Genomic DNA, 141,351 nt, shown 5'->3' with positions numbered 1-141,351 from the left:
AGGGTGTTCCGATTAGGACCATAGCAGAGGGACAAAATACCACTTCTCAATATGCCACAGTTCCAAGCCATTGTTCTCTTTTTCTGCTACCTATTTATACATTAGTTTTAATTGATATTTCTACTACCAGGGATGGGGAGATGTGGCTGTAAAATTCAAGGGATGCAGGAGGCTGCCTTCACTTGAGACAGACCACTGATCCATCTAGTCCATGGTTCTCAACCTTCCTAATGCTGCGACCTTTAAGACAGTTCCTCATGTTGTGGTGACCCCTAACCATAAAATTGTGGTGTCTCGGTTCCTAAGACCATTGGAAATATGTGTTTTCCGATGGTCTTAGGCGACCCCTGTGAAAGGGACATTCGACCTCCAAAGGATTCGCGACCCACAGGTTGAGAACCACTGTTCTAGATGAAGGGCAGGTGGGCAAGCAGGTAAGAACTGAGGGTGGACTTTATTGTTTGCCACTGTGTGTCTTTGTGTCCTTCATCCATTACCAAAATTGCTTCTGGGAGGTTCAATAAGATCTCTGGCAAAGCAGTGAGCACCAAGGCGAGGCAACATCCATGGCTGGCTCCTCAAGAGGTTTCCAAAAAGGTGGTCAAGGTGACACTACCACCCAAGGGCACAATAAGGATATTTTTTAATAAACAACTATGAAGTTTATCACACAGAGGGCAAGTTGGTAAAATCCCATGCAGAAATGAGATTTTAAAATCCAGATGTTGTTTGTCAGATGCATTGGCATGAAAGAGAAATAACATGAAAATAATCCAAACGGAAAGCTAAATTTCAGAATTTAGTGAATGTAAAAAGGAGCTGATTTTGACGACTTTGCCTTCGGATTATTTTCGCATCATTTCTCTTTCACGCAAACATTGTCTGAAAAACATCCTGCAAATGCGGGTTATTTCCAGTTTAAATTTAGTTTCTGGATGGGATTCATCCCGTGTGATAAACTCATATGAAACCATCTTCTTCCACTGTTGTGGCTGGAATACCTATTCTGCTAAGGAAGCAGGGAAATTGGAAGAGCTGCTGCCTGGAGAGTCACATCATGGGCTTTTCAGTTTCCAGCTCCAGGGATCCAGAATGCCTTCCCTCCTCCCAAAAAACAGGGATGTTTGCCCATCCCTCTCCCTAAATATTGTTAACCTGGGGCCATGAAACTGCTGAATTTTTCCCCTCACTGGATTCATCCACTGGAGTGATCCTCAGCAGACAAGAATAATAGTCCATTGGATGGAGCCATGCAGTTTCCTTGGAATCATAATGTTATAACTGTGCTGTGTTAAAGGGCTCCAGGTAAAGGGATTAAACATAACTATGCTCATCTACAGGTTTTTATTTAGAAATGGCTGCCTCTGAATTAAAAAAAAAAAAATAACAGATGGAGAGCCCTATGGTTACTGAAATGTCATAAAATTTCACCTAAATGGAGGGCAAATGTTGTTGTCTCTGAACTTCTGATACTCCAAGATAAGCAAACCAACTGTATTTGTAAACACAAAAATGAAGAAACAAAAGAGAAAGAAACAGAATTATTTCCAATGTTCTGATTTTTATTAATGTTGCATTATGGTTGTTATGTCTATTTGCCAAGTTTGGTTTGGCAAGTTTTAAAATTATAAGTTTAATTTGATTCCTATGAATCTCCCAAACAGCCTAACAGGTGGCCCCTGCCGGATGCCCAGAGGAAGGCGAAAAACCTCCAGGGTCTCAGGCCAATCTGCCCTGGAGGAAAATTCCTTCCCGGCCCCAAAAGTGGCGGCCAGTGTTACCCTGGGCATGTCGACAAGAGCCTTCCTTCTGCATGCAAAGGGTGAAGCTCCCTCCTTCCATCTCTCCATGTAGAAGACATGCTGGCATCTTCCAGGGTCCATCGTCATCATCAAGGAAAAGCCATCCTGTCTGGACAGCATGATGTTTCTTCTGGATTTTATTTTAAATTTAGTAAACAGTGCTGCTACTGTATCTAATGATATTTTAGGTAGCAGGATTTTTTTTAATGGATCAGCAAATTCTTACTGGAGTATCATTTTTCAGTGAGTAATATCTGATGTCTTGTTCAACCCCATTTCCAAATGGTAAGAATTTTCTTATTTGGATGTCTGAAGACCTTGTAACATTTCTTCTTTAGAAAGTGGGCTTCCTATTTCAACAATTCCCTATGTATATCTTTTATAAATTAATTAAGGATCACTGAGGTCTTCTATGAACTCAGTCTAGAAAATGATGACATTGAAAAAGGCAAAGACTTCTCATAGCCTGGATCCATCAACAATCAGAGATTGCATTCAAGGAATCAGAAGAAGACTAGGACTGGAAGGGCAGCTATGAAAGAACTAGATAAGATGATCAAATGCAAAGCTATAAGACTTAACACTAAAGTAAGGATCTTCCATACCATTGTATTTCCCATCGCCCTGGACGAATATGGGACATGGACAGTGAAGAGAGCTGATAGAAAGAAAATCAACTCATTTGAGATGTTGTTCTGGGGGGAGGCCTGAAGAATACCATGGATAGCCAGGAAGACATGGATACGGGAACATACCAAGTCTGAACCCTCCCTAGAAGCCAGGATGGATAAACTAAGGCTATTGTACTTTGGTCACAATATGAAAAGGCACAACTCAGTAGAGAAGACAATAATGTTTGGAATGGTAGAGGATAGGAGAAAAAGAGGTGGACACATACCAGATGGATAGACTCAGTTAAGGAGGCTACATATCATAGCCTCAAAGAACTGCAGAGTGGTTGAGGATGGAAGGGCTTGGAGAGTATTTCATCCATTGGGTTACCCTGAGTCAATGTCAACTTGAAGGCAGTTAACAACAACAGTAACAAAATACATTAATTTTTCAAACATCCTAACTGGTGGACGCTGCTGGATGCCCAGAAGAAGGCGAAAAACCTCCAGGATCTCGGACCAATCTGCCCTGGAGGAAAATTCCTTCCCGACCCCAAAAGTGGCGGTCAGTGCTACCCTGGGCATATCAGCAAGGACCACAGACCACCAACCTCCCAGCTCTTGCTCAGGCCAAACGTATTCCTTCTTACCTTAAGGCTCACAGAATAAGCCCTTTTCTGCATCGACAGGGTCATTTCTGAAAATCACTTACCTTCTGACAGTTTGCTTGTGATAACTTCCTTTAAAATTGAAATTGACTTCTGTCGACATTTTCACATGAATTCATGGGCTTTCACAATGACTTCTCATTCATTTGCAGGAGCCTGATATGCTGGAAAGAAAACAATTTATTATGCAATGTTTATATTGCCTGAAAAGAAAAGGATGAGGTTGCAAATGGCTTCCAGAATTTTTAGAACCAAAACTTTTTCTTCACCTTGTAATACGTGATTGGATGCTGCACTCAGATATTCCCAGCTTTCTTTAATTCTGGAGCTTCAGTCCTTGTGGTGGTTCCTTTGAAGATCATTTCTGCTGAAATGTCCTCAATCATTCTTAAATGTTTTGCACAACACTTACCTTGTGACAGTTTGCCTGATGTCAACATCTGTTGAGACATTGTCCATTATTCTTCAATGTTCTTCATTCAGACGTTTCATTCTTGTATATCACTTGCCTTCTGATATTTTCCTTTGAAGATGACCTCTGTTGAGATGTTTCCATGAATTCATGCGCTTTCTCTATGACCTCTCCTCATTCCCCTGCAGGAGCCTGATATACCACAATGGAAACAATTTATTAAGCACTGTTTATAGTGCCCAAAAAGATATGGGTGAGGTTGCAAATGGCTTCTAGAAATTTTAGAACTAAAACTTTGCTTCACCTTGTAGTCAGTGGGGGTTGCTGTGCTCAGACATTTCCAATGCTGTGCTCAGATATTTCCAACTTTAATGTATACTAAGTCCTTGTTTACTTCAGTCCTTCTGTTGTCCCCCAAGTCTGCAAGATTGAGGGAAAGAGGTCATTCTTTTCGGTCATTCTTAAATGTTCTGCACCTAGATATTTTAGAACAAAAACATTTGCTTCACCTTGTAGTGAGTGACATTATGCTGCATTCAGATATTCCCAGCTTTCTTGGATACTAAGTTTCAGTCCTGTTGTCACCCAAGTCTGCAAGATGGAGGTGAATAAGCATCAATGCACAGGTGTTGGTTTTCAGAAAAACTGAAGGAAGGTGGCTGAGACTAGAAGTGAAGTGAAGAATACTCACCAGGAGGACTAAATCTATCTGGACAGTATTTGGAATAAAGGAATAGTCACATTTTTGGAAGCAAGGTTCCCTCTCCGTAATGAAGCCAAACAAACTAGTGGCTGTAATAGGTGCATAGCTTCAGCCATTCATATCTACCAGCCATGAGAAGGGTTTCATGAAGCTTCACTTGATTGGAGTCCTCTCTTATAGGTTTATCACACTGGGGCTGATTTCAACATTAAAAGAGATTAAAGCATATTTAAAGCACTCCGCAAATGATGCAGAAATGGCAACTAACTGCATGAATGATTATCACAAGCTATTATGCAAATAAAGTGATATCGGAAATGCATTGCCTCTGAAATCCCGAAAGTAAAAAGATGCGTATTACTGCTTCTGGGTGACCTCTTTAATGGAGGGTTTTGTGCGATGTCATGTGAAATTGTTATGTGTAATTATGTGATTTTTTCCCCCTGGGATATTCATGGGATAAACTCCCAATCACCTTCATATAATAGACCCCTTAGTTATTATGTCAACCACCAAGCAAACCAGGCTTTGTAGCCGGTTTGGAAGAAGTGAATTGAAAGGATAGGAGTTGTGGTGGGAGAGATCACCAAGGTAATAAGAAGGAAGACAGTTTTGAAGAAACGTAGAAATGCGTTTTTACTGGCATAGAGTCCAGTCAAAGCTAGGCTGATGGTTATTGTCCTTAACCATTCTGATGCATTTTTAAGGCAAATTTTCATAGATCTCACAAATAATTTCCAGTCATTTTTTCATAGGTTTGTGGGTTCCATCTTCAACATATCCGTAACAATGAAATGTTTTGTTTCCTCGAATATCTTTGAAAGTACTGTTAACACAGGAAAAAAGAAAACTAAAAACTGAACAACCACCACCACCAAATGACTTGGGCTTGTACCAAGTCCCATCTCGCAGTGCTTTCGTAAATGCGACACTGTTGGCTGCTTGACCTTGCCATGTTGTCATCTTCCCTGTTTGCAGGATGTGGCATATTCACAAAGTATGCATGGCTGTTACATGGGATTGATCCAAAGAAAGGTGCTGGAGGATGAATACTCTCACCTGTGTGCTAACAAACTGTCCCATCAGCTGTTTTGTCTCATTTGATGCAGTATAGCTGTTGAATGTTAACTCCTTGTAGGCGATTGCATGGAGAAGAGCCCAGAGGAAGACATCCTGCTGAGGCTTCCCTTCTTCGCCCTGGTAATCAGAGATGACACAGATTCCTTCCTTCCTTCCTTCCTTCCTTCCCCCAGCAGCACAAGACGTGGGCTGTGGATGTGGTCCTTGTTCTAGATGGAAACTTAAGAGGCCTGGGTTGGGGATGACGTAGTTACTTTTCTTTGCTCGCTATTTTCTCCGAGTCTTTCTTCTAACTTTGTTTAGAAATGTCTTCACCCTATACTTTGCATTCTTCTGAAGATCTGAATAGATGCTGCAGTGCAAAACATATAGATGATGGAGTTCACTTCTATCTAGCAGCAGTGCCTGGGAAGAGGAGGAGCTAGCAGCAGAAGCCTTCAAAAGCTGCCTTTACCACCACCCTCTACTTACAGCAGCAGTGCCTGGGAAGAGGAGGAGCAAGCAGCAGAAGCCTTCAAAAGCTGCCTTTACGACCAGCAGCGCGGAGGAGTGTGTGGGTGTGTCCCCCCCCCCCCGGAACAGCTGACTTCCCAGCCAAGCAGCAAGAGCGTCAGGCATGGCTATTTAGCCCAGCCCCAGCTATTTAGCCCAGCAGCGCGGAGGAGTGTGTGGGTGTGTTTTCCTTTTGAAACATCAAGCTCCTCAAGCTACGTAACATCTTGTGCATTTAAGTATTCTGTTACAAGATAATTTTTTTTGTATTCTTAGTTTATGGCTTCTGGTATGTTGGAGTCACGGAGGAAAGCAGCAGTTAATAGACACTAGCTGCTTTCTTTGCAAAAAGGGGTGCTTGGAGGAACGGGGTTATTAACTACCCATCCTTAACCTTCTTTGTGAAGAGTGGTTATCCTGGGATTCGAGAAGGGACGATATACAGTCCCTCATATGTGGGGGATTCCCACTGTATTTAGGTGAATACCTAGACTATTGAATCCTGCCTCCCCCTTTTGCTTCTCCCTTTGGGGGAATATAAGTCAACCTGCATACAACTAAGAAGATTTAAAGGATAAAAGAGAAGAATAGAAGAGAGCAACAGCAAAGTTATGCATAGATACTTTGTGAATATGTCTCCTTGGTGAATATAGAGTTGTTGTTTTTGTTTGTTTGTTTATTCTCTTTTGGCAAGAGGATTTAGGATTGAAATAGTACAGTTGACAAGGTGTTCTCTTCTTTTGACATTGAGCCTGTTGTAATTATAGGAAAAAATCTTATTAATTTTAAGATGATTAATTTACAATCAACAAGTGTATATATGATTCATTTTTGTAACTAAAAGAAATATGGAAAGAGTGTGAGAAATAAGATATCTTATATTAACTAACTATAATAGTATTATACTTCTATTGTTGTGAATTGAAATTTAGAAAGAAAGATTGTTGCTCTTTCATTTTCTGTTTAAGTATTAATGGAAACAAGAAGTTGGAAGGGAAAAGTGAAAGAGAGGAGAAATCTGAAAAAATGGCTACAGTAAAAAAAGGACATATTCAACAGCAATTCCAATCACAAAGAAGAGGATCAGGAGGAGACTCAATAAGAGTTATATCATAGCAAAAAGGGGCAGCGCATCCCATAGGGACAAACAGGGTGTGCGCATGTGGCACATGCGTGCCGCTGCACCACCGCATGCATAAGCCCCATTCATTTAAATGGGGCTCGATCATAGGCGGGAGAGTCCAGAACGGATCTCCCACATAAAGCAAGGGCACATTGTACTCACATTTGTGGGAGCAAAGATTCTTCCCTGGCGATGAAGCCAACCCAGCTGGAGAATCTGAAGGTGTATCTTCTGGCCATATGGAGAGTTTCATGAAGCTTCTCTTGACTGGAGTAATTTCTTAAGTTATACAGATCAGCAAGCAAGTCAGACTTGGTAGCTGGTTTGGAAGAAGTAAGTCCAAAAGGAAGGAGTCATGGGTCACAAATATAACCCTGCCGCTGAAGACAAGTTGGTACCCAAGGCAAAAAATCCTGCAAACCGTGCTTCTCTTCCCGGAAGGAAAGCTAAAATAATGAAGACTTGAAATAACCAGCCATTAGGTGACACGTATCAACAGTTAACTGCCTCCTCATGGGTACCTTGCAACAGCCTTAACTACCATAGAACAATAAGCGCATCACAATGGAAGTCAAGGAGCATCATCCATGCTCTGTCCAGTCAAAGCTAGGCTGGTGGTTATTGCTAACCATTCTGATGTATTTGGGGTGGGGGTAGAGGGGCAAAAGTTTCATAGATCTCACAAATATTTTCCAGTCATGTTTGATAGATTTGTGTGCTCCATCTTCAACATATCCACAGCTATAAAATGTTTTGTTTCCTCAAATATCTTTGCAAGTACACTTATCTCTCTATATTCACTAGGGTTAGGGGCAAAAGACTCCTGTGAATATGGAAAAACCGTGAATAATCAAAACACTATGTTTTCACCTGAGAGGACACCTTTCTAGGAATCTCTAGGTCTTCCAGTGCAAATCTGTGGTCAACATCCAACAGACACTGACCATAGAACTGTGCTGAAGGAGCTACAAAGGCCTATTAGAGTATTCTCTCTATGAATCTCTAGGTCTTTCAGTGCAACTTTTACTTAAAGTTGACTACAGAGTTGCACTGGAGGACCTAGATATTCCTAGAGAGAACATATTAATCAAATCTATGAATAATGAAATCCACAAATATGAAAGCCGCAAATATGGAGGGATGAGTGTACTGTTAACACAGGAAAGAAGAGAACTCCTAAAAACTGAACAACAACCACCACCAAATTACTTGAGCTTGTGCCAAGTGATGTCTTGCAGTGTTTTGGTAAATGCAATGTTGTTGTCAGCTTGACCTTTCCATGTTGCCATCTTCTTTGTTTGCTAGATGTGGCATATTCACAAATCATGCACGGACGTTAACATGGGATTGATCCAACAAAAGAGGCTGGAGGAGGAATACTTGTGTGTTAACAGACTGTCTCATCGGCTACTATGTCTCATTCTATGGAGCATAGCTCTTGAACGTTAACAGTTAGTAAACGGTTGCATGGAGAAGAGATCCTGCTAAGGCTCCCCTTCCTGGCCCAGGTAATCAGAAACAACACAGACTCCCCTCCCTCCCTCCAGCAGCATAAGACATGGCCTACAGATGTGGTCCTTGTTCCAGATGAAAACTTAGGAGGCCTGGGTTGGGGATGAAGTGGTTATTTTTTCTGACTGGCTATTTTCTCGGAGTCTTCTTTCTAACTTTGCTTAGAAATGTCTTCAGGGCTGCTGGTCCAGATGCTGACTTTGGCCGGGAAGTCTGGCGTCCTGGCCCCCCAAAGGCCCTCTTGCCCTGGTCCTTGTGCTCTCTGGCCCCCTGGGGACCAAGGCAGCCCATTCCAGCCCAGATGCCTTGATGGCACCTCCCTCCCAAGTGCAATGAGACAGAGAGAATGAGGAAGAGGAGGAAGAAGAAGGAGGAGAAGAAAGATGATGAACAGGAGGAAGAGGATGAAGATGATGAAGAAGAAGAAGAAATGGAAGAGGAGGAGGAAAAGGACAGGAAGAAGAGGAAGAAAAGAGGAAGGGAAGAAGAAAGAGTAAAAAGAGTAGGTGGAGGAAGAGAAAGATGAAGAGGAGGAAGAACAAGAAGAGGAGGAGGAAAAATTCTTATAAAATCAGCATACCTTAAAAAAAAGGTTTTATGACCCTCAGTTTTGCAGACCTGTGTGATTGATAGGTCAGCCAACTAAACAGTAACCAAGGCTGACCCTGCTTAGCTTCTAAGATCAGGTGGGATCTGGTGCCTTTGGGGCATTCACCCACATTGTAATGATGGACTTTAAGGAAAGGAATGGAGCTGGTCCATCAGTTTGTTCATTCAAAGCACTGGCTCCCAAATTTTGGTCCTTCAGGTGTTTTGGACCTCAGCACCCAGACGCCCCCCAGCCAGTTTGGATGAAGTTCAGGGATTCTGGAAGGAGAAGTCCAAAACATCTGGAGGACCAATGTTTGGGAATCATTGATTCAAAGGATGATCACTAGGTGGCATCCAAAAACAGGCTACACAGGACACCAAAATGTTTTTATGGGCATCATTCTTCTTTATGCCAATGAGAAGACCTTCAACCATGATCAGAACTGGAATTGGGAAGTTATAGAGCAGTGGTTCTCAACCTTCCTAATGTTGCGACCCTTTAACACAGTTCTTCATGTTGTGGTGACCCCCAACCATAAAATTGTGGTGTCTCGGTTCCTAAGACCACTGGAAATATGTGTTTCCCTATGGTTTTAGGCTACCCCTTTGAAAGGGTCATTTGACCCCCAGTAGAGTCACAACCCACAGGTTGAGAACTGCTAATCTAGTCCATCTAGACTGGCAGAAGCTTTTCAGGGTTTCAGACGGGATTATTTCTTCTCTTCAACTGGAGATGTTGAGAATTGGATTTTGGCTCTTCAGCAGTCAAGCAGGTCCTCTATAAAACAGAGCTTTGAAGTCAATTTTGGCCTTTTGGTTAATTGTAATGCCTAAATCCCCCAGTTAGGCTATCCAGTGACCAGGTTGGCAATGGGGTTTCTGGAGAATTGTAGTTAAAAAAAGTAACATTTCCATGTTCTGATACTGAACTGTATTATCTGCCTCCCGTTCCACATCCATTCAGAATTCCCCATATGGTTCTGCTCTGCCCTGAAAAATGATGATGATGATGATGATGATGATGATGATGATGATGATGCTATCCCACTCTTTCCCCCTAACTGGGACTTAGAGCAGCTCATAACATTAAATTAATATTAATATTAAAATATATCACTTGTTAAAAGAATGAAATACAGTTTAAAAAGATAAAGTGTTTAAAATAGTTATCAAAGACCCCTGCTCAATCCACTGCATCCCACAGGTTAACTGTCCATTCAGAAAGATCCATCATCATTAAAGCAGCATTAGGATCTTTTCGGCTACATCTCCACTGCAGAAATAATGCAGTATGACACCCTTTTTTAAACAGCTATGGCTCAATGTTATGGAATTCTGGGATTTGTAGTATTGTGAGAGATTTAGACTTCTGTGCCAGAGAGCTCTGGTGCCACGACAAGCTACAAATCCCAGAATTCCATAGCATTGAGGCATAACTGTTAAAGTAGTGTCGAACTGTATTATTTCTGCTGTTCAGCTGCAGCCTGTGTCAAATCCCAGATTCCTATCAGACATTATGTGAGCAAAGCGATAACAAGAGACTGGTTAAAAGTGTCTACATTATCTGGACAAACCTGTGTATTTCAGCATCTTCCTTACTTTACGTTTATGGCACTATTTGTTTGCTTCTTTATGTGGTCATTTATATCCCTATGATAAAATCAAGCCCAAGGCAGAATGCAGCAAAACTATATAACTCAGTACAAAATTAAAAGCAGAACTAACAGAATGTAGTAGTAAATACAACATCATAAACATCACATGATATGGGACAGAAAAAACATGCGGCCCAACTACAAAAGCTTTAATGTTTTGTAATAATTAAATAAGAATTAAAAGGACTTGGTTCTAGTGTGCTGTCAGAGGACCATGCAATTGCTTGCAAATGGCACACATATTGGAGGAGGCACTTTGCAGGGTTAGCTGGCAGAACCAAGAATAACTTCCAGAATTGTTTTGCACCAGGGGCAGGTCTATCTGGTCTCAGCCCAAAATAAATTTATCGAGACCCAGTCTCTCTCCACACTTATAGATAACCAGCTATTCTTAGATGCAAATTTCCCAGAACTTAGAAAGATTACCCTTTTGGACTACAGCTCCCATGTCACTGGCCATTCTGGTTGGGGGATTTGGGGATGTATAGTCCAAAAAGGCAACTCCCAAACTCCTAAATTTCATAGGTGCCTAGCAACACCCCAGACGATGGACAGGTGAAGAGTGAACAGAACTACACCAGAATATGCCATGAGTTGTTCACTCTACCTAACTGTCATGGCTGCATTGTAGGACTCTAGGATTTGTAACTTGGCCAGAGGCAATAGAGGATCTCTCCGGCTAAGAAGTCTAAATTCCCCTCCATAAACTGCAAAACCCTAGGCCTTATTTACACCACACAATTATTACAGTGTTATTAGTATCACATTCAGTGGTATAAGGGAATTATGATTTATGAGTAATATTCGTGCAAAAAAGCATTACTAAGGATCCCACCCCAGTGATTCTTGCTCTTTCCCCAGGACATTAGTCATCTGTGCAATAGCTTATGTGCACCTTCTCCCTCTGCATCCCATATCTAAGCAGAATGAGGCTTCTATCAGCCTGCCAAACAACTCTCTAAGGGGCTAGTAGGAGCCCTGTTCTGCTTGCAAAAAGGGACTCTTGCATGGGCCCTGTAAGACAGGGGGAAACATTGGTCAGAGTCCCCACATTAGGTTGCACAAGTGGCCCCTGGGATCCAAATGCATTCTGTGGGTCATGGATTACTGATTCCTGGTATGCTGGCTAACATATTCATAGCATCATAGAATCATAGAGTTGGAAGAGACCACAAGGACCATCCAATTCCAGTCCAAACCCCTGCCATGCAGGAACTCTCAGTCAAAGCATACCCAACAGATGGCCATCCATTCTGTCTGATTAATCTATGTGTGGTAATTATATATATATATATATATATATATATATATATATATATATATATATATGTTGCTGTCATTGTGTGTCTTCAAGTCATTTCCAACTTAGGGCAAACCTATCATGGGTTTTTCTTGGTAGGGTTCTTCACAGGGGGTTTGCCATTGCCATCTTCTGAGGCTGAGAGAGTGTGACTTGCCCGAGGTCACCAAGTGAGTTTACATGGCTGAGCCTCAATGTGATTTGAGAGCCATAGTCCAATGTTCAAACCACTGCATCACACTGTTAATGTGGTGTATTTCATATTCATGGTGTATTCCAGGTATTTTTCATGTTTTTCAAAGTATCTACACATTATTGTAGAAAAAATATATTCATATCTCTTGCAGACTCCAAAGGGGGCCAGCTATACTATTAGGCAGAGTGAGATGTTTGCTTTAGGTGGGAGATGCTGGAGGTACAAGGTGTTGGAGTTAAGTATGCCCTGTAGTTCCTAATGTAATCTGTTGCCTGCAGCTAGGCAAGGCCCTATGTTGAAAGAAGATTCAGGGTGCATCCACACTATAGATACAATGCAGTTTGGCACTACTTTAACTGCTGTGGATCCATTCTATAGAATCCAAGGGTTTGTAAGGCACCAGTATTCTTTGGAAGAGAAGGCTAAAGACTTTCTAAAAGTACAAATCCCAGGATTCCATAGGATGGATCTACAGCTCTTAAAGTAGTGTCAAACTGTATTATTTTTACAGTGTAGATGCACCTTTTGTTGCCAGTTCAGCCTAGTTCTAAACAGGGAAAGTAGGGTAAGTGGGCTTCTTGTCCACCTTGGGCTGCACACTGTGATCCCAAACTCAGTTGCATCATCACATCATTTAAGATTGCTCAGTCCGTTCCCAGCAAAGGAAAACCCAACCAACTTGCACTGGTGCTTTATAGCAGTGGTTCCCAAGCTGTCAGCCCATAAATATTATTGGACTATAAGTATCATAATCCCTCCATGCTTGCCAGGTTTCAAGGGGCTTCTGGGAGCAGAAGATTAAAAATAGAATCTAGGATTTGGTACAAATGCTCTGTAGTGTACCCTTGCACCACTACACCACCCAGCTTGTATGTTCTTAGTGATTTAAGGCCAGTGCTTGCCAAAGCAAGTCATGCCCACCCATAGACACCCACCCACCCCGAGATCAAGCCCTTCAGAACCTCTTGGGTTCATTGCTACTGCCTTCGGAAACATTCCCTTATGAACAAGCAGGAAATTGTACACTGCTTTAGCATTGCTTAGCGGGAAGGAATTCAAGTCATTCTTAACACAGTGGAGTTTTAAAGTACAGAAGGCATTCAAGAGGAAAATCAATCTGGCTGCTATCTACACCGCTTCCTTTCCCTGGAAGGTATCTTTTTGCTGTAATAAGTTCTGTACTCTAAAGAGACTTCTGTGAAATTGAAAACAGACTTCTTTGTAACAATACAGGATTCACTGACATCTCTCAACTGTTGTAAGAGTAGCTTTGGGACTTGTGTAATAGCACTCGGAATGTGCCTGGAATACACAATGAACCTTAAGTGCTGGGTCAACAGTTCTGGGACATTTTATGGACCGTGGCTCCATGTTAAAATAAAACAATGTGGAAAATACAACACGTAAATTTTGTCTCACAAGGAACGCACAGTGTTGTTTAGGAGAACGCTTCTCACCATCTCCACCCACCTTTTTTTCTTGTATTCTGTTCTATTACTATTGAACACTTATGTTGCATATTGTTCTTACTCTTACACTGCAATGTAAAAGTCAACCATCGATGCTAGACTAGGAAGACCAGGCAGTTATAAGAGTTCACAAGAGATGTCAAACCATGTATCAGAAAGTTAAAAGGCCATATTTTTGGAAGAGATGGCAACTCTTTTCATAAACCTACCATCAGCTTCTTTGCAAGCTGGTGTGCTTTTTATTTTTCCCCTTCTTGTTTGTTTTTGAAAACATACTGTTTTGATTCATAGAATCGTAGAGTTGGAAGAGACCGCAAGGGCCATCCAGTCCAACCCCCCTGCCATGCAGGAACTCACAATCAAAGCATCCCTGACAGATGGCCATCCAGCCTCTTTTTAAAAACCTCTAAGGAAGGAGACTCCACTACAATCCAAGGGAGTTTGTTCCACTGTTGAACAGCCCTTACTGTCAGGAAGTTCTTCCAAATGTTGAGGTGGAATCTCTTTTCCCACAGCTTGGATCCATAGTTCCAGGTCCTGTTCTCTGGAGCAGCAGAAAACAAGCTTGCTTCCTCTTCAACATGACATCCCTTCAAATATTTAAACAAGGCTATCGTATCAGTAGGTAACAAAGGCTGAATGAACTGCTGGATTATAATATGATGGTTTGTTTATTTGTTTATTAATAGTACTTTACTATTACAACTTACTGTCTTTTAGAAGTATTTTTTGGATTTGTTGTAAGCCAGCTTGGGACCTGCACTGGAAGAAAAAGCAGTATATTAAATAAGTAAATTAATAAATTAAATTGAGTATAGTAGTTAGAGGGTTGGACTGGGATGGGTTCAGTATGAAGGCCCTATCACTGACTGCCTGTCTGTCAGCCTAGACTACCTCACAGGGTTATTGTGATAATACAAATGGAAGGAAGGCCCTCTTTGGAAGAAAGGCAATAGTACAAATGCAGGCTTTGGACTTTTGAAAGCCCCTTTGAGATCTTAGGCTGCATATACACTGCAGAATTAATTCAGTTTGACACCATTTTAACTGCCATGGTTCAATGCTATGAAATTCTAGGAGGTTTAGTGAGATGTTAGCCTTCCCTGTCAGAGAGGTCTGGTGCCACAACAAACTACCATTCCCAAGATTCCATAGTGTTACCCAAAGAACAGATGAGGGGACCATGGGTCCCCACCAGCTGGCAACAAGGCTTCAAATGTTGGGGAAAATTAGCTCTGTGAGAGGCTTGGGTAACCTTTGGACCATGGGCACCAGTATATACCAGTACTAACAAGGAGGACTCTAGGTTCTTCGTGAATTAAGAATGTTTTATTTAGAAAAATATGCAAAGTGCAATTGCATACACAAGACAGCAATCCAAGCATGCATGGCATACAGAGCTAACTGAAATGCAAATATGAAAAGGGGATAGCAGAGATTTAGGGGCTGCAGTGTGGTTATAATTACTTGTCCAAAGAGGAGACCGTGGAAAGCGGGAATGACTCAGACAGAGAGATCTGAGGGTAACACAGAACATGCACAGAGTGTGGGTGTGTATGTAGGCTGGGCTGTGTGTGCAGCAGTTAGATTCTGAAGCTATATTTACACCATAAAACTAGCCCTAAGCTATCTGGTCAGGTAACAAAGGCTGAATGACTTCTCCCAGGAATCAACAATGGGATTCCAGACTGGTTGATGGTTTTAACAAAAGCAGTGATTAGATTGGCATATTTCTAGAATGGGTAGATGGAGGAGCAGTTTGGCTGGCACCACAACAGGGGGTAGGCAGAGAGAGATTGGCTTACTGCTTTGAGTGGAAAGAGATCCTTTGACTCAGGTTTTGAGAGAAAGTGCGAACTATTTGAGGGAAGGAAAAGGCACTCATGGTTTTGTTTACTTGGATGTACACATGCCTGGAGAAAATGATTCCTTTTTTCCTGAAAACCTGACCTTTAGTGTTCCTAAGGGTCACTGATCTCTCAAAAACATGCTATCTCCAAATATGAAATATCACAATATGATGACTCCAAAATACAGTGCGGGGTATGCAGGGGTGCATTACATTAGGATGGAGCCATGAGAATTAAAGGGGTGTCAAATTGCATTAATGCTCGGGTGTGACAGCAACCTTAGTCTCCCACATAGGTTTTTTTTTAATTATTTTAAAACGTATTGATTTCTCTTCATCCCAAGCTGGACAATGGTCTTCCCTTGTCATGGAAACATACGGTTTGGTCTTAAGATCCTGTGGAAATGCTACAGAATCAGTCCTGCCTCAAGGTGAAATGAGGCAGTGGCCTCAGATGGCAGGTGTTCAGGTGGCACAGAGGAGTGGCTAGAGGTTGGAAGACAAGAGCTATGGTGCCCAAAGAGCCTGCCCTCTGTCCCCCCTTGACTAGACCATTGCCCTCAAGGTGCTGGCCCACTGCTGGAGGTGAAATAAGATTCAGCTGCTCCTCTGGCTAGGTTCTGTCTATGGAATGGGAGGCACCTCCATCTTGTATCTTGAGGTGGTTTTAAAGCTGGGATCTGATATCTTGGCCTCCTAAAGTTACCCGTTTCTAAGGCTTAATGTGTTCATTCTGAAGTACTGATTTAGCTGAAGACACCCATAATGTTAAACCTGTGGAAATGCACTGCTTAAAACATGTTTTTTTCTCTTTAATATACCATGCTTTTTCTCATGATATAAAGCCAAAGGGGCCACACTCACAGGTTGACAACATACATAAAAATGATAAAGAGGGAAAAATCCATACAGTTTACTTCAATCCAAATTACTCAATCAATTGACAGTGGAATGCTTGTCATGACTTGAGAAATCTCTGTAATTGTTAGTGATTTCCCGCTCTAAGTGACATTTTTCGAAGTGATATCACAGATAGACAGCTGTGGAGATAGATTGTGTATTCAGCAAAATGGAAGAACCGTTGCCTTCCTCTTTAAAACAAGGCACCTTTAATTTTTTTATAGAGATTGGCTGTTTTACTCTCTGGACCACAACTCTCAGAATTCCCCTGGCTGGGGAATTCTAGGAGCTGCATTCTAAAAGGAATAAAAGTTTGCGGCCATAAACATATCACCTTTCCCACCGGGAAATTACTTTTAGGGGACTACAACTCCCAGAAACCTCTGTCTGGGTGATCCTGGGAGTTGTAGTCCAACAAGTGGGTGTTTTTCCCTCTGTTGATTTCATTCAACAGGCTTCTGCTCCCAAAGAACTGTGGTGTTCACAAGCCCCTTGTGAAATAAGATTTCTGCCTGGAATTTCTTTTTCCTATCTCCAATCATGCAGTGTTTGTTCATCTTTGTGTTTTGTTTTGGAAGCCCAGCTGTTGAGCCTGTGCCAAAAGGCAGGCTTAAAGGATGCAAGTTGAGCTAGGCAATGAAGGCCAGCTCCTTGCATCCAAAAACCCAGCAAGGACTGCAAATCCCATCTCTGTGCCTTCCCTGAAAGAAGAGCCCACCCCTCCATCCACCATCATCCAGAGAGGGAGAAAGGCAAGCCATCCAGCCTGGAGGGAGTGAAATGGCAGACCCAAGGCCATCAGGCCTATCCTTAAGAAACAGAGCCCTCCCTCCCGTCAATCTGCCTTGGTCCAGGCCTCAGAGGGAAAGATGAACTCCAGGACCTGATCCCAACAACCATTCCCTTCTCCTTTTGTGTCGTGTCTTCTTAGACTGTAAGCCTGAAGGCAGGGAACCCTCTAATTAAAAGATTGTATGTACAGTGCTGTGTAAATTTACAGTGCTATATAAATAAAGCTTAATAATAATAATAATAATAATAATAATAATAATAATAACAACAACAACAGTATATTATATAACAGAATCCAGCAGATGAAACAGGGGGATCAATATATCTAATTGATTCTGTACAGAAGAATTAGGAATCTCTACAGCCAGAGTGGACAGAACATGGTCCTGGGACCACACGAGGCACCCCAGGACTGTTTTTGCACTCCTAAACCCCTTCCAAATCCCCAGGCCACTCTCCCCCCCCCCCCCCGGCAAACAAGATCAAGTTGCCTTTCCTGGAAGCCTGCAGGAAGATCAGGTTCACCCCCCACCCCCACCCCAAATAAGTTGCAGTGCTTCCCGCCCAATTTAGCAGAGCTTGGAACCTTGGATTGGTAAATTATTTTGATAATGTTAGACAGAGAAATTGGAAAATCAATTCATCAACCCTATAACCACAGAAGTAGTTTAATAGGTTGTGTTGTTGTTAATTAACTCATTGTTTAGACCATGGGGATTATAGAAAATCTCATTGAGGTTGTTGCTGTTGACCTCAGTGGCCAACACCAGGTTGTTTGTACCTTCAAAGGGGCTCTTTTTGAAGTTACCTTCCACCAGCCTAGAATTTTTCTCCACATAGATGGTTATCAGACAGGAGATGGGAGCAAAGCCTGTCCTTATCCCGTCTGTGACATAGAGGACCCTGGCTATTTGATGCCTTCTCTTGTCTCACTTCTATTCAATTCCATTCCATAACTCACTATCCCACTATTTCTATTCTTCTGTTTCCCCTTCTTTCTCAAATTTGGCTCTTCTGCTGCTACATAAATCCAGCTCTTCTGCTTTGACTTGGCTTCCAACAGGTTACCTCTCTTCTCCCAGCTCCTGCCATCTCCCAGACAACAACAGAGATGTGCATTGTATTTCTTCCAGTTCTAATATTTTTTCTCCTAAGAAAGCAGGCTTTCTTGTTTTACTGAATATGACAGAAGTGGGGACACCCACCTTAATTAATCTAATGACCTAATTCTCTAAAGCATATTTTTAACATCAGCATTAATTGGAGCATCTAGTTAGGGGAAATCACTAAATAAAATCAAGCAAATTAATTACAAGTTGATTAGTCAATTAATTACAAGTTCTGGTTTTAGAAAATACTGGCCAGGGTTTTATATCGTTGTCTACATTATGGGTGCATCTACACTGCAGAATGAAAGCAGTTTGGCACCACTTTATGTGCCACGGTGATCCTACAAAATCCAGGGATTTGTAGTTTAGTGAAACACCAGGCTGGTACTTCACCAAACTACAAATGTAGGATAGAGTCATGGCAGTTAAAGTGGTATCAAACCACTTTAATTCCACAGTGTGGGTTCACCTAGATGCATAACAGAGGTGCTAAGAAATTCTTAGTGCATTGTGAAGATGCATAATAGGACACTGACAAGTGTCTTGGTAAGCATTAGGCTCTACCAAAGTACATCAGAACTCCCTAGCTGGTGTTTCAATGCACATTTGTCATGATTCGCATTGGTCCCATTGTGCATCAGTCCCTTTGCCAGCTTCCCTGCATAGTAACATGACAGCAGCCCCTTCCTGGATACATATATTATGGAACTGCTAAATTCTAATTCCTGAAGACATAAGTCGGCTTAATGTTGAAACTAATAGTGACCTAGGATACTTTGCTACATGAGGTGGGAGGAAAGGATGGATGGAAGGAAGGAAGGAAGGAAGGAAGGAAGGAAGGAAGGAAGAAGAAATCTAGAATCACAAACACAACAACCAGCCATTTCCAGCCCTTTTGTGTGCAAGTGCCTTCAAGTCACCTGCCAACCTCATGAATTGTCTTAGAGTTTTCTTAGGCAAGAAATACTCAGACGTGGTTTTGCCAGCGCCTTCCTCTGAAATACAGCTGATAGCACCTTGTATTTATTGGCAGTCTCCCATCCAAGCATTAACCAGAGCTGACCCTGCTTAGCTTCCAAGATCATCTGGTGCCTTTTAGGATATTTCAGCAATTCTGGCCCTTTTGTAACACTCACATTCTGCTGTCTGAGATGACTATGTCACTTTGCCTAAGGGTAGACCTGGCTCTGTCTAAGAATGATACTAGAAATTTGCCACTAGATCAGAAAATTGGTGCAAATAATGCCAAGAAATCAAGTGCAACCCCCCAACACACACACACACAACAAGAACCCTATATTTTTGAAGAAAGACTTTAAAAATAATTTGCTGATCCTGTTCTAACTCTGAAAAAGAAAAGTTTGTCTCACTTATATCACCTCATTACTGCAGCAACCAGAGCAATACAAGTAGAGGTAAATTAGCTGAACATAAGCACAACTTGATGAGTGAAGTGTCAAAGTGGCAATTAAGAAGAAAACACACACAATCCGTTAAGGCCACATGCGTATCCATTGCCAATGAGCAATTTCTCTTTTTATTCAGTCTGCACTGCATCCGTTAGTGATTTCACAGCCGTCTAATTCCTTTTGTCTAGTCATCATCGGCTTCATTGCTTAGGAAATACTAGGAAGTCTTCATGGAGCATTTGGTTGTGCCTCATTATATAGCAAACCAATCCACAGAAAATGAATGTCATCTGTGATTGGATTTTTCAATCTCTCCTTGCGATTTAGAGGCGCACCGTCATAAAATTCTGCCTGTTGTCATTGTTTTCTTTGTCATTGTGTTGTTTATATTATCCCATTATAGAAGGCATCACATTCCAGCCAGAACCAGCCAGACATGCTACCAATAAAAGTTCTCAATGTAGTAGTTAGTATATTGTGCAGATGTCTTAGAGAAAATTGGGACCATTTTGTCTCCCCTTCCCCAGGTTCACAGTTTTTCTCACTTAGGGCAATCTTCCCCAAACCATCTGCCATCCAGATTACATTGGGCTACAAGCCCTATCATCTAGAGTGCACCAGGTGAGGAAATCTGTCCTACAGTATCTGAAGAGTGCAATTTTGAAATGGGAGAAGACATCGTTGTTCTTCCAGATTGTAGGAAAATAGAAATCTTCCGGGATCTTCCTGCTTAATATTTCAAACATATAAAATTGATTTTATTGTATGACACCCTGAAATACAGTAAAGGACTAACTATTTTAGAGAGTCCTGTTTTACAAACACTTGTAGAATCACTCACAACACTTCATGAAGCTGGTGACAAAATCGGTTTAAGAGACAGGCACAAAAAAGATAAGAATATTAAGAACAATGGAAATACTGTAATTGCATATGATGCTTAAATATTATAAGCTAGTGTTGTATAAGGGTTAAAGTGCTGGGCTGAGATCTGGGAAATCCAGGTTCAGTGAGCCATTGAATTTGCCTTGGTAACTTTGGCCAGTCAGTTTTTCTCAGCCTGACCTACCTTACAGGATCATTGTGAGGATAAAGTGGGGAGGAGTTGGGCTACAGATGTTGCCTTGAGATCGTTAAAGAAAAGGCAGATATGCATATAAAATTATACACAAATAACAAGACAAATGAAATGAAATTAATCCAAAACAAGATGGTGAGGAGATCACCCCACATATGCTACTAGACAGAGTACTGCAGAATCCCCACCTACCCAAGCTACCCAAGAACTTACCCCGGCCTAAATAACCTAAAGGCACCAGATCCCATTTGATCTTGGAAATTAAGTAGGGTCATCCCTGGTTATTAATTGGAAGGGAGACCATCAATGAATACCAGGCGCTATAGGCTATATTTTAGAGGAAGGAACTGGCAAAACCACCTCTAAGTATTCCTTCCCTAACAAAACCCTATGAAATTCATGGAGTCGCTATAAGCCAACAGGTGATTTGAAGACATACAAACACATACAAAATGAACACTGTGCTGGATCACAGCCATCTCTCCCCGCCCTACTGTGGGATTTGTCAGAAGGATGTGGAAATTAAAACAGTTCATTATATTCTAGATGTACAGTGCCATCATAAATAAATAAAAGCCTAGGGTGTAATCATCAATAAGGTTTTGTTGTATTATTCAATAATTAAATGTAAACTGTCTGAGGAGAATTATTAATTATTATCATGTATAATTTAGCAGGCATCTTTTGCGAGGATGCTAGTTCTGAAAGGGTGTTCCCTGCTGTACAGTTAAGATCCAGAGGGAAGCAAAGCTCAGCCCAGATAGAAATGCAGGAGGCAAAACCAACAGATAGAAAGCAAGCTGTGTTTGGGATAGTTTGTTTGCTGTAATCAATGATGTTCATAATACATTTAAAAGGGGTGGGGAGTTGAAAATCCATCTCCCCCAGCAGTTTCTTGGCTTGAGGTGGAGAAAATTACCAATTTGTAAGAGGTCTAGGGTTCCCTCTGGAGGATACCATTGGTAAATCCACTCCAGTAGGTTTCACAAAGGAGTTTATCAAACGGAAGGAATTTCTCTTAAATTTGAATGAAAAGAAAATGGGCCAGAACGCATTCACTTAAAGTCACTAGTTTAACGCAATTACGTGAATGCGCATTGCGTTCGAATTGGCTCCCCGTTGCCTGAAAATAGCATGCCATTGCCCGAATTTGCGTGTGGCAGTCTATCACGCAATTACGTTCGGACTGACTTCCCATTGCCCGAATTTGCGTGTAGTGGGTTATCATGCAATAACGTTAAACCCCATGATTGTATTCAGATTGCCATTGGATTATACTTCCAATTTCCCTTGTCTGATAAACTTCACAGTATAGCACATGTCAGTGATAGACTGGAACAAGCATTTGTGTAGTTAATATTTGTCATTTAAGAGGTTTTGTCTCAAGATAATTTTTCAAAATTTTGGTAACGGATTAAAGAATAAATATGATTTTATAAAAGGCACATCATGTCTCTTAAGAGGAGAGAAAGAGTCTTGCGATGCATCCTTGCTACCCAGTGATGGGGCATTCATACTATCATAACTGCTTAACTGGGATTTATAGTTTGTTAAGGGAATTTCTCTGCTAAAGAGTTCGAACGATATAGTTCACGAGTGGACTGGTGGATGCCAAGTCCTTCCCCAAAGTACAAATACCAAGACAGTCTAGGATCGACCCATGGCAGTTAAAGTGGCATCAGACGGCTATTATTGCACAGTGTGGATACATCCTAGGATTCCAACATTTTTCAGAAATAGTCGCAATTAGTCTATATAGTATGAAAGCACAGGGGGGAGGGATAGGGAGTAGGAATATTTGAAAGTAATTGATTTATTTTAGCATGAGCTTTTGCCTCCATTGCATCTAAAGAAACTATTTGCTAACTGAGGTCCAAAACACACGGTAGAAATAACCCAGTTTGAGACCGCTTCAGCTGCATTGTCTCAATGCTAGGGGATTTGGGGAACTGTAGTTTTGTGAGACATTTAACCTTCGCTGTCAGAGAGCTCTAGTGTCATGATAAACCACAGTTCCCAGGATTCCCTAGCACTGAGCCAGTTTCAAACTGGATTATTTCTGCGTTGTGTTTTGGACCCAGAAAGTTTATGCTAAAAAATCAGTCTCTGCCAGATTCTTCCCCCTGCAACTGGAAGGGAAAGAGGAAGCTAACTAAGTAAATACAGAAACCCTCTGAAGAGTCTTTGGAAGTTGTAGCAACAAATCAATTATGCCTTGCAAATTGTAGCAAGCTACTTGCTTTAATAACTCAGATGGCGATTTTCACACAGTCTTTTCCTTTTATCACACAGCCCTTTCCTGGATCTGAGGCAACCAAAACTGGAGAATTTGCATCCTTATCTTCCACCTGGAGATTACCTATGAAAACTGGAGACTCGGGACCAGGCCCTGAGATATGGCAGTCCTGTCTCCCTGACATTATGTGAACACACCCATACTGTAGCAGGCCTGACGCACAATACTTTGCTATCAGAGGAGAAACAGCAGAATTGCACCACTCAAGTCAAGGGGCAATAGGATCTAGTCAAATGATGCTCAGCCTTTGGCCCTCCTGATATTTTGGACTTTGACTCTCAGATGCTCCAGCCAACATGCCCAATGCTGAGATTCTGGAAGCTGTAGTCCAAAATCTATGGAGGGCAAAAACTTATCCTAGATCAGCTGAATTAGTTTGGTGTAGGAGAAATTAAAACGCACCAACACTTCCCTCAATCCTTGGCAATAAAAAAATACAATAACAACAAATTAGCTGCTGAGTTAGTATGGCGGTGAAGATGCTAGTTCTCAAGACCCTTTGAGAGCCAGCATGTTATAGTGGTTTAGGCATTCAGTTTTGACTCTGGAGACCAAGGTTTGAATCATTGCTCAGTCATGGAAACACATTGGGTGGCCTTGGGCAACTCACACTCTCTCAGCCTTAGAGGAGGGGAAAGGCCCTCTGAACCAATCTTACCATGATAGGATCACATTAGGCCTACCAAAAGTCAGAAATGACTTGAAGGCACACAAAGACAGTTATATAACCAATTGTTTGTTGCATTTTAATGCTATTCCAATCCAGACTCTCTTTGGTTTTTGTTGTGTGCCCTTCATATCATTTCCAACTTATGGTGACCTTAAGGCAACCCTATCACTGGGTATTGCAGGGTTTTCTTGGCAGAATTTGTCCAGAGGTGAGTTTGCCTTTCTCTGAGGCTGAGAGAGTGTGACTTGTTCAAAGTCACTCAGTGGGTTTCTTATGACTGAGTGGAAATTCAAACCCTGGTCTCCAAAGTTCTAGTCCAGTGTTCAAAGCACTTCTGCTTGAGGAAGCAGCCTCATTCTGCTTAACTGCAGGCGCCCCTCTTCCCCTCTCCATCCCTAGCATCTGTTCCTACAGCAGCAATGTTGGTGGAGAGGAGGAATGATTCATGTGTAGCTATACTCATATAGGTCTCCTCCTCACAGACATTTGTGTTATACAGTTGGCCCTTATTATCTGCTGGGGTTTGGTTCTAGGGCCTCCCGTGGATAACAAAATCCGTGGGTGCTTGAGTCCCATTAAATACAATGGCATAGTAAAGTGGTGCCCCTTATCTAAAATGGAAAATCAAGATTTGCTATTTGGAATTTATACTTTTTGGAATATTTGGATGAGGAGGGCTGACTGTATGAGGCAATGTCCTGGCGAAGGGGGATACATAACAAAGACAACACTGGGACACTGGGGTTTAAGTCTCAACCATAAAACAAAGAAATTATTTCATAGTTTGGTTCAAGGTTAATTCTGAACGTTGTGCATGAAGGCATCAGATCCTGTGTGATCTGGGAAGCCAAGCAAGGTTGGCTTAATACTGGGAGATTGCCTGGGAATACCAGGCTCTATTGGCTGCCCTTCTAAGGAAGGTGATGGCAAACATCCTCTGAATAAATCTTGCCAAGAAAACCCTAGGGTCCCAATAAGTCAGGTTTGACTTGAAGGCACATACTACCAACAAACTGTAAAAGCATTCCTTGGGTGTTTATTTTTAAGTCATAGTAGCCAACATTTATTAATTATGGTGGGGGTGGTATTAAATAGCAGGAGAAATACTTTACTTTCTCCTGTGTGCAGACTAAGGGGTGCTCCTTTCCAGGAGATATATTTAGAACTGAAACCATAAGGAGGACATGAAAGTGGTAGTGGAGGAGGAGGAGGTAAATAAACAAAGATAAATCAATAAAGGGACAGATCCATATATTGATATGGAAAAAAGAAAAGCAAGCGATTCTGGTTGTTAGTCATGCTACATCCCAATAAATGTAAACCAAGAAAATCATGGATTTGTTTTCTTCATCATTACAATTTCCTACTGTCTTTTCATAATGGAATCTAGATTTCCTCTCTGATAAATATGCAAGACACATTTAAAAACACATTTAGCTATAATGTGCCATATGCTAGGGAAAGGAAAAAGTGAACTTACTTTATTAGTCTATGCCATTTGTATCAGCATTGCAGCAATGCACCATCCTTCTTCCTCTGATTTCTTTTTTTAAAGATAGTGATGTGATGGTTATTGCTAGCTACCAGAGAGCAGACAGGGGTCATGTGAAATCAGTTCATGCAAAACTGACCCTGCATATGTTTTCTTTCACTGTGTAGCGTGTGGTGACCTGTGACTCTAATTCTCTTAAAGTTACACGGAATTAAAATTTCAGTCATTTCCTAGGAACAGAGAAATCAAACTTGTTTTTGGAGAGAAAGGTTACTAGGGAGAAGGGGGAGGTAGCAACTAAGAAGAATGTTTTTGGACATTTTGGTGTCACTCTTAGCCCAGGTGAAAAGAACCTCTAGCTTCCATGTAAATATTTAAGTGATGCCGAACATTTTTTTTTTACCATGAATATGTTTTTCAATGCAAAATCTTTACTCTCTGTTTGAAAGGGCATTCTCTTTTTCTTCTTACTACATGGAAAGGGCCTTTACAGCAGAATATATTTCTGTGTAAGATTCCAATATTTTAATATATACATGGCTAATGATATACATGACTAGAAAGCCACCATGGTGTAAGGTTTTGATTATTGGACTAGGACACTGGGACACCCAGCTTTGCTCCGCTCTGGGCCCACAACCAACTCCCAGACTTGCATAGCCTTGAGCCAGGGCAGTTAAAGCGGTGCCAAACCACATTATTTCTCCAGTGTGGATGCAGCCCAAGGTTCAAATCTATGCTCAGCCATGAAAACCCACTGGGTGACCTTGGACACTCTCTCAGCCTCAGAGGAAGGGAAGGGGAAACCTCCTCTGAACAAATTCTGCCAAGAAAACCCAATTCACCTTAGGGTTGCCATAAGTAAAAAATGACGTACGTAAAAGGTGCACAACAAAGTCAGCAAGAGTGATTTTTTTCTGCTTTGTAAAACTCTTTTTTACAAGTTATTAAAATTATTGAAGAATGCTATGTATGTAAGTATGTAGCTACATGTTTATTTAAAATATTAACGATTAGCACCAAAATCACAAGATCTTTGCTTACAATAAAATCAAACAGAATCTTAAAAAACGTAATCAGTACTTTCATAAGAATTAGTGACATGTTTACAGTTGACCACATCTGCCTGAGTTAGCTGCACTTTAAAAACAGCACAACAAAGCTTTTTAAAATGATATTGAGATGGTAATGAATCACACCACTGGAGTCTAACCCAGGTTTTTACACATACCACAAATCAAGAGTACTGGTCTGTTTGTATCTTTCTAGAACCCATGCAAGTAAAAGAAATATAGTGCAGTTTGGTGGACTCCACGGGTGTTGGTTTTCAGCCTATAACCAAAATTTAGAAAAGTCATTTAATGTATTACAACTTTCAGACACCCCCCCACCCACTTACCCAAGCTAGCTGAGAGACACTGGCAAAGCAGCTTTTCCTTAGAACTTTGAATACAATGATATTGTCTGTTGATATAATTTTGGGATCTCTTGCTCATTAACCTCCTGCTCAGTGCTCACTGGGCTAATTGAAGGCAACAGCAGAGCAGTTACTAGCATTTAACAAATCTGGATTGCACCCACTGGTTAGATATGAGATTTTAGATATACAAACAGCAGTTGCTGGAGACACTCATCTTACATGCTAATAAACAAACAATAAAAAAGCTGCCCAAACCTGGGAATGTTTCAAACAGGACACATTTCCTATCTGAAAAAGTCATTTCGTATAAGAAATGTGCGTAACCTTCCATTAGGTGGTTGTATAGGCCCTTGACACACATGTTTACTGCTGCATATGAACACACTGAGAAACCACTTAAAGGCATGATGATCACATTTGATTATACACAGACACAGTTTTGGTGTAGGTGTCATGTTTTCAGCAGCCCATAAATCTCATCTGTGGACCTGAGAAACATGTGCTTTGTTTGATGGATATAATCAGGCAAAAATAGCTTGTGATATACTCTCTCTGAGATCAAGTGAACTTCATTTACATTATGACATTCCATGCCATATCTGTCAGTGAGACAAAGCTTCATTTTTGCTGAGTTGCATGTACAGGGCTTGGAAATTATGTCACTTTTTTGGACCACAGTCACAGCCAGTGTCTATGCTGTCTGGGGACTATGGAGGTTACAGTCCAAAAGGTAGGTTTTACAACCATTTGTTACTCCTGCTTAAAAACCAAAATAAAATAAAACCCCAAAAACAAAACCCAGATTGTTTCCTCTTCCAGATTGTTGCTACACCCTTGTTTTGGAACTTTGTCCAATTGGCATTTTAAAAAAAGCTGTTCTGTATTTACAAAGCAATAAAGATATACAGAGTAAAGGCAACATGATCAGTTCATTCCATATTATGACCAAATAATATGAGCAAATTTGATGACAATAGATATTTTCAAAATACTAATACTAAGAACTGTTAGAAATATTATTACTCAGCATCATGAATCCAATCTTTTAAATTATGGGTATAGGACAAATAACTCACATGGAAGCATCATTTTATTGAAAAGACATGCCTTAAATCTCTTACCCACCCCCAGGCACTATAGGAGATCCATAAAGAATCAACGATTCAACTAAGCGTACATATTTTCCTTCTGCTAATATAAAGTGCCCACCAACCAATAGACATAATTAAATATATACATATATACACATACAGGAATTTTGGGATATCTTGCCATTATAAAACATACCAGATGAAATATTATTATTATTACTGGAGAGAGAGGATTCTCAGGCAGAATCATAACCTGTATGTCCAAGTCTGAGCCAACAGTGTCATAATAATTTCTTATTCAGATCTGGTCCCATGGGTTCCTTCTTTTTTGTGCCCCAAGAAATAAGCAACAACCTCCTGACCTTTCACCATACAGTTCCTGCAGAATAGTCTGTAGAGCAAAACTGTTCTTTTGAATGGGTCCAAAGGAAAATTTCCCCTTGAAAAAAGGAAAGAGGAGGAAAAAATGAGAGAGAGGGAGGGAAGGATTGTGTTCTTTTCTGGCTGGGAAAACTTCAGAAAGTCTTCAAGGGATCTGACCTTGCTTGACACTGTTCACCAGGTCTGTGAGCTCACTGATGTACTTGATAGTGTATTTCAGCGTCTGTATCTTGGTGAGGGGTTGGCCCCTTTGGCTGTAGACCGGAGGCAGGTAGTTGCGGAGAGTGTGCAGGGCCTCTGCCAGGGTCCTCATCCTCAGCTTCTCTCTTTCACTGGCCTTTCTCCTGCGCTGAAGTGACATCCTGACTTTGGAGCCCTTCTGGCCTTTGATGCCAGGGCTTGGAAGGTACATGGAAGGAAACTCCATCAGGGGGCAGCCCCTCAAGTTGTTGCCACTGCTGGTGCTGGCACCACTGTCAGTCCTGATGCTGCTGATGCTGCTGTGGTTGTTGGCACAGGGCATCTCCATCACCAAAGGATATGGGGAAGAGGAGTAGGATTCAGAGGAAGGAGATGGAGAGATGCTCAGAGGGGGCGAGTTCTGGCTGAGCTCCAAAGGCCCTGGTGCAGCAGAGTTTTTCCAGTCCCATGAAGTAAAGAAAGGATGGTTCTCTGAATCCATGCTCCCATCCATGCTTGTCAAAAGTATCTTGCAATTTGTCTTTCCCTGACAGGAAAGACTTAGGGGTGGGTTGGGGGAGAAACAGCAGCAGCAACAGATAATTTCCTGCCAGCCGCCTGCAAGCCAAGTCTGTGGTCTTGGTCTAGGGAGAGAGACCCTTTTATGATAGAGAGAGGAATGGTGAGATGACAAGTGAGAAAGTGGGAAACAGGGCTGGGGTGTGAGGAATTCAAACGAATGCAAGCATCAACATGGAAAATGAACTCCCTGGCGTGTTACTTTCTTCCTTATGATAATTACCAACCTTTGGCTAAAACCCATTTAAGCCAAGTAACAGGCAACAGTGAATCAATGAAGGAAGGGGGGGGGGGGAGATTATCATTCTTGTTACAAAACCAATTGAACCTTTCTTATCTTCATTTAAAAGTGCCCCAGGGAATAGCTGGCAGCAGGAAAAGTAACAGAGATAACAGGCCACAGGTTCAGTGCCCAGTATTACAGACCTTGGGTCATATTTCTGAACCCTTTCGGAATGTAAACTTTCTGAACAATGAGATGTTCATTATGCTGAACGTTCAATTTTTTAAAAAAGAAATTCAATAGCAAACCTTTTTAAAAGGCTTATCTAAGATTTGTCATTGTAAATTATGCAACTAGGAGGTAAAATCACATAAATATTCCCCATTTGTATAATTTACCAATAGAATGATCAGCCCAAATCTAGTTCTTAGTCCCCACTAGAATATAACCATTGACTCAGCGGAGCTTACTTAAAGGTTGATGTCCCAGATTCCATTGATTCAGTGAGCCTACCATAGTTAGGACTAACAATGAAAAATGAAATCACCTAATATCTCATGGTGAAAATTAGGATACAGACTTGTGTGGGCTTTTTCTCCTAGGGAATCTAGAAAACCTAAGAATCCAAAGTCATGACTTTTACATATATTTTTAAAGTATTTGTTTAGAGACAAATGTCGACCTTTAATCATTCTGTTTCCCTTGATCTCATAAAAAATCTGAGAGGAAGACCCCTTTTGCCATTTCAGTAATCTAATAATGCTGAAGGTTGTTGAGTTATGGAGCTAATATCATAGGTATGCACAATGACACATTGAAAAAAGGTGATGGCATTTTCTGCCTGAATGATAGGTGTATTTTTCACTCGAGTAATTTATTCAGCCATCTGTAGGTAAACGCTCAGTCTTCATTCACTGCTTATAACAAGTCCCTTGGTCACATTTTGGGAAGGCTTTTGAGAGCTGAAGATTTGAAAGAAAAGACTTTTAATTGTACGGTTTTAATTGTATGTTTAAAACTGTTTTTAGTGTTGTTCATAATTTAATTTCATTTTAGTGTTTATCCTTTGCATGTTTTAGCTGCATTGTACTTGTTTGCTTTCAGTTCTGATTTTGGGGAAAATGTATGGTATAGATCATGATGATGGTGGTGGTGGTGGAGAAGGAGGAGAAGGATGTAGAAGAGACTGAAACAGACAAACAAAAGTACTGGAATCTGTTAAACTGATTTCTCTTCCAATGATGCCAAGAAGAAGAATCACAATTTTGTTATCAAACATGCAACAAAATGGGTACTTTCCTCATAAAAGGGGAAGGGCCAGAGCTCAATATTATAGCATATGTTCTGCATGCAGAAGGTCCTAGATTCAATCAAGTCATTGTTGTGTACCTTCAAGTCACTTCCAATTTATCATAGGGTCACGAGTGGGTTTCCATAGCTGAGTAGGCATTTGAATCCTGGTATCCCACTGGCTCCCTCCCTGTTTAAATACTTGAAGGGATGTCATATTGCAGTTTGACCCCATTTTAAGTGCTGTAGCTCCATCTCTCGCAATTCCAGGATTTGTAGTTTTCCAAAGTCTTCAGCCTTCTTTGCCAAAGAGTGTTGGTGCCTTCCAAAACTACAGACCCCAGAATTCCATAGGATGGAGCCATGACATTTAAAGTGGTGTCAAATTGTTTTATTTCTACAATACAGATGCACCCTTAGTCCAGTATTTAAACCACTATACCATGCTGGCTCACTGCACTTCTTACCTAAGACAATGGCAGAGTTACTTTAGCCCCTTCAACCTTGATAAAATTCTGACCTATGCCTACTAAATAAATTCAATAACATATTTTTAAAAAATATATATTTAGCTCCTTTCTATTCTGTTTTAAAATGTTTTTAGCCCCTACATTTTGACTCAGACCTAGACCAATTAAAAAGAGAGATTGTCATTTGAAGAAGCTGTGAACAACAGCAGGCAAATTATATCAACAAGTCTGAAGACCAAAATGGAACACCAGAAATTAGTTACATAAATCCCTCAAAACTCAGTTGTTTATAATTGTGCGCCATTTGGGAATGGAGCAATATTAATCTCCCTGGCTGCATGATCCACAGTCTCAGTGTGGTCACCAAAAAAGCCCTGTCACCTCTACCTACTTTCTCCACCTTGTGCAGAACGACAGGTGAGGGAAGAGACTGGGAGCAAATTTTCCAAGAAAAAGTTCATATGGGAGAAGTAAATTACCCAGGTCACAAATTGTTGAGGTCTCTAAGATCAAAATTGACATCTTGGGGCCCTTTCACTCTTACAATTTTGTACTGAGGAGATTGGAGGTCTCCTCGGTGATGTCATCCTGAATCGATCAGGCTCATAGCTCTCACTATGTTTGCCGTGATTGCATTTTTTGTTGTTGTCTATTCACACTTGTTGTCCGACTAGGCCTCCTTCACCCACTTGGTGGGTTGTGGCTGGAAGGCCGGGGGGGGGAGACAGGTGGTCTGTGGGAGGGCTCCTTATTGTTATTGTTGTGTGCCTTTAAGTCATTTCCGACTTCGGTGAACATAAGACAAACCTACCATGGGTTTTTCTTGGCAAGTTTCTTCAGCGGGGGGTTGCCATTGCCATCCTCTGAGCCTGAGAGAGTGTGACTTGCCCAAGGTCACCCGCTGGGTTTACATTGCCAAGCCAGGATTCAAACCCTAGTCTCCAGAGTCGTAGCTTGACACTCAAACCACTGCACCACGATGTCTTTCTGAAGGAGGAATACCAAGGGGAGCAGGAGGAGGGATGCAGCGGTGGTGGCAAGCGGGGGCCAGGAGAAGAGGAAGGAGGAAACAGTCCACACAATCCAGATTGATCCAGTAGTGCAGTCTCACTACTGAAGATCTGGATTGTTGTGGGACCCAAAAAAAGAAGTGGTAAGGGACCTGGTGCCAGGTTAAATGGGTATTTTTGCAGCATGCCTGCAAATTGCACCAAGTGCAGTCAGGGCCAATATAAATTCCAATGAAAAAATCCAGGTTCTACACGGGTTATTTCATAGTGTAAGTGAGCCCTTGGATTGGCTTAAGAAACCAATTAGAAACTCATAGAGTTACTTCAGCATCAAAATTCTGTAATCCATGCAGTTTGCTTCTGTTGATAGCTTGACAATCTTGTCCTAAATAAACTACAGTTTTTAAAGAATATCCACAAGAAATCAGAACTGAAACTCAGCAGGAATCAGAAATCAGAGTTCAAAGTTAGCAGGGGATGTTATGCTCATTTCTCATTATTAAATATTATTAATAATATTATCAGGTATATACCAATGGCTAAGTAAGGCAAAATTTGTGAATACTGGCTGTGCTCACAGTTATTTTATTTTGGGTGTCTCTTTAGCTGCTGTTTCATTTAACCCTGACACTTCTGGCTAGTATGGTTAGTGACTGATTAAAACTAGAGATTGAAAACATTGGACTAATGGTGAATTACTGATTAACCACCTTGAATCCCATTTTGGAAGACAGGCAGAATATAAATCCCTTAAAAACATACATACATACATACATACATACATACATACTGCGGGCTGACACATGTTTTACACAGAGATAGTGGATTCTATCTAAAGAAAGTCTCACAAAAGTCACACTGAAATTAAAGAGGCATAAAGTGTTTGTAATGGACTCCTGTTGATCTCATTGGGACAAGCAAACCAGACATACCATGTGCAGTCATCTGCAGGACTGTGGCATGCGCCTTCCCCTGCTAGTGGACATTTTGTTTTGTACTTCTTTTGATGGAAATTCAGCTTTTTATTTTGGGACATTCAGAGTAGCTAATAATAAATAAATAAATAAATAAATAAATAAATAAATTATTTATTTATTTATTTATATCCCGCCTCTTCTGTTTTGGGGATCGAGGCGGGTAACAACAGAATTTATAAAAAACAGAAATACAGAATACAATACAGCTTACAAATTCAGTCTTCCGTAAAAACAAGAGTCAGGTCCATATGCCCACTTAACTTCAGCAAGGAAAGAGAACTGGACAAACCTTGATTATTTACTTTGTGCAGGCATGGCAGACATATGACCCCTTCCCCAGTGAACAACAACTCCCAGCAGCCCTCATCACTGGCTAAGCTGGCAAAGGCTGTTGGACCATCTGGAGGGCCACATGATTATCTGACCCTTGATGTAATGCAGCTACCCATAACCCCGTTCACACAACCAACACTGTGGTGCAATGCTATCATGAGTTCTTGTAGAAGTTGTTGGCATCCAGCCCTGTATGCTGATGTGATCGGTTAGCATGTGTGTGTTTTTGTGGGGTGTTTTGGAATGGAGGGAATTGAAGATTTTCCAGTTAAGAGCACTTTTCGTAAGACTGCTTTTTACAAGACCAAGAGAAAATGTCTCTCTCTTTTGTGGTGACCTGGTTACCTCAAAAGTACAAATATACTCACAACTTATTTCCCAGTTTTCTATCTGAAGATCAACAGTTGATCAATCAATCTGGGCGAACAGTTTTAATTGTGTGCACTTATAAGTGCAGCTAAAAAGGTAATGATGTATCTAATTAGCATCCCGAGCTCACAACAAGCTCCATGCAAATCTGCAGGCACTGTGTTCTCTGATCACACATTCATATCAGGGCCAATAAGCTTTCTTTAAAGCCCTTCCATGGTGAGCATTTGATCCTCCCCGAAGTGGCAATCCCAACGGACTGAGATGTGACAGCAGCTTCCCAATTCGTTATGACAACTGGCCTCTAATCAACTGGCTTCCTATATGAAAACAGGCTCATGTGCGGAATTTACACCTACCCACCTTTTAAGTACAGATTTTATGACTTGGCGTTTTCCAGCTGATATTGGGGAGGGCCTTTTTAATACCCCTGTTAACAGAAGTTGAAAGGAGAGTATGCTGTGTGGTTGGTCTTTAATGTTTGCTTCTCATCTCAGCTAAAGGAAAAGAGAATGAGATCAGAAATGGGGATTTCTTCCCACCGCATGGACAGATCGCCTAGACCAAAATTTTAACTAAAATTGAAAGGTTTACTCTTATATTCATGTTTTAGAAATCTGAAATGCATAGTCTTAAATCTGTGTACATTCTACAGGCTAGATCCAGACTGAGTCATACTTTAGTGTAGACCTACTGAAATCAATGGGGCTTAAGCTAGAATTGACTGGCTTAAGCCCAATTCATTTCAGCAGGTTGACTGCATATGGCCAAGGGCCATATGCACTGTAGAAATAATGCAGTTTGACACCATTTAAAGCATTGTAGCTCCATCCTATGGAATCCTGGGATTTGTAGTTTTACAGGTTCTTTAGCCTCCTCTGCCAAAGAGTGTTGGTGCCCCACCACACTACAAATCCCAGGAATCTGTAGGATGAAGTCATGGCAGTTAAAGTGATGGCAAACCGCATTATTTCTACAGTGCAGATGCATCCCAAATCTGAGCCCAACCCAAAGTTATTATTTATCGAGGCACATGTATTTGTTGATAAAAGAATCCAAATATTCCACAATGTTAAAAACATACAATAACAAAAACATTTTTCAGTGAGCCAATCTCACTGAAATGACTCACTGATGGGTGAAAGTGCTTATAATAGAAACCATCCTCCTTCCCTCCCTTCCTCCTTCCCTATCGCTCTGTCTGTATCAAAATGTCAAATGACCTATTTAGAAGCAATGCACACAGGGCATGATCCAGCCAAAGTTAAGCACTTTGACGTTCTATTGAATTCCATGGGAGAAGCTAAGCATGTGTCCAAACCACTCAAATCCATGACACTCAACTATACTTAACAACAATTTGGATGAAACTGTTTATGAAATAAGAAACAAATACATATTTTATTTTGATGAGCTACTCCTCTTCCTTTGGATGTATGGTAGTCAGCTTGAGCCTTTGGTATCCAAGGAGAGAGGGCGAGAATAGTTGAATCTTTACTTGAATAATGTGTGTGAATCTACCCTTCATGGGGTTTAATTCTGTTGACAAATAACCAGTTGCCATAAAACTTTGAGCCTGTGTCCCCCTAGTTTTTCATCAGCCCACAGTTCACCAGTTGTTTGGGAAGCCCATCATATTGCTCAACTAAGCATACTGCAGGCTTGGGGGAATCAATTTACAAACTTGCACATGCTGTCGTCGTTATTGTTGTTGTTGTGTGACTTCAAGTCATTTCCAACGAGAAGCCCTTAACACAGGAAAATTGTAAACCTATCAAAGTTGCTGTGATTCCTGCTTTCTTCTGCTAGAACAGATGCTTTTGCATACAAGATGCCAATGTTCTACAGTTCTCACTGATGCAAAAAAGGCACAACATTTGATGATGCTTTTGTAAAACAACAACGTTTAGACATCTGCACGGCTCCGCAAACCCCAAAGTTAACTTTACAAAACAGAGATGTTGGTATTCAGTTGTTATTTAACCATACCTCTTTGTTTGCTGCTCATCAGAGTTTTTACCCTGACATTTCATTTTGATCAAGGTTATGTTCAGAATAACAATATTTTCTTTAACACACACACACACACCATCACTGCAACTCAGAAACAATCCTGTCAGCTGCATTAAGGAAAATGACAAGCTGTTTTGGCTTGACAGAAGTGTTCTCAAGTTCATTAACAGAAATGTTTGCATTCAAATAGGCTTCTAAAACGGATCTAATGAACAATGTGTTTTCAGTCATGAACTAAGGTTGTTCACACCCTTCCAACCAATATCCTGGGTATGATCCTGCTTTCGGGAAGGAAGCACTGCCGGACTCAAAACAGAATGCTTGTGGGTCAAATACGAGGACCTGTCTCTGCATGTGTGCAAATGATGGTTTTCATCACCTTTCTTTTGTGTCTGGACCCCCATTTTGCCAACCACTCATTTCAAATGTTAAGCTGAAATAGCTCCTTAAAGAGAATATTGCTCAGTTTTAATTGGACAGTCTAAGGTGCACTACCTAGTTTGGAGGCTATACTGTGTATTTTTGATATTTAGTAACTGGACACTGGATGTTCCCAAAATGTGAAGCAAATCCACTATATACCATGGGAACTGGAAGGAAACACTGCAGGACTCAATGCTTGTGGGTCAAATACTAATTCTTTGTTCTTGCACTACATGAAAAACAGAACAGGGCACCACAGGTCTGTCCAGCCAGGAGATTATCCAATAGCAGCCAATGGCTCCCATGCCAAGTGAAGTGGTGAATCCCATGCCAAATCCAAGTTTTAAAAGAGCTTTCCAAGTGCTGAAACACATTCCCAATTAGATTCAGCCCTTTGGGACGCTCTTTCAAAGATAGATAAAATCTGGCTTAGAATCACCTCCCCACTGACATGGAAGCTACCAGCTCTTACTGAGATTACCCACTAGATCATAAGGTACCAGCCTGGAAGCTGGGCAATGATGAAGATCCAATTAGATACTGCTTTTGGATATGGAGACTAGCAGACCTTCCCTCAGTTTGAACAGACATAGATAGATATATTGAAAAAGGCTGTCTTGTTCTCACCCTGTGCCATCAGACTTTGGCATCTAGCCAGGTCCTGAGCTTGTTTTTGTTTGATATTGCTCATTGCTTCATGACTTCTGCCAGCCAAAATGGCCAAAGTACTTGTACAAATGTTCTTAGGCCCTGCAATGTACTGCCTAAATATGGATTGCTTTCTAGATCTCATGGCTGAAATGTGAAGCATGTCAGCAAAGGACTGAAACTGGAGCTGCAGACTTTAATTGGTTTAATGAATGAATGAATCAACTAAAGCGTTATTTGATAGATGAGACAGTTTTTAATTGTAAGGGAAATCTTTAATGAATAAGCTGACAATTAAAGGTATGCTGTATATCTTTGCAGGTGTTTTGCAGGTAGATGAAAAATAATAAATGACCGATCAAATTATCCTATGATTCAATGGTGATAGGCTTCTAGGTTTCCTGAAGCTCATGTCATCCAAGAAGGAAGGTACAAGTAAAACCAAATTCCACATACAGAATCTGCTGGAATGTCTGGATGTGTTCTAGAAGTTGAAAGGTTCTAGAAATGCCATTCTGAAATGGATTCCAGAATTGACAATGTGTATCAGGAACTGGGAAGCCCAAGGACTTTACCATATGAGCCTCAAACTCACCTCGTTCTTTCCGCAATCATGTTATTAAAAGAGAATGAAAATACATCAGTTTTGGAGCTTTTACTACCACCCCTTTCTTCAATAGCATAACTGTGGCTTTTTATTTCATTGATGGTCTCTTCCTCATTCCCTCTTAACCCCACCTGCCTGCCCTACGCTCTATCCATAACAATCCAGAGTTATGGGAATGGTTTTTTTTAGTAGTACTAGTAGTAGAAAGTGAAGAAAAGGTTGCGAGAAAAAGAAACAAAAACAGTAGGAGGTGGGGAGGGGGAGAAAGGAGAAGACTGACACCATGTATCTGCTCAATATCAGGACTGATGCAGACTGTACCTGTTGAGTAATGGGATGCCAGCATGATGGGCTTTATTGACAGTTTCTTTTTTCAATGAAAAGATGCCTTCTAGCAATGCTTCAGAGTCACAGCAGCAATGGGTTGAAGGTAACATTGTACAATAGGTACTGCCAAAGGCATATTCTCTTACTAATAGTGCAGTTTAAAATCCACATGTGATATGATCCCAAGTTACACATATAGGATCTGCTGGACTGTCAAGAATGGTTCTTGAATTTGCCTGCTGGGCCCCAAAATGGATGTCAACTAGGCCTTCTTGTACATGCTTCCAGTATAGGAACAGCAATAGTATCACTGACATACTACAAATTTCTGTAAATCTTCTAGGTCAAGGACTTTTCCAGAGGTTTGGCTCTCCAGATGTAATGGACTACAGCTCCCACAATCTCTTGCCATTATCCATGTCAGCTAAGGCTTGTGGGAGATTGACACTTGGAAGGCTCAGTATTTCCCAATTGCTGTTGTAATTCTTGGTGTCATCTCTCTTGTGATCCCCCAAGACAACTTGTTTGTGTTACTAAAATCTGGGCCAGGCTGAAGTTTGTGATTGTGTACAAATGACAGACAACACATCTTAAACTGTGGGAACAGCATGCTGGTTTAATAACGGCTTTTGGCCTGATATGTCAATATTCTGGAAAAGTTAGCCTTCTTAGATTATAGCTCCCTGGGAATCCTGCAAAAAGTTGCTCCAAAAAGTTGTGTGTGTGTGTGTGTGTGTGTGTGTGTGTGTGTGTGTATGATATCTTGCTCTCACTCTGTGCCATCAGGGAAAGGATTCCTATACCTGGCTACTTTTTGCTCTTTACCCACTCACTCTGCAGCTTTTCACTTGTAGGAACTTGAACTACAAACTGCAGTCACTAAATATCAGTACTGGCAATGGAAGGAAGAAGGATAGAACCAAGGCTCAGTTCCAGTTTCCCTGACATCATCTGTCAGGCTTTGATGCACATATTTATCAGACAATGGCACACAATCAGTGGATATGGAAGACTGACTGTACTGCAATTCCTGGACTTTTCAGCCCTGCAGCACTCATTCATGTTTGTTTTTCAGCAGGAACACTTCCGTTGCTATTGAATTTTGATCTCTAGAAGACTGATGTATCTGTCTGTGTGATTTTATTTCTAATCTTTTGGGAATAAGAGAACTGTGATTCTACATCCATGGATTCAACCATCCACAGCTTGAAAATATCCTCTCCCCCCCAAAATCCTCCAAGCAAACTTTGTTTTTGCCATTTTATGGAAGAGACAGATTTTACTATGCCATTGTCTGTATTGGGACTTGAGTATCCATGGATTTTGGTATCCATGGAAGGTCCTGGAACCAAACCTCAGTAAATACCAAGGCCTCACTGTAGAAGGAGAAGATAATGGTTGAGACTGTGTACGTGTTGTGCAGGTTCTCTGGGCAATCTTATGCATGCCTAATCATGCAGAAATAAGCTCTGTCAAACATGATAAGACTCCAACTGCAGTCTTACTTCTGAGTAAAGATCGATAGGACTGCATTTTTCCCCCTTTCTGATGAATATGCTTATGTTCTAGCAAATGAAGATTGAAGGAGATTTTTGGGGTCCTTCTTGGAAAAAAAGGTTTCTCTTCATACTTTTCCTCTGGATTCAAAACAAAGCAAATACAAAGAAAGGATGGGGGATAGTTAAAAGATCAAAGGCGACACATCTGTCAATCTCCAAAATGCAAGTCACCTGGCACAGTTCAGAAGGCAACAAATCCTCCGTTAACATCTTGGTGTCAAATGCTCTAATTAGGTTGAACAGGCTGGAAAAGAAAAGGCCAAAGACAACATATTTACCAGCCATTCTGATTTTGTTATCTTCCCAATTGTGTTGGACAGAGTCGTGAGTCTATTAAGAAATGTTTACCTCTAAATTGGCCAAGTGATGACTTATTAATTAGTAGAAAATTACATTTAGTTGCTGAAGAAGGAGCTGAATATTTAAAATACCACTGTATATCATAAAGAAGAAAATAATATATATACACTCGTCCCTCCACATCTGCAGCTTTGACTTTTGTGGATTTAATTATTCATGGATTTTATTAATATGTTCTCTCTAGGAATATCTAGGTCCTCCAGTGCAACTCTATGGTCAACTTTAACCAAAAGTTGCACTGAAGAACCTAGAGATTCCTAGAGAGAACACTCCACTAGATATTTGTAGCTCCTCCATCACAATTCTATGGTCAATGTCTGGCAGATGTTGACCACAGAGTTGCATTGGTCAAAACATAGTGTTTTTGTTATTTGTGGTTTTCCCACATTCACAGGGGTCCCGTGTCCCTAACTCCAGGGAATGTGGAGGGACGAGTGTATATCAGAATATATATGAGTGTGTGTGTCTGTATTCATATAGCATGGCCTGAGTTAAAGAATCTTGATGGGTACAATGGCCCCTTGGGTTTATGTCACTGATAGGAAAGATTACACACACATGCAGGTGGGAAAGATTACACACACACACACACACAAATGTGGAGTGGAGTATATGTTACAAAATTATTATAATGCATCAATGCCATTGCAGAAACAGGTACTATAATATAATATCCAAAGTATTACCTATTTCTGCAATGCCAATGAAGCATTATAAAGATTTTGTAGCTTCCACTGCCTCCCATTGTTTTTTAAGAAACAAATACTGACATCTAATTAGCTAAGGTTGTTTTACAAACTAGATTAAAGCTGTAGATATGTTTCAGTCTTGCAGGTTAAAGAAATGTGTGCATGTTCTCATGCAATTGAAAACTGCTGGTCTAAATCCATTATCACGCTAATGCCTGAAACTTACTCCCCTTCTGCCCTCTCTGCCAGCTGAAAACCTGCTCCAGATGTTTTCCAGTCCTCTACTGCAGATTTTGAAGGAGAACAAGAAATGTAGTGGGGTGAGAGAATCTCATACACATACCAGTTCTGCTGACAGATGCAATTATTTCATGGAAATGACCCCACCGGATCTTGGATATTTTCTTGCAACATGGGGCAATTCAGTGTGCCATCCTTCCCTTTGATCCATTCACGACTCTGGGATAAGGCTATGCTTTCTAGGAAACTGTGCTGTTTCTGAGATTCCCCCTTGTTAATTTCAAGCAGCAACCATAGTTCCTTCTAACTTTACCATGCATGTAGACGCTACTGTGGCCTCCTGCCAACATAACAGTCAGTGACATAAATCCTAGGGGCTATTGTACTATCAGGACTCCAACTCAACCCATGCTTGAAAATAGGTTCCCAGCAGTAGCAACTCGGCCTAGAAGAGGGATGAGGGTCACAGGGACCTCTTGCTTTTGACCTTCAGTTTCCACTAACCCTCACCATTGGCGGTGGATGCATCTACACTGCAGAATTAATGCTGTCTGACGTAGCTTTTATTGCCATGTGTCAGTGCTATGTAATTTTGGGATCTGTAGTTGTGTGAGATATTTAACCTTCTCTGTCAGGGCTCTCTGGTGCTACAACAAACTACACATTTCAAGATTCCATAGGATGGGGTCATGACAGTTAAAGTGGTGTCGAGATGTATTAATTCTGGAGTGTGGCACCAGCCTATGCCAACTATAAGGATGGTAGGCCACAATGGTTTAGTCTCCTGATGGTCCCCATCCACAATGTTGACTGCAACGAAGGATGACAAATTGGGGATGAGTATTAATCATGTTATCACAATAATGCTGTAAGTTCAACTAATTACTTTTCAACAGCAACTTTCTCCAGTAGCTCTTCATGCACCAACTGTAACCCTCAGGGCTGAGAACTGACAACCTAATGGGGCTGCCCTGACCAGTTTAATTGGGAATTATCCATTTGGATCTCTTTTTATAGCTCACTTCAATGACAGTAGGACAGTTTACCACATAAACATGTAGACTTGTGCCCCGGGTAATTGTGGGAATATTTGAAAAAATGGTTCTTGTTAATTTTTGTCTTAATTGTACAGAAGCCTTCATTAGCTTTAGATGTTGTCAGCAAATGTGAAGATAAGTCAAGAGCAACTAATTTGCTGCCTGCCAAATATTTTCAATTTTATAAAAGCATTTGGAAGAGAACTGTAATTAGGACATATGTTGGATGCTTTTTTAAGAATAAAGAAATCGTCTTTGCTTTAAAAACTGGGTTGATCACACTTCGTTGGAGCGGGGAAAAAATCCCACGATAATCTCTTTAAAGAGAACTTTCTCAACAGCTCCTCATTATAACAGGAGACAATCTTGAAAGCGTCGCTGAGAACTTTTTAACATTAGCACCACTGGGATAAAATGTGGAAAGCTCACGGTGAGATTAATGAGAGCTGTTATTCCGAGTCAAGGTAAAAATCTTTTCATGTCTAAGGAGGTGTGAAGCTCTGCCATTTTACATCGACGGATGAAAGGAAGCTGCAGTTAGCAATATTACTAGATCTGTTATAGGCTAAGTGCTACCACTGAAACAGTAAAACATAGTGGTAGATTTAGCACTTTGCACTTTAGGAAAGGAATACTTTGTATTTCTGAGGTGGTTTAAATGTGTCATGCTCATGCACCTATAAGCTCATTTTAAACAGGCTTACCTTTATGTCAGATGGCAAGAGCACAGATCCACAACAACAAAATATCATAAAGCTTCTCATAATCTTTCTCTTGCTCTCTCTCACAAACAGCAAGACCTACAGATTTGTTAACAATTGATTCAGGAATTCTGTCAGCTAGCTTACCAGGTGAAACAAGACTTTAATTTTTTAGTCACAACAGCTGTTCAGTCTAGTGCAGTGGTTCTTAACTTGTGGGTCGCGACACCTTTGGGGGTTGGACGACCCTTTCACAGGAGTCTCCTAAGACTATCAGAAAACACATATTTCCAATGGTCTTAGGAACCGAGACACCGCTAATTTTATGGTTGGGGTCACCAACATGAGGAACTGTATTAAAGGGACACAGCATTATTTGAGAACCACTGGTCTAGGGGCACCGTTAGGACTAACAGATTTGTTTTGATTTATATTTCTATATTGGTATCTTAATTCAGCTAAGGAAATCCATCCTTTTGGGTTCAAATGCAACATGCAATCAAAGCTTTTACAAACCCACTAACATATTGTGTAAATACAGTTGCCACATCTTCCTAATTTGCTCAACAACATGAAACACGGTTTATCACCCTTACATTTTTACTTATGAAACCAAACCAGTATGCATGATATTGGGGTCAACGTTTACAAATGTTCAGGCTCATAGGAGCATCTCATGTTATACTTCTATAGACACAGAAGATTTCTGCAGGCACAAGGAAATGTCTTACGCACTTCTGGACATCCTCCCAAACACCTTAACAGATCTATGACATTTAAGCTTACAGTAGGTCTATCCTGAAGACAGTGAACTTGCGCGTAGCTATACAGCATTAGACAGAGTTGGAAATTATATAGTCCCCTAGATGTTGTTGGACTGCATCTCTCATCATTCTTCACAGTTGGCTCTATTAGCTGGGGCTGCTGGAGTTGTATGATATCTGATTCCCACTCCTGCTATCAAAGTGACAGTGCAAATGATAGCAGTATATGACATAATATTCCTTCACATCAGTCAGTCATTCTACATTGAAACAACTGCAACCTAGGGCTTCTGAGAAAAGCTGTAATAAGCCTGTAGAAAACTTGAACTTCTATGTATTACTTAGTTATAATTACTATCTACTGTACATATATAGGTAGGTAACATCTACATGATGGTGAGGGGAAGACAAAGCTTTATTACTACCCTGTTTATTATAAACCTGAAGTCCCTGCCATTTACTAGAACAGCAGTATTCATACTATTTATCCTTGGGAACCCCCCCTTTACATCTACATACAGACAATGCATAGCCCCCACTTGGTGGAGCATATGAATAAAAATATTTTGTTTATTTCATTGTGTATTTTCATTTGCACATTCATGTATATTCATATTTTAACATTTTATACAGGAATAACATGGTTCAAATTAGAACATCTTATGTAAGTAAATTCAGTACTGAACTCAACACATGTGTAAATCTTACATACAAAAAGTTTGGGAACAGGAGGAGGGATCACAGCCTCCAAGTCTTTTGAGCACCTCTTGTGCCTCCCAAGGGCTCTGCTCCACCATTTGAGAACCATTGCACTAGAGGAAATGGGATTGTGGTCTATGTAAGAATTGTGATGTAGTAACTTTACATACAGAAATCTAGCATGACACTTGTAGAAGTATGAGGATTTCCAGCCTTTGCTTCTGCAGCCTGACTGATAGAAATGGAAGCAGAGTCCAGTTTTCTGGCCCTCTGGAGAAGGGTTTTGGGTGCTCTGGTGATACAGCAGAGACAGATTCCCTGTGCTTTCCCTGATCTTGCATTCCTTTCCTGAGGAAATGGAAATTTCGGCAGGTTACACACCGCCATTTAGTACATATTCTATATGTACTAGGGTTAGGAAGGGGCAGTGCTTCCGCAACCCCCTAACCCTAATACGTATAGAATACGTACAAGATGGCGGCGCTCTATTCATACGGGTGCTGCCATCTTTACATATCGGACGCTGTGCGTCTGGACGTCGCGCGGCGTCTATGACGTCGCGAGTCCGCCCCAGGCGCCTCGCAACGTCATAGAGGCGCCGCAAAAAGAAGCTCCAAAATGGAGCTTCTTTTTTGCTCCGTGCGGGAGCCACGCAGTGTGGCTGCTGCGGCTCCCTCACGGAGCAAATGGCGCCAGCGGGAGACCGCCGCAAAGCGGCGGTCTATAACCCGCCTTTATCATGGTTATAGCCCTAAATTGCATGTTAATTCCAGGCAACTATGCAGTTTGCTGTTATGAGACGTTTGGAATCACCAAGTATCCTTAGGGATGGAGTAACAGTACAGCAGTGAAGTGTGTTTAAGGAAGTACAAGAATGTTTATTTATTTTTATATGCTACCTTTTTCCGACATTGGACCCAAGATGGCTCACAAAAGATGCTTAAAAACAATAAAACAGTACAGTTTTAAAGCACAATTAAAATATCACTTTCAATACAAGTCAAAAATGTAAAATGCTTAAAAATACTAAATTAAAAATTATTCTAAAATACCAAATTGTAAAACCATTTAAAACATGCCAAAGCAAACACCCCAATAAGTAGCCTTCCTCGGTGCCATTTTAATATTAAAAGCATGCTTGGAAAAAAAAGTTGTTGCCTGACAATAAAAAGAGAGCAGGGAGGGAGCCAGCCTAGCCTCTCATGGAAAGGTGGGAGCAGCCACAGAGAAGGCCCTCTCTTTTGTCCTCACCAAGCGATCCTATGATGGTGGAGGAATGGGAGAAAGCCTTCCTCTGTAGATCTTAGAGTTCTGGCAGGTTCATATGGGGAAGTCATGCGGCCCTAGGCACTAAAAATAACATGAGTTTTTATTTGCAAGTCTACGCTTTATGTGCAATTCTACATAGCTATATTCAATTGCCAACAGTGTTCTGATTTGCAAGAAAGGGTAACATTTACAATTATTAGATGAGCAAGAACTTCCATGGCAAAGCAGTTGCACATATAAGCAAGTGGCAGAAAGGTTTGGGCCATGGATTGTCGGAAAAGATCTTTTATGTCAGAAAACAGAGACTAGGAATGGTATGAATTGAGTGTTTAGTACAGTATTACTATTTGTGGCACCTGAAGTAGTACCCTGTTTGACTGTCTTCCTGAGACAGAAATGGCCTGCAAAGCCTTCTCCTAGTTTCAAGCAACTGCTAAGCAGGTATAATTGCTTCTGGGCTGTGACATTTCAGACTATGGGTACGAAAACACAACCAAAAGTAACAAGTCTATTTCTCCTGGGACTGGCTTTGTAAATGTAGGGCATGGCATAGCCAGGGTTAAGCAGTTTTAAGGCAACTTGTTTCAAAGAGAGACACAAATACCTATCTCTTATAATTAAGTAATTTGAACACATACTGTGAAGATTTATTTTGCAGATTGTGCCCTTAATCCTGGTTTTTCACAGAGCTTGGAAATGTGGCTTTACTCGTTAATAATTAATAATCTAAAAATTAATTAATAGTCTAAAAAAAGTAATAGCTCTGGACTTTGCCCTCTGTGAGGTTAACATGTCATACTTTCCCCTTTTTAAAAATAAAAGTATTTTAACACTCATAACAAACATGAACAATTTCCTGTTCCCAAGAAACTACAATTATATAAACAATGTTGTCTCCTTAATTCTTTCTACTTTGGAAACTAGGCATGAATTGCATCTTAAAATTATTATAATCAGCTGTGAGCTATGGAGGTGACTGACCGGGTGGTCATGCCAATTCTGCATTGGTTAAACTAACAGGGCTTTGCCATGGCTTCATGTTATAATGTGGTCTGTATCACTAAACTACACACTGCCTCATCTGAACGCAGTAAGGGTAAAAGTCTATATTCAGCACCAGAGAAAACCTATGGGGAACATTAATCATGTTAAAAGTGGCTGCTATCTGAAGAGACATTTACCTAGTGCCGGTAGTCACATAACAACACTTATACTTGAGAAAACATGTATGGAATTATGTTGCAAATACTCTTATGTGCCATTTCTTCATTTAACGTAATATTCCATTTATGGTATAGGTCAAGTGTCCTTATCAAAAATGCCTGGGTCTAGAAGTGTTTGGGATTTTTTATTTTTTGGATACCTACATCTGCCTATACATACATAATGAGGTATCTTGGAGATGGGACCCAAGTCTAAACACAAAATTCATTTATGTTTCATATACACCTTATACACATAGCTTGAAGGAAGTCTTATACAGTTTTCTAAAATCATTTTGTGCATGGAAGAAAGTTTGTGTACACTGAACCATCAGAAAGCAAAGGTGTCACTATCTTAGTCACACATGAAAAAAGTTAAGATCTTTGGAGTATTTTGGCTTTTGGGACTCTGGGTAAGGGAAACTCAGCCTGTACTACCACTTTGTCCTTGGTTAAAAGTATATTTGAAGGTACAATTTTAAGACAACATTGACAATGACAAATTAATGCATTGTTATGCTAATCCAGTAGATGCAAGTATAATCAGTGGAAACATGTATGGTAAATTCTATGCTGAGAACTACTGGTAGTTTGAAAATACTTATCTCAGGCCAGAATACTATATCAATTTACTTGTGAGGAAACATGTCTAGGACTGCATGGTGGAGACAAAAACTGCAATCCCTAAATACACTAGTACGAAAATAAGTCCAAATGAAATCAGCAGGATTTGTTTGCAGGCAAATGTATTTAGAATTTCAGTAAAAAAGAGTTGGATTACTTGCAGTATTACACAGTGCCATCTAAACTTAATTCATTCTTTGATTTGACCTTTTATATTGGGAATTATTGTTAAAATCAAAGGCCTGAGGTTGCAACACTCACTAAAATCAACAGAAAAGATAAAACACTGATGTAGCAATTTAAAAATAAAGTCAGCATGTGAGACTAATCCACTCAGTTGATACTGATTTACTTGGCTTCCTAATCCTGGAACAAAAAATAGATACTAGACAGCAGTAAATGACAGTCAAAAGGGTTGGATGTGATTGGCTAGAGATGAATTTTTCTGAAAGTGAGGAAGGAAAAGAGGGTCTGAAGATAAATAAATAGGGTGATTTGGGCTCTGCTGTGACACATGTCATTGGACCAGTAACCAAGATGTCATATTTATAGTTGTATGTGCCCCACACATTAATTCCTTTGATTTTTTCCCCCTAGCATCATGTTGCCAGAGTGTGGATTGCATCTTTACAAGAACTGGTCTCCATGTGCAAAAGAATGAGGTGATAAAATGATCCTCCAGTTTCAAGTTGAAGAATCTGTTTAATGCTCTCTTGTTTCGAAAACTCCCTGCAAACAGACAGGCAAGAAAGTGCTAGGACAGAATCTTCCACCCTGCTATGTTAGGCTTCTATTTGCAGGGAGTTCTTTACATGCAGAAGTATTCGAAAGTGGTTATCTAGTAGCCTGAAGTGGAAATCCATTCTGCCACATCAGAAAGACAGAGAACTAGTTCTGTATTACTGAGACCCCTTGTGGTCTGAAAGCCCCAACTAAAACATAGCAGTAAAGTGTTGCAATCAAATTTGGATTGCAAATTGGTAAAAGCCCTGCAGCAAACCATGAAAACCCATTTAAAGAAAACATGTCCTGCTTTTTAAAAAGGGCTCTCAGTGGTTTGTTTGTGCTGAATTTCAGCAGGGTTTCTTTTCTTTTTGATGGGAGGAGGAAACTTGGGACCATAAAAAAGGACTTAGAAGTTGCATGCCATTTTTAAGGTGCCTCTCTTGACTTTAAGCAACTTTCACAGTACACAATTGTAGCATTATGATTATATTTTAACTGCCATGACTACATTCTACAGAATCATGGTGCTGGTAGTTTGGCCAATGGCACCATAAGAGCTCTTTGGCTGAGAAGCCTAAATACTCTTCTCTAAACATAAAACTCACTCAGGAATCCATAGGATAGAACCATGGCAGTTAAAATGTGGAATCATGGTGCTATAGTTGAGCAGTGCGGAAGGGCTCCAAGACTGTTATTTGAACATTTATCTACTGAGCCCACTAAAAGTATGAAGGAACAGATGGTAATTTAAGAAAAACCCAGAATAGTGAAATGGGATGGGTTCTTAACTGTTTTGCAGTCTGAGTTTCAGTCTTTCTGACAGAGGCAGGGGACTATTGGTTGACCCATCAGATTCACTTCTACTCTCCTCTAGGGGAGGATTAGATCCTCTAGGTTTACATTCTATGAGTCTTGGAGGATTGGGAATAGGTACAGTGGGCTGCTCTGTCACTGAGAACCCCATCCCAGGGGCTTTAGGCTCAGGTTCTTCTCTCCTTTGCTGCATTTCTTGCACCAGCTGGCTGACTCCCATTTTGTCAATGTATTTGTTCTTTGACTTAACCAAGTCACACTTCTTTTGCCACCTTGGCATCCTGTGACCTTTCCTCCTGTCTTTCATATTTTCACTGTCACTGTCTTCACTAGAATAACTATTCTGGCACACACTCTTCTTCAGTGAGCTTTTGAGAATGGGTGGCCTGGAATTTTTTCTAACTTGACAGTGATCTATGCCTTCCGTTGATCTGAGAGGCAACGCTTGTGGCTTGTTTTCCAAGCAAGTCAGTCCTAGCATTTCATGGCATAGGCCTACCGAAGCACAAGTGTCTGAATCAATAAGTCTCTCTTCTGCCTTGACTGGGTTTTTGGAACTTTTGAGCATCTCTTTATTGCTTTGTGAATCGAACCTCCTCGGATACTTTTCTGCTTTCTGAGTGCTGTCATTTAGCTGAAATGAAAGAGATGAAAATGCTTCTCTGAGGCTAACAGTTCCCTTTATTTGTTCTACCGTTTGCAAAGCACTTAACCGAGCTGTGTCTGCAGCCTTGGAAAAAGCTTCTAAGATGGAAGGCTCTAGAATGGCTTCTTCTTTTAAAGATACATCACTTTGTCTTTTAGGAAGCTCATTGCCTGAAGCAGCACAATCTGCACTGCTGAGTAGATCTGGATTATATTGTACAGAATCTGAAGAAGGCATGATGGTTTTGGCTAATTCACAGCACATCAGGGAATGTGGCCTGATAGAATTAGTACACACGTGAGACTCAGGCTCCAAATAACAGGCAACATCAACTTGTTTTGGAGAAACATTGAAGGATGTTCCTTCCCAATCAATGCCACTTAACTGTAGATTGGCAATTGCAGGAGAGGCAGGAAAAGCTGCAGACTCTTTAGGAAATTCTGCCTGTGAGTTCACAGGACCACCCAGATTGCATTCCTCCTTGGTGTTTTGTGAAGCAGTTATGAGTGAGGTAGGTGAGGGGTTCTGACTTTGACCAACTGGTATAGAACGCTGTGAGGCTACATGTGAGCTCTGAGATTCAGAGCCCTTCTTTGGAAGTATTGTAAAAGCAGAAACAGGTTCAAATTCAGACTTCTCATCTTTGCAGAGAAAGGTTTCATATGCAGATTCCAAGTTCAGCTGAGAAAAGAGATTGGCAGCTTCACTGTCACTTGCTAAGCATTCTTTTTCTTTGAGTTTAGTTTTCTTCCCTGATAAGACAACAAAGAAAAACACAGACACTTGTAAAAATGTAGAACTTTGATCTCTGGGATGAAGACAAAAGAAACAATTTGTTTTTGATTCCAAGTACAAGCAAGCACTAGTATCATGAAGCCTAGGTTCAGCATACTGGAGCGTTAGGATAACTTTATTAGCAGGGATAAACCTATAATCTGCCACACTACTCAGGCTTCTTTCTTTTGAGTTTAACTGAGGTCTTCACAGTAGCTGATGGGGTGATTTTTCTCCAGTATTAATATATCATTGTCAACTATACCTGCTCTGTAATGGAAAATAATTTGGTTTATTCTTGGATAGGCAATTCATAACCATTAGCTTTACAAAAGAGCTTCTGGTGAAAGTGAAAATGGCTAGAATTGGTTTGCAGATACATATCAACACAGTGGTGCCATGACTGCTTGGATTGTTATTGGAGGCACATATTCAGAATGTTGGCATGGCCATGGGATAACCACAATAGCACTTCAAAATTTATCATTACACCACTGCAGCCAATTAAGAACCAGAGAAGTTAGCTCCATTGTAATTTTCTGCTGACTGAAATACATAGACCACTGTAGAACAATGGCTGCATCCATGCAACAATAGAACGATGTCTACTGAACATAAAATGGGAGGGAGGGGAATTAAAGCTTCAAGCTTACCCTTCTTTTTCTCCTTGCCAATGTCTAGTTTCTCCATTTGATACAGGACAACCACTTCTGGGTATGCAGCTTGAAATAACACGGCCTCTTCTATTGTTGTTATAAAGGGCTCTTCAGGTTGATCAACAGCTACAGCATAGTGCTCTGGAGAAATAAATAAGGGACACAGATGATATCATATTTAACTTGGCAGACTATAGATTATGAGATTCTCAGACATGTGCTGGAAATGTCAGACACAGAATTAGGAATCTTGTATATGCCAACAGTGTTCCTTACCACTGGGTCACCCTTCCTCCATAACCAGAAAGGAACCAAGACAGGCTTTGCTGCAGGGGTGGGCACAGAGTACCTTATTGGCTGCAAATGGCTCCCAAAAGGCTGTTTTTGTGGGTCCCAAGAACATCTCAGTGCCCCCCCCCCAGGAAAAAAAGCAATAAAATAAAATAAAAGTTCTTGTTATGCTGGAAGCATCTAGGAGTGGTAGTTTTGCCTGTAAACAAGATGCAGTGTTTAAATTTTTTGCTTATTTCAAGGCCTCCTGCAGCCTCTGCAGGTTTCAGGGGCTCTGGATTGTCCAGAGTTGCTTGGCTCTGATCTATTGCTGGAACAATAGCATTATGGGGTGGAAAGAAGGAAAATCCACATTTGCATCACAGCAGACATTTAAAGCCATTTCTTATTAAGGTGCTTTTACTATTCAGATAGTGTAAACGTTTCCTATGTCACATCTCAAACACATTCCATCAAGACCAGCAGCCTTAGTTTAAAAGATGTCATATTCCTATATTTTAAACAGAACAGCATGATAGACTCATAGAGGGGTGGAGAAACTTTGATCTTTCAAGTTTTTCAGACTTCCAACTCCCATGATTCCTTTCATGGTTTATGCTAGGTGGGGCTCATGAAAATTACAGGCCAAAACATCCGGAGGTCCACAGGGTCCCAACCCCTTCCCTACAAGTGAGTGACACCAACCTGGCTTTTGCCATTCAATTTCAAAGCAAGGAATTCCATTTTTAGTCCGTGTTTTGACTATCCTGTGAAACAAAAGGAAACAAACAAAAATATTTATTTGATTTATATCCCATCTTTCTCCCAAAATGGGATTCAAAGTGGCTTAGTAACTTGAAATAACATGGTAACTTGAGAAAGTGGGGTGAGGAGGAGGAAACTCATTTGCAAAAGATCGGCATGAACTGCACCATTTCAGGTGCATAAAGCCCTTTCTCTGACACACCCAGTTACAGCGGGTCTCTTTCCCCACAGCATTCTTCCATATGGCTGCTATGTAGACAAAGAAACCTTGTGTCTCCTTCATGCCTGGTCAGCCACATCATTTTACTACAGTTTCATACACATATTATGTGACTGAGATTGAGATTTCCTGCATGTCAGGGGGTTGGACTGGATGGCCCTTGTGGTCTCTTCCAACTCTATGATTCTATGATTCTATATCCAGCCGTTGGTGGGATTATTGCAGAAATTCAGTTCCCATATGCTTGGGGAGTTGATGCAATGGAGTAAAGATGACTACAATAAAATCACATTTTTGGGGAACTGTGTTGCCCTCCAGGTACTGCTGGATTCTCATCAACCCTTGCCAGTGATAGCAATGGTGAGGGATAATGGAAGTTGCAGTCTGACAACATAAGGAGTCACAAATTTCACACTCCTATTTTAGGGCCTCTTCCAGGGGTTCGTTCAGACTCTGTAGGGAGAAAGCAAGTTACAGTGCTTCCAGACAGTGCTGTGCGATCAGCGTGCAAAGCATGAACAATCCACATATTCAGGATGATGGTTGACACTAATGCACATGCCCAAAAAGGATCAATATGTGTTGGGCCATTGCTGGAACAGTCTTGGCAGCACTAAACCCAGCAGTGTAGTGGAGTCAGGGCTGACAGTACCGAAGCACTGGAATTTGGCATCATCTACCAACCTCCAGCATTAGATCCATGTTTCCTCTGAATTTAGCTACAATTCTCAAGCTATCTGGAGATAAATAGCTTTCTCACTAATCACATACTGGATAAATTATTCTTGTTGCAATCTAAAGATATTTGGGGGTGATTGGCCCTCAAATGCCCAATTAAGATCTATTAGCACAACAAAAGACTTGTTCTTTTTAAAGATGAAACCATCTAGAACTAGGACCCTTTCACACTACATAATTATAGTGCTATGATTCCACAGTTGGCTATCTGACCTATATGGGGAACCTAACATTGTAACCTGTCACTGGGTATGGTTGTCAAGATTTGTCCAGAGGGGAAGGTTGTCATTGCCTTCCTCTGAGGATGAAAAAGTGGGACCTGCCCACATAGGTTTCCATGGCCAAGTGGGGATTCAAACCCTTATCTCCCAGAGTCATAATTAAACACTCAAACCACTGTTTCAGATTGGTTCACATTTATGTTTGCAGTTCATGGAGGGTCATTCAGAATTCTCAGAGAGGTCCTCTAGAGCTTCACCAAGTACAAACTCCAGGATTCCATAGGATGGAGTCATGGTAGTTAAACTGGTACCAAACCGTAGTGTGAAAGGCCCTCTGGAATGTTGTTGGGGACCAATACTTGCATTTTAAGACTCTCCCTAGGGGCACTGCTATAGGGATTTTCATGTTAGCTACTTATATTTCAAAATATACTCCTAAACCATGGCTGAGCTGCTATCAAAATAGCACAGGCAGCTTTATCTTGCATAGGGACACCTGGTGGCTCCCTCCTCACTGCCAAGGGATCCACCAGCTACCACTGCCTTCTACCCTAGGAAAAAGTGCCTTTTTCTTGAAGTAACTCTAATTATACTTTATAACTCAGTGTCCTGCTGGTATCATTGCAAGGAACTACCCATAAACTAACATCCCACAAGAGTGCTTGGAGATATAGGACCCACTAAAATTCATTAGTGGATTAAAAAAAATATATCATGCCACGATCCTACTTGAGAGGCAAGATAAAAATAAAAAAATATTATTTTATTGTTATTTTTATAAGTAGAAAAAATGTTGCAACCTACTTATCAAATTCTCGTCAGTTTCAAAAGCAGTATGTTTACACGCATTCTCAGAGCTGAAAAAACTTAATGTCTAAGACTAAAATTCAAACTATCCTAAACTATAGTAGACCCACGGAATCGATGGAACTTATCTAAGTGTTGATTTAACAGTTTCCACTAATTCAGTAGATGACTCTGTGCTGGAGTTATTTGTATCCAGGCCACATTTTTATGTGCATGTCCACAGATAGTGTTCACTGGAGCACTGAAAGCAGTTTTGACTCATCCTTCCATCCATTCATAGGTTGGTAAAATAAGTACCCCGCTTGTTGGGGGCAATTGGCTTACAGACTGAAGTGGTATAGAAATGTAAATGCTATTGCTAATGTTAAGAACCAAGCAACTTCATTGAGTGATACAGTGTGTGTGTGTGTGTGTGTGTGTGTGTGTGTGTGTGTGTGTGTATACTCAATTCATTTTGCACAACATTGTCAGAGATATAAAGCTGGCTTAAACTTTGTACAGTATAAAGGTAATGTATGGCTGAAGGGCAGCTAAAAAGAAAAAGTATTTTGCACTTTCAAAAATCTATCTAGAATAATATTTCCTCCAGTGACAGATGTGAAAAGAAACAGAAAGTGTATTTTAATGACTTTGTACATTGTATTACCGTAATGCCTGTAGTTGCTGAGGGTCGGTCTGGCCAAGCCTCCTTTTGTTCATGTCATAGTTTGTCAGAAGGGCACACAGTTTCTCACAAGCATAATGCTTGGTCCAGTCCATTTTCTCAGAAGCAAATATCTGTTTAAAACATGGAATTGAAACATTTTTAAATGTGACTTTCAAATTTTAAGTACAGTTCAAATTCACCACTCTTTTGTGGTTGCTATATTCTCTGTAAAACTCTTAATAAGATCTATGAAGCTGATGGGTTACAGTTAGCCCCAGTAACACTACTGTGAAGATCAGTGCATTTCCCTTGGAAAAAATCATTACTTGTCATTTCAAGATGGCAGAACAGCCTATTGAAACACTCAAGTCAGAAGGACTGAAAGCCCAAGGAATTAGAAAATGAGGAAGTGATCTTGTGAGGTCTATCTATGGCCTGTTACAGACTGCCAAAATAAAGCTGCTTCGGGTCTCTTTGGAGGTATGCTATTTAAATGATGCATGGGTCCTAAGAGTCCGGAGGTCGTGCCAAAGCCACACTCCCTTCCTAAGCACTGGAGTGCAGCTTTGGTGCAGCTTCCGGATTCTTAGGATGCATGCATCATTTAAACAGCATACCTCCAAAGAGACCCGAAGCAGCTTTATTTTGGCAGTCTGTAACAGGCCTAAGTTGCAATCCTATTCAAATCCTGGAAGTAAGTCCCTTTGATTTAATATGACCTACTTACAAGTGAGGACCAATGTGGGGTAGTGGTTAGAATTGGACTACAGTCGGCCCTCGCCTTACGTGGGGGATCCGTTCCGGACCCCGCCGCGTAAGGCGAATTCCGCCTATGCTCGAGCCCCATTGGAAACAATGGGGCTTGTGTGCGGTGGCGCGCCATGGACGCACGCGCCCATTCATTTGAATGGGACGGGCCGCCCCTTGGGCCCTGCGTGCACCCCGCGGCTTGAGCACCTATGCTCAAGACCGCGTAAAGCACACCCGCATATGATGCAGGTGCACTGTACAACCTTGGAAGACCAGGGTTCAAATCCATGCTTGATCATAAAACCAACTGAGTGACCTTGGGCAACTCACATTCTCTCAGCCTCAGAAGAAAGCAATGGCAAACCCCCTCTGAAGAAAGATGCCAAGAAAACTCTTGGACAGGTTCGCCTTAGGATTGCCATAAATCAAAAGTGACTTGGAAGCACATAAAAACAACATCAGAGTAGCGCAGCATAGGATTCTCATGAAGTTTAAAATGAAGCCATTGCAGTCTTCTTCTTCTGCGCTTGTTACATGTTTATCTCATCCTTCATCTAGGGCAGTGGTTCTCAACCTGTGGGTCGCGACCTCTTTGGTCGCGACCCTTTCACACAGGTCACCTAAGACCACTGGAAAACACATATTTCCAATGGTCTTAGGAACCAAGACACCACAATCTTATGGTTGGGGGTCACCACAACATGAGGAACTATATTAAAGGGTCGCAGCATTAGGAAGGTTGCGAACCACTGCTCTAGAATTTTCCAAAGCCAGTTCTGATCATAGTTGAAGGTCTTCTCATTGGCATAAAGTAGAATGATGCCCATGAAAGCATTTTTGTGTCCTATGTGGCCTGTTTTTGGATGCCACCTAGTGATCATCCTTTGAATCAATGATTCCCAAACTTTGGTCCTCCAGATGTTTTGAACTTCTGCTCCCAGACTCCCTGAACTTCATCCAAACTGGCTGGGAGGCTTCTGGGAGCTGAAGTCCAAAACACCTGAAGGACCAAAGTTTGGGAGCCAGTACTTTGAATCAACGAACTGATGGACAAGAACCATTCCTTTCCTTAAGGTCCACCATTTCAATTATCTTGGAAGCTAAACAGGGTCAGCCCTGTTTATGATTTGGTCTGCAAAACTGAGGTTCATAAAAAACTTTTTTAAAAAAAAAATTATGCTGATTTATAGGAATTCTTCCTTGTCCTCCTCCTCTATCTCCTCCTCTTCTTCTTCCTCCCCCTACTCTTCTTCCTTCTCTCCTACTTCTTCCTCCCTCTCTTTTTCTCCTCTTTCTCTTCCTCCTCCTCCATCTTCTACCTCCTTCCTTCTCCTTCATCATCTTCTTCCTCTTCCTCCTCCTCTTCCTTCCTTTTCATCTTCCTCTTCTTCATCATCTTCCTCCATCATCTTCCTCTTCCTCATCTTCCTCCCCCTCTTATTCACTCTCTTTGTCTCATTGCACTTGGGAGGGAGGCACCGTCAAGGCGTCTGGTCTGGACTGTGCTGCTTTGGTCCCAGGAGGGCCAGAGAGTGCAAGGGCCAGAGCAGGAGGGCTGTCGGGGACCAAGATGGCAGACTTACCGGCCAAGATCAGCACCAGGACCAGAAGCCCTGAAGACATTTCTAGGCAACGTTGGAAGAAAGACTTGAAGAAAATAGCCAGCCAGAAAAAGCAACCACATCATCCCTAACCCAGGCCTCTTAAGTTTCCATCTGGAACAAGGACCACATCTGTAGGCCATGTCTTGTGCTCCTGGGGGAAGGCAGGGAGGGAGGGAGGAGTCTGTGTCATCTCTGATTAGCAGGGCCAGGAAGGGAAGCCTCAGCAGCATCTCTTCCTCTGGGCTCTTCTCCATGCAATCACCCACTAATAGTTAATGTTCAATAATAATAATAATAATAATAATAATAATAATTATTATTTATATACCGCCTTTCCAGCAGATCAAGGCGGTTTACAAAAATGCATAAACAATTACATAACAAATATATAAGTAAAAATTCATCCCCTTACCTTAACTAAATAAAGTTAAATTAATCAAAATACAGTAAATATTAAAATATAGCCTTCCCTAACAGCCAAATTAACTGGCCCTTGTCTTTGTCCCCCCTGAAATGGCTCACCCAAAGGGGCAACGCCCCTTTAGTGTCATCCCCCTTTGGTGGTGGGCCCACCAGTGGCAGGCCCGCCACAGCAGGCACCCAGCCTTTATCCCCTTCGCAAGGGGAACAGGTGTTCTTGGTTGGGTACCTGGGGCCGGTCCTGGCAGGAAGTAGTTTGAAGCTAGCAGTCTACCAGGTGAGATGGAGCATGCAGGAAGCAAGCAGCAAGTCCATACAGCAGCAGGAGGTACTACACATCCTCTTCCCCCACTTTGTGCTGGCTCAAGACCTATGCTCTATCCAATGAGACAAAGTAGCTAATGGGAAAGTCTGTTAACACACAGATGAATGTTTGTCCACCAGCCCCTTTTGTTGGATTGATCCCATGTAACAGCCGCACGTGATTTGTGAATATGCCACCTCTAGCAAACATGGCAAGGTCAAGCAGACAACAACACCGCATTTACTAAAACACTGCAAGACATCACTTGGTACAAGCTCAAGCCATTTTGTGGTGGCGGCTGTTCATTTTTTAGGAGTTCTCATATCTCCTGTGTTAACAGGACTTGGAAAAATATTTGAGGAAACAAAACATTTCATAGTTGAGGATATGTTGAAGATGGAGCACATAAACCTATCAAAAAATGACAGGAAAATATTTGTGAGATCTATGAAACTTTTGCCCCCACCCCAAATGCATCAGAATGGTTAACCATAACTACCAGCCTAGCTTTGACTGGACAGAACATGGATGATGCTCCTTGACTTCCATTGTGATGCACTTATTGTTCTATGGTAGTTAGGCTGTTGTAAGGTACCCACGATGAGACAGTTAACTGCTGATGCGTGTCAGGTAATGGCTGGTTATTTCAAGTCTTCGTTATTGTAGCCTTCCTTCTGGGAAGGGAAGCGTGGTTTGCGGGATTTTTGGCCTTGGGTACCAACTTGTCTTCAGTGGCAGAGTTTTATTTGTGACCCATGATTCCTTTCTTTTGGACTCACTTCTTCTTTGCTTGCTGGTCTGCATAATTTAAGAGATTACTCCAGTCAAGTGAAGCTGAATGAAACTCTCCTTATGGCTAGAATCATAGAATTGTAGAGTTGGAAGACACCACAAGGGCCATCCAGTCCAACCCCCCTGCCATGCAGGAAATCCAGATCAAAGCATCCCCGACAGATGGCCATCCAGCCTCTGCTTAAAGATCTCCAAAGAAGGAGACTCCACTACACTCCAAGAAAGTTTGTTCCACTGTTGAACAGCCCCTACTGTCAGGAAGTTCCTCCTAATGTTGAGGTGGAATCTCTTTTCCTGCAGCTCGGATCCATTGTTCCTGGTCCTATTCTCTGGAGCAAAAGAAAACAAGCTTGTTCCCTCCTCAGTGTGACACCCCTTCAAATATTTAAACAGGGGTATCATATCACCTCTTAATCTTCTCTTCTCCAGGCTAAACATCTCCAGCTCCCTAAGTCATTCCTCATACGGCAAGGTTTCCAGATCCTTCACTATTTTAGTCGCCCTCCTTTGGACACGCTCCAGTTTTTCAATGTCCTTTTTGAATTGTGGTGCCCAGAACTGGACACAATATTCCAGGTGGGGCCTAACCAGAGCAGAATAGAGTGGCACTATTACTTCTCTTGATCTAGACACTATACTTTTATTGATGCAGCCTAAAATTGCATTGGCCTTTTTAGCTGCGGCATTGCACTGTTCACTCATGTTCAACTTGTGGTCTACTTGGACTCCAAGATCCCTTTTACATGTAGTCTCATTCAGCCAGGTGTCCCCCATCCTATATCTGTGCATTTTATTTTTCTGCCCTAAGTGCAGTACCTTACATTTATCTGTGTTGAATTTCATTTTGTTAGCTTTGGCCCAGCTTTCTAGTCTATTCAGGTCATTTTGAATTTTGATCCTGTATTCTGGAGTATTAGCTACTCCTCCTAATTTGGTGTCATCTGCAAATTTGATAAGTATGCTCCCAATTCTTTATCAAAGTCATTGATAACGATGTTGAATAACACTGGGCCCAGGACAGAGCCCTGTGGGACCCCACTGGTCACTTGTCTCCAGGATGAAAAGGTGCCATTGTTGAGCACCCTTTGGGTTCGGCCGGTCAACCAGTTACAGATCCATGTAACAGTTACTTTGTCTAGCCCACATTTTACAAGCTTGTTTGCAAGAATGTCATGGGAAACCTTGTCAAAAGTCCTTACTGAAATCCAGATATACTATATCCACAGCATTCCCTTCATCTACCAAGCTGGTAATTTTATCAAAGAAAGAAATCAGGTTTGTCTGGCATGACTTCTTTCTCTGAAACCCGTGTTGACTTTTTGTGATTATGGAATTTCCTTCTAAATGTTCACAGACTCTTTGTTTAATGATCTGCTATAGAATCTTTCCTGGTATTGATGTCAGACTAACGGGACGATAATTGTTAGGATCCTCTTTTTCCCCCGTTTTGAAGACAACATTTGCCCTCCTCCAGTCTGCTGGGACTTCTCTTGTTCTCCAGGAGTTTTCAAATATGATTGCCAATGGCTCCGATATTACATTTGCCAGTTCTTTTAATACTCTTGGATGTAGTTCATCTGGTCCTGGAGACTTATATTCGTTTAGATTAACCAGATATTCCTGTACTATCTCTTTACTTATTCTGTGCTGAAATTCCCCTACTCTGCTCCATTATTCTCAGGTTGAGCACCCTTTTCCTTTTCTGAGAAGACTGAGGCAAGAAGGTGTTGAGTAATTCTGCCTTTTCTCTGTCCCGTTAGCATTTTGCCATCTTCTCCACCGAGTGGCCCTACCATTGCCTTCTTCTTCCTTTTGCTGTGGGCATATCCAAAAAAGCCCTTTTTATTCTTTTTAACCTCTCTAGCAAGCCTGAGTTCATTCTGCGCTTTAGCTTTTCTGACTTTACCCCTACACATGCCTGCTATTTCTTGGAATTCCTTTTTCGTGATTTCCCCCTTTTTCCATTTCTTGTACATGTTCAGTTTAAAACTTAGCTCATTTTAAAGTTTCTTAGTCATTCATCCTGGTTTCTTGAGACACCTCCCGTTTGTCTTTCTCACTGGAACTGTTTGAAATTGTGCCTTCAGTATCTCCCTTTTGAGAAAGTCCCATCCGTCCAGAAGATACAAATGGCCGAAGTTGTACACCTTCAGATTCTCCAGCTGGGTTGGCTTCATTACCAGGGAAGGAACTTTGCCCAGAAACCTATGAAAAAATTACTGGAAATTATTTGCAAGATCAATGAAAATTTCGCCCCAAAAATGCATCACAATGGTTAAGGACAATAACCACCAGTCTAGCTTTGACTGGACTCCATGCCAGTAAAAACGCATTTCTACATTTCTTCAAAACTGTCTTCTTATTACCTTGGTGATCTCTCTCACCACAACTTCTTTCCTTTCAATTCACTTCTTCCAAACCATCTACAAAGCCTGGTTTGCTTGGTGGCTGGTATAAGGAAGGGGTTTATCACATGAAAGTGATTAGGAGTTTATCCCATGAATATTCTGGAAAAATCACGTAACTACGTGGAATGATTTCATGTGACATCACACAAAACCTGCCATTATAGTGGTCACAAAGAAGCCATAATGCACATCTTTTTATGTTCGAGATTTCAGCAACAGTGCATTTCTCTTATCAATTTATTTGTGCAATTGTGTGTGATAATCATTCATGCAATTAGTTGCCATTTCCACATCATTTGTGGAATGCTTTAATCTCTCTTTAAGGTTGAAATCAGCCTCAATGTGATAAACGTATAAGAGAGGGCTCCAATCAAGTGAAGCTTCATGAAACCCTTCTCATGGCTGGTAGATATGAACAGTTGAAGCTATGAACCTATTAGAGCCACCAATTTGGTTGGCTTCATTACAGGGAGGGAACCTTGCTTCCAAAAACGTGAGTATTCCTTAATACCAAATGCTGTCCAGATCGATTTAGTCCTCCAGGTGAGTATTCTCCACTTCACTTCTAGTCCCAGCCACCTTCCTTCAGTTTTTCTGCAAACCAACATCTGTGCATTGATGATTCTTCACCTCCATCTTGCAGATTTTGGTGATAACAGAAGGACTGAAGCTGGGAATATCTGAATGCAGCATAATGTCACTCACTAAAAAGTAAAGCAAATGTTTTGATTCTAAAATTTCTGGAGACATTCAACTTCAAGGAAACTGTCATAAGATAAGTGATGTCCAGAAATGAACCCTGTCGATGCAGAAAAAGGCTTATTCTGTGAGCCTTAAGGTAAGAAGGAATACGTTTGGCCTGAGCAAGAGCTGGGAGGTTGGTGGTCTGTGGTCCTTGCTGATATGCCCAGGGTAGCACTGACCGCCACTTTTGGGGTCGGGAAGGAATTTTCCTCCAGGGCAGATTGGCCTGAGATCCTGGAGGTTTTTCGCCTTCCTCTGGGCATCCAGCAGCGTCCACCTGTTAGGATGTTTGAAAAATTAATGTATTTGGTTACTGTTGTTGTTAACTGCCTTCAAGTCGACATGGACTCAGGGTAACCCTTTGAATGAAACAGTCTCCAAGCCCCTCCATCCTCAACCACTCTGCACAGTTCTTTGAGGCTCTGAGACGCAGCCTCTTTAGTCTGTCCATCTGGTATGTGGTCCACCTTTTTTTCTCCTATCCTCTACCATTCCAAGCATTATTGTCTTCTGTAAAGAGTCGTGCCTTTTCATAATGTGACCAAAATACCACAGCCTTAGTTTGACCATCCTGGCTTCTAGGGAGGGTTCAGACTTGGTATGTTCCCCTATTCATGTCTTCGTGACCATCCATGGTATCCTCAGCACTCCTCTCCAGAACAACATCTCAAATGAATTGATTTTCTATCAGCTCTCTTCACTGTCCATCTCCCACTTTCGTACAGGGCAATGGGAAATACAATGGTATGGGAGATCCTTACTTTAGTGTTTGCATTTGATGATCTTGTCTAGTTCTTTCATATCTGCCCTTCCCAGTCCTAGTCTGCTTCTGATTCCTTGAATGCAATCTCCATTCTGATTGTTGATGCATCCAGGCTATGAGAAGTCTTTGCCTTTTCCAATGTCATCATTTTCTAGATCTTTACTGTTGTAAAAACCTGCCAAACTGAATTTAGCAGAGAATGACAAGTCTCTGAAAGAAAATGAATAAAAGATATACATAGAGAATTTTTTAAAATCTGAAGCCCACTTTCGCAATAAGAAATGCTACAAGGTCTTCAGAGATCCAAATAGCAAAAAAATCTTACCATTTGGAAACAGGGTATAGCAAGACATTGGATTTTACTCACTGCAAAATGATACTCCAGTAAGAATTTGCTGACCCATTTTTTTTAAAAAAAATCTTGCTACCTAAAAATATCATTAGATACAGTAGCAGCACTGTTTACTAAATTTAAAATAAAATTCAGAAGAAACATGACGCTGTCCAGACAGGATGGCTTTTCCTTGATGATGAGGATGGACCCTGGAAGATGCCAGCATGTCTTCTACATGGAGAGATGGAAGGAGGGAGCTTCACCCTTTGCTTGCAGAAGGAAGGCTCTTGTCGACATGCCCAGGGTAGCACTGGTCGCCACTTTTGGGGCCGGGAAGGAATTTTCCTCCAGGGCAGATTGGCCTGAGACCCTGGAGGTTTTTCGCCTTCCTCTGGGCATCCGGCAGGGGCCACCTGTTAGGTTTTTCAGGAGATTCATAGGAATCAAATTAAACTTATCATTTTAAAACTTGCCAAACTAAACTTGGCAAATAGACATAACAACCATAATGCAAAATTAATAAAAATCAGAACATTGGAAATAGTTGTTTCTTTCTCTTTTGTTTCTTCATTTTTGTATTTACAAATACAGTTGGTTGTGCTTCTCTGGGAGTATCAGAAGTTCAGAGAGAATAACATTTGCCCTCCATTTAGGTGAAATTTTATGTCACTTCAGAAACCATAGGGCTCTCCATCTGTTAATTTTATTTTTTTTATTTCAAGGCAGCCATTCCTAGATACAAACCTGTAGATGAGCATAGCTGAGGTGTTTAAGCCCTCCACCCGGAGCCCTTTCACACTACATAGTTACAACGCTATGATTCCACGGCAATTGCATAGCTCCATCCAATGGACTATTATTCTTGGCTGCTGAGGATTGATCCAGTGGATGAATCCAGTGCGGAAAAAAATTTCAGCAGCCTCATGCTGAACAATACTTAGGCAGAGGGCTGGGTAAACGTCTTTGATGTGGGGAGGGAAGGCATTCTGGATCCCTGGAGCTGGAAACTGAAAAGCCCATGATGTGACTCTCCAGGCAGCAGCTCTTCCAATTTCCCTGCTTCCTTAGCAGAATATGATTGGGCGACATATAAATAAATCCTACTATTATTATTATTATTATTATTATTAGGTATTCCAGCCGTGAGAGTGGAAGAAGATGGTGTTGTATGAGTTTATAACATGAGACGAATCCTGTGCAGAAACTAAATTTGAACTGGAAACAACCCACATTTGCAGGTTGTTTTTCAGACGACGTTCAGGGTTAACCCGAATAGACAATTGAAAAAAACTGCATTTGCGGGATGTTTTTCAGACGACGTTTGCATAGAAAAGAAATAATGCGAAAATAACCTGAAGGCAAAGTTGTCAAAACAAGCTCCTTTTTACTTTCACTAAATTCCGAAAGACCAAAGGAGCTTCCCGTATGGATTATTTTGTGTTATTTCTCTTTCATGTCAACGAATCTGACAAACAACACCCAGATGTTAAAATCCCGTTTCTGCATGGGATTTTACCAATTTGCCCTCTGTGTGATAAACTCCATAGTTGTTTATTTAAAAATATCCTCAATGTGCTCTTGGGTGATAGTGGCACCTTGGCCACCTTCTCGGAAACATCTTGGGGAGCCAGCCATGGATGTTGACTCACCTTGGTGCCCACTGCTTTGCCAGAGATCCCATAGAAACTCCCAGAAGCAATTTTGGTAATGGCTGAAGGAAAGAAAGATGACACATAGCGGCAAACAATAAAGTCCACCCTCAGTACTTGCCTGCCTGTCCACCTGCCCTTCCTCTAGAACAGTGGTTCTCAACCTGTGGATCATGACTACTTTGGGGGTTGAATGATCCTTTCACAGGGGTCGCCTGAGACCAGCAGAAAACACATATTTCCAATGGTCTTAGGAACCGAGACACCACAATTTTATGGTTGGGGGTCACCACAACATGAGGAACTGTACTAAAGGGTGCAGCATTAGTAAGGTTGAGAACTACTGAACTAGATGGACCAAAGGTCTGTCTCAAGTGAAGGCAGCCTCCTGCATCACTTGGATTCTACAGCCACCTCTCCTTATCCCTGGTAGTAAAAAAATCAATTAACTGTATTAAAGGGTCGCAGCATTAGGAAGTTTGAGAACCACTGATCTAGGGAGATTAGAATGGCCTACACATTTCTTCTCCACCTTCATTTTATTGTTATTCACAACAAGTCACTGAGGTAGTTTAGGTCAAGAGAGAATGTTTGGTCCAAGGTCATGCAGTAAGTGTCATGCACAACTCCACTTAATCTGACATTTCAACCACTATACCACACTGATTCTGTTGCTCCCTCTTTTTTTTCATTTTCACATCATTTTACCCCCACTTTAAGCTTAGCACTCACTCTCTCCATAATTTTCTTCATCCAATTTGACCTGTACAATATAAATACCAAAGCAATAGATACATTCAGTTATTTTCACAGCTAACGTATAGTTTTTAATACATTTTAGTATTTTTAATTGTTTAATTGCTTTTACACTTTATATCAATACCTTTTTAATGCTTTATTTTAAATTTGCTGTTAGCCACCACACTGGGAGTAAGGCAGGGTATAAGTAAATAAAATAATAGTAATAAAAATAATGACAATGTAAGCCTAAATATGTCTACTCAGAAGCAAACCCCATTACACCCAGTGGCACTCACTCTCTCTATGATAAGTGTGTAATTATTGCAGCCAAAGGCTTCTTGCCTATGCCCACATATTTGGGATTAAGCCCCAAAGCAAAACTGATATTTAGTTCTTAATATGGAGTTTAGGATATTGGCACAGCAATACTAACCATTAACAAGGACTAGAAAAGTAACACTGTATGTACAAATGAAGCACTTCTTGAAATACAATAGCAAGAGGATATATTTTATCCCTTCCTATACCAAGCCATGGCAGCTGCTATTTTTTATTTTTACTCTCCTGTCTCAGGACTTTGGGCCCTCTATATAAAAGAGTGGGCACACTTACCCAGAAGATATAAAGATATAAATAAATTGTGATAAGCCATCCCTTTAGGACAGATATGTGAAGAACATTTTAAAAATATTAGACATGAGGAAAATCTTTCCTAAATAGTTTCCTTAGCAGTTTCAACCAGGGGTGGCTATACCATTGGTCAAGGTGAAGAGGTCTGTTTCAGGCAGCAGATCATTACACTACAGTATCATTACACTACACTGCAGAATTAATGCAGTTTGACACTGCTTTAACTGCCACGCTATAGAATTTTTGGTCTGGAAGTTTTGTGAGATATTTCGTTTTCTCTGTTGGAGAGCTCTGTAGGCAGAACAAACTACAAATCCCAGGATTCCACAAGATGGAGCAGTGACAGTTAAAGTGGTGTCAAACTGCATTAATTCTGCAGTGTGGCCAGACCAAAATAAAGAACCACTGAGGTCAATGGATATCAGCTAAGCGTGTGTTTTTCTGCTATTGAAATCAATGGGCTTTCAAAGTACTTTACTTGGCAGTACTGTGATGAATAATTTTTATTTTTCTATGATTTGAAGGTGCTGTAGTTTCTCTTTACAGTGATTAGAAGCAGTCACAATTAATGCACATTTTTAAAATCAAGTAATTCAGCACTAATATTTTTGTGCATCAATTATTTCCTTAAAAGACTCATATTTATACAAAGATTCCTTTAACAGATAAAATGCCAAGTATAACCAGAGCTTAGAAATTATACAGTTTTGGATTACAGAATTTGGGAGTCATAGTCCAATAAAATTAATGTTTCCAAGCCTTGAGTATAACTGCTGCTCCAGAGTCTAGAACACGGAACAATGGATGCAAGCTCCAGGAACAGAGGTTCCACCTCAACATTAGGAGGAACTTTCTGACAGTAAGAGCTATTCAACAGTGAAACACACTCCCTTGGAGCATGATGGAGTCTCCTTCCTTGAAGGTCTTTAAACAGAGGATGGGTAGCCATCTGTTGGGGATGCTTTACGATTTCCTGCATGGCAGGGGGTTGGACTGGATGGCCCTTGTGGTCTCTCACAACTCTACAATTCTATGATTCATCACCTATAAAGAGGCCTGAAGGGACACCACTTTAGCCAGCAAAAGTTGGTATCTTTTTTCTGTACCTGAAAGGTGAGTAAGTTTGGCCTTTGACACTCATTTAGCTTCATCAGTTTGTCTTTGCTGATGAGATACTCTCTGATAACCTTGACAGGGAGACAAAAGGTAAAAGAAGCAGGTGTTTAGATAAGAAAATTTTAAGAAAGCAATTTCCTCGTAGGGGGAAGGGGGTGTTTAAATTACCTCAGGAAATGGAAAGCCTTCACATGCTATGGCTTTTCTGCAAACAAAGTGTACATGTTAAGAGTCAGGTAGCCATGAGAATATTGTACAGATTCCCCAAGGAATTAGGAGCAGATAGAAGCACACCTACTTTCTGACAGCTTCCTCCACTGAATTGGCTCTCCAGTGTCTCTCAGAAGCATGCCAGTCACAAGGACAGCAGTACTCAGCATCATGGGGTTCACAATACCCCACAGTGCCACAGAGATGACACCCAGTTTGCCCATGTTCTTTGGAAGATCCTACAGGGAAATGGGAGCAAGACAACAGATAAAATACACCTGTTGAAATGGAGAGTTGCATTCTTTTAAATTCCTTAAAACAGTGTGTCCCAAGCTTTTTGATGTGTATAGGGGGAATAATATAATCAAATAATTATCCACGTAACCATATACTGGGATCCTAACTTATCATGCTGATCCAAGAAGACACGTCTGTGAGCACACCTCTCCTTTTGTGAACAGAAGGCTTAAAAGTTAAGATGGGAGCTTAAACTTTCAATAATTAATGTTAAAAAAAGCTTTTTATTAATATACTAATAAGAACAAACATCCCAACTGGGCTATATACAAACACAAAAACAAATACATCCCCCTCAAACAAAATTCCACAATAAATACACCCCACACATACATCAACAAACATTAAAGACAGACTTTCCCAATGTTCAGAAAGTGGGAAATCAAGTCTTCAATAATTAATGTTTAATGAGAGTGTGAATGTGTGTGTTAAGATTTCCTTATCCCTGTGGCATGGTTCAGACATAGGCCTGAACCCTACTGATGAGTTTAAATTAAAGAGGACCTGAATCAGTTGTTAAATGGTGAGTCAACAACTAGGTTAATCTCACTGATACAACAGGTCTGCTCTGGTTGGGAGATTAGATTCAGACCATGAAGCCAACCTATGGTCTGGGGCATTAAATGCTGGTGTCTCTTCCAGTGAATCATGACCATTCTTTCCTTCCTTTCTTGGTTTGGTGGAAATCCATGGTTTGCTCTTTTACCTGCCCTCAACAAACTATACTTTGCACATGCATATGAGTATCATATGCAAAGTTGGGGGGGGGGGGGGAAAGAAAGGACATAATCCCAAGGCTCCTTGGAACAATACTACATCACAGTTTACCACAACATTTGAATATTAAAGACTGAGTCATAGAACTACTATTTAAAGGATGAAACACAGCTAACCAAAGAGCAGCAAAAGGTACGCTATATCATCCAATGATATACACATTATACTTACATACAGATTATACTTATAAAGTTGTCACTACCCTGTTGCTTTGGCAAGAAGCTTATATCTTTCTTTAGAGAGAAAATACATTTCTGATCACTTCTCATTTATTAGTCAGTGGCTGCTCAAGTTAATCTCTTCTTATGCCACTTTCTGTATAAATTTAAGGGGAAGCTATTGTACATTGTTCTTCTCTTACCTGGATGGTGGCACACAGCACAGTGAGCCAACTTCTTATGCTGTATGGGTGGGATATTACTGGACTGGAAGTGGTCTTTCCAGTGCTCAAATCTAAAACAAGATTAAATCACGAGTATAGCACAAATCATTGGCTGCTCAAGCAATATAGCTCACATCTGTATTACAGACTGCCTAACTTATAAATGTCATCTTGTACATATAGGGGTGCGCAACTGTCAGGAGCTGAGGGCTATGTTGGACCACCATGGGAAATCAGAGCTATCCCTTCTTCTGCTATGCTCCTCATAAATTTTCTAAACCTTTATCAAAATTCAAAATTAAAATACTCAATTTCCAGGTTACTACCTGGTCTCTCCTGGAGTGTTGTGGAGTCCCTAGACGCCTTGGTGATTACCATATAGTCCATGAGCTGTGCTTTGGCTGCCCCTGATATATTACAATTATAAGTATTTGCATTTATGAATTTTACCAAGCATTGAATGTTTCAAAGCAACTGGATCCTTTCTAGAGGCATGAGCTAGTTTTCAGATTCCAAGAAGAAGAAAATATTGGCAGAGCTTGGAAAAGCTGTTCACTAGCCACACTGGCTAGGGCATTCTGAGAGCTATAGTCCAGAAAAATAGCTTTGCCAAGCTCTGAAGATCATATATATATATATATATATATATATATATATATAATGTTAGCCATGGTCCGCTGCAGCAGAAACATACCTTTGTTTTTGCAATAGGTATGCTTGGACATAATGAATGGTCTGAACACACATGCTACACTTATATTATCAACTTACTATTAACTTTATTTATATCCCATTTTCTCTCCAAAATTGGGACACATGGTAAATAACCCAATGCAGATATGTTCCAATAAATTAGGAGGTTAGCTTTGAAATAAAATCATAACATGATGTGAGCTCTGCTAAATAAATGTATCAATAAAATTATATTTTACAAAAAGATATAGCATGAAAATATGTTTAAAATTTATAAAGGAATTCATGAAGCTTCAGAAGAAGTGGGAAGCAGAGCCAACCTAATATCTCAGCCAAAACACCAGCATAGCGTAATTCTTCCTCTCCCTGAACAGTTTCAATTCAAACTGGCTATGACCATAACTATACAATTACATTTAAGTTTTGGTGCAGAAGGTTGCTTTTCTCCTTATCCTTCCTCATCCCTTCTTCCTTTTATTTTATATTTTTTAGCCCTGTGGCCATGAGCTAGAAATATCTTTGTAGCTGGAGAACAGAACTTTAAAAGGTTTAACTAACTAACTGGTTTATAATACCATTATTCCTATTAAGAAGCTTCCCAATTAAACAGTATAGTTTGAAGAATAAATCACATTTGTTAAATTCTAAAGCTTGGAAACTACTTATTCTTTGAAACTACTTGTTCAGAAAAGATGGCTGGAATTTAGAAGACAAGATAAATTATACCTTTGCAGTAAACTCTGTTCTCCCAAAGTGCTAATCAGTCTTAAAGCCTGTTCTTTTCCAACTCCAGGGACACCCTTTTAGAGAAAACAGAATATTAAAAAGAGTGAAACAGTCCAGATAAATGTATAACAGCACCCTGTAAACCGCTGCAGCAGAAACATACCTTTGTTTTTGCAATAGGTATGCTTGGACATAATGATAAGCCTGATGAAGGTGTGTGTATGTGTTACTGCATTAAAGTGCAATGAGGCACACTGCCCACTTGCTCCCACAGGCATCTGGAGCTGCTAAACCAGAAAGGGCAATTTTAGTGGTTTCAGGCACCAATTTCACCCCCTGGATCCTTCTGCAGGCTGCAGATCCGCCTGAGCAGTATAGTGGCAACAATATGTGGTTTCTTTTACTTGTGATTTCTCAGAAACCTGGCTTCAAAGCTAAAACAAAATATGCCAGGGAAATGTGTATAAAAAAAATAACAATTTTTTAAAAAGTGCCACACGGCTGAAATTTGATGCAGTAGCACCAAATGTGGAGGGGGGCACAAAAATGCACACTGGGCCACATGTAGCCAGAGGGCTGCCCATATCTGGGCTAAACAAACCACGGAGCTTTGCTCTGTAGCTGCAGCCAGTTTTCAGGTTTTGCTACCCAACCCAATAGGCCAGAGAAAGAAACCACCAACCAAATTTGGGGTTCTTTCTCTGGCCTATTGGATGTCTTTGATGTATCTGTCGCTTCCAGTTTTGTAAAAAAAGTCAGTTCCTAATCAAAATGAGTAAAATGCATGTACTCCAAGAAATTATACAACACCTCCGCTTCTTCAAGCAAGACTGCAGTTCATTTTGCACTGCAACAAATTTGTGTGAAACCACCAATTTTGCCATTTTAAAATATATGAACGGCATTGACATAATCACAAGGAAGGTGACTATGGAATTAAGTCTGGCACCAGAGGAATTAGGCTGTACACAAATGTGAAGACTGATGAAGTTTAGTGGGCAGTGTGCACCAACACACTGAAGAAAAAACACAGGAGGTAATCATGCAACCCTCCAAACATTAATTAATTGCAGGTCCCAGCATTCCTCACCAGTGCCTATGTTGGCTAGGGCCCCTGGGAGCTGCAGTCCAATAACATTCAAAAGACTACATGATTCCCATCCCTGATTTAGAAGGATACACATATACAGGAAAGTAGTGGTCAGCTACATCTGAAAGATACGATCAGAACTGTTATCCAAATAAAGCAAAGTCATTTTTTTGACATCAGAAGCATGAGGCAGTGGACTGTAGGTACCTGGGATTTGTAAAGCACTGATGGGAAAGAAGCAACCATAACAACTTGATGGGCATGAATTCGGATTTCAAGGTTCATTCATGTCATCTTTTGAGGCTGTGACATTTGGCCTTTGAACATATTGTACTGTGCCTTGTAAAATCCCTCACCAAGGGCCATGTCATCTAGGGCTTCTAAGACTTAGGCAGAGAAACAGGGAACCCTAGATCTTTTGTGAAGTTAAAACTCAGGCAGAAAACCCAAACGTGCAACTAATACAGATTAGATATTGAAAAGTGAACATCCTCTAGCAAAGGCAAGCTGATAACTGGAGAGATGTACCGCTAACAAAAGTGCTATTCATTACTAGTCGACAGGTGACTATTAAGAGAATGTGCAAAGAATTATAACAGCAAAGAAAATCCCTCGCCCCAGCATGCTTCTGAAATTAATCACATTACAGAATGGTCTCTCAGATATTACACTTCTTATAAAACAGGGGTATTTGAAAATCTATAAACTGCTTAGCTCACTTTTCATACAGGAGCAGGCCGAATAGAATTGTTAACTATACTTGGACCAAGATATGTCAGCAGATAAAACACCAATACCAAGCTGAGCAAAATGGATGGGAAACAGCAGGTTAGATAAGGGTGATGATATTTTGAAATGGAAAGCAGGCTGCAAAACACTGGAACATTTTTATTTAGACAGCTGCATCAGCTAAACAAAGAAACAAAAATATCAAGGAGACACATAAGGATGTTGCAGTTAGACATGCTATTCCTGCATTGCAGTATTTGCCAGCTGAAAGCAAAAACAAAGCTATCAAACAATACAGTGTATTGATATCTTTAAGGTACAAATAACATCAGAAAATGAAGTTGACACTACTGAAGAATGATTTGCTTATGGAGAAGAGGAACAGAACTGGGAAACTCACCAGCCACCTGCAGTTATCACTGTTAGAAGCTGCCAGGGCACAATGGCAACTTTAAATATGAGTGGCAGAAGGCTGAAACTTTTAAAGCAGAATAGTTGCAACCCAACCACAACCTTCCAGGTATTATTGGGCTGCAGGGGAAAGGGTGATGGGAATGATTGTTCAACCACATCTATCGAGCCACACATTGTGCACTCCTGATTTAAGGTTTGGTAGAATACCATGATTCAATGTGACCTACTAATAGGGCTAAATTTCAAATGTAGCACATGGGGAAGATTTTCTTTTCTCCTTCAGGGAGTGCATTGCATATTAATGCAAGTCTCATTTGCAGAGAAGAGATAAATTGAACTACAATTCCCACAATCCTTTTTATCATAGGCTGGCTGGGGCCAATGAGGATTTTAGGCCAAAAGATTTGCAAGGCCACATTTTCCCCCACCCTACTCTAGAATCAAACTGTTAGTAGCTGACAGAAAAAAACACCAAGTGCAGTTATATTATGCTGAGAGTTGGTGCGGTGCAGTGGTTTGAGTGTTGGAGCAGGACATTGGAAGAGCAGAATTTGAATCCCTACTCAGCCATGGACATCCATTGAGTGACCCTGAGTAACTCACGTCCTCTTGGCTTCAAGAGGATGGCAATGGTAAATGCCACCTCTATATTTTTTCAAAAGAAAACCTTATGGTAGGTTTACTCTGGGTTGCCATAAGTCAGAAATGACTTGAAGGCACATAATAAAAACCCCATTTACATTCATTTTTGCTCTGCCTCTTTACCTTAGGGAGATAATCACAGCCGAGCAGAATGGCCAATCCAATCAGAGACTCTCTGCTGCATCCTAGTTTCTTCTCAATAGCTGATATTGAATAGCAGTCAACATGTGGGTCCTGTAAAAAATATAACAAGATGGCAATTATATCTGCAATGGAATCATCTTGAGTATGGCATTAATCAAGGTTGGAAATGTTACACTTTGGGGCTACAACTCCCACAATCTTCAGGTCTGTACAACCAGGGCCTGTGCAGGCTAGGGGATTCTGGAAGCTATAGGGCAAAAAAAGAAGTATTTCACCCCCAAGCTCTGATTAAAGTTGTAACCCAAAGCATTAATAATGGCTGCTTTCTACATTTATTCATTGAGAACTGAATAAGCTTTCTCTGCTAAAACAAAAACAAAGCAAAGAAGGAAAGAAAGAAAAAAAAGTAACATCACCACTAAACATGGCCACAAGACAGCCATTGACTGCTGTGTGGATGGGGGGACTGGCAGGTGAGGCTTTGCTCAGAACCATATAGAAATTGCAGCACATGTAGAAGCCAGCTCCTCATACTTCTCATTTTTCATTCATATTTCACATGCCATGGGGGGTGGGGGACACACACACCTAGCCCTTCAGATATTATTTACTTGCAGCTCCTAGCAACCCTCGCTAATGGGCTATTTTAGTTACCACTAAAGTAATGCCAAACTGTAGCCTAGGCGGGTTTATTGTTTTACAGTGCTATTGCACAGTGCAGCTAAGACTTACAATTTCAGACAGGTCTATTCAAATGTAAGATTAATGGATCTTACTCCCAGACTCAATTAATCCAAAATGATATGAAGTCTCCCCCTGCTCCACAAAAAAACAGAAGAATAGCAACAGTATAGTTGTTCAGCCTATCAAGTTTAGTTTTGTTCTGTTTAATCCAAAGGAAGCACATTTTGCCATAGCCCCAGGGATTACCTTTATGTTCATAGTAAAATTCCGGTAAACTGTTTGAGCACCATAAAGGAAGGCATCACCATCGTTCGTGATGCAGCCATCCACATAGCCACTGGCATTCAGGTAAGCACACATGGCCTCTGCTTCACCAGCTGCTTGAACCCAAGGGACTCCTAAGCACTCTAGCATCTCAAGGCACTGAGGAAGCAAAAAGGTCAAGAGAAGAAGCAATAAGAGCTAAAGCATGAGTCTATTTAGGGGGACAGCAGTTGAAATATACTTCTACCAAACGTTCTTCAGAGTAAAGCATCACAGATCCCTAAACTAAGCTATTGAGCTATTGAGCTGTACCTATATTTAAAGAGAAAACACAGTAGGGCAGGATGGAAATCCTGCAGCCCTCCAGATATCATTGGTCTGCAACTCCCACCATTCCTCAATTGGCTGTGCTGGCTAGGATTGCTAGGGCTTAAAGTCCAACAGCATATATTGGGCCACATGGGTCTCACTTCCTGCCTTAAAGAATTTATAGTGATAAAAACCTACATAGTATATTCTGAGTGCTAGATGAACCCTGTAACTTTGTCAGGGCTCCAGTATCAAGCAGATGCTAGGCAGAGATTTACCCTTTTAAAGAATTCTACAATAAACTGCTCCATTTTTCAATCACCTTGCACTTATTTGTTGCTATGAGCCTTGGTGGCACAATGGTTAAATGCCAGTATTGCAGCCTCAAGGTTGTGAGTTTGATCCCAAGGCTCCAAGGCTGACTCAGCCTTACATCCTTTTGTAGGTTGGTAACTGCTTAGAGCGTGCTGAGTTCACTGATAAGTGGTATAGAAATGTAAATCCTATTGCTATTGCTATAAGGACACTGATCCATTCTTGTATGTAAGCCCTTATCCAAAGGTAGCAACTTTAAATGTTGAACTGTAGCTTCCATTTGCCTAGCCAGCACAGTCAGTGGTGAAGGAAGATGGAAGCTGAAGTTCAACCTCATCTTAAAGGCCATGAGTTCTCCACTCCCAACTGAGTGATCAGTCATCATGCCCACTGGGTCACAGAACAAAAATGACAGAACTTCAACAATCTATGGAAATAGACAGAATGCTGACATATGTTACTTGACAAATCTAACCACCATGCCAAAAAACAAACAAACAAACAAACAAACAAACCCTTCAGTACGGCCCCATACAGACAGGCCAAAATAAAGCTGCTTCAGGTCACTTTGGAGGTGTGCTGTTTAAATGATGCATGCGTCCTAAGAGTCCGGAAGCTGTGCCAAAGCTGTGCTCCAGTCCTTAGGCTTTGGCGAGGCTTCCAAACTGTTAGGATGCATGCATAATTTAAACAGCATACCTCCAAAGTGAACCAAAGTAGCTTTATTTTGGCAGTCTGTATGGGGATTGCAATAACTTCTTATCCTAAATGAGGTAGGATTTAAACCTACAGAAAACCAGTGACCAGCACAATGCTCGTGTGTTTGAAAATGTATTAAAACATCATAAGCTTGATGACAAAATGGCACTCAGCTTTATTCTATGCATTCCAAATTCTGGTAAAACTAGAGCAGGTCAGATATAATACAGTGTGCCCGCGTCATACGCAGGCGTGCTTTACGCAGCTTTTAGCATATGGTGAAAGCCACGCTGGGAGAAGGGGAGGCGTGTCCCATAAAGAACAATGGGGCGCACGCCTGTGGTGCGTGCATGCCGCCGTGCTGCCGCATGTACAAGCCCCATTCATTTAAATGGGGCTCGGGCATAAGTGGGATTCCCTTTAAGTGGGGGGTCTAGAACGGATCCCCACGTAAAGGAAGGGCAGACTGTATATGATTTTAAATAATATTCATGCCTGCAATACTGGCAATATACAGTACCCTGAAAATACAACCAACCATGACAAGTTACCTCTTTCAGTAAAGACTTAAAACGAGATCTCCCTGTTCTTGCAGTCCTAGACTTCTTAGATGGTCCAAATCGAATCTCTGTCCTCTTCTCCATTGTGTTTGCTTTCAGTTTTGGAGGGTCTCCTTCCATGACAAACACCAGATGGATATCCATCAGTGTTAAAAAAGAGAGCCGAAAGAAAAGATTCCTGTAATATAAGAGAGTGAAGTCATTTTTGTGCAAGATGGTTGCTGGCACCTATTGTTAACAGAATGTTAGCTAAATATTTATTGCGGTGCATGCATAAGCAAGCACATTTTCACAAAGGGACAGTGGTGGCTGGTGGCTTCTCTGTCTCGAGAATCTTGACTTTCATGGCAGTGATACAATTAGTCTGTTCAGGGATTTAGCCTGAACTTTAACGTAGCGATCCAAAGCACTGAATCTATTTTGAGGATACAGTTCAACACCTTGAATAGCTCTTTTCAAGTTCAGGCTAACCCTGAACAGACTCATTGCATCACCAGCTGCCCTGCAGGTATTGGTGAGGATGCACCAGAGCAATCCATTTTTAACTATGCTCCTTTCTTTATCCCTTACTTCCTATATCTTATACATGTAACTAAAATAAATTAATCAATATCAACGGATACCTCCTACCAGACATCAGTAACCCATATAGGGCTGATTCATTTATTTTCATGCTTAAAATTTTCATTGTTTTTTCCCCCCAAAATTATTAACCTAAACACATTAACACATTTTTACAGCTCTCACTCTAGCTTCACAACGTTTTCACTAAAGCTTTTTCATTAAAAGCAAATGAGAACAAATCCAAAAGTTTTTAAAATAAACGTTGGTATGACATGTGCCTTTTTGCAAAAATTGCTACCATCACTACTTTGCAGCCATGTAACATACAATGTTTGCTCATTTTTTATTCAAATTACCTTTCGGATGCTATTCTGGGACGACACCCCCCCACCATATTTTAGGTCATTTAACAAGTCCAAGAGACCAGGGCTCAAATCTTCACTCGATTAAAGAACCCCGCTGGGTGACCGTGGGTAAGTTTCATTCCCTCAGCTTAGAGGCAAAGCCCCTTTGAACAGGTCTTGCCAACAAAACCCCATTATCAGTTTGTCTTGAGATTGCCATAGGTTAGCAACAATCTGAAGACACAACACTACCACAAGTGTAAGCATGTATTTTATAAAACAATAAAGTCAATCCTCCATTTCAGTTCTCAACCATCACCACTTCATGGATCCAAAATACTGCAGGATCTCAAATACATATAAGAGCCCGTACAGACAGGCCAAAATAAAGCTGCTTCAGGTCACTTTGGAGGTATGCTGTTTAAATGATGCATGCGTCCTAAGAAGCCGGAAGCCACACCAAAGCCATGCTCCAGTTCTAAGGACTGGAGTGCAGCTTTGGTGCAGCTTCTAGCTTCTTAAGATGTGTGTGTGTCATTTAAACAACATACCTCCAAAGTGACCCGAAGTAGCCTTATTTTGGCCTGTCCGTTTGGACCCTAAGTCTTGGATGGTGACATGTGCATGTCTGCGTTGGCATGGCTGCATGCATGTACTGCCACTGACTTATATGGGGTGGCGCTAGCCATGCACACTCCAAACCAGAGGGCTGATTTTAACAAGAAATGTGGAAAATGTCTCAAAGCTTATTTTTGTAATGCTAAATGCAACACAATACCGTCTGAGGACATTCATAGAATCATAGAATCGTAGAGTTGGAAGAGACCACTAGGGCCATCCAGTCCAACCCCCTGCCATGCAGGAAATCCAAATCAAAGCATCCCTGACAGATGGCCATCCAGCCTCTGTTTAAAGACCTCCAAGGAAGGAGACTCTATCACCTTCCGAGGAAGTGCATTCCACTGTCGAACAGCCCTTACTGTCAGGAAGTTCCTCCTAATGTTCAGGTAGAATCTCTTTTCCTGTAGCTTGCATCCAATGTAATGAGTTAGATAACAAGTCACTTTTAAAAAGTATTTTCCATATTCTGGGAGAATTGGGAGGGAAGATAAACCCAATGTCCACATTATTCTACTACATAAAGTAGGCAACTTGTTTTACAGATAATCCATGTTACATAAAATGATACCATTTTACCTACCTAAGATGAGGTTTTGTGACTATTCCCATCATCTTTTTAACTGTTTGTGCTTCACACACCCAGAGACTTAAATCCACAGCTAATGTCTTGCCCTTAAGATTGTGGAGGGGAACATGCTGTTTTACAGGTTCCAGGATCTGCCACAGATTAGTCACTCCCATAACTCCAAATATTCAGACACGTTGCCTGCAAAGATCAACATAAATACATTTGAGGGCTCTGGTAATGAACCTTAAATTACAACCAGCAAGACTTTTCGATAACGGATATTGTAAGGATGAGAGCCTGAACCTACACGGGTTGCAGTGCCATTAAAAACATGTTTAAAACATCCAGGATATAGCATTATGAAATGACATAAGTATTCTTTACTTAATTTATCTGTTAATGTAATGATCATTTGGATCCATTCCAGCCTGCTTTCTGGCCCATTTTTGGGACTGCACTCACTGTAAATGGAAACCTTTAATAAAAATGGTCTGAACACTCCAAGATGTATAACCACTACATTACTGCTAGAAGTTAAAAACATAACCAGTTCTGTATCATCTCTACTAATTACCATTGTCTTCGGGCATCCAATTTAAAGCAACAGTTGTCATCTTTAAGATGCTATGCAGCTTGGCACCAGATCGTCTGAAGAACCAATTATAGCAATGACTTCACCTGCACTGCAGAAATAATCCAGTTTGCCACCACTTTAACTGCCATGGCTCCATGCTATGGAATTCTGGGATTTATAGTTTTACGAGACATTTTATGTCAGAGCTCTGTGCTACAGCAAACTATAATTCCCAGGATACCACAGAATGGAGCCACAGCAGTTAAAGCGGTGTCAAACTGGATTATTTCTGCAGTGCAGCTGCAGCCAATATCAACCTATTAGGGCCCCTAAGATCAGAGGGAGCCAGCTCCCATATAACAATTCTATCTATATTATGTTGGTGGACATAAGAAGTAAGGCCTTCCTTGCATTGGCTCCATTCGTCGCTCCACCTTACATCTCAAGTGGACGCGACAGTAAGGAGCACCTGTTATCAGCTTCAGCGGATACGACAGCTGTGTCCCTACCTGGGCCGGAGGGACCTAGAAACTGTTGTACATGCTCTGGTAACCTCTCGTTTGGATTTCTGCAATGCGCTCTACATGGGGCAACCCTTGTGTCATACCCGGAAGCTGCAATTAGTGCAGAATATGGCAGCCCGACTGGTCACTAATACATCTAGGGCCAGTCATATAACTCCAGTGCTTAAAGAGCTGCACTGGCTGCCTATTCGCTTCCGGGCGCAATACAAGGTGTTGGTTGTTACCTATAAAGCCCTAAATGGCTTGGGCCCTGGGTATCTGATGGACCGCCTCTCCCCATATAATCCGCCCCGCACCCTCAGATCATCTGGGCAGCAACTTCTAAGAGTTCCGGAGGCCAGGTTAGTTTCTACTTCTAGGAGGGCCTTCACGACCTCGGCCCCCAGCCTCTGGAACTCGCTGCCCATTGAGCTCCGCGCAGCCACCTCCCTACCTCAATTTAAGAAGGGGTTGAAAACCTATCTATTCAAGCAAGCTTACCCCTGAATATTTTCCCCCCAGAATGTGTACTCACCTTCCCCCCTCCTTTCCTCTGCCAGTATTAGATGGGCATGAAGATGTAATGTTTTAATATGTCTAGGTTTTATTATGATATGGTTTTGTATATTGTAACTGTATATTGTACTGTTGGAGTTTATTGTATTGTTAACCTTGTTGTGCATCGCCCTGATTTGTAGAAGGGCGGTATATAAATAAAACTTTTATTATTATTATTATTATTCCTCTAGCATGCCCCCCCCCCTTGACATTTTTAAAGCCCTGGTTGTTCTAAGCAGTTTTTAATAGACTTTAAATTATGCCCACTGTTTTTTACTTGTCACTGTTTATTCCCCTGTTGCTTATTTCATACATTGTTTAATTGCATTTTGTTTCAAGGTTTTAATGTGTGAATCATCTCATATTGGAAAAGGAATACCACATATACATCTTTCAGATGATAATAAAGGTATCAGTGGTAGACGCACACACCTATCTTCCTTCAACATCTGGACTACATTTATAAAACAGGATTTCTGGCCCTACACTACTGCTACTTTTTCATAATTAACATTTGTCACACAGAGCGAACCAAATTTAGGGCGCATCTTTTTGAAATGTAAAACAAGCTCTTAAACAGGCACTGCTCACTTTTCATTCATTAATTTCAGCACAATCCTATGCACACTTATTCATGCATAAATCCCATTATATTCAACGGAGTTGACTCCCAGATAAATCTGCACAGGATGAGAGCCTTAATTTATTTCTGCCCCTCCCCTTCCTTGTGACTATCCTTTCTATTTGTGGTTTTTCCTTTCTAACACCTTCCTATTCTTCTCACGTTTTGCCTTTCATGTTCCATCCATCCTGTTGTTATTTTCCTCTCTTCATCCCCAGCCTAAATTAACACCCCTTTCTTCTTTGCCATTCTCCTGTGCTAAGTGCCCTAGTGGTCTCTCCTCCAAGTATAAGATGACTGAGATTCTTCTGGTTATTTTTCTTCATTCCAGCCTTTTAAAAAATTCAAACAGAATGAAACTGAATTTAAAAACACAATTTCATTTTCACACACAGGATCTCAGAACTGTAATTAAAGTAAATTAAAGCTGCAATCTTATACACACTTACCTGAGAGTCTCTCCTATTAAACTCAGAAGGGAGAGTCCTCTGAGTCTCTTTTAGTATAAAAAGAAATCAAGTAGCATCTTTGAGACTAACTGGGGAAAATAAATTTCCAGCATAAGCTTATGTGGACGACAGTCTGCTTTGATGAAATGTAATGCAATCCAAGTAAGTTTATGCTAGAAATATATTTTCCCCATTTAGTCTCAAAGATGCTACTGGGTTCCCTTACGCCTTTTTATTCTGCATAAGCCTACATCTAGCTGTTAGTTCTAAGCAGAGTAAACTCATTGAATCAATGCAATTTACCTATTTATTGAATCAACATTTAACAAGTGATTTGATGTTACTCTAGTTGGGACTAACCAAAAGGATGCCAGATACTGGATTAAAAACAGACTACTGGCCATTGTACACAAATTGATGGATTAAAAACCCCATAACCTCACATCACTGACTGTGCTGGCTAAGGCTGATGGAAGTAGAAGGCCAAGGATCACAAATGTAAAGCATCATCTGGGACATTCTGGAAATGATGGCAACTGAAACATTTGACCAAAAAGCCTACTCAAGCCAATACCCCATTTTTTATTGTTATTCATTTGGTCCTGTTTATAGCTACTAACAAATAAACAAAAACTATCCTTAGGTGCCATGCAAGATTTTATGTCATGATGGGTTACTTCCTTCACACATTATGGTTGGCCTCCAGTTAATATCATAAGGTGGCAAACGTCTACTGTAAAAGTCTGTCTGCAAATAACAGACCCAAATACCTTAAATGTACCAGATCCCATAGGAAGCTATGAAGGGTCAGCTCTGGTTGGTACTTGGATGAGAGACTGCCAACGAATGCCAGGTGCTGTAGGCTACATTTCAGAGGAAGGAACTACCAAAAAAAGGAAAAAAAACAAACCTTGCCTAAGAAAACACTATTGAATTCATGGGGTCAATAGGTGACTTGAATACACACACACACTCACACACCTGCAAATGCCATTTTTTGTTTGATTCGGAGTTTAGCATTCCATTCCTCCTTCTGCACTGACCAAAGCTCATGTCCCTGGATTTAGTGAAGAGTTGCTGCAGCCATTCTGTACCTGGTGGAGAGCGTGTGAATGAGGAATGGTGATTCAATAAGTGTCTTGTTATGTCTCTGTAGCCAGGCACAGAAATATTAAGTCATTTGCTGAGATCTCTAGAGGACTCTAATGCATCTCAATAGATTTAAGTAATTATTCTGCAGTTGACTATGGGGACATATCCAGATACTCACTCCCTCATTTTCAACCGGTTACAGAAGGGCAGGAGGAGCAGGAAGCTCCAGCAGCTCCAGTAGCATTGAATTCCCAGCTATAGTGTAGTTCCACATGTGGAACAATTAAGCTATGTTGTGCCATATGGAAGCCTGCCTATGTTAGCAAATGCATATCTGTCCATTATCCACCAATGTCATAGACAGAAACAATGGCTAACAGTTCCATGAGCTAATCATGGAAATTCATACAGAAAACAAGCTATGGCACTCATTCCCATTATATATGATGGTACTCACTTGCTTTAAAAGAGGATGGAACAAATAACACTATCAAAACTTATTGGCCACAATGAATACGGATGACCTGCAGTATCAGAGGCAACGGGCCACACAACATTACAGGAAATATGTGGGATTCAGATACTGTGGGATTGCAACTCCTATCAGTCCAAATCAGCATGGCCAAAGGTGGGGAAAAAAAAAGGTCGTTGGTGTCCCTTAGGTTCTAGAAAGCCACAAAGCCCCCATTCCTCTAGTACCAGTTGCTGAAGGACCAAAGTACACAAGGCCTACTCCCTTTGTATTTCCACAGGCAGTACTTACACAATGTGAGAGGGAAATTCTGAACTAATAAAGAGATCTTTTTTGGCTTGATCCAACATAGCTCTTCTTATGTATCTATGGACCTTCAGAAAAGTCGAACTCTGCAGCATGCATGTAAAACAGATTGCTTGTAAATATGCATTTATTGTGTGTGTGTTTTGTGTGTATGTGTGTGTGCGCACATAAACTGCATTTTTATGTGGACCCATAAATATAGAATAAATAATCCAATTGACTTTAAGACAGGCTAGACAACTGGTGACCCTCTACATGTTGCTGGAATACATCTCCCATCAGTCCTAGCTCTTATAGATAATGGTAAGTAATGATGGGAGCTGCAATCCAGTATCCCAAACAAACTCAATTCACATAGTGAAATCACCAGGACTTGTTTCCAAGTAGATATCTTTAAGACAGAAACAGTGCCAACTCTTGCTATACAGAAAATCAAATTGCACATTTAGGCCTGTTACAGACTGCCAAAATAAAGCTGCTTCGGGTCTCTTTGGGGGTATGCTATTTAAATGATGCATGGGTCCTAAGAGTCCGGAGGTCGCGCCAAAGCCACACTCCATTCCTAAGCACTGGAGGGCAGCTTTGGTGCAGCTTCCGGATTCTTAGGATGCATGCAGCATTTAAACAGCATACCTCCAAAGAGACCTGAAGCAGCTTTATTTTGGCAGTCTGTAACAGGCCTTAGTAAACTGAAATTTGGCCAGGTGAATGGAAAATCAAAAGTAAGAAGGAAAAAACCAAAAAACACTATAATTAATCCTTTTGAGCCAAAAGATGGAAACAGTGCCATCTAATGGAGTCTTACCTATATAACATTAGATCTAACAAAAAAGAAAGCAAACCTACTCACTGGTGGCAAATTGGCATCAATCCTGCATGCTGTACTTTCCCCAGCTTCTCCAAGTTTCACCAGTTTGTGCTAAATTTACAAAGCAAGTATGAATGCTAAGGCTCTCTGAACAGTTAAGGCCGAATTCTGCTAAATGATATCACATATGTACTTTTGTTTAACAACATAAATGCCTTAGCAAGGCCTATTTAATCTCAAATTCTCTGTGGCAAAACCAGTTAGAGGGATTAGGTGGTTGTAGGTGCCCCTGTGTGCACATGTAAGTGCAATTTTGTACATTTTACTTGGAATTATGTCCCTTTGTTTTCCTTGGCCCATGAGTCAGCAAGCAAAGAACTGTAACCTTATATTGCAATCCTATGCTTGCCTGCACAGAGGTGGGCAACTTGTGGCCTTCCAGAAGCTGCTGGACTGCAGTTCTTGTAATTCTCCACCATTGATTATGTCGGGTAGGGGCGATAGGAGTTGTAGTCCAGAAGTACCTGGACAGTCAGATATTGCCAACCTCAGGTGTGAAGGACTACAACCAAACAATGGGAATGTATGCATGTCCAATGAATTTAGTAGGACATGCATCCAGGTGGTTTCTTTGAGAAAAAAGCATTTATGGATTTTCCAAAATATCTCATTTAACACCATTGGGACACTAGCTCTTCGTAAAAAGCGAAATGCTCTGGACGAAATATGGCATGTTATCACCAGTCATCATTATCCATTTTGATTTAAATATTTGTGCTAATGTCTGCACAGTCCTCTTTGCTCAACTGTCTACAATATAGGACAGTATTTAGGAAAACGAATAGAAACAACAGTGATATCTCCTACAATAAGGAAGTAATAATTCCACAAATACAACTGTGCACTTGGATGAAAATATCTAAAGGTCAAGCTACCTCATCTTCTTTACTTTAATACACAAGGCAGAGTTTTGGACCATACCCCATACTAACTAGCTTCACAATTTTATTGGTTTAGAATGCTACCTAGAAATTACTATCCTGCTTTTAATTACTGTGCCACGGGAAACAGGGCATAAAGGCCCATGTTCCCCACCTCTGGCCTGGTGTTGTCCTGTCAGGACGACACAGGCCATTAAACCCAGACCAGGATTGGCTGGTCTGGACACTGATCTAACAGTCCCAGACTGATCCCAGTCCAAAGCAGCATTAATCCAGTCCAAAATGACCTGCTGTTTGTCACTGAATTTCTTGGATGTTCTGCAGCAATAGCCAGCAGACCAGATGATCCTGTATGCCCCTTACCTGCCACTGTGTCCGTCCCAAAGGCTGTAGCCTCTGGTGTTGGAAGGGGGCATCTGGCAATGTAGGTTTAGCTAGGCACCCCGTTTCCACCTTTATGGGCAAGGGCCTTTGGGATGGGTGCAGTGGCAGATTGATGGTGTGGCAGCAGGTGGGCATGTGAACACCCAAGTGGATTGACTCAGGTGGATACCACCAGCAGGATACCACAGGGATGGCCTGTGATATCCTGGCCATCTGTTTAGGCCCACAGATACTTTCCATAGTCTCAGAGGTGCTCATAATACTAAACAAAATGTCCATCTTGTCCTAGTAGGGGAATTTGACCCTCAGCATGTTTGGGCTACAATTCCCATCAGTTCCCAAAGCAGCATGGTCAATGACAAAGGACTGTGGGTGTTGAGCGCAACATCTATAAGGCCAAAGACTCGCCACCTAATCTATTCTAGAAATAATCTCCTTCCCACCCTGGTCATCCAGACATATTGAAGAAGTTCAGAAACAGGATCTGAAAGCAACTGCCCTCTCTCAGTATTTGTCCACAGAATGTTAATGGACTAGTGTTATAGTGTGAATTTAAAGATGTTGAAACAATATTGGGGATGAGGTTCAGGACCTTGGATAGCTTCTTTAAAATCTGAATTAAAGCTTGCAGCAGATTCACTGTACCAGACATGCAAACCACTGGTCACCTCTGGGTTTAGAGGCATGCCAAAACCAAATACAGGATTTCCATTCAGAATTGTCTTCTTCTATGAATATATTTTACTCCCTTTTAAAGTCAACTAAGGCTCACTGATCACAGAATAAGGATGTTGTTGTTGTTAACTGTCATCAAGTTGACTTCAACTTATGAAGAGCCTATCAATGAGAGATCTCCAGGTCTCTCATTCATACAGCCCTGGTCAGGTCTTTCAGACTTAGGACCATGGCTTCCTTGATTGAATGTATCCACCTGGAATGTGGTTTTCCTCTTTTCCTACCTACAGCTTTGCTTCCTACTGAACAAGTCTTGCCAAGAAAATCCCATGATAGGATCACCTTGTTGCTGATTATGTGTGCCTTCAAGTTGTTTCCAATTGATATCGACCCTAAAGCAACCTTATCGCAGGGTTTTCTCAACATAATTTGTTCAGAGGGGGGTTGTTTTTGCCTTCCTCTGAGGCTGAGAGAGTGTGTGACTTGCCCAAGGTCACCCAGTGGGTTTCCATGACTGAACAGGGACTTGAACTTTGGTGTCCAGAAATATAGTTCAACCCTCAAACCACTCTGGCTGTCATAAGTCAGAAATGTTGGTTCAGAAGGAATCATCACAGAAAAATCTGCATGCACCTACACTGTAGAAATAATGCAGTTTGACATCACTCAGGACTTCCTATGGAATCCTGGGATTTGTAGTTTTGTGAGGCACCAGCAGCACTCTTTGGCCAAGAAGGCCAAAGACCCCAGGATTCCATAGGATGGAGCTACAGCACTTAAAGTGATGTCAAGATGCATTATTTCTACAGCGTGAATCTGCTTCATCAGATAAAATTTAAAATAAGTGTTGTGAGTGTACTTTCTCAATGCAGCCCTTTGGGTGTGCATTCAGATATACTATAAATCCTGCTGAATTAAATGGGACCTGCTATACACACACACACACACAAGTGCATATATTAGGGACACGAATCATGGAGCCCTTTAGACTAGCTGGATGACAACTCCCAGCATCCCTCACCATTGGCTATGCTGGATCACAGGGTGATGGAAGTTAAAGTCAATAACAATCAGAGGGCCACAAGTTCATCCAGTTTCATAGGGCTGCAGCCTTGATTTACAAATCATCCTAGTACTGGATAGCCTTCAAGAGATTTAGGATTGTCCTATAAGAGATTTTTCTGTTTCCTTTCATGGTTATCTGTTACCTGTTTATACAGTCACCTCACCTAACAGTGGCTGCATCCGCACTTCAGAAATAATCCAGTTTGAGACTGCTTTAACTGCCCTCAAGGCTCAGTGCTAAGGGATCTTGGGAATTGTAGTTCGTTGCAGCACCAGAGCTCTCTGACAGAGAAGGCTAAATGTCTCACAAAACTGCAGGTCCCAGAATTCCATAGTACATACTGAGCCAGGGCAGTTAAAGCAGTGCCAAACTGGGTTGTTTCTGCAGTGCAGACACTGCAGAATTAATGCAGCTTGACACCCCTTCAACTGCCGTGGCTCAATGCTATGGAATTCTGGGATTTGTAGTTTCATTTGGCAGAAAAGACTTAAAGACCCTGTAAAACTACAAAGCCCAGAGGATGAAGCCTCTGCACTGTGGAAATAATAATAATAATAATAATAATAATAATAATGCATTTTTGACACAGAATCCTGGGATTTGTAGTTTGCTTGAGGCACCAGCACTCTTTGGCAGAGGAGGCTGAAAGACCCTTGTAAAACTAAAAACCCCAGGATTTCCATAGGCTGGAGCTGCAGTACTTAAAGCGCTCTGAAACCGCATTATCTCTGCAGTGTGGATGCAATGGAACTAGGGAGAAACTCCATGCAGCCTAATAACTTATGGGTTATGAGCCTTTAAAAGGGAAATAAACCAAACCTGTGTCTTTGTGTCCTGGCTGCTGCCACAGAACAACCCGGAGTCAAGGAGTCAGGAAGTTCTGGCTGATCCCATTAGTATTAATGTAGGAAGGCAAGGCAAGGAAAGCAGCCTCATTTTGTATTTCGCGGGCCCAACTACGCATGCGCGACACGGCAACGTTCGGAGAGGGAGCGGCCTCCAAAGGGGTGCGGGCTCTATAGTTTTTTCCCAACACTTCTGGTTCCCAGTTAGACGTCATAGAGTTAAGAGGCAAGAGCGGCTAAACCATAGAGCGTAGAGGCAAGAGCGGCCCTTTATCATTATCTTTATACAGTACCAATATATTGCAAGAAGCCTCTCATTCCCCCCGCCATAGAGTTAAGAGGCTAGAGCGCCTAGCCTAGACCATAGAGAGTAGAGGCAAGAGCGGCTCTTTATCATAACCTTTTTATACAGTATATTTTTGCCCTACAAATGGCGAAAGGGGATACATGTGGTCCTAACCACACTGCAAAAACAATAATCCAGTTTGAGACCGCTTTAATTGCCCTGGCTCAATGCTAAGGGAATCCTGGGAACTGTAGTTTTGTGAGACTACATTTAGCCTCCTCTCTCTCTCTCAGAAAGAGCTCTGGTGCCACAGTGAACTACAATGAACTATGTACCATGTAACTCTTTTGTGAAAGAAAATTAAGTGTTATATATATTGCTAAGAAAACCCCAAGTCACACTCTCTCAGCCTCAGGGGTGAAGGCCGTGGCAAAGCCTCCTTTGAAGAAAGTTGCCAAGAAAACCCCCATGATAGGCCTTAGAGTCGCCATAAATCAGAAAGGACTTGAAGCAGTGGTCCCCAAACGGTGTTTTTAAGTGGTTTTGGACTTCAATTCCCAGAATCCCAAGTTTTTGGCCAACATGGCTGAGGCTTCTGGGAGCTGAAGTCCAAAAGGTCTTAAAGGGCACAGTTTGGGGCCACTGATTTGAAGGCACACAAACACATGCACACCTATCATGAGGGTTTTCATGGCAAGGTTTCCTCAGAGGAAGTTTTGCCATTGCCTTCCCCTGAGGACGTGGAGAATATTGTAGCCCCTTTGAGACTCACTGAAAGAAAGTTGACAGCATGAGCTTTTGTAGACTTAAGTCTACACTTCCTCAGATGCATTTACTCAAGTCTATGAAAGCTCATGCTGCCAACTTCTTTCTTTCAGTTAGTCTCAAATGTGATACAAGGGCTGGCTCTACGTTACTATTAATCTACACTCTACATTATTATTATTATTATTATTATTATTATTGCTGGCTGCAGTGTTTGTTTGTTTGTTTGTTTGTACCGTATTCATTCACAAAACAACCTCAGAGTCAGGCCTGAGGAAATGTGGGAGGGAACCAAGAACCAAGGGGGCCGGGCATCGCGCGATCGAGAGCTGCGCATGCGCAGTGGCTGGCTGGGGCTAGAAGAAGAAAGCGCGCGCTCAGGCGATATGGGAGGCCGGTGAGTGAGTGACTGTTGTTCTGTGTGGCTTGTTATTGGCGCCGCGAGGTTTTGGTTTCTGTTGCTTGGCGCGAGGAGGAGGAGGAGGAGGAGGAGGCTCCGCTAGCGCCTGGAGCTCGCGCCCACGCTCCTTTGCAGGTATTGTTTACAAAATAAAAGTCTCCTAACAGGGGTCCCTTCTCCCTTCGTCCTCCTCCTCCTCCGCAACTTCTGCCCTATGGTTTCGCTTTCGGTTATTATGAATATATATATATATATATATATATATGAGGATTAGGTTGGAACTGGGGAAGAAGGAAGGGACTGGGAGAGATTGGGTAGCTTCTGATTCTCCCTCCCTCAGGGATCAGATTGGTGGCCCTTTGTGGGTGCAGCATAGGAATGACAACAACAGCAACAACAACAACAATAGTAAATATTAATAGTTATTTTACATAGATACTATATGTATATAATATCTTATACACACACATATATATCTATAATATTATATCTTATATATATATATATATATATATATATAAAAACACACATACAGTATATCTATAATATAATATCTAATATATATATCACACACACATATATATATAATGTAATATCTTATATATATAACACATATATCTATAATATTATAATTAATATATATATATATATATATATAAAACACATATATATATCTATAATATATCTATAATATATCTAATATATATATATAACACACACATATATATATAATGTAATATCTTATATATATATATATATAACACATATATATCTATAACATAATATCTTATATATATATAACATATCTATAATATTATAATATGTTTTATATATATATATAAAACACATATATCTATAATATTATAATATCTTATATATATATATATATAACACATATATATCTATAATATTATAATATCTAATATATATAAAACACATATATATCTATATTATATATATATATATATATAAAAGACACACACACATATAATATATTACAATATAGATATTATATATTATAGATACATTATTTAATAATATTAATAATATATAGATATAGAGATATATTATTTAATACTAATATATAGATATATAGATATATTTAATAATATTAATAATATATGGATATATAATAATATATATTGTATATGTTATATATATTATAGTAATAATAAATAATAATTATATATAATATATAATAATAATATATTATAATATTAGATATTTTATATATACATATATTATGTACTAATAATATTATATATTATGTTAATATTATATAGATAGATAGTATAATATATAATAATAGTTATAATATGTCTACGATATATATTATATAATAATATAATATCTATATATTAGATATATATTATATAATAATATTCATATATTATTATATATCGTATATTATAATCTTTATATTATATATATGTATTATATGTTACTATACATATTATGTATTATATAATAATAATATATATATTAATATATATAAAATTTATTTTATATATTTTTATAATATATTATATAATAGTTATCATTATTATTGTTATTATCTGTTCTTATTAACATCTACTTTTGTGGATTGCTTTTGACCCCATGAACGAGAAACCTACAAGCGTCCATGCTGCCGAAATAACCCAGTTTGAGACCGCTTCATCTGCCCTGGCTCTGTGCTAGGGAATCCTGGGAATTGTAATTTATTGCGGCACCAACAGAGAAGGCTCAGTGTCTCTGACAAACACCACAGTTCCCAGAATCCTCTAGCTCTAAGCCAGGGCGGTTAAAGCAGCCTGAAAGTGGGTTGCTTCTGCAGTGTGTTTTGGATCTGAGATGGAGATCAAGAAAGAACCTGTGGCCCTCCAGAAATGGCACTGGATTCAGTTCCTATCATCCCCAGCCTAAAAGGAGGCCAAGGCACTGATAAGTGGACGGGGGAAAATGTAGGACATGGTGATAAATGGGGCTCCCTCCATTTATCAGAGCTTTCTCCCCAGATGACAAAGGGTTGAATGTATGTGTATGTTAGGTTTAGCTTGCAAGGAGAGTTTATATCACTGGTGAATAGAAGACCAGAAGGAGAAGGAAGAACCTTCTAGAAGAGTGGCCCCCAAGCTGTGCCCTTTAAGAGGTTTTGGACTTCACCTCCCAGAATCCTAGACTGTTGGCCAATGTGGCTGAGGCTTCTGGTAGATGAAGTCCAACATCTCTTAAAGAGTACAGTTTGGAGATTGCTCTTCTAGAAAATGGTGCTGAGGAGAAGGTTGAGAGAAGACCTGGATGAGCAGCTAAGGTTTTGGCCTTGGTTGTTCAGTGCAGGGCTGGGGAGTAGTAGTAGTAGGAGTAAGGAGTAAAGGAGTAAGAGGTTTTTATAGGAGTAGGAATAAGGAATAACAAGGAATTTGGGTGAACTAAATTCTGTCAGTCAGGACCCAAACAAACAGGCCAAAATAAAGCTGGTTCGGGTCACTTTGGAGGTATGCTGTTTAAATGACACATGCATCTTAAGAGGCCAGAAGCTGCGCCAAAGCTGTGGTCCAGTCCTTAGGATTGGAGTGTGGCTTTGGCATGGCTTTCAGCCTCTTAGGACGCATGCATCATTTAAGCAGCATACCTCCAGAGTGACCTGAAGCAGCTTTGTTTTGTCCTGTCTGTTTGGGCCCTCAATTTCTTGCCTGGTTTCTTGACCCTAGGCCAAATTTTCCTTTAAAAATCCCCGATTCTGCTCCCTTTCCCATTTTTGTATTCCAGTCCCCTACGATTAACAAGAATTTTTGATCAATTTCCTCCTAGTCTCCGGCACAGAATTGTTCAATTTCTTCTTCTATCTCTGTAATTGTAGCATAAACTTCTATCATAGTGATAGGTTTTCCCAGAGGTCTTATTCACATGATTCAGTCAGGCTTTGCATTACATCCTTTTGGCTGCTCTTGCTACATCTCTCCTCGCTATTAATGCCTCCCCGTTTCTTCTTGGTTTTTCCTGAGTAAAATACTGTTTAATCATCTGATCTGATTTTAATCATCTGATTCAAAATATCTCATTCCTGTCCCCTTTAGCTCATCCCCCCCCCCCCCCAGTATTGCAATGTTTATATGTTCCTTTTCTTGCTTTATATGACATCTAGCTTTGCCGATTCATGCTTCTCAACTCCCACATTCCTATAGTGTGTTGTGCAGCCCTCTGTGATAAAATGGGAGAGATAGCCTTCTAGATGATTCTGAGAGAAGGCCTAAAAAAGCAGCAAGGTCTGGGACTTCTAACCAGCAGAACAATAAATCCCATCTGATGTTGGAGTAAGAGCAGGAACATGTGCTAGTCAGCAGCCTCAGGCTTTGGATTTATTGTGCTGGTTTGGCTGAACTGTGAGTAGATTAGGCCACAGCTACTGTGGTAGTAGTAATGTGTGGAGAGTCCTAAACCTACTCTCTTGTGGGTTCTGGCCATGAAAGGCAATAAAGTGGTGGCAGACTGATGGGTGGACTGGAGTGCATTGTCAACTGCTGATTGGACAGGAAGGAACTGTGTTGAGACCAAAATGTATCCACTGTACATACTTCTTGTACCACCATAGTTTGTTCAGTGCCTCCCGACCTGGGAATTTCGTTATTATTATTATGATTATTATTATTTTGCACTGTCTTTGTTTCATTTCAAATTGTCTCATCATAGGGTTTTCATTGTAAAGACATTCAAATGAGGCTTACTGCGACTCCTCCTGCAGAGTATTAACAAGTGTTAGCAGCGCTGCCATTGCCTCTGAGAGATCCTTCACCGGTGTCACAACTGTTGCTGCCCAGTAGCTGTTTGGCATGTTTTGGTCCTTCAACAAAAGCCTTCATGCTTATTTGTGAGTAAGTCCACATGCAGCGGAAAGGAAACTGTGTTGTCTTTGGTACAGGAACCGCGGGCAGCATATAACACACATGTTTCACTCCTGTTTTACACTGTTTCGATGCTTGCGTTTTTAAACAGCATTTAAAAAAAAGAAATTGTATGAATAGTTTTTAGTTGGTCCTCGTTTCTAATTGGATGTAAACTGCCTTTGGTCCTGGTTTTAAGGTACCTGCATCACACCTGGCAAACCCAACCATCCCTTCACATTCTTTATTGTCCCCAAGGCCTCCTGAAACAGGGAAGCATGCCTTAGCCTCTTTCCCAAAACAATTAAATTTGTTTGTATTAAAGTCAGTGCAGTTACAATGAGTCATCTGTTTATCTGTTGATTTGCTGACCACATGGGAGTTCCCATGCTCTTCAAAAGTAAACATATTTTGTTTACCGTTTATTATATGTCATCTTCTTTACAGTTCATTACAGTTCCTAAGCCCTTTTGTTTTCTTTTACTTCTTGCAATTATTGAAGTTGCTCTAAGAAGAAAATCCCTTAGAAAAGTAAGGGGAGTTTTAAAAGAGGGTTAGAAAATCACATTTTTAGATGCTGTAAAACTAAAAATCAGCTAATTATATTTCTAAAGAAAAATTATTATTATTATTTATTTATTTATTTATTTATTTATTTATTCCTCACCATTCTCCCAGGATTGGGACTCAAGGCGGCTTACATTAAAAACAAAAACATACAAAAATAGTACATTAAAACCGAATTAAATTAGTACAATAATTAAAACAGATTCCAAGCTAAAGTATTGCAAACTTTAAAAAGATAAAAATGTGTAAAATATGTTAAAACAATATAACACTCGAGGCCATTCTTTAAAAGCTTTCTTTTAAAAGTTTCTTTTAAATTTTTTACTGTTGTTGGAGGTAGAAACCTCCAAGGCTTAAGTCCTAGTTCTTACTTATTGGATGTCCATTAAAGACATCACTCTTTTGTGGATTATATTTTATTTTGTTGTATAGGCAGCACAGCTACCTTTGAATATGACATTAGAACAGAAAGCAATTTCACGTGAGCCTCACATTTCCAACCCTTCGTCTTCTATCACTTATCTGTCTCTCCTAACTTTAACTCCTTCTTGGATCTGATATATCATGGAAAGATTTCCAGAGAAATTCCAGATTTTTCCATGGAAACTTTTCCACGCACACATACATTTATTCACAGTTAACTAGACTATTGCAATCAATTATGTTGGTCTAAATGTAGGATGTGAATGTCTGGTTATTCTTCCAAAGACATAAGCATTGACAAACCTTAGCACTCAGAAGAAGAGACTAATAAATGAATGCCCTATTGGGCTTGTTTCTATTTCTCAAAATTTCCTGCTTCTCAATCACAAGTACAAGTAGCCAAGACATTACAAACTCCCTGTCTCCACAGAACCACATCTGCTGTGTAATGAAACAAAATGTTCAATTAGTTGTACTGAATCAGATCTTTCTCAGCTTGAAATGGAACTGATAAGTTGTGCAGACTGAGAAAATGATTATACCTGCAAGAACACTAATTTTAAGCACAAATACTGAAAGAGGGCTTTACTTGGTATGTTATATTATCAGTTATACTGAGGGGTAATTGTAGTATCTTCATTTTTTGTTAAAGAAAAGTATATGCTGTTCACTTTAATTTATTACAAATATCCCAATAAAATAATTTTCATGTAAAGCTTTGAAGGTGTTTGAATATGAGATTTAAATCAAGCATCCTACATTCATCACATTAGTGAGAGCAGTGAAATTTTTTTCCAGTTGCACTCATTTCAGAAAACTCATCACAAGGTAACACTTACACTGGACAGCTGGATGTGTTTATTGGTGGATTCAGTTGCGCAGTGCATTACCTAATTCCCTTACTAAATCAGAACTAGGCTATACCTAATATGTATTATTTTATTTATTGCAGTGTTAGTCTGCTTTTCTCCAAGAATGGGATTCAAAGTGGCTTTACAATAATTTTTTAAAAGATCCAATTAAAATATTAAATTTACAAAAGCTAAAAAGGAATTAAACATTATTAAAAAGCATGATTGAAACAGCTAAAGCACTAAAACATATTTAAAACACAGATTCAGTAAAAAGATTCTCTCATACACACAATCACAGCAGTTCACACACTGTAGCTTCATAGATAAATTTCAAAAGCCTGCCTAAATAAAGATATCTTCACCTACCAGGAGTAAGACAGGTGGAAGGGCCATCTGGACCCTCATGGAAGGGACTTTCCTGGCCTGGGAGCAGCCTCAAAGAAGGCTTTCATCTGCATCCTCACCAACTGTGAGACTGTGAGAAAGCTCTCCTCTGCAGACCGCAATGTATACTCTGGTTTATATAAACAGATACGGTCTTTCAAATATGGTGGACCCTCCACATTTGCTGGGGTTGGAAAAACTGCATATAAAAAAACACACTATTTTTTTTTACATGAGAGAACACCTCTAAGAATTTCTAAGTCCTCTGGGGTACCTCTGTGGTTAACATCTGCTGGACGTTGACCATGGAAATGTGCTGGTGGACCTACAAATGTCTAGAGAGAACATACTAATCACTAGGTCTTGCAGAGTGATTTTGGGTGGAAGTTGACCCATGGAGTTGTGCTAGAGGATCTAGAAATTCCTAGAGAGAACATATTAATCTGTAAAATACGTTCCCTACTGGCTGATAGCAACGGATGATAGTTGGTGAAGTTTGTTCTGATTTTGCCCTTCTGACTTTTGTTCCAATAATTGCACTGTTTTGATCATACTATTATCTCAGTATTTATATTATATTTTATACTGGTCAGTGACCGAATAAACAATTGATTGATTGATTGAAATTTTAATCAAATCCGTGAATAATCAGATCTGCAGTAGTCAAAGCTGCAAACGTGGAGGGCCAGCTGTAATCTGGACCCAAGCCTTGCTAGGCTTGAATGATCAAATCAGCACTTTGAATTCAGCCCAGAAGCAGACCTGTAGCCAGTACAGCTCTTTCAGCCAGGTGAGGTTGTCACATGATCCCTGTATCCAACCCTGATCAACAGCCTGGCCACAGCATTTTGGAGCTGATGAAGTTTCTGAACAGTTTACAAAAGCTGCCCCAGTAGTCCAAACAAGATGTAATCAAGGCATGTGTCACCACTGAGTTAACAACGAAATAGTTAAGCTTGACTATACGCAGTTAAACATCTAGTACAACTCTGGCTTCAAATTAAAACAAAGTAATATTTTTCATTGAACTCTAGCCATATTCTCAGGTTCCATCCTATCTACTTTTCATCGTGGCCCTCTCAAGACATGATCCATTCATATCCCTGTTTATTTCTATCCGGCCCTATCTGAGAGCTTTACTAAGCCCATGGATGCTAATAATCTAATACTTCTTCACACATCCTTATTAAAAAGCAACATGTTTAGACAGTGTAGCACAATATTAAAAGTCCTGTCCTCATAAACTGTAGTTCCTAGAGGCCAAAGTCTTCACTTCTCTATGATGGAAGGACACCATAGAGGGATCTAGTCTGGCCTGTCCAGGAAGAACGATCCAAAGCTTAGGAGCAGCCACCAAGAAGGCCCTCCCTTGAGTTCCCACTAGGTGTCCCTGTGAGGATGATAGATTGGCGATAAGGACTTCCTTTGAAGATCTCAAAACCTTGATGTGGGTGTCATACGAGAGGTCCTTCAGATAGCTTGAACCTGAGCAATAAAGGACTTGATAAATCTTAATCGGTCCTTTGAATTATTTAGCATATGCTTATATTTATCACATTCAAATGACTAGGACTTAAAACATGGTTTCACCATTCAAGTGTGCACTGAATGAGATTTTTCCTCTTTTTTTCTTAGTTTGATCTGATTCATTAGTAGTTATGGCAAAAAGGAAAGAAGGAAGCTTTTCAACACCAGCATCCAGCAAAAGATCAAGACAAGAATTTGGAGAGGATTCTGACGATGATCCTAATGAAGAAGAATTGTCACAACTTCAGAGCGATACCAGTATTAACTCACAGACGGTAAGTTATAAGTGCTGCAACATTTTTTTACAATTATCCTAGAAAGAAAAAATGTAATTAATTATAATTGTATAAGCAAAGGGGGAAATCCCAGTAAGAAAGTGTCACATCTTTATGCATTTCAAAGTAAGCCTTCCCCATTTGTTTAATTTATTGATCATTAGCCAATGTTAAAATAAGTTAACCAAGATCATTAAGTCTTAGGAATTGAATCCTTGTAGACTAATCCTGTAGGTATTTTATTAGGTAGAAAAGGGTCAGATGTTGTTGAACTGAAACTGCACTTGTCCAGCTATGTCTGATGGGACTTGTAAGGCAGTAATTGGAGGGCAATTCCTGCTGTAATTTTTTTCCTCCTGTACTGTGGTTTTGAAGTCTTAAAGGCCTGCTCCCAGAAGCCTAGACTTAAACTCAGTTCTGAAAAGGAAATAAAACTAATCCGTAGTTCTGCAAGGACTGTTATGCAAGCCTAAGTTGTGTCAAAATCAGCTTATAAACAAAGGCCAAGATCCTGTACTGGGGCTACAGTGTATAACTTCATGATGAAGCTTTATCACTGATAAAGTATGCAACCATGCTAGTCAATTGCAATGATGCACAACAGGGCACCACAGAAGATGTTCCATTGTGCATTGGGACACATGTCATAGCCATGTTGCTGGCTCTTCTTGCATAGTGATCCTGATAACATAGCTGCATCTCTGCTCTTCTTCTGACAGTACGAATGTGGTATACTTCAACATTATGCAGTCATAAGTCGATCTACAATTATATAACTTTCAGTGTTACAAATAGCTTTGTTTCAAGCTCAGTATAAACCCATTTAAGGCTTTAAATGCTTATAAGCAAATTGTGGCACAGTGCAGGAACTCCATTTTTAGTTTAGTTTTAAAACAGGTTACTACCTAATTGCTAGTCCTGTTTAGTGTAGGCCCAGAAATGCAGTGAGATGTACATAAGTGTTTACTTAACATTCAATGGTTACATCAATTAGTCTACTCTATTTTACTCTAGAAATGTAGAATGTCCAGAAATTTTCAAGCCTCTGGGAATATTTTTCACACACACACACACACACACACACACAAAACCAATTGAAATTTTGGGAGAAATTGAAATGTATGAGGGGTATCCCAAAAGTTTTAATTATCACTATGAAATAAAAAACATACAACAGTCACTTGCAGTGGTCAAAGTTAGTTCTTCTCCATGTAGTCTCCCTGCAGAGTCACACATTTTTGCCAGCGTTTCTTCACCTGTTTCAAGCCCTCTTTGTAGAAGTTCTCCGCTTTGCTCGAAAACCACTGTTCCACTTCGAAAATGATCTTCTCTGTCGTCAAATCACCGACCACAAAGTGGTTTTTTCATCTCGGGAAAGAGGAAGAAGTCACTTGGTACAAGATCAAGCGAATAAGGTGGATGCTGCAAAAGTTCATAGCCTAACCGGTGGGTGGCGAAAACGGATGCCTGGGACGTATGGACAGGTGCATTGTCGGCCAGGAGATGGACGCCTTTGCTGATCATGCCACAACGTTTTGTTCATCATGCAGGTTGATGTCTTCTACAGCCTGTGGAAAGAAAACTACTTTAGACATACATTTGATATTTGCACAAGTATGCATGGCAATGACACTGATTATGCACAAAAAGTTTCATGTAAATATCTCTATAACTTCTTTATGATAATTAAAACTTTTGTATACCCCCTCGTATGCATTACTGATGTTAAAAGAAACTTAATCTAATTTTACAGCAACACAAAATCTTTCATTCATAAATTATTTAGTATGTAAAATTGCAGTATTTAGCTATTTGCCAATTTTCAGATACAAAAAGCCTTAGTTTTATATTAGCAAAGTTTTGGATATACCCTGTATTGTTACAACTATAGGTAGTCCACATCCTTTTGTAGGTTTATGGTGGGGCTCATGTCTTGTCTAGAATTTCAGATTTTTTCTCTGTATTCTGTGCAAGATAAGATATTATGCCACTGTCATTTGAAGGGAAAGGTGAACCAGGGCCAGATCAACTTGTATGCAGAAAATATACAAAGAGCACTAAAGTTAGGGTCATTCAAGTTGCTGTATTCCCCATCACAGTGAACAAATGTGTGAGCTGGACAGTGAAAAAAGCATCTAAAAAGAAAATCAATTCATTTGAGATGTGGTCCTGGAGAAGAGTGCTGAAGACACCACAGACAGCCAAAAAGACAAACAAATCGGTCCTTGAATAGATCAAGCCTGAACTGTCCCTGGAAGTTAGGATGAAGAAATTGAATCTGTTGTACTTTGGCCACATCATAAGAAGGCAGAAAAGGCAATGCTAGGGAAGGTAGGAGGCAGTAGAAAAAGAGGAAGACCACACCCCAAATGGATAAACTCAATCAGGGAGGTCACGGGCCTGATTCTACAGGACCTAAAGTAGAGCAGTGGATGACAGGGTTTTTTGGAGATGTCTCATCCACAGGGTTGCCTGAGTCCGGGCCCACTCGAGGGCCGTTAACAACAACAACATGAAGAGTCAGCAAAGGTTTGGGAAGTGTCGAGTGTATTTTCATGTTTATATCCCTAATTAACTAAAGTTGTGGATCTGTTCTTGGTGAAATAAGCTTTTACAGGAGTGTTAAATTCAAAGTACAGTTGGCCTTCTGTTTTGATGGGGGACCCATTCTGGACCCCCTCCTCCCATGAAAATGGAGACTTGCACATATTCAAGCCCCATAGGCTGGAATGGGTGTGCCCCCGTGTGTGCGTGCCAGACACCCGCCCCATTGAAAATAGTTGAGGTTGCCCCCTCCGTGAATTTTCGAGATCACAGATCCATGAGTTAGGAGGGGTGACTGTAGTTTAGCTAGAAGAGCAAGAGGCAGAAAGATATTTGGAAAAGAAAGCTTCATATATATGATGGTAGTATTCTAGGATCATAGTTTCTCTGCTGTCACGAAGGATGTTCTCATGAAAGAACAATATTGTTCCTACAAAGAAGGCAATAATTCCTTAGTCAGGGTTGAGTTACTTCCAGTTATTAGCTGTTATTTTATTAGAAACAGTGTTGTGTTTGTGTTGAATGGCCTGGTGGCTTGCCTCCCAGGTGTGAAGACAGAGGATGTCACATTTGGTCTGTGTAGGCTTGTTGGTAGTGGTATATAAGAATCGGGCAGTGATTTTATAATATAAGGTGGGGGATGAAATATTTTAATTAATAAATAAATTCAGAAAATGTCATACTTCTCTTTGTGCCTGGTGTGCTAAATGACTGGCAGAAATTATCCCATTAGTTTCATGAATTCATCCTTTCCACTGTATAATATAAACACGCCTACATTACTTTCAAACATATTCTGGTAGTTGTGCAAGCTTTTCTGTTAGTAAAAAATCCTGCAACCACCTAAAAGTTTGTTGTCAATTTATAGTCATTTTCAACTGCATCAGTGTGAGACAGCCTGACTTTTCTATCATGTGTACAAAAGATAAAGGATAACATTTTTAGTACTTAAAAATATAATTGCCATATTTTTATAATGCTTCTGTAGGCCTCAGGAGACGTTGGAATAATTGAAAGTATCAAGCTAAGGAACTTCATGTGCCATTCCATGCTGGGCCCCTTTGAGTTTGGATCCAATGTCAATTTTTTGGTTGGAAACAATGGAAGTAAGTTTTCATTCATTATAAGCAAGATCATAGGATCAGCCTTGCATTCTTGCCCTAACATGTTGCTTGTGTATTCATTGGTATATATATCACTTCAGTCACTTTTATGTAGAACAGTATTAAAATTTAGATAAAGGAGAGTGAAATGCCCCAATGCATCAAAAAGGCCAGTAGCAATATCCAGGGACTATAAGCATGTGTGTGTGTGCTAATGGGTATTTTCAAGGACATTGAGAAACGAGAGCGTGTCCAAAGGAGGGCGACTATAATGGTGAAGGGTCTGGAAACCATGCCCTATGAGGAAAGATTCAGGGAGCTGGGAATGTTTAGTCTGGAGAAGAGAAGTTTAAGAGGTGATATGATAGCCCTGTTCAAATATTTGAAGGGATGTCATATTGAGGAGGGAGCAAGCTTGTTTTCTGCTGCTCCAGAGACTAGGACCCGGAACAATGGGTGCAAGCTACAGGAAAAGAGATTCCACCTCAACATTAGGAGGAACTTCCTGACGGTAAGGGCTGTTTGACAGTGTATGCTTTGATTTAGATTTCCTGCATGGCAGGAGGTTGGACTGGATGGCCCTTGTGGTCTCTTCCAACTGTATATGATTCTAAGGTGACACAAAATAAAATTGACACCCAAAGTTTTTTTGGGGGGATGGGGAGATAGAAATGAGGAGCAGCCCTCCAGAGCGCACCCCTTTTTGACCTGGCAATTATCCGCCCCTGCTCAATGGCTCATACAGAAAGTGTCTCATGTTCGTGCAAACATCTGCCACGTGGCTTTTTATTTCTTCTGCTGTATAGCAGACAGGGTAGTTTGCAGATTAATCTCAACTCATACATGGCTCCTTTTGCATTAGTATGCTGGGGTTCAAAGCTCATTTTACTGGGAAGGCAGTGTTTTCCTTACAGACCTGAGCAAAGGACAAGCTTTGGCTCCCATTATTTTCCTATAGCTACCTATAGAACAAATTTCTTTATTGCTTAGGTTAGAGCCTTCTCATAGCCTCAGCTATTAGGGTAGATGTGAAGAAAGCTCACTGGTATCTTCGAGGGGAGGGGAGGGGGGGAATCCCAGGCCAACAACAGTTTCTTCATCATGGTTTCAGTCCATCAAATATAAGTTGAAACCTCATTCAAAATGTTTTTTTAACTGTTTGGGCTTAACTCTACCTCCTGCTCCTTTGTAGACAATCTATGCAATGCCCTTTATCTCTTGTGCAGAAAAGGTGAGCATATGCCATTGTGGTGATTTTTCCCATTGGGTTGCCACCACGACCACCCTCACCTATGAGATGCATGAATTGTCGGTAACTTAACAATTGGTCCGTACAGACAGGCCAAAATAAAGCTGCTTTGAGTCACTTTGGAGGTATGCTGTTTAAATGACACACACATCTTAAGAGGCCAGAAGCTGCACTCCAGTCCTTAGAACTGGAGCATGGCTTTGGTGCGGCTTCTGGCCTCTTAGGATGCATTCATCATTTAAACAGCATACCTCCAAAGTTACCTGAAAGCAGCTTTATTTTGGCCTGTCTGTATGGGCTCAAAAATAGTCTTTCCATGAGATCATCCCCTTGTCATCATTGCTGCTTTGTGGAGGAAATACATTTACCATAGATGTTTAGAGTGGGATGGTGCTGCCTTCCAAAATTTCACCTATGGCACTTTCTGAATGAGATTTTGCACCAGGATGGAAAGTCATATGTGTGGATGCACAGATGAGCACTTGAAGAATTGTTAAAAGTAATCTGTTTTTATTTTTCAGCTGATGATATCATTATCGTATACTTCAAATGCATGCACAATACACACATTTAATTTCTGGTAATAAGTTATATTGCTGTAAAAAAGGCAGAATTTTGGCCATATCTGATGCCCTTTCTTTGAAACAAACTTTGAAGGAGAAAGTAAAATTAACTTCATAGGAACTTATAACAACCACCAACTTGGTTCCCCATGGGAAAATGTGTTGATCTTAGAGTTATTTATTATTTATTCATTTGGACAATTGCAAGCCTTGTAGCTTTGTAAGAAGCTTAAACAAATTCAAGAGAAGTTGTACAACTGAGTTTAAAATAGTTTCAGAATGTTAAGACTTTGTTCACTTTTTTCAGGTGGGAAAAGCGCTGTGCTCACTGCCCTTATTGTTGGCCTTGGAGGAAAAGCCATAATGACTAATCGAGGCTCATCCTTGAAATGTTTTGTGAAAGATGGTCAGAGGTAGATAAATATCCTGTCTTGGAGCTGACTGGGCAAGAGCAAGAGATGGGATGGAACTTTCTGCTTATATCCAAAATCATACACTTCTTTTTGAAGTCAGTGTGCTGGGGAGAATGAGACTATGGTAAGGTACAGACAGCTCTAAAGTGCCATGCTTGCGCCATGCTAGGGTTATGGGACCACACACCAACTGCATGGTCCCTAACCCTAGCACATACTGGCGGCGGCATAATAGCGCCCCGTGTCGCCATTATGACGTAACGGACTCATAGTGTCCGCATGTCGTGTACACCATTGGTGCACTCGGATGTAACTCGCGCGGCAGAAAAAGAACCCGCTTTTTGTGGGTTCTATTTCCTCCGCAGGGAAGCCGTGTGGTTTGGCGGCTGCGGCTTCCCTGTGGAGGAAAAAAACGCTGCCGCCGCCCCGGACCTTCAATAAGGTATGTATCGGGCCTATAATACTCAAAATCTTCACAGAAGCAATATTCATTTGCCCAACCCCATGCACCAGCCACTCATGGATTTTGATATAGAATGGAGGAAGCACATTTTTGTTGCAGCTGAAGTGATACATTCAGCAGCTTTAGGGGAAGTACAACATGTGGGTGCAGAGTGTGCCAGTATGGTCCCCAGCCTCCAGAAGTTGCCTAACTATGCTTCTAAATTATGCTGTCTTCCTCTGTCAGTTTATCATATCTAGACAGATTAAGACTTTAAAAGAATTTAAAATTGAGCTCACTATTTCAGGATATTTTGGTTGTTTTTAAATTAATTTCTTGCCTTACGTCTGCTTTTCTTGATATGATAGAGTTTCTCTTTCAGATCAATGTTCACCAACCTAATTAAATTGACGAGTTGTCTTAGAATAAAATTTTCACGAGGCCTGTTTCTTGCTTTCTCTAGGGCAAAACTGGGGTTATGGCCTTCCAGATGTAGTTGGACTGCAGCTTTTGTAATTTCTCACTACTTGCTTTTCTAGCTAGTAGGGAGTTGCAGCCTAACAACATTGAGAGGAGCACATGTTTCCCAACCCTTTTTTAAGGTCTTGTCAGAAAATACAGTTTGTCCACATTGTAAGTATGATGGAAGATATGCTCCTTCCTACCTTGACAATACCTTGCAGGTACCATATCTTGCAGGTATGATGCAAGGTACACTCCTCCCCATTTCGGCAACATTTCCATGAGAAAGTCTAGGACTTCAGTTCAATTTAGACTGCAGTTCTCTATCCACTTACCTGGAACTGAGTGGATCTTTTGCATAGATGTATGGGATTGCATTGTTTAGCCTTCTGGCTGAGGAGTAAAACTGTGCCCCTTAAGCATGTGATTCAGTGGGCTCCCTCCAAAATTCTTCTCAAAATAGACTTCACACAGGCACAGAACATGTGTGTGCAAATTTCTTTTTGTATTTTATAATGTGCTCTAGTTCTGCAGATATTACAATCACTCTCCAAAACAGAGGTGAAGATGCATTTAAACCAGAACACTATGGCAATTCTATCATTGTAAATCAGCACATATCCTCGGAAGGACATCGGAGTTACAAACTGAAAAGCAGTACAGGTTTGGTGATAGATTACTTTCATTTTAAAAATACAGGCATACCTCAGTTAACAAAGCATTTGACAAAGAAGCTACTTTTTACTTTTTCTGCCCACCCTGCCCTTCCTTTTTTCCTCTTTGCCTTCCTCCTGTTGTGAAGTTTTTTTGGGTTGTTTTCCTTCATGTCTGTTTTCCTCGTTCACATCTGTCCAACCCCATCTGAAGTTCCTCTTTCCAGTTTTCTAACATCTTTTCCTGCATTTTTGTGGGTTTTTCGGGCTATGTGGCCATGTGGCAATGGTCTAGAAGATTTTCTTCCTGACGTTTTGCCAGCATCTGTGGCTGGCATCTTCAGAGAATGCTTGCCTGGAAAGGAGTTGGGTATATATATTGTGTGACCTGGAAAGGCAGGAGTAATTTGCATGTGTATTGTTCTGTTGCTAATGGCAGGCCTCAGGGTAGGAGGGTCAACAAAAGATTAGTGTCTGCTTGATTAGTGCTCATTGCTGGGAGATTTCTTATTTGCATTTGTTGAGTCTTGATCTTGCTATTTTTCAGGACTGGTAGCCAAACCTTGTTTACTTTAGGGGTTTCCTCTTCCCTGTTGAAATTGTCCAGGTGTTTGTGAATTTCAATGGCTTCCCTGTGCATCCTGACATGGTACGGGTTGGCCTGGTCCAGAATTTCAGTGTTTTCAAACAGTATTTTATGCCCAGGATGGTTTGTAACATGTTCTGCTACTGCTGATTTTTCTGGCTGACTCAGTCTGCAGTGTCTGAGCAGTAGCAGAACATGTTACAAATCATCACGGGCATAAAATACTGTTTGAAAACACTGAAATTCTGGACCAGGCCAAGGTTTGGCTACATCTTTTCCTGCCTCTCGCTTCCTTCTCCCTACACAAATAGCCAAGAGCCAGCACACTAATTTGCTCCAGTAGTCTAAATGTGGGAGGTGCAGCTGATCTGAACTGAGTTCTCACTTTTGTATTTATTCTCTACTCTTTCATGTATGCATAGTTATTTGAGTTTTTCTCTCTGGCTGGTTGTAGATTTCTTTTTAAAATACACTTAGGCGAATCTCCACTCACCTAAGTATGTAGATTTACTTACCTTTTGCTTTCTGTTGGGCTGTTTTGCTTTCAAAATTATCAGCACATCCCACCTGAATTTAGTAGAAGAAAGTGTAATTTTATGTTAAACTGATATCAGAGGAGTCAGGTGGGAGCAGAAACAACGGGACTAAAATCTCAGACCTTGCAAATAGTACTTTTGGCAACAGAACACTTGTGAAAGCTCAGCTTTGTCTTCATGGGGCAAAGTGTGAAGAACCCATTCAACATTAAAGATATAATGGCCCGGTACAGATGGGCCCTTTGCGGCATGCCCATGACGTGCTAGGGTTGCTCAGGGGCAGGGTGGGGCGTGCACATGCCCCACAATCCTAGCACATCATGGGCGCGCTGCAGCTGTGCCGCACCATCAAGATGGTGCGCGCAGCGATGACGTGCTAGCCGTGCAGTGTCCTTTCTTGCTGCTCAGCAGCGCTGTGCAATTTTGTTGCTACGGTGTTGCTGCGGAGCAAGAAGAGGTGCCTCCCTGGTGCCTCTTTTTGGCACTGTACTGCGCCAATGTAACTTTAACTCTGATTCTAGTTTATTATTATTTCATATGTTCAGGTGTCATGGTTTCTACAAAGAAGGAGGAACTTACTGCGATCCTGGATCATTTCAACATCCAGGTAATTCAGCATAGTGCAGTCTGTGTAGAAATAGTTTTCAACAATAGCAAATAAAGACTTGATATCTATTGCTTAAGAGCCTATATCCACTTAGAGAGAGCATGCAGTTAGCAGGTCTTCTGAACCTTGAACTGCATCTCCATTACAACTCCTCAAAACATGTTTTCATGTCATACCTTACAAAAGGAGTGGGCACTGTAGCTTTTTGAATTATAGCGTGTGGTTATGTGGACTTTACATTTGAATTAAAACAAACAATAGATAACTGCCACAACCTACCCACCAATTAGAAATCTTGTGACCGTTGATTCAGAAGTTGGTTGTGAATGCCTCTTAAAAGACTTAAAGTAACATACAGCAGTGAAAGGAGACAATACAGTTTTACAAACTCTGTATTGTACTAATTATTAATTCAAAGATGGGATATAATTGATGAATGACTATTAAATTTGAGGCACTTTAAAATTGTCAGAACATTGGTATCTGCTACGAGTGTGGAGAATAATTTCTAAATCTCAAATAACTGGACATTCAAATGTTTAGCTTGTTTGGATATACCATAAGCCAGGGTTCTCAGGGTGCCCTGGCTTACTGTGTTTGATTATTGCCACTTGGTTTCTCCAGTTGAACTGCTGCAGTCCACATTGACAGTCAACTGTAGTGCTACCCAATATATGTCAACAGATATGGAAAACCAAATGATGGCCAACAGATTGGAAACGATCAATATACATTCCCATCCACAAAAAAGAAGACACAAACACTGCAGCAACTATAGCGGGTTACAAACTGCCACTTGGGACGTCCGCAGGACGTCCCATTTTAAAAAAGGGGCGTCTCTTCTAGACGCCCCTGGCTCTAATACTGACTCTGTCCGTACAATATGGCGCTGGCCGTTCCACACGGCCGGCACCATCTTTACGTATCGGACGCTGTGCGTCCAAACGTGTCGTGGCGTCTGTGACGTCGCGAATGCGCCCCTGGCGCCTCGCGACGTCACAGAGGCGCCACTTAAAGAAGCTCCATTTTGGAGCTTCTTTTTCGGTCCGTGCGGGAGCCGCGCGGTGTGGCTGCTGCGGCTCCAGCACGGAGCAAACGGCGGCGGCGGCAAACCGCCTCAAAGCGGCGGTTTATAACCCGCCAATAGGACCATAGCACTAATCTCCCACACAAGCAAAATTATGCTCAGAATTTTGCAGCATAGACTCCCACCATACAAGGAGAGAGAAATCCCAGAGGTTCAGACAGGTTTCAGGAAAGGAAGTGGCATCCAGGACTACATTGCAAACTTACGATGGCTAATGAAGTACAACAAGAAATTCCAAAAGAAGATCAGCATGTGCTTTATAGAGTATATTAAAGCCTTTGATTGCATAGATCATGAAAGGCTGTGCAGCACCCTTAAAGACATGGGAATGCCAACATATCTGATAGTCCTGTTGAGGAATCTGTACTCAGAACAGAACAGAACATGGGAAAACAGAATGGTTCCCAGTTGGCAAAGGGGTCAGACAAGATTGCATCTTATCACCCTACCTGTTCAGCTTGTAGGCAGAATATATTATAAGAAAAGCAGGCTTGGACACAGAAGCAGGAGGAATGAAAATAGTAGGAAGGAATATGAAATATCTAAAATAGGCAGATGACATCATAGTACTAGCAGATAATCTCATAGACCTGGAACAACTACTGAGAAAGATCAAGGAAGAAAATGAAAAGGCAAGCTTACTGTTGAACATAAAGAAAACAAAAATAATGACCACGGAAAATCTACACATTTTCAACCTAGGCAGTGAAGAAATAGAAATAGTAGAAGAATCCTTATACCTGGGATCAAACATTGATAGAAACAGAGACTGCTGTCAGGAAATCACAAGATTAAGAATGGGGACGGTAGCTATGAAAGAACTAGATACATAAGATTCTAAAATGCAAAGATATACAACTCAGCACAAAAGTCAGAATCATACAAGCCATTGTATTCCCTATTACCATGTATGGATGTGAGAGCTGGACAGTTAAGAAAGAAGATAGGAAGAAAATAAATTCATTTGAGATGTGGTGCTGGAGAAGAGTGCTGGGAATTCTGTGGATGACCAAAAAGACAAACAAATGGATCCTAGAGCAGATCAAGCCAGAAATCTCCCTGCAAGCCAAAATGAACAAAACTTAGGCTGTCGTATTTTGGACACATCGGACTTATTAGAAGAAACAATAATGCTGAGAAAAGTGGAGGGAAGTAGAAACAAAGGAAGACCACATGCTAGATGGATGGGCTCTATTAAGGAGGTCACGGGTATGAATTTGCAGGAACTAAGCAGAGCAGTGGAGGACAGGGAGTTTTGGAGGTGTCTTATCCACAGGGTCGCCATAGGTTGAGATCGAATCGAAGGCAGTTAACAACAACAAAAATAAATGATGGATTGGCGGATGATTTGTTTAGCCATCCCTACTTGTCAGAGGAGTCAGGTGAGAGTAGTTAGACAGAGTGTACCAGCAAACTTTTCAGGTTTGATAACTTACACTTCTTATAGTTTGTTACGTGTTTTGGCTACTTTTTAATATATATACACTAAATATATGATATATATATTGTTGTCCTTGCAGGTAGATAATCCCGTGTCTGTCCTTACCCAGGAAATGAGCAAACAATTTTTGCAGTCTAAAAATGAAGTTGATAAATACAAGGTAATCAAAACTACTATATAGTAGAGTCTGTACTTATAACATGTCATTTATTCTTGTGCAGAGGAAGCATGACAGACCAGTATGAGAAGCAGGAAGCTTGTGAAGGCAATCAATACCCAATTTTCAAGTAGTGGAATAGTAAAGGGCTAGATGGGCGATCTAGGAATCATGTGCAGAATTCCTGGGAGAGTCCTGTGCTGCTGCTTTGTGAACCTACCTGCACATTTTGAGTTTGGGTGTTGGTAAAGAAAGTGGGGTTTTATTGAACAACAACTAAAATGATTGCGCCCATAATTTAACACATGAACTTGATGTTTCTTGAAATAGTTCTTTATGAAAGCAACACAGCTGGAACAGATGAAAGAAGCTTATTCATACATAGTGACAACCAAATCTAGAACAAGTGATCAGGTTGAACAAGGAGGGGAGGTATGAAACATTTTCATGTAATTTGTAATCTTAATATACTAGAAAGTTAAAATTCAGTTAATTCAGGTGCATTTTTTCACAAAAAATTAAAGCCCAATTCATTGTAAAATCAGTAATGTTAGATCATGTTTTATTGTGTTTGGAAATAATCTCTGTGTGCACATGCTCTTTCATTATTGTCCATTTCCTTTACACTTTACACACCCAGCTTTAGTGATGGTTAGCTGGTTTCTTAAGCTACAGTTTCTTGTGATAGCCATACTAGAAAACTGTTTTAAGGGCTCTGTACTAGCCAGATTGATTGTCATAGGAAGTGAGGGAAGAACAAGAGATGAAATGAGGAATGAACAAGCTCCTTTTTAAAACTATGACTTTTAACATATGAATTGGGCCAAATGCTTTTTTATTGGATGCATTTATTTTTATTAACATATTGTTACACCTTGTATTGCTACTTCCTTATATCAATTGACATTAAGTGTTCCTGAACAGTTTTGCTGCTATTAAACTTTGAAAAGTATCATAATATCCCTTTTGCTGCCATTTCTCTTCATCATCTTTGTAAAAAAAAAGTTTCTTGAAGAACTTAGGAAGAAGTTTTTGGAGAAAGAGGAACGCTATAGAAGTATTGCTGCTTTGAGTGAAATGCAAAATGAGTTAACGGAGTTACAGAACCAAACGGCTTGGATAATGGTAATCATTGTGTTCCACTATCTACTACTTAATGCATTGCAGTGTAATTTAATTTTGATTTTGTACTGATATTATTTACTGTGTGATGATCTTGGTATTATATTTAAGGTAAGAGACACTGAAGATGACATGAAAAAAATCAGAGATGATATTGATGGTCAGGAAGCAAGGACTGAGAAGTTTGTTGAGAAAGTGAAAGAATGGAAGGTACATACTTTTCTTCTTCCAAAGTTTAACTTAAATTGCTTTGATTCTCAAGTGAAGCAATATAATCCGTCTTTTAAGAAGTGTAAGTGTATGATTAGTCTTTTAGATTTGGTTTCCCCCACTCAGACTACATCCTTAATCTATAGAACACCTTTTTCTTAATTATCAGTACTTATTTGTCACCTGTCTGCAAAGTTTATCAGGTCGTATTCTAAAAGACCACAAGAAGAAGGACCTGATTGCACAGGTATTAAATATGCATTTCAATGAGTGTTTGTAGCTAAATGCAAGTATCTTGCATAAGGAAAATAAGGTATTTGGATATAAAGGAGTAAATATCTGGATGTCTTCTCAGTTTGGAGCTACGTTGCACAGAACCTAATGAATAAGAATGATTTTGTCACTCTGTAGAAAGGAGTCCATAGTTTGTTATTACACTAAAATATTTGGCCAAGTGATCATTAGATTTATGTTTGATTTTTAATGATCACAAATTCACACGACCAATTGCTTGTAAACAACTGTCAGGGTCAAACAAGCAAATTCTGATCAGCATTACTTTGACAAAGTCTGAAACATAGCATCAGGAGAGGCTAACTTATCCTTAATCAGATATGGGAAGAAGGACAGACTTCTGCTGTTTTTACCAGGCCTGGCAGTCAAGAGGCCTGTCATATTGCTTGCCTGTCATTGATAGACTCCTTGTATATCTAAAGAGAGTTTGAGGCTGGAAAACCCATTGTCCTAGACAGCTGACCAGTTTATGTCAGGTTCAGATACAGATTTCAGTGCAGTTTAAGTAAATCTAGAATGAAGGATTGTACGGATAGCAAGGTATATTTGAGATTAAATCCTATTTTCGTTTTGTGTAATTCCAGTTAACAAAAACTTGACCAACTTGTTTTAGTAATTTTAGTGGGATTTCAGCATAAAAAACCTTTTTTTTTGGATTGGGTTCTCCTCTTTTAAGATTCATGTTATTTTCTTGGTGTAATGGGGTTTGCTGATTTGTGATATTTTCCTTTTTATTTTTCAGGATCGTGTAAATGTAGCAGAAGAAAACCAGAAAACTATACAAGACAAGCTAGAAAAGATAACTGAAGAAGCTCAAAATCTGCAACCTATATGTACTGCTTTAAAAACAGATGTGACGGCGAAAAGAAAAGCATACTATGATGCAGAGGTTTGTGGATGATAAGTTCAGTCTTAAAATGCTGTGTGCAAAGAGAGAGTAATGTCTTTGACAGGCTTCTGTATTGTACAAAGCTTTTCTGATGTTCAGTTCTTTTGTCATTATTATTGTGTAGTCTGAACTAGTGTGAAAGTGTACTTTAAAAAGTCCCATGATTAAATGTAGTTTACTTCAATTGTGTCAGTGTTCTTGGTAAGTTCACTATGGTTAGTTTTTAACATGAATCTTTTTGTTGTTCAGGCAGCACATAATCGATCTCAAGCTGAACTGAAACGATTGGTAAAAGACCATGAACAGCTTGGCCAAAAAATTGAGGAACTGAAAAATAGGTAATATTTTCTCGTTCTAAATTAGTATTTCACTGGTTTGTGTCAGATGGGTCCCAAAATCTTCCTGCGTAGATCATACAATAAAGACTTTTCTTCCATCAGTGTTGTGTGAACTTCTAAAGAGATGTTCATTCCTTCCCTCTAGGTTATGTCTAAATTCTGTTCAAATACATAACTTCATTAAATGTTTTAAATAATACCAATAATGAAAAATACAATCTGAGCTACTTAGTGGCAGGATATTTGATTATAAGCAACAGTTTTGCAAATGATTGGCATTAATGCAATTTGCACTGTCAGTACTTTCTTCAGTTACTGTCCCTCCATCTTCACTATCTAGAACTCCAACCCGTGTACCTTATGCTCTCATAAAATTGGCTATAGCTGCCTGGGATCCAATTTAGGGACAAAGGCAGGGTATAAGTGCAATAAACAAAATACAGTAATAAATAATAGTTCACAAGGTCATGCTACGGTAAATTTAATAGTTTTCAAGGTGCCTCAGAACTCTTTATTTCCACTGTGGCACGGTAGCATGGCTGCACCTTTCAAAATTGTAACTCATTGTATCTTCTAGGGAAAATGATTTAGAGATTAACCGATGGGCTAACATGGTTATTCTTATTTAATGACCACAATTGTCCTACCTGGTAGATTCATCCTTTGTTAGTAGCCCCAGATAGTACACAAAGAACATGAGACTTGGTATTAAATGCTCTCTTCCTCCAATGCTGGTTCAGTCCGTCCCTTTTAGAAATAGGGGATGTCTGTATTGGAGCCATTCTATGGCTGTATCACCACAAATACCAGCTCATTGGGACAAAAGCAGGACCACACTGTCAGTCTTAAATAGTGCTGGGACTGTGGACTACAGATGAATTGGGGGTAGTACACTGGACACAAGCCTTCTCACACTGTTCTTCATAACCATATATTAATACAGATGGACAGTGTCACTGTGGATGTTTGCACAAACTGACAATGGGGCATTTGTACCAATAGCTTCCTCTTGGAAGTACAACCATCCCTCCATAACCATGGATTCAAGCATCAATGGTTTGAAAATATCCAAAAATATATAAATTCCAAAATGCAAACCTTGATTTTGCCTTTTTATATAAGGAACACCATTTTACTATTCCATTGTATTTAATGGAACTTGAGCATCCACAGATTTTGGTATCCATGGTGGGGGTGGGGGTGGTCTTGGAACCCAACACCAGTGGGTACCAAGGGTTCATTGCAAATGTCCTCTGGAGAATTGCCTAGTAACTATAGTGGCAGAATACATTTAAGGCAGGCAAATCATTCAGACTGGCTAATTCAGAAAATAATAGAACAAGGGTAATGGCCCCCCAGCATAGAAATATTCTGTGGGGTTTTCTTGACAAGGTTCGTCAGAAGAGGTTTGCCATTGCCTTCCCCTGAGACTGAGAGTGCGATTTGCCCAAGTGCTCCCAGTGGGTTTCATGGGTGAACTGGGATTCGAGACCTGGTCTCCAGAGTCGCATACCCAAACTGTTGGCTCTCTTTGTTCTTGTTATTGTGCTGTGCCATCTGTGCTTTATTATGCTTGCCTCCAAGTTGTTTCCAACTTATGGACCCAGAGGACCCTCCCTCCCTTCCAAGCACCAGTTCCTGGCAACCCTAAGGTGAAACTATCATGGGGCAAGCTTTGTCAGAGGGGGATTTCTATTGTCATCCTCTGAGGCTGAGAGAGCGTGACTTGTTTGTTATGCCTTCAAGTCATTTCCAACTTATGACAACCCTAAGGTGAAACTATCATGGAGTTTTCTTGGCAAGTTTTGTCAGAGGGGGGGTTGCTATTGGTAGCCTGAGGCCTGAGAGAGTTGTCTTGGGTGTGTATTTGTGTGCCCTCAAGACAGTGCATTCTATTGGGAGCCCTGGTGGCACATTGGTTAAATGCCTGTACTGCAGCCACTCACTCAAAACCTTAAGGTTGTGAGTTAAATCCCAGCAAAAGGGCTCAAGCTTGACTCAGGCTTGCATCCTCCCAAGGAGGTCACTAAAATGAGTACCCAGCTTGTTGGAGGCAATTAGCTTACAGTTGTAAACCCTTAGACACTGTTAGTTCAGTATGAAGCGGTATATAAATGAAGCTGTTTGTTTGTTCCTGGCAACCCTAAGGTGAAACGATTATGGGACAAGCTTTTTCAGAGGAGGATTTCCATTGCTATCCCCTGAGGCTGAGAGAGCGTGACTTGTGTGTGGTGCCTTCAAGTTGTTTCTGACTTATGGCAGCCCTAAATTGAAACTATCTTAGAGTTTTCTTGGCAAGTTTCATCAGAGGTGGGTTTGCTATAGCTAGCCTGAGGCTGAGAGAGTGTGCCTTGGGGTTTCCCCCTGTAAGTCCCACTGCCAGAAGGCAGAAGTACCTCCCCCAGAAATCCCGAATGTGGAAGGGAGATGTCCTGCCCCCAGAAGTCCTGTCCCCCGGCACCTGATGACACCTGGTGCAGGAATGCCACTGAGTTTGGGCACTCAGTCTTTAAAATGTTCACCATCACTGAGCTAGAGTATGATTTGTAATGACACTAGAGGAAAGTACCTTTTCATATGGTATACTAGGACAGTGCATTCTAACACCCATCTGCTAATTGTGAAAAAGGCTGCTGCCCCTTGTTTATATAAAGGCTGTTTGCTGTTCTAACTGTGTGAATCGTGCTGTATATGTAAATTGTGTTTTAAAAACTGACTGTTTTTAGCTACACGGTTTAAGGTGGAAATGTGAAACGATGGCCAGCTAATGGTGTGATTTTACTAGTTTATTGTGTACAAGAAAAGTATGCCAAAGAAAAAGTATATTGCACTTGATATGGCCATGTATACTGTGAATTTCTGTTAATGTTTATGTCTTTGTATCTCTAAATAGTTTGCCAGTTAAGTTCTCAAAAAATATATATATATGTGTGTAATTTTACAGTGCTGAGCAAATTTCAGAACCTGAAAGGCTGGAAAAACAGAAAAGAATTGACAACTTGAAAGAACAGCTAAAGACACTTCATGGTCAAGATGAATCAATTGCTCACCAGATAAAACAGTTTCAGCACGCTATATGTACATACAGGGAAGATTCTGATAGGCTTAAGTAAGTTTAATAGATGTAATTGAGTTTGATTATTTAATTTGTGTCATGAACTTCTTATCAAAACTATTGTTTTTTAAAAAGATATCCCTGCTTAAGTAACACAGTTCTCCTGTGGATTAAGAGGTACTACACGAATGCTGCTATCTGCTGTAAGGGGTATTCTCCAGTGGCTTCAGAAAAAATATGCTGAATGTCATCTTCCCTTCTGATGTTTTGAAAAGGCAAAGGTTTCTTTTGATTCCTTGACCGTTTCTCTGCAAAGGTAAAGGGGGTGTCTGCCTTTATGATACACAGTTTATTTCAAATAAAAGCAATTTTAGAAATTAGCACTGGAGAATAAGGACACCCGTGTGTGTGTGTGTGTGTGTGATTGTTCTTAGTAATGAATGCTTTGGAATCTGACTTGGGGATGTTACTGACAGATACAGCTGACACAAATTACTCAGTTTTGTTTATAACAGACTTCTGCCTTTAGAAATGGAATTGGTCTTTTAATAATGCGTAATATTTCAATAGTGTGATTTCATTTGTTTTATAGGAAGGAACAACATGAACTGAAACGAAGCGTGGATTTTCAAGTACAACAGCTGAAAGAGTTAAAGGAGAGTAAAACAAACAGACTAAAAAGATTTGGCCACTATATGCCAGCTCTTTGTGAAGAAATTGAACGGGCTCATCAGCAGGGGCAATTTACAGCCAAACCAGTAGGACCTTTAGGTAATCAATTTCTTATGTTTTTGAGATTGACATCCAGCTCTTGGTCCTAATTCATCATTATAGAGAGCTTGCAGTTCTCTCTCAGAGTTGTAGATAGGCATTAATTTTGATTAGCTAAAAGAAACTATGGTCATCCCTCCACTTTCGCTGCTTTGACACTCCTGAATTTGATTACTCCTGAGAGTCATGCCGTCTGTGTGCGCACTCCTCCTCCTCCTTCCCAGGCTTTTCCCCTTAGAGCGGGAGGGGGACCTAGGAGCAGCTGCGAAGGGTGCGCACACAATTTTCTCCCCTTCCTTGATGCCTCAGAGACATCAGGCAAGCTCTCTCAGAGGAGTAGCGAGAGAAGCATGTGCAATTCTCCCTCCTCCCTTACAATGCCTCAAAGACTTCAAGCAAGCTGTCCGGGACATCAGAAGTAAGGTAGGGGACTTGCATTGCATGCACATTTCTCTCTCCCTTCCTCCGATGCCTCAGAGAGCTTGCCTGAGGTCTCTGAGGCATTGAAAGGAATCTGGGGGGGGGGGGGCATACACAGACACTGCTGTTGGCTCCTCCCATGCCTTATTTGCACATTTTTCACTTTCGCGGGGGTCTCTTTCCCCTAACCCCTGCGGAAGTGGAGGGACACACATTTACTCATTCATTCATTCTTCATTGTATTTATTTGAAGTGTTTATACCCTACTCTTTAACCAAAAAGGGCTCCCAGAGCAGTTTACAAATCGTTAATTTGACAGTTCCATTCCCTCAAATTGACAGTCTAAATAAGCATGACCCACAAGGAAAGGGGAATGGTAGTGGAGGAGGGGATTAAATCTAGTAGATGCTTGCTTGCTTCCTTCCCTCCGAAAACTAAAATCTAGAAAAGGAATCTCACCAGCCATGAGGGCCAGGCAGCATGAAGATTCCACAGAGAAGAATTTGAACAGTGAATACAAGTAAAATGGCTTTTTAATTCACAAATAATGTGGCATAAAGGGAAATGCAAGTTTAAGTAGTATGTATTTGAAATGGCAGGCTGTTGTAATTCTGAAGATCTTTCTTTAACTTACAAAATTATTGAGTGCACCATTTTTAGGTAAAGCTCACCTTAAAGATTAGCATTGCATCTGTTTGTTTCACACTGCTAAATTGGATATGGTGTTAATAATATTTAAGCAATTGGTACATTAAAAGAAAATTAAATAGCCAGTGCGGGGCCTAAGATGAGAGCTGGTGCCCCCAGGCACCAATGAAGATCTGTCCAAAGCTGCCATTAATTTTTGGAAAGCAGCTTTCAAATATCCAGATCAGCCTTTTGTTTTATTTTTTCAAAATATGCATGTTAATTTCTAATATGCTATTAACATCATTGCCTAGTTTGGTCTATAATGAACTTTGGAAAAGGGAGGTGCCTCCAAGCTGCCTTCTCCATCACTATGGTGTTATCACTTGAGAGAAGTTAAGAACAATAATATGCATAACTTTAATAGTTGAATTTAATACATGTTTTATATGCTGAATATCAATTCTTGCATTTAGGTGCTTTTATTCATTTGAAAGATGCTGACCTTGCTCTGGCTGTTGAGTCCTGTTTAAAAAGTCTGTCTCTGGCATTTTGCTGTGATAATCATAAAGATGAAAGAGTGTTACAGGCATTGATGTCCAAGTTCTGCCAGCCTGGTTCTCGTCCTCAAATTATTGTTAGTAGATTTCGGACTAATGTTTATGACACAAGGTCAAGGTAAGCGCATCAAGCACATGTGGCCTAGAACATTGTTTTTGTATGTGTTTTGATTGATATTATGGCAAATGTTATTCTATGTTACAGTTAGGGGTTATAAAGTGATTTTGACTGAATGAGCTCCATACTCAGCTAGTTTTGTATTTGAATTGCCACTGCTATTACTAATTAAATATAAGAGGATTAAATACTTTCAAATACTCAATTTTGTAAAATAAAAATAATTCCTTGATTTTTTTTATTGGCATTTTACTTGCAGATTACTCAAGCACAGTGACTAAAGCTGCAATCATTAATCTGTTTCTTTCTGTCAGTTCTCAAGTGGCCATTTTAGTCTGTTATCATTTATGAAAGAAAGAAAGAGTCATGTTTCATCAAACCAAAGGTGTATTTCAAGACTGTGCTACTCTATAGCTGCATGCAGTCTCCTCCCCAAAAACCCAAGGTTTGGGATCCCTACAGATCACCCTTTTTCTGCCTCCTCCCCCTGTAAATATGCCTCTGCTTGAAGTCTTGAGGAACAGCTGTTCGCTTTTTCAACAATTTCAAGCCCTCCCCCAGTACTGTTAAACATTTTTTAAAAAGAAAAAAAAATCTTGTGTTTTATTATTATGTAATGATGGGGGGTTGTAAGGGGACAGTATAATGTGACTGTTTGTATTTTGTAGTTTTATTCTATGTTGTAATCCCACCTCGATCTGCAGGGAGAGGCGGGAAATATAAATCATATTATTATTTTAAAAAATCATAAGTGGACTTCTGGCCATCTTTTTTGTTTCTTTGTGAGTTTTTGAGCAGTGTGATAGTGGCAATTTATTTTCAAATCTTTTTTCAATTGCCTTTTTACAGCAGCTGCACAATCAAGCAACAATTTCATCGCTCTGTTTAGCACAAACCCAAATCCCTTACTTTGTCAATCACTGCCAGCTCAGATCCCATTAGTATGTATGTGATTTTTGGCTCCAGTGTGCCTCTCTTTTTACATTTGGTTACTTTATATTTCATTTCCTCCTTTACTTCCCATTCTCCCAGTTTTTTGAGATCTACTTCAAACTCTCTACAATCTGTTTTGTTCTCACTGCCTTAAATAATTTAGCGTCATCAGCAAACTTGGCTGCCTCACTACTCAGTCCTAATTCCAAATTATTTATGAACAATGTAAAAAGCATCAGTCCTGGTAGAGATCCCCGAAAGACTCCTCTACTAACATTCCTCCATTTTGAGAACTGCCATTTTTTTCTTATTACCTGTGTTTATAATTTTAAAATTAAAATTTTTTAAGTTAACTTGTTTTAAGTTAGACAGACAGTTGTATTTACTAAACCTGTTATGCATCTGGCTAAATTGTAGTTTGAGGATTGTAATTGTTGTAGTTGTTCAAAGGAAACGTGATGTAGTCTGGAAAGTACAAATTAAGTTGGCTTGCTTAATTAACTTTATACTTCTGCAGCCATGAGTGAATAGTGGCTCTGATGTCAGTGGATGGTAAGCCTGCTCTGGTTTTTTAGTCCACACTTTAGGAAACCTCCCCAAGGTGATGGATCTGCCTGCCCCAGCTGTGAGTTTGCCATCCGTGGATTTGAGCATCCATGCATGACCCCCCCCCCCATTCCCACTAATAGCAGTGTGTACATGTGGCCACACACACAGCACACACCATTAAAACAGGTGCGATTTGAGTTCCTGTGGTTTTTGGCATCTGTGGTGGTGTGGTGGTGGTGGAATCCAGAACAGAACCCCCATGAATATGAAGGGCCAACTGTATATGGAATAAACTTAAGCATCTTTAATGGCTTTTTAAAATTTTGGACTAATTCCCAGAGCAGATTTGCTGGCCCACTAACCTCAGAACCACTGGCTGCCACAGTTTACTAGGAAATCAGCTGGCTAGATTAATTGGGAGATATTTCAGAGTAAAAGTCTACAAGATGTGAGATGGAGAACTGAAATTGGAAAATTCTGTTCCATTACAAGAGGCCTCCATTATTCCAAGGATTGTCCTGAAAATGTTAGTACAGTCTTGGCTGGTGTTATTGGATACAGCCCAATGTACACTTATAATGGATAATTTTCTGCTTTAAAAACTAATTAAAAGTTCTGCAGTTGTGCCGTCTGTCATCTTTTGCATGGCTTATTTTGTTACACTGTCTCAAGTTTTATAGTATATATATATATATATATATATTACTGCTTTAACTCTTTTGCAGGGCTGTTGTTCATCCTAACTTCCCCTCAGTCCTGACAGCATTAGACTTCGATAATGCAATAGTAGCCAATTGTTTGATTGACATGAGGGGTATAGAAACAGTCCTGCTGATAAAAGTAAGATTTAACTTTTACCTGTACAGAACGCTTACAGAACATCGTTATGATAATTAAAATCATCCATTGTTAGGCTACATGATGTTACTATACAAGGTCATTCCCACTTCCAGTTTAAATCTGTCTACATCCATTCCTCGCTGCACTTTGGAATTCAAGTGCAAAAGGTCCCTTGTTCCCACTATGAAAGTGGTTTTTTTTCTTACCCCAATTAAATTGCTTCTTTTTGTGGCACGATTGTCATTCCCACTAGTTGCCCCGCTTCAAAATATATGTCCTTCATTAGTGATGGTAAGCAGCAGCCCAGATTTACAAACATGTGGGGGGGGGGCTGACATGGAGGGCAAGTCCTGGAGAAGGAGGACCCACAGGCTCGATCCAAGCATGGCAGGGGAGAGGAAGACCCCCAGGAGCCCCCTCCGGACCCCTGCCATGCTTGGATCACCCGAGCCAAGCATGGTGGTGGTCTTTTTGTTAGATAAATTCATCAAAAATTCAGTTGATTGCTTTAGCAACTACATGCCTTTGCAAGTAGTGCAAAAGCAATCAATAAAATATGTGTTCAATTTATTATTATTATTTTTTTACAAAAACAAGTACAACAGCAGCCCTGAGAGGGGGAGAAATGGTAGATCTGTCAAAGAATGAGGAGGGATGTTAAACACCCCTCTGCCATTTGTCCCAGTTCTGATCTGTCGTTATCATGTATGGAACTTGCTTCACAATCGAGTCATCTGAAATCGACCACTTTCAAAGTACTCTCTGGAAACACTGGCTTTTTTGCCTTTGCTTCACTTCATCACGACAGGATTTGATCAGATTGCGACAGGAAACGGTTTCAAATGGGAATGAGGGTCATTTACACTGAATGCCAATTCGTTGTATTTCAAACTGGGAACAAGCCCTATGAGGGGAATAATTTGAAATGATATAAGATGCTTGGGCTAACTAATTTCATTGGTGCAAATTTAGAGCCAGTTAGTGTAGTAGTTGGAGCATTAGATTGTGACTCAGGAGATGGGGGTTCAGGTCTGTGCAAATCACATTCCTTCAGCTTCAGAGGTAGGCAAACCCGCTCTGAACAATCATGTCAAGAAAACCCTGTGATAGGTTTGCCTTAGCATCGGCATAAGTTGGAAACTAGTTGAAGCTACACAATAATGCTAACAAGCGAGGACTTGATAGTGGTTAGGCTTTAAGGGAACAGCTTGCTGGTTTGCCTCATATGGTAAGACATATCTTGAAGTCTGGCTTGGCTTATCTGTAACAGCCCCAGTGTTGTCTTAGGTGGGGGGAGAGGGAAGAGGTAAATGCTTGTGATTGTGGGAGAAGATTTTGCCAGAAAATGAGTCCCTTGCATAAAAACGAATTCAGATAGGAGAGTGCTGGAATGGCTAAAAATTCAGATTAAGTTCCTTTGTAAATCTTAGTTCTAAATATCACATGACTAGATAAGATGATTTGGTTATGGTTCTCTTTTTCTCCCCTAGAATAATGCTGAAGCCCGTAGAGTTATGCAACAAAACAAGCCTCCCAAAAATTGTAGAGAAGCTTTTACCGGTGAAGGTGATCAGGTGTTTGAGAGACGGTACTATTCATCTCAATATACTCGGCCCAGATTTCTCAGCCGAGATGTGGAAGGAGACATAAGGTTAGCCTCAACTAATTGCCAGCTTTCTCTGTAAGACATATCAGAATGCTGGACCCAATTCCACTTTTTTGAATTGTATTATAAAAGTTGTTTTTTGAAGTGTTTTGTTTATTTCAGGCACTTGGAGGAAGAACTTGAAAAGAAACGAATTTATATGTCAACATTAGAACAACAAGTACATCATATTGAGAAAGATGTGAAAGAGAACAATCGTCTCCTTACAAATCATTATCATCATCAAAAAGACATACAGGTGGGAAAAACATAGAAAATGTATATGTAGTATTGAAAGCTGATGTATAGGAATGTGAAAGAGTAAACTTGTATGATATGTGCATTAAGCAGTATGCCAGAGGTAACAGGGTGGTGGTGTGGGGTCTGCCAGTAAAATGTCAAAGGAACAGCTTAAAAGAAGTTGAGGAGTCAATAGATTATTCATAGTGATTTTCTTTGATTTTGTTATATTGGAAATTTAGGCAAGTTTGGCACCTTTGCTAATAAACTCCTGAAATGTTTATTGTTTTAAAATAGGGTCATTGAGATGTGGTGCTTTTCATCTGACTCAGGCACTACATAGTGTCTTTTTCCCTAGGTTGGAAGCTGCTTTGTGCAGAGTGTTCTTGGGCTTGCTGATAAAAGTACTGTATATATTCATGTAGTCTAGAAATTTTAGTCAAAAAATTGACCCAAAATATCTGATTCAACTTATCTACAGGTCAATGTAATTACTGTACTATAACTGTTTTTATTAAAGGATTCATCCTCTGGTGTTTAATCTTGTTTTAGAAGAATTGGCCTAACCCACTTCCTATTTTCTTATCCACCTAGCCTGTAGTATAAGCACAAACATTTATGCCTGCTGGAATTTTTAAAGTTCTTTGGCATTGTTTTCCTTTGTTTCATCCTTTAGATCCTTTGTTATATGCCTCTAAGTTTTGCCCTTGACTTATCCATGGGTCATATCAAAATCCATAATTTTGGCCCCAAAAATCTGCCCTCGACTTATACATGAGGGTAACGTATAGAACTTCCTTAGGGAACTTACCCAGGAACCTTATAATTCCAAGATAGAGAAGCCCAAAAATAGCTTTTGTTTTTCAGATTTGTGTGATTTTTGGCAATGTTTTATGGTTTCATATGGGCATTTCTTAATTGAACATTGAAGTGTGACTCATATTTTCATGAATTCTAAGTGCAAAACATTTTAATCTTATTCACCTACACACTAACGTACTACCATGAGGAGAAATAATGTGCAAATCATTTGCCATTTAAAAACAAACAAACCCATAATTCAGATGTCTCTGTATGAACCAGGCCTGGGCTATATTTAGGCGGGATGAGGAAAATGTGGCCTTCCAAATGCTAAATTGTTCACATCATTCCCTTATCATGGGTCATGCTAGCTATGATTTATGGAAACTGTACTCTCATATCTCGAGGCCCACAGATTTTCCATCCTTGATTTGGGCAGAAATGCCTCCTCCAACAATATCATTTCTGATGTTCTGGTATTGGAAAATGCTATAGGCATACATCAAGAATGACGTGTGCTGTCTTTATAGCTCCATTACACCAAGAGGTCTTAAATCTTTGTTAAGTCTCAGTTCATATAATTAGACTTCAACTTTCCTTTTTCCAATAAGCAGTATTGACATTTTTAGAGGCTTTTCTGATTTTTTAATCCCAAACATTACCAGTGTAATCTGTATATGTAACTTGTGGGCACATGTGTTATTTTTATTGAGTCCCTATTATATTTCGATAGAATTGAACTCTAAATGTTTATTTTGTGTCCAGTATGTGCTTTCCCCCCCTAAAGTTTATTTTAATGGTTCTTTTAGGTAAATATAAGAAAAATAAATTTAGAAATTAAGGATCTTGAGAATGTTGAAGAACATCAGTCAGTGGTCATCTCTACCTTGGTAAGGATTGTATTTCTTTATAACATCTGTATTACAATGCTGTGTATGTTGAGGGTAGAATGTAATTTTTATTAAGTTTAATAAGAATTCTGAGTATCAGGGTTCATTTATGGCTGTTGAGCAAGTACCTAGTTTTTATATCATACAGTGGGCCAGCGTCAAACGTGGGCACACTATATGTGGCTTCCTGCTTATGCAGAAGTTGCGCGGCAGTATAAACAATGGTGCGTGCATGCGCCCCATTATTTTCTATGAGGCGTGAGCATACACAGATTTTCCCTTATGCGGGGTGTGTGTGTTCAGAACAGATACCCCATGTAAGGGGAGGGCCCACTGTATATCAGTATGGCATCTGATATCAATAACTGGGACTTTTATCAGAGTACCTGCTCTAAGAGAGATATGAAAGAGGGTTTTGTTTGTTTGTGAACCACCCTCTATGGAATACTCTTTCTAGTCAGACCTGTGTAGGCCAACATTATCATCCTTTTGGTACCATGTCAAAAAGGTTTTTTTCTACTCTGTGCATCTTGTAGGCAGTATAATTTTATATTACTGATATATTTATTCTCTTTCTTTTTAACTTACATGTTTTCTTGCTTTAAAAACAGAGTGGGGTTTTCCCCATGTGCCGGGAGAATATTGCAGGAATTCTATTCAGTTAGTAATTGTTGGCTCCTGCACTCTGTTTATTAATTTCCTACCACGAAGTAAGACCTGTTTTTCAACCCTTCAGCACAGATAAGTTAAAATAAAGGGTGAATCTCCAAAAAAAGGAAAGGTTTAGCCAAAATAGACGGAAACATGTTAGTGATAAAGCACATTGAAAAAAGAGAGAAAACTAACACTGAGGAAGTGGTGAGAGAAGAAAACTAACCCCAGCAGCTCCCGGCTACAGACGATATCTCAAGGCGAGATGACCGCAAATCTCTAAGTCAAAAACAGATAAAGCCTTAAAGAGAGTTTTCCAGAAAGCTAGCAGCAGCAATTCAGAGCCTGTATCACCAGTTCTTTTAAAGAGAGTAAACTCTCAATCGCCAGCTTTAAAAAAGACATATGGTAAAAAAAAAGATTTTGGAATATTTTCAAGCTGTGGATGTTGGAATCTGTAGATAAAAAAAATTGTGGATAAGGGGGGCCAACTGTAATTAATTTGCAGACAGGATAGTATAAGATAGGATTATGGCAGACTGGAAAATATCAGAGGTGAAGGTGCAGGCATTAGTAGTTACTAACAGAGTAGAATTTTGGGCTTGGTGACCCCTGTTTTCTGCTGGCACACAGGGAATAACACAAATTTCTGGGCTGCTGCTCTGAGTTGTTCAGGAATGACACTGTCAAATACCAATTCCTCATTACTCTTTTGTAAAATAACATCTAACTTTTACCTTGGCACTGTTGCATTTTGTGAAACAAAGTTTATGAGCCAGCCAGAGTAAGGTAGATTAAAATATAGCACAGCATACTCTTCTTGTAGTATTTAAATGAAGTTATCCTTAGAGGAGCCTTTTGTCAGCTGAAATTTTGAAACAGACTTTTCTCAGTTTCTCATGAAGTGAAGTGAAATAGAAGTTATCAATTAGTGAAAGCTGCAGAAAGTCTTTCACTAGAGTTCTAAAATAATTATTTGCCTCATGAGGTAAAACTATATTGTAATCTACTGTGGATCTCTTATGTGCAAACAAATGTATAGACGAGTTTAAAAAAAACTTATAGTAACTCATGGACTGACATTTTTAATGTGATATTAACTTTGGTAGACTAGGCACCACAAAAGGACATGTTGCAATAAAGCTATTAGTCTTGGAACTGCCACATTTTTTAAAGTTGTATGCACAGATGTAAGCCCCTGTGTCCCATGTATTTACACATTAATGCCCATATAGGAATTCACCCTTATTATGTTAACAACAAAAGCAACAAACACATCTGCTTATATTGAATAAATTACTAACAGTACTTTACTTACAATCTAAAACGGAAGTAGTTTACACACATTTTCATCTATGATACCTTTGGCCTAATTGTTTAGGCTGGTGTCTTGTGACATAAAATGGTGGGAAAAGATTACTAGATTCACTAGTGGGGTTGTGGAAGATACATCCTATACTCCCTTTGCTATGTCCTTTATGACACATCTTTATTAAAAGTGATATTGTCTTGGATCAATTGAAACCCAATTTTATGACCAGGAGTTCAGAGGAGTTTGAAAATAACTTGGAAGTATTTTTATAGGAGGAAGAAATAAAAAGTAACAGGCTGAGGATGGAAGCTGTTAAGGAGACTACAAATGCCCAGAAGAAGAAAATGGAGGAACTGAGATTTATTCAGCAAGAGGCAGAACAGAAATTGGTAGCAATTAAAGAAAAAATCCTTCAAATGCAAGAAGAAGCAGTTCCATTCAAGGTACTACACAAGCACATACACACAAACACACACAGTTATATGTGAAAGATAAGCATTAGTTTTGAGGATTTTAAAAGTGTCAATAAAACCGACTGCATTTTTAAATTGAGTGATTGTTGCATCCTGTGCTAGTGGTATGACTTATTTGTGGCTCAATGGCTCAGTATCAGAAAATTGAAAATGTGAAATAAATTAATTCAGTACAGCCTTCTGTGGAGCCAAACTCCAAAACCCATAATGTACAGGTTAATTCAGGCCCGGAAAACACAGGCCAAAAGAGGTGACTTCCAGCTGCTTTGAGGACATGACATTTAGATGACGCACGGCCCTAAAGCTTCCGGAAGCAACTCTGACACCTCAAAAATGAACCCACTACCATTGCAAAAAAGAGTCGGTTTAGACTGACTCCTGGCTGGTGCGGTTTGAGACCTGTGGCAGTGGCCTGCTTTGGAAGCGGGCCATGTGGTTTCTGTAGTCCCAGCCCAGTTGTGGAAGCCACTTATTATTATTATTATTAACCTTTATTTATAAAGCGCTGTAAACTTCTTCCTGACCATCTGCTTCACTCCTCAATTAACCGTTAAATGTATTCCTGTGCATTGCATCTTTAACTAAAATGATTTTTATTCAGTATTCTGGCCTGCCTGGGTCAAAAAATGCCTGAGTCGGGGAAAAAATTTTTTGACTAAGGATTTAAAAGACATACTTAGCTATGATCTTATGATGATGTGTATAGATGGTTTTTGACTCTTGTTAGAATGTCTAATATGCATAGACCTCTAAAACAAATAGATAGAGGGCAAAGAGAAAGGGGGTTGGGCAGGTGTAAAAAAGATTTAGTAAAACGAAGCTTCTTTATCATAGGCTTTGTTAATTGTGGTAAATCTAAATTAAAACTAAATCCAGTTTCCCCTGAATAAAATATAGCAACATTTTATTTTCAGTCCCTGTAGAACTTGGACCATGGGCGTGAAACAGGTGTTTACTTGACGCATGCCTCTAAAGCAGGTGGAAACTGAAACAAAGTTGCACTCCGTGGCTAAAAACTAGAGTAAAAAGAAGCGGGATACTCCAGCTTAGCTCGGAAAATATTCATTTTTCTGCCTGCAGGATGCCTGTGCAGCGCTGCAGCAAAGCAAAAAAATGAAAGTGCGGGAACTCCAATGGATTTAATTACAACTTAGGTGCATGGAGTGAAGGAGTGTGAAGGCGGCATCTATAGGAGACTTCCATGATTGTTCGCACCAATGTCCTATACAAGCAGAGCATCACATGTATGACTGTGTGGCTGGTCAAAGGTGTGGCCATCCAGTGGGATGGCATTTGGATGGACATGGGAGGTACTTGGAAATTGCAGGTAGTGTGTTTGTAGGACAATGCACATTCATGCTGGGGAGACAAAAAATCCAGTGGCATGGCTTGATGCTGCACCATGCGGTCAGGCCATGTGTATTCGGCTTGCCTTGGGAGCAGGCCTGATGGACAGTGGGGTTTCAATCCGCTTTTGGAAAGAACAGAATTGAGACACCTTTTCCTGCCCCTTTGCTCAGGCCCTTATAATACCCTCAGCAGAGTTGCCCAGATCAGTATAATAGTTTATTTTGGCAGTATTTATGATACCAAAAGCTATTATAGTTTTTGTTGTTGATCATTTCATTTTCTAATAGATATAAGAATATAGCAATGGCAAGCCCCCTAGGAAGAAACTTAGCAAAAAAAACCTGTGATACACCTGGTACATACCTGTTGGTAAGTCCAGGCTGGCGGCAGCCTAATTTCCTCCGGAGGGAAGCTACAGCCGCCAAACTGCACAGCTTCACTCAGGAAGAAAAAGAACCTGGAAAAACTGGGTTCTTTTTCCTCTGCCATAGTTATGTTGTGAGTGTGCCAATGGCGCACTCATGATGTAACTGGCACTGTGCGATGTGTAGACATTATGTGTCCGTTACATCATAATGACGGCGCCAGGGTTAGGGACCATGTGGTTGCTGTGTGGTCCCTAACTCTAGTTGCGTTGCCGTCACGCCACAAAGAGCCCGCCTGTCCCGGGCCATAGTTTCACTTTAGGGCTGCCATAAGTCAAAAATGTCTTGGAGGCACAGCAATAACAACTGATACACTTGTTACCCCTGTTTACAGTAGTTGTATTAGATATGTAATTGTATGAATAACTGAACTTAAGCCATTAATACTTTGAGTACCATTTGGATGTTAACAAAATAGTATACATTTCATATTAAATTGTTCTTAACAGGAAAGATCAAATGAAGCTGATTGTGAACTGCAACAATGTAAAAATAATTTGAGACATTATGAAGACAAAGAGAAAGCACACGTGGAGTCAATAAATAAGCGTAAAAAAGATCTAGCTGCCAAAGAGAAAGAATTAGAGGTAATTCATCTCTTTAATTTGATGTATTTTTATTTATTAATAAAATGTCCACTAAATGATGTGTGTGTATGTGTAAGTAGACTTGTTTGCTTCTATTTACATCTCTTTAGACTTTTCTGGAGCTGATTTTCATTAGCACAAGCTAATGAATCATGGTGATTAGGACATAGTTTCAGAATGCATTGCTTGTGTGCTAGCAGGATTCATTCCCCTTTCAGACCTGTTGGTCAAATGGTTTGTTTAGTGTTGCATGAGTACCCTGTTGATGAGAGTAGAAGCATATCAGAGTTTTTGCAGATCGCTTAATTGAAGTGAGAGCTAGTTTTTGATCCTTATTTGGGATTTATTCTTGGTAAAATTTGCATATTTATGTTTTGCACAGAAAATAGCATTTTCTACACAGAAAATATCTCTGCATAAAAATACTATTTTCTGCATAGAAAATGCTCTTAAGTCTAAAAAATGTTTTCTATGTAAATCAACTACATGCAAATTTTACATAGCTGTGCCCAATTTTAGGTTTTACTGGATAAGAAACAGTTTTTTCTGCAAAAAAACCTGTATAGAAATATTATTTTCTGCATAGAAGATCCTGATAACTTCTTTTCTGCACAAAACTATCACAGGTGAATATTATGGTGACTAAGGGGCTAAACAGACAGACAGGAAGAAGTAGCCATAAGCTTCTCCGAGCCCGATCACCATTTGGGATCTCGCCAAATAGACTGCGGCAAGGAGAGGAAAAGAGCTGCACCATAGGTGGCACCGAGGCAGCTTCCAGGCACTTTGGGGCATGTGTCTTGTAAATGCCTTGCCCCACGGAGGGGTTGGAAGCCGCCCCCGTCTGCCCATCTGTTTCAAGCCTAAGTCTCAAACTGTGGCTTGGGGGGTCTGAGAGACAAACAAACAGGAGTGCTGCAACTGCTACATTGAGGCAGAAGTGGACGGCTAGTAGCAAAAAGTTTAGGGTTTTGTAAGTTTTCAGATTTCTGAAGGAGGGATGCTCAACCTGTATCATAAGAATCTTCAGCCAGGCGCTTTATATTTGTGCTCTGAGTTTGAATTATACAGGTATTAACTTAGTTTATCTTATGTTTGCATTAGCTTTTCTCTGAGGATGAAGACATATTAATTTCTTCATGGTGCAGAATAGAGAATAATTGTAGTAGCCAATAGTGTAAGCTGTGAACCAGAGTTTAAATCTGGTCTTAACTGTGAACTTACTGTGTGACTTTAGGTAAGCTCTCATGGAGAGAATGCTGGTTTATTCTGGACAGTTGAATGGATTACTGTCAGAGAATAAGTAAATTATTTCTCATTAAATATTATTCTAGGAACTGCAGGAGGAAAAAAACTCTGTTCTTTACAGATTGGAGGTGTTTAAATAATGTGAAGTGGATTTCTAAAAATAATGTTATACAGCTTTCAGGCAAAATGTACAGAATGAAAGGGAAGTAATCTTTGCCACATTTTAACATGTTCATTAGGAATTGATTGCAAAGGCATCAAAAATCCATCCAGAACGAATAGAAGTAAATAGAACCTATAAAAGTCTTGTTACAGAAATGAATCGCTTGAAAGAAAAAATAAATTCAGAAAGACAGCGTACTGGAGATAGAGAAGAAATAATAAGGTAAATATAAATGGTGGGGTAAGAAGGAATAAGAAGCTATGCACTCTTCTTTCTTTAATTTCTATTCATTTGATACTATTGATATAGATAATAAAATCCTGGGGGTATCACTGTTAGGTTCTTAGTAGATAAGTATTCTTAGAATGTTAAAATATTTCCGTGTAGCAGAAATACAGGGCTGGATAAGATTGAAAGGGCCTTATCTTTATGGTAACTAAATGCACCGGCAGGTTTTTTGACTAATATTGATAGATAATATATTTTGCAACTGCTTTTAGATTTGCGTTTCTAGGTGTTGGCCCTGACATGAAAAACCCAAACAGTAAAAATATGTGAAAGATTTCCAGTCTATATGAATGTGTCAGATCAGAGTTGGAGTTCTCGATGTCCTCCCTTTTGTGATGAATTAAAACAGGAGTATGTTTTAATCTTCTTTTATGGTACTGACTCGGTTCTGGAAGCCTGTAAAATCCCGGTTTGCCTTGACTCTGGTGGACAATTTGTTTTAATGGTTGTATTTTAAAATATTTTTCAAATTGTCTTCTGGCAGTTGAGGGACAATAGAGAATACTTATATAAAACAATTCCTTGCTTTCCACTGAATATGAAGACGCAGTTAGGAAGAGTCCATTGGATGAATGGTGCAGAGGAAGAAGAAATTTATGAAGATACACTCCAAACTAAGACTTCATCTAGTCCTGGAATTGGCACAGTGTGATCTGCAAATGTCATTTGGCATTCAGTGCTGATTTTGCAGTTCCCAAAAATTCTGACCCTTACCACTCGCAAAAAAATTCACCAATAAAATGGCTAGTAGCTCCCACATCCCAGTCCTTCAATGAATGTCAGACGAAATGCTTCAAGCAGTTAAGGAAAGATGAAAAAGGAGGGGGAGACAGAAACACCATCAGAACCTTGAATGTTACAGCCCAACATTTAGTATATAAGAATAAAGAGAATTACACCAATCAATACAGAGAAATAGCCAACAACAAAAAAGGAAGATCAAGAGACCTTGTTTACAAAATCCAAGAATTCAGAGAGAAATTCAAAACAAGGATGGGGTGATTTATGATCAGAAGAGGAGCATAATACATGACCATGATGAAATTTTAAAAAGATAGAAAGAATACACAAAAGTGCTACATAAAAATGTGAAAGGATGAGTGATGCATAGGAAGAAGAAATTTATGAAGATGAACCTCAAATTTTGGAAAATAATAATAATAATAATAATAATAATAATAATAATAAATTTTATTTATATACCACTTTTCCACAGATCAAAGCGGTGTACAGACAATTAAAACCATACAGACATTTCATAAAAGGATAAAATCCCATAATAAAACCATACAATTACAGAACTCTAATCACAATCATTTGCCTTCAATGGTAAGCAGGGAATCGATGGCAACAGGGTAGATAACTTCATTCTTCAGGGGGGGAAGGCTTGACAAAAAAAGAGTTTTACCCTCTTTTTGAATGTTTCTAGGGGGGTTGTCAGACGGAGCTCCTCGGGTAGATCATTCCACATCTGTGGGGCCACCACTGAAAAGGCCAAAATGAAGTGGAAGCCACTCTAAAAGCAGTTGAAAAGATTAAATCACCAGGAACAGATGCCATACCAGTACAACTGCTGCAATTTACAGAGAGAGAATCAAGCTCAGCTTTAAATCTGCCAACAAATATGAAAAACAAAGTAGTGGTGCACAGACTGGAAATGAGCAATATATATACCTATCCATAAAAAAGGAGACACAAAGATTTCATAGCAAACATATGTTGGATAATGGAGCATACCAGGGAATTCCAGAAGAAAATCTGCATATGCTTTATTGACTACAGCAAAGCCTTTGACTGCATAGATCATGAAAAGCGATTAATTGCATTAAAAGAAATGGGTGTGCCACAACATCTGATTGCCTTGATGCGGAGTCTGTACTGAGGAGAAGAGGCAGCCATCAGAACAGAATATGGAGAAACACAATGGTTCTCAGTCAGCAAAGGGGTCAGACAAGGCTGCATTTTATCACCCTATTTGTTCAAGTTTTATGCAGAAAAAAACCATATGCAGAGTGCAGAGCAGGCTTAGACTCCAAGGCAGGAGGAGTGAAGATAGGAGGAAGGAACATCAACAACCCTAAGATACACAGACAATACAATAGTACTAGTAGATACCAACAGAGACCTGGAGCAGTTACTTAAGAAGGTGATGAACAAAAGTTCCAAGGTTGGATTAAAGCTGAATATTAAAAATCAGAAATAATGACCACAGAAGATCACAGAAGATTCATCCTAGACACTGAGAAAATTGAACTAGTCAAAGAGTTCCTATATCTTAGATCAAATCTTCATCAAAACAGAGACTGCAGTCAGGAAATCAGTAGTAGACTGGTCAAGAAGCCTGGCCTTGTAGTACCTGAACAGAGTGGTTGAGGACAGTGGGACTTGAAGAAGTCTCATCCACAGGGTCACCATGAGTCAAAGTCCTCCAAGCATAACTGACTATTTTCCCCTTTTCTCACCTGCTCCAGCATATATTAGGCTCTTCCCTTTTTTTAAAAAAAAAATAGGAATCAGCTGTGAAAAATAGGAATTTTCACTTTTATTTGTGAAAAAAGTCCCGTAGGGCTTAAATCGGATAGTGGGGGCAGCTTGGGTTCAACAGTATGACCAGTTGTATCCTCTGCAGGCTGGGGAATTTTTGGGGGATGGAGGTTGGTCCAAAAAATTTCAGATAAGATGGAGGCATAAAAACTCCACTCAAGGATGGCCTCTAGGATCTTGTAGGGGAGGATGTGGCCCTAACCCATGGAAGCTGACCACCTCTGAACTAGTTAGTCATTCTTGATCTCTATCAGTTGCTATCCAAGTGTTTTAGGAACCAAAAACAGTCATGGTCAGTAGTCCTATTGTTAGAAATTTCCTCTGAACATGAAGTTATATTTTGCTGTTATTAATATATTTGATCATCCCCCCCTCCACTTAAAGTCATGCAGACAAGTAGCTGTTACACCTGATAGCGTTGATGACGACGACGACGATGATGAACATTATCATTTTGGCGAATGTCCTCATTTTGTAGTCCCCTGTACTCCATCTCACATTGTCCAAGCTAGAGAGACTTTTTTTGGTGTTGCAACAAGGCTCTTTAGGGTACCTTAATATGTAAATAATAATTTGAAGCTAAATCTTCTTGACACCTGTTATTAACATGCAGGCAACTTCAAGAAGCAAAAGAAAAATATCAGACTGCAGAAAGGAAAGTCAAAGGTCTGAAGAAATTCATTAGATTAGTGGACGAGGTGATGGTTGAGAGATTCAAAGCTTATGAGAATTTTAGAAGGTAAGTGTTATGTGTTTGCTAGAATAGTGGACAACCATGTTATGCATGGGTTCAATTTAATTCCCCATGGTGGTCTAGACTGCATCATTTTCCCACCATTTATGGATGAAGATTAACTGAAAATTACAAATGAAAATCACTTCCACTTGTACATTTGGATTCTTCATCTGGTTTATGAAGCACAGTCCACTTATATCTTGCGACCCCCAGGAACAACGATTTCCCATTTTATGGTGAAAAACAAGCTTTTTTAAAACAACACCAACAACACATTTTTGGTTGAATCCAGGAACTTTTGGGGAAGGCCTGGGGCAGAGGCACAGGGAGCATATACAGGCCATAAATGTAATGATTCTCACACCTGATTTACTGGTTTTATTTGTTACTTTAAAACAAAACATAACACTCTAGCCCATTGATAGTAGAGAACTCTTGTTCCTTGATAACATATTTGGTGTTTTTTTCTGCTTCGTGTTAAAAAGAACCAGTTTGACGAATCAGAAAACAAAAGTACTTTTATGCTTTTGGTTGTGGGGTATCATTGCTGTTCAAATATCTTATACATTTTGCCAGGAGCTCTACTGAATAAGCTGAAGTACTAGATGAGAACTGTTAAGATACTGTGTGTAAATGCTGTTGTGGTATGACATCCCATACTGGGAGCTTATTTTCCTTCCATTCCTCCATGCTACAAGGAGAGGTTTTTGTTGTTGTTGAGACAGAGTGTATAATTTTAGCCTTTGAAATTTCACAGCTTTACTAGTAGTCCCAAAAGAAACTATGGAGATTATCACATGGGGAAAAAGAGGAGAGGAAGCCGATCACTCCCATCCTTTTTGTGCAGTTGCATGAAGATTATCAGATGATGTCACACTTATCCCGTCCTTCTCCCATCAGTGAAGTGGAATGGCCCCCGTCACTTTGTATTAATGGAAATTCCTGTTAATACAAAGTGACAGGACCATTCCACTTCACTGATGGGAGATGGATGGGATAAGCGTGACACGATAATGACTGGGTAAAGATGGGAGCTCTCCACTTTACACCCTCTTTTCCCCATGTGATAATCTCTTATGAGAAATGCAGATTGAAACCTGAATGGCTCATAATATTGTATGGAGTGGCTCCACTGATGGCATGTTGGAGTGTGGCGTACACAAGGTGACACCTCAGAAGAGGGGGGATACTGGTTGGTCCCTCCACCTGCTGTGAGGGGGCATGCAGAACTGCTGCCAGGGTCCGCCACTTCTCTGCTGCTGAGGCTCTCAAAGGAACCACAGTGGCAGAGAAAGAGGAGTGAGCGCACGCACCTTCTTCCTTTCCTCTCTACCCTAACACTCTGGGTCAAGCAAGCCAAAGCACCAGGGTTTTGTCCCCCCAGCAGCACCAGGCACCCACACTGGGTGACACCAACACTAGGGTGGCCACTGTGTAGCTCCGTCCTGCTACATTTCTCTCTGTAAATTTATGGAGGCTAAATGTTTTCATTACTGTTGTTCTTCAAAAAATATCACCACTGACATGTAGCTCTTCAGATAAATGTTGTGTGATGTAAAGGAGTAAACTGGTTTTATTTAGTCATTTTAAACAAGGTTGCAATTGCAGTAGGACAGGTTTCATAATGATTAGGTAGCTATCCTAAACAGGATGGCGAGCCTTTTGCCTGCACATATTATAGATCTTTCGTTTATCCATTTGCGGCGCAAGCAAACATATCAGGAAACTTGTAACCATGTTTTCTAACTGTGTTGGAATTGGGTAACAGTTACTAGCTTTGAAAGAAGTTAACATATTAAATTAATACCCTGGCTTACACTAGTAACCATTGTTCCCTTGTTTGGATGAAATGGGGAACTAGTTATTGAAAGGCTTCCCCATGAAGGTGCTGCTTACACGAGCAAGTGATGTCTCATTATAGTTTGATATAATAACGTCCTTTTGGAGCAGATGCAGAAATTGAATTTTTTTTTAGTTTATTGAATAAAATGAAAAATTAAGTACCTCTAAATTGTTGCTTAAGAAGTAGACCCCCTACCCATAACATTGTAAATATATTTCCAGTTTCCATTGGTAACTTTAATGTTTTCATTCTAAAGATTCCTTACAGTGCGATGCAAGTGCTACTTTCACTCCCTGCTAAGTCAAAGATCATTTTCTGGAAAAATGAAATTTGACCACAAGAATGAAAAACTCTCAATTACTGTAAGTAATCTTCCATTTTCTTTGTTGATTGCTTTTTACTATTTGATTACTGAATCAAACATTTTTCTTGAATTATTGGCAGCAAATCAGATCTTGGCTATCTTCTCATCATTCACAAGGGATGGGTGCTGCATCTAAATCTGGGAACTCTCAGATAGACTTCATGGAGGTTATTCCTCTAACATGCCTACCAAGTACTGTTCAAGCGCTCATCAAGGCAGCACATAGACCTTACACCCACTGTTCTTACACCTACAAATAGAGGAAATTCTTATCCTTTGTGTTGGACTAAGGATGTTCTCCAATTCCTGCTCCACTTCCAGCTGTTCTCAAGTTCCTTCTCTTCCTCTCGAAAAGGGCATCTCCTTTTCATCTCTCAAATGCTATGTCACTGCCATCCCCTCTTCTTTCTAGATTAACAGAAGACCATCATGTTTCCAGGTTCCCCTGATGAAGAGTTATTGGAACTTGCATCTGCCAATTTCAGGACCAACCCCTGCACAAATTCTTTAATTGATATTGTCCCAGTTATCTTGGAAACCCTATAAAATTATGACTTCGTGTGACCTTCTTGGTAGTCATAATCTTTGTCAGGAGAGTTGGGAAGCTTTGGGCTCTCTGGGTTGACCAACCCTACTTAGGCTTCCACTGGGATAAGACTGAGCTTGACATTTCGTTTTTACCAAAAGTTGTTTCTTCCTTTCATGTCAACAAAGATGTTGTCTTGTTCTGCCTTCATGCAGAATCCAACATCCAATTTGGAGAGACAGCTTCACTCATTGGACAGTAGATGAGCTTTAGCCTTCTGTGTCATAGGACTTTGGGTTCCCCTATGAGCCAGAGACTTTCATTTTCTGTTCTTCGAAATGAGGGCTGATGGTTTTAGCACAGTGTCTTTCATAATAGGTGGTTTTTGCAGTCCATCTAGCTTATTAACTGGTCAGGAAGGAACCTCTATGGACACTTGACTAGAACAGTAGCTGCATCTTCTGCCTTCCTGAGTGGCATACCATTAGATGATGTCTGCTGAACTGCGGTGTGGTCACAGCCTCTGACTTTTATTTCCTATTACAGACTGGACACTTGAACCAGAACTGATCCTGCCTTTGGGAGGGCAGTGTTCTCATGTTCAAAATATCATTTAGTGAATCTGCATGATTGTCCCATCTTGTGGCTTGCTATCTCCCATTTGTGTGCATCACAGAAACCTTGATGAAGGAGGACAGGTTGCATACCTGTAACTTCAGTTCTTCAAGTGGTCATCTGTAAACTCCTGAACACTGCCCATCCTCCCCTTATCATGTCTTGCTTCTCCTCAGCTCCTTGGGTGCTAGTGTTGTGGTATCCATGGAACTGAGAGGAATTCGCAGGAAGAGCTCTATAAGGCACCAAGCGAGTGCATGCACTTATGACCAGAAAACTTGCATAACAACTCTAGAAGGTTCCAAATGGTGCAATTAGCAAGCACAGATAACCCATTTCTATAAGTTTACAGATGGCCACTGGAAGAACTACAGTAACAAGTATGCAACCTGTCCTCACTGTGGAGGCCATCCTGAAATGGTTAATTCCATCTTCTTATGATGTCAGGACATCTAGAAGCTTCTGATTATCCTAGGAGGAAGTAACATCTTCCCTAGGGTTGCCATAATTGTCCACTTTTACCAGGGACAAAATGTGGAACAAATTCAAGACCAAACTGTAGGACAACTGCAGGACAAAACTCAGCCCAAAATGTAGGACATTGAAGAAAAATGGTGGACCTTAAATGTCCTACATTTTGAGCTGAGTTTTGTCCTGCAGTTGCCCTACAGTTTGGTCTTGAATTTGTCCTACATTTTGTCCCTGGTAAAAGTGGACAATTATGGCAGCCCTAATCTTCCCTCTATATACTTCATTGAGCAGGTAGACTTTGGTTCTCCAGTTTTATACCAGTTTTTAGAGGTTTTTTTAAAAACTCAGCCTACATCTAATTGCGTTAGAAGCAGGCTTTGGAAATCGGTAACTAAAGATGCTATACTGACAACAATCAGCAGAAGGGGACCTAAAGCCAGATAGGATCCTCCATTGAGCTATATGGGGAAGAAAAGACAGGCTCCCTCTAATAGTTGAGTCTTTGCCTGCACATGAAACCCCAGTGTCCTACAGATAATGCCAAATAGTGGTAAGTCCTGTAAACTGCTATAGAAGGAAAACTTTGTAAAGTATTCTGGAGTTTGTTGTAGAGTATTAGTAGAAAGATAAATCCCAATACCATACACCATTAGGCCACCTCATGTATGCATGCAGATACAGAGAAAGAGAGAGGGTTAAAATGGATAGCAAGGAAGGAGACAGTGGAGGCATCCAAAGAGCAGAAGAATTTTACTATGGTGGTTAATTTTTAGCATCCTTCCGCACTTTATTTCCCATATTAGACTCTTGAGGAAGACCATTGAATATAAGCAAACAAGCCTATTCTTGCCCTAGAAGCCCTAGCTCCAGAAATTGTTGGGAGGAATCTTCATAAACAGAAGGAACCTTCACAGTAAAGTTTGATGCTTATTTTCTTGAATTCAAGCATTTGTTACAACTGTTAGGGAAATCTTGTCTTTTCCAGGATATGTATTTATTTATTTATTTTTTAGTTATTTTGTTGTTTCAGTTTGATTTCTCTATCTCCTTAAGGTCCAGCCTGGGGAAGCAAACAAGGCTGCTCTAGATGATATGAAATCTTTATCTGGAGGTGAACGTTCCTTCTCTACAGTTTGCTTCATCCTTTCACTGTGGTCCATTGCAGAATCTCCTTTCAGATGCTTGGATGAATTTGACGTATATATGGTATAGTTTGCTGAATTTGTTAACACTTGTATAATTACAGAATGGTTAATCATTTACCAGTTTTTAAGAGAAATATGAAATAAAATGTATTAGTTTTCAGGGAAGAATACTACTACCTTAGTAGTTCAGTATCTACCTTACTCCTTTTGCTTAAAAAAAAAAGCAGTCCACAAAACTAGTTTTATTAAACTAACAAAATATACAGAAAAATAAAAGAATAACATAATGAAATGTGCATTAACAACATTGCCTTTTAAAATAATAAGCTACCATGGAGCTGTTTTGCAAATTAATATTTCTTGGAAATTATTACAGTATTGAGAACTACAAATGCCTTTACAGTGTTGCTTAATAGCATGTATGTTAGGTTGTGATAGTAATCTGTTTAGTAATCTGTTTAAGGCTGCCTGAGTGGAGTGGAGATTCAAGAAGAAATAGATTTTTAGATTCAAGGGGGAAAACATTTGTTGTACAGGACATGTGCTTAAGCGTCTGAATACACTTTCAAGTCTCATGATAAAGTGAGGATTCACGTCAAAATCCAGTGCTTGAAAAAAGCTACTGCAAAGAATGACGATAACGTGAGGTGGAGTGTCATAATCTGGGATGGTGTGTGTGGTCTAATTTTTGGTACATTGTAAGATCACACCGTTTTTTTCCTGTCCCACATACACAAATCTTGACTGACTGTTCACCTTGGAGAAAGGAGGTCTTAGACAGGGCAGGGCCTGACAATGATATCCTCTTGCATTTTACACTGCCCTGTTCTGTTCTTTATTCTAGCAAGCCAGCTGATTTTTAACCAGTTTTGTTCTGTTGTGTAATGGATTGTTATTTTGGGCCCAGTCTATGAGGGCAAAAGATCTCCCTCTCTTTGGAAGGCAGCTATGCTAACCACTATACTACCAACACAACCACTATACCGCCAATGCTCCCTCTTTGAAGAAGGTAGAAGCTGAGCTCATTTTCCACCAGGAGGTGGTGATATATTCAAGAAGTGAAAGCTTTCTTCTAGTTGCTTTTCATATGATGTTACACTGCTACAACCAGAAACTTAGTATTTGCCCATTCTTAGCAACAGAAAAGTGTTTCTCAAGAGTGGAAGTAAAAAATGTCAGAACTAATGTTAACAGCCAAAAAGTAAAATGTTTAGTTTATAGGTTGCTAGAGAATGAATGGATTAAAAGGGAATGGTGTTGGAATACGTTTTGAACACAACAGTGCACATCATTTCATTCTCTCTCAACTCTCACCTAAGGCATGGCATTGTGTTATTAAATTAGAATAAAATGTGTTTATGAAAATACATTGACATATTGCATCTTTTGATATCTTTAAGGACATGGTTAACAGGAGAATTTCAATGGACATGCTGCTTCAGATGGCAAATTCTCAGAATCACCGGCAATTTATTTTTATTACCCCACAGAACATGAGGTAATCTGTTTTTAATATTAGAGCTTTTAAAATAGAGAGGAAATAAAAGCCATATGTGGGTCTTAAGTTTATAGGGCATCAAAAGCAGCTGTTTGTATTTTGAATTGTCAAGGGATATTAATACAGGCGTTTTCTCTCTTTTTACTGTTCTCGTGTGCAAGGTAAAATACACTTTTGTTTCTTTGTTCTTAATTTTAAGCTTGAATCTCAGAGGCTTGCTGGGAGACCTGTGATGTCAAAAAGAAAAACTCAAACTGCCCCCCCCCCCCCACAAAAAAAGTAGAGAAGCTAATTTGATGCTTTAATAAGTGTTTATGCTGGAAATACCATTTTTGTTTCCTGAAAGGAAAGTCAAAGGCAGAATTGTGATACAATAATAATAATAATCCCTACTTTCAGTTAAATTTATCATTTAATTCTTGTCCCTTGTCCCTTATAGCTAAGCCCTTACTGTAGAATTGGCATGATTTAAATGTAAAAATATTGTATGGAGAAGCCATGACTACATTGCCTCTTTTTTGTATCTAGTTCATTGCCATCCAGCAAGCTTGTTCGAATCCTCCGGATGTCAGATCCAGAGAGGGGGCAAACCACTCTGAATTTCCATCATAAAGGTGATGAAGGAGAAGATGAAGAATGAGTGCCTTAGCAATGCATAGCACCTGATCAGTTTGTTCATATTGTTATGTATCTGTTTAATATGTACAGTAGTTCCAACATATTCTTAGGTCCCGTTGGAGTTAATGAAATCTAAGTCTTTGTAGTTCTCCTCATGTACTTGTGCCTTTCTTTCCTATTGCAGTTCCCAAGATTTAAACACAGATAAAATTGCATTTTATTGCTGGAAGTGTCCAAAACTATTTTGGTGAACTGCAGCAGTAAACATATTGTGTTGCACTAGCAGCTCCTCTTAACTGAAGCTGCTGTTTTGCTCTTGCAAAGAATGGAATAGAAATATATTTTGAAGAGTTATAAAAAAAGGTTTCTTATTTTTTTATTCTTTAAGTATGACAAAGTAAGGTAACAAAATAAAGCTTAGATAATATTTTGGAACTTTTTGATACAATAAAACAGTTTCAGCAAAAACAAAATTCTTGTTCATAATTCTTTCACTATCTTTTGGTTTAATGACATTTGTGGTTGTCGCCACATCAGTGCAAAAAAAAAAAAGTATACAGTAGGCATCTTGTGGGTTCTAGTCTGATGCCTTAGCCCAGTTATCTTTGGTCCAAAACACACTGGAGAAATAATCCACCTTGAGACTGCTTTAACTGCTCTGGCTCAGTTCTAGAGAATTGTATTGTAATGGCTTTTTCTTTATTTGGGGCCTCAGAATGGACCTTTGTCCCATCGCCTCAGAGCAGACCTCTTAGGGACCACTTTAACAACAAATTGCACAGCAAGTTTATAATGCTTTATAAAGAAAATGTAATGATAAAAATAATTTAACTGTCTTGGCTCAATGCTAAGGACTTCTGAGAACTGTAGTTTTGTGAGACTTATTAAGCCAGTGTGTTTTGGTCCTATAATGGCTTTTGCTAGGGACTTCTAGGAACTGTAGTTCTGTGAAACATTGAATTTTCTCTCTCATAGATAGCTCTGGTATCACAATAAACTACAATTCCCAGGATTCCTAGCACTGAGCCAGGGCAGTTCCAGTAGCCTCAAAGTGGATTATTTCTGCAGTGTGTTGTGGACCTTCTGCTCTGTTAAAGGAACTCTGCAGGTATATTGTTTGACACACACTAGTCTTACAGTATATATCACTCAAGTCAGCTTCCCCAACTGTGCTTTTTGAGTACGGATTAAATAGCGGCCATAGTGCAGGCAGGCAGACCTCAGATTATAAATCAATTTTGCCAGGGTTTTCTCTCTTATAGAATCAGTGTGTTGAAGTCAGTTGTACAATTGGTACCTACCCTACCTCAGTTTAGAACACCAGTACCACACTTAGCGGAGCGTATATGAATGGATGTTGCCCTTTAAAGCCTAGAGTACGTTGTTGAACCTCACCAATATTGCTTATCCCTGCAGTATTACCCCAGAAGGTGGGAAGCTTGGAAAGTCTCACCAGCAATGACAATGTCTCCTTTAAAATGTTGGCTTGCAAGATACACACACACACACACACACACACACACGCACTAACCTTTCCTCAGGGCATGTGTTTGCATACCCCCAAAGGGTATGGAAAAAGCTTTGATTTCCCCCCCCTCCCTCCGGGAATGGACAAACATACCATAAAACTGATTTTTAGCACCAAGATGTCAATTGTATTGATAGAACCTAAAACAAACCTTTGACGATGGATAGGCAGGGGAAATTTAGGGTAACTTCAAAAAGGGAAAATGGGGTCTGGTCTCTGTTCATCTTGACAAATGCTTTCCTTTTATTTTCTTTGTATCTTTTCTCATAGGAAATGCAAAATACGCAGGTGGGGGGAACTGTCATCTCTGGCATAACCCAAGGTGCTTGCCCTTCTATCTAGGCCTGGCATGCCCTAACTCAAGTGACCCACCACTGGTGGCTTTTAACCTCCTTGGGTCATTATGAGCCCCAGAAACATATATCAGGTACCCATGATTTCCAGTCATAGTCAACACTAGATATTAAATATGAACACCTCATATTCAGCTGGGGGAGTGTTAGGGTATGCCAACATTATAGAGTTTTATTTGATAACTGGGAACCCTTATTATCAGATTAAAACAACCGAATGATGACTTTTGGTAGGCCTGTCACCATGATGGTTTGACTCCTAATGTTCTCCATACACAGTTGGCCCACCATATCCATGGATTCTTTATCCACGGATTCAAGCATCCATGGCTTGAAAATATTCTATGTATTTTGCCATTTATTATAAGGGGCACCATTTTAGTATCCATTGTATATAATGGGAGCTGAACATCCTCAGATTTTGATATACATGGGGTGTCCTGGAACTAAATCACATTGGATATCAAGGGTTCACTGTTCTTGTTTTTACACATTTCTAAATAAGAATATAGATTTGTAACAAAAACAACCAGTAGGTGAGCCATGTATGTACAGAGTAGTATGGA

General features: G+C 40.2%; 3 protein-coding genes across 6 annotated transcripts; 1 reads left to right on the top strand and 2 right to left on the bottom strand.

Moving 5' to 3' along the window:
• Positions 1–28,246: 28,246 nt before the first annotated feature.
• On the bottom strand, positions 28,247–28,795 carry MSGN1 (mesogenin 1). Its single transcript, XM_089478077.1, has one exon. The coding sequence runs from the start codon at positions 28,793–28,795 to the stop codon at positions 28,247–28,249; it is 549 nt and encodes a 182-aa protein (XP_089334203.1).
• Positions 28,796–47,982: 19,187 nt separating this feature from the next.
• On the bottom strand, positions 47,983–77,436 carry LOC149305211 (flap endonuclease GEN homolog 1-like). The gene is made up of 13 exons (XM_089478006.1): positions 77,276–77,436; positions 75,158–75,344; positions 73,266–73,442; positions 72,315–72,425; positions 69,317–69,390; positions 67,877–67,968; positions 66,530–66,680; positions 66,400–66,436; positions 66,222–66,302; positions 53,977–54,107; positions 51,285–51,346; positions 50,307–50,450; positions 47,983–49,631 (listed from the first exon to the last, which is right to left on the bottom strand). Exons 1-13 carry the CDS (start codon positions 77,434–77,436, stop codon positions 48,205–48,207), a joined length of 2,835 nt encoding a protein of 944 aa, XP_089334132.1. The 3' UTR covers positions 47,983–48,204.
• Positions 77,437–87,989: 10,553 nt separating this feature from the next.
• On the top strand, positions 87,990–139,377 carry LOC149305210 (structural maintenance of chromosomes protein 6-like). Of its 4 annotated transcripts, none has more exons than XM_089478011.1 (28): positions 87,990–88,006; positions 91,682–91,863; positions 95,736–95,902; positions 99,435–99,552; positions 101,669–101,774; positions 103,205–103,341; positions 104,999–105,060; positions 107,668–107,748; positions 108,076–108,177; positions 108,751–108,870; positions 108,979–109,077; positions 110,114–110,260; positions 110,510–110,598; positions 113,543–113,707; positions 114,246–114,424; positions 115,948–116,149; positions 118,357–118,471; positions 119,962–120,122; positions 120,240–120,375; positions 121,967–122,047; positions 124,283–124,453; positions 126,708–126,845; positions 128,333–128,478; positions 131,702–131,827; positions 133,924–134,029; positions 136,697–136,849; positions 138,189–138,286; positions 138,815–139,377. In XM_089478011.1, the coding sequence occupies exons 3-28, from the start codon at positions 95,759–95,761 to the stop codon at positions 138,924–138,926; spliced, it is 3,294 nt and encodes a 1,097-aa protein (XP_089334137.1). In that variant the 5' UTR covers positions 87,990–88,006; positions 91,682–91,863; positions 95,736–95,758; the 3' UTR covers positions 138,927–139,377. The 4 variants fall into 4 exon arrangements, with proteins under 4 accessions (XP_089334137.1, XP_089334136.1, XP_089334134.1 ...); XM_089478010.1 differs by lacking the exon at positions 87,990–88,006 and adding an exon at positions 88,271–88,417 and having other exon boundaries at positions 91,682–91,859; XM_089478008.1 differs by lacking the exon at positions 87,990–88,006 and adding an exon at positions 88,271–88,417.
• Positions 139,378–141,351: the final 1,974 nt, after the last annotated feature.

Source organism: Sceloporus occidentalis, unplaced genomic scaffold (genome assembly GCF_023333645.1).
Source record: "Sceloporus occidentalis isolate IW3139 unplaced genomic scaffold, rSceOcc1.0.p SCAF_12, whole genome shotgun sequence".
Classification (NCBI taxonomy): domain Eukaryota; kingdom Metazoa; phylum Chordata; class Lepidosauria; order Squamata; family Phrynosomatidae; genus Sceloporus; species Sceloporus occidentalis.
This window is presented reverse-complemented; position numbering and strand designations above follow the sequence as displayed.

Excerpts from the sequence above, each read along its gene's own strand:
- MSGN1 (XM_089478077.1), bottom strand. The coding sequence starts at position 28,795 with ATGGATGGGAGCATGGATTCAGAGAACCATCCTTTCTTTACTTCATGG.
- LOC149305211 (XM_089478006.1), bottom strand. The coding sequence starts at position 77,436 with ATGGGAGTGACTAATCTGTGGCAGATCCTGGAACCTGTAAAACAGCAT. Across the intron at positions 73,443-75,157 it reads TTAAGTCTTTACTGAAAGAG|TGCCTTGAGATGCTAGAGTG; the intron begins GTAACTTGTCAT and ends TTGCTTCCTCAG. Across the intron at positions 54,108-66,221 it reads CAAACTTACTCACCTTTCAG|ATATTTGCTTCTGAGAAAAT; the intron begins GTACAGAAAAAA and ends TGTTTTAAACAG.
- LOC149305210 (XM_089478011.1), top strand. The coding sequence starts at position 95,759 with ATGGCAAAAAGGAAAGAAGGAAGCTTTTCAACACCAGCATCCAGCAAA. Across the intron at positions 105,061-107,667 it reads TGGATCATTTCAACATCCAG|GTAGATAATCCCGTGTCTGT; the intron begins GTAATTCAGCAT and ends TTGTCCTTGCAG. Across the intron at positions 114,425-115,947 it reads CAAACCAGTAGGACCTTTAG|GTGCTTTTATTCATTTGAAA; the intron begins GTAATCAATTTC and ends TCTTGCATTTAG.